Consider the following 141657-nt stretch of genomic DNA (forward strand, 5'->3'; position numbering starts at 1 on the left):
CTGCGCCCAGCCCACCCACCAGTAACTCTCCTTGGAGTGCCCCTCCGGGCTGCACGTAGGCAGAGGAGGGTGAACCATCTCCTGCTCCCGGTCCCGGCAGCGGTTCACATGCCCGGGCCACATCTGCCCTCCAGGTCCTCAACCCTGTCAGAGCTGGGGACGTCTTTTTCTTAGAGATACAGTCATCCTGGTATAGGGCTTTTTCTTAAGTTTCTACTATAGTTAAAAGAAAAAAGGACAGAACTGGTCCAAGCTGCTTTAGAGTTATCGTACAGGGTTGTTGTTATTATTGGTTCAAACTAAAATAACTGCTGCCATAGCTGAATTCAAACCAAAACCAAATAAAAAGAATTGCTTCATCTCCCTGATTAAAATTACACATGAAAATGTACCAAACTGTCCACGGTCACAGATACTCATGGTCAGACAAAAGCATCTTTAAAAAGAAGAGGGGGGAAAAAAAAAATCTAAGCCCAAAACTTACTTTGCAGCAAGAAGCATATTCTTCCTGTTTGCCATTTCATTGCGGCCCATGTGTGGTCTAGTTAAATATTCAGCCACTGCTTTGGAAGGAAACTCTGTCTCACAAACATAACCAAAGTCACGGGCAAGATGTACAGCTTCACCTGGCGTGGATGAAAGGGAAGGCTTATTAAACGTAGTTACGTCTGTTTATTATAAGGAGATCAGGGGAATTAAGCAAAGTACTGTGAATTTTTGAAGTGTATTTCTATTTTAGAAAGGGACACTGCTATGTTACCACCATACCACTCGTTACCATTTTCTAATTAATAGATCAGTGTTTCTTTGTAAGTTTGCATCGAGGAAAAAACACCTCCATGGTGACTGCTACAAAAAATAATTCTCTTGCCTTTATACTGGAAAGAAAAATTCCCATCTCTATCCAGATTAACAGCGCAGCAAAGACTAGAATTCAGTCTAGATGAAATTGTCCACCGATATTTAAAAAAAAAACCTGGCAACTAAATTTTACTTATATAATAGAGGGTTTATCAATTTAGTGTATTTTCTAAGTACTGTCTAATAAGCATTTTCATATAGAAAATAATGTTGTAAGCTGTATAGCTAGACCACTTGTTTTTCATTAAGGCAATTTGATCAAGCTTAAAAAAAAATGGATTGGCACGATCAGTGCGTTACCTGTAACGTACACGTGGGCATGTACACACACATAAACTCTCTTTATTAAACCCAACTTCCAAAGAAAGGTTTTAAATGGAAGTTGCTGTATTATTTGAGCTGATGTAGAAGTGAAATAGCAGTAAGGTATTGTTAGATCATTTTTCACTTTTCAATTGCTGCTTCTATTCCCATTAAATTGTACCACTACCAGGAGCTGCTTTAAAGAGAAACACAAAACATAACCACACACATACATATCTATACACCCTTCAAGTCAGCTTAACTGATAGAGGGTCCACATAACATGTTACAGATTAAAGGGGCTCCAGTTTCCTATCAGGAAGTCAAAAGCTATAAATCTCGCTTTATATGCTTGTTTATTAGAAAAGCTTCTGAGGATACCGCTGAGGTAGGGCCAGGCACTGGAGTCAGCTGCCCCGGACTTTTTAAGTTTCCCAATAGGGAACCAAACCCAGTAATGCGATGAGGTTTTTTGCCTTCCCTGCCTGTCCCTGCACACACCCTTACAAAACCCCAAACAACCCAGCCCCCTCAAGAAACACAGGCTGGACAAACATGCATTTTGAACAGCTTGGCATGTAGGAGTTACTGCATCCCTGCTAGCATCCTTGCGATGCAGCCGTGAGGAAGAGGAGCGTTAGCTGGGTTTGTGCGGGTAGGGCTCTGAGGCCAAGGGCTTAGACACCAGATCTGAAGGGAGAAGAAGGGGAGAGGAGCCCCCCAAAGGCAACACAGCTGCTACTTGCTGCAATGTTCCCATCATGCTCACTTTAAAATAAACAAAAAACTCTCTATTACATTCATTGAATTTCTAGTCTTTCCATGCTTTGGCTAGAGTATAAAAGCTGTACACAGGGGGAAAAAAGTTTATTTTTAAGACCCGTTCAAGACTGACCTTCCACCAAAGATGTCAATAGTGTCACATTTGCAGCTTTCCTTCTACCAGCGGGAAGATTCAAGCCAATTTTATCCAGTTTTTCCCTTAATGATCTGCCACCATTTTTAGATTTGGCTCTGTAATTAAAGAGGAAAAAAAATTGCCTTATTTATCTTCAGGGAACACTTCTTTTTAAAGATGAGAAATTCCAGTTACTGACATTCAATAGGGTTCTTCTACTGGGGGGAAAGTAAAAAACCGGATCCTTTCAAGTGACCTACTTTTTAAATGCTCTACTACAAACCAGGCAGGATGAAACACAGCAGAAGTCAAGATCAAAATGTTTCAAACTGCACCATCAAAACCAACAGCTGTAGAACGATCACAAGCCGAATAAAGTGTATGCGAAAAAGGACATAGAAAGCGTCCTTGTAATGATTAATCAAGACGACGAGATTTAATCCAAAAACCATTCCATGGGGAAATAGTTTGTCACAGGAATAAGAAAGCTCCATGAGCCGTTTTTGAGATAAAAATCCAGCTTTAAACAGAGAATGAGAATTGCTGTCAGAGCTGTTAATAGCACTTCTCGAGAAGTAGCAGAAGTGCAAAGAAGTTTTATTTCCAAAGCCTATTAGGATTCAGTGTTGTGGGGCTTCTTAAAAATCAGAAGTTTGCTTAAAGGCTTTCTTAGCTCCTCGTTGTGCTAATCTGGCTGCTCTCTCACACACACACAAGCAGGAAAAAAAGAAAAAAAAAAAGAAAAAATGACAACAGACACGATGGGGATGGCTGTAAGGGGGTCGCAGCCTACCTTCTGAGTACTCCTCCTAGCAAGGAGGCATTGAGACACTCAGGGGGCGAGAGCCGTCTCTGCACCTCTGCTACCGTCACTTTGTATTTCGACGTGGAGCTCAGGAGGGAAAGCCTCCCCGGAACAGAACAAAATACTTCATTGGGGTTTATGACCACTCCAATTAATCCATCCTTTTGGCAGGGCAGGCTCAGAGCACTGTTTTTCGTTAAGGAAATGGGACCTGCGGGAGGAGGAGGGAAAGCAGGTATTTTATAGAAGGGAAAAATAAATAGGAAGCGGCAAGTGAATTTCCTTTCTACAAAACCAGAGCAGAAGACAGGATTTCGTTTTGCTCTAAATGCTCACACCACTGACCCCTGTCCCCAGCACCCATCTGCAGCACCGAGCTCGCCTGCGACCGAAAGCCCCCACAACTATTCCCGAGCGACTGTATTGTGCCACAGGAAATTTCAAGGAGCTGCCGAACACGACTACGAACGCTTTTCAAAAAAACGCACAAAGAACACCTCTCCGAAGCAGCACGCTGCAAGTTAGCAAATCCGTACTTAGAAAAAGCCCGATACAACTACAGACTCCAAATTAGCATCCTTCAGCTGCTGCAAAAAACTCTTTCCGAGCCGGGGCAGGGAGAAGCCTCCCAGCTCCTGCTGGGGTTCCTCTTCCACCTCGCACACGCGGATTTAAGAAACCGCCTTTGGAATTTAATGCCAACAAATTCGTAACAGACCGTGCGCCAGGGAGCGGGACGCAGCCCAGAAGAGAACTGAAAGTAAAACACCGCTCGCTACTGGCTTCAGCCTTTAGGTGAATGGGGGAAACAAAGGCTTCGCACGGAGCAAGCCACAGACCCGGCTCTCCCATCCCCTCGCGAATCCACCCAGTTAACCCCCGGTGGTGCGCTGCCGGCCCGCGGCACCGACCGCAAAGGGTTAAAGAGCCGAGGTCGGCCCCGCTCCCCGGAGGGGGAAAGATTTTTCAGTGGTGCATCTGACAGCGAAATTATTCTCCCATGAGCTGAAGGCAGCAATCAGCGCTCCGACAAACACTTCTGCTTTTCCTCAGTTAGGTATTTGTTTGAAGTCTTCAGAGGAAACTTCCACTGATTTTTTTTTTTAAGCACAAATTTGTTTAAAAACAAAAGCGGGGGGGGGGACGGGACATGGCGCTCGGTGACAGTAAATTGAGTCAATACGTCTTTCTCCTTCCTTAAAACCTCAGCTACAAACCCATTTCCATTAAGATAAAGCCGAGCAGGCTTATGCCAGCGAACCCACTCCCTTCTCAAGTCTTGTCAAAAAGTTGAAGGGGGGGGGGGGGGGACACACCAACCGAAAAGCCCTCCGACTGTCTCCGAGTGCTAGCAACAGCAAAACCAACCCCAGCAAACCACCGCCGCCCCGTGCCCGTTACAGGCGGGCCGGGGTCCTGCTTTCGCTGGAGGCAACGCAAGAGCCCCCTCCCCCCCCCCCGAGCGGGGCAGCCCCGGGGTCCGTCCCCGCGGCACGGGGGGAGCCCCCGCCGCCACCTCCCCTCGGGTGGCGCTGGGGAAATCCAGGACGGACGGGGAGGGTGCCGTAAACCCGCCCCCCCGCTCCCAGAGGATCTGCCTTTTCTTAAAAGATAAGGCCGGTGCGTCTTTAAACTTGAACTATTGGCAAGGGAAAGCCAGCTGCGGTGCCACCGTACTGACCTTTTCTAATGACTGTCTGGTCATGCATTAGTAAGTGTTGATCTTCCACATTCTGGAAAGAGAAAGGGGAGAAAGTTTCGCACCTCGAGAAGCTGAGAGGGAACGAGCCGGGGGCTTTCGGGAAGCGCCCCCCCGCCCCGCGCCCCCCCGTTTTAGGGCCGGAAAGGGAGGAAAGGAGCCTTTCGCTCCGAGGAGGGATGGGGCAAGCAGTGCTGGGCTGCGCAGACGGGGACGGGGACGGTGCCCGGCTCCGCAGAAGGGGACGGTGCCGGTGCCCGGCTCCGCAGCGGAGCGCTCGGGCCCCTCCGCCCCCCGCGATGGCGGGGCGGCCGGGGGGGCGGGGGGGGGGCTTACCTGCACCTCCTCCATCTGATGGGCCATGTCGTGCAGGCCCAGGTTGTCGGCCAGCGCGGAGGCGTCCAGCCCGTGCCCGTGCGGCAGGAGGAGCTCGGAGCGCCGGTACGTTTCCCTGCGGCCGGCGGCGGAGCCGCTCTCCAGCGCCGAGAGGTGGGGGACGAGGCCGGGGCGGCCGTGGGGGGCGAGGCCGGCGGGGTCCTGGCTCTGCCGGTTGGGCCAGGCGCTCTGCTGCTGGCTGGGGGGCGGCGGCGGCGGCTGGTGCAGCGGGTTGATGGAGAAGGGGTCCCCGAGGTGGGAGTAGGGGTCGCTGGACTGGGAGTAAGGCAGCGGCTGGTACGGCGGGGGGAAGTAGGGGGGCTGGAAGTCGGAGGCGCCCGAGTGGGAGAGCGGCGGGGCCGGGCTGTACAGGTGCTGGCTGACGGCCGAGAGGTGCGGGAGCCGCGGGTTCCCGTTGCTGCTCCCATCGTGCCGGTCCTGGAAAGCACAGGGAGCGGGGAGAAGGGAGGCGGCCGTCAGCGGGGGGCTGCGGCGGCGGCCCAGGCTCGGGGGCGCAGGCCGGGGGCAGCGGCTGCCGAGGGGCGAGGGGAGGGGGGCAGCGGCTGCCGAGGGGCGAGGGGAGGGGGCAGCGGCTGCCGAGGGGCGAGGGGAGGGGAGGGGAGGGGAGGCAGAGCCGCCGCGCTCCTGCCCGGGGGCTCCTCTCCTCCTAAGGCACCTCGCGTGAGAAACCAGCCCCGCTCCCAGGGCAGAGATTGCCAGCCAGCTCGCACTGCTCCCTCATCGCGACGCCAGCAGAGGAACCCCCCCGCTTGCGCGGGTCATTGGGGGAATCGTTAAAATAAGGCAAATTCAAAGCGGCGACGCAGCCCGATTGCCGCCGTGCTGCCCGGCCTGGGGAGGGGACTCCGAGGCCGGGGGCTGCGGAGCCGCTGCCCTTGGAGAGAAGGCGCTGGGCAGAGCAGGCCGGGCCCCCCGCCCCCCGTCCCTCCCTCCCGGGGCCCCCGCACCCCGTCCCTCCCGCCCGGGCCCCCCGGCTCTCCCCGACGCGGCGGGGCCGGACGGCGCGTCCCCCCCCAGCCGCCCCAGCTCTGCTTCTCCCCCGGCTTCAAATCTCAGCCGTCAAAGCTTAAAATGTCTGCATTGAGCTGATGCAGGGATTTAGCAGCTTCTGGCTCCGCGGTCATTAAAATAAGAGGGCTAGCTAATAGGAGAATGGGGTCCCAACGGAGCGTGGAGCGCGGCCCGCAGCTAATCTGCGGAGCCCAGCATGCGGACCGCCATCAGCGGAGGGGCGGGGGGCAGGGGACAGGGGACAGAGCCGCTTTTGGAGAGATCAAAACGCGGGAGCACCTCACGGGGGGCGGGAGACGCTCCCGCGGAGGAGGGGGACGTGGGAAGGAAGGGGCGCTGGGGGGGGGGGGAGCAGTGCCCGGCTCATCCCCGCGGCAGCAGCGGCGGCTCCCGGCCGGCTCCTCCGCACCTCCCGGCCCTCTCCCAGCCGGCTCGGCGCCTCGCAGCCCAGACCGGGCCGGCGGGCCGGGGCACCGGGCACCGGGCACCGCGGGGGCTGCCCCTGGCCCCGGCCGCTGCCCCCCCCGCCCGCCCCGCGGGGGGACCCCCGCACGGCGCGGGTCCGCGGGGTCGTTTCGCCCAGCCGGGGCTTTCACCCGAGTTCTATTTAAGAGTTCAGAAGACTCGGGGGGGAAAAAAAAAAAAAAAAAAAAAAAAAAAAAAGAAAAAAATCGTACCTCCAAAAGGAAAAAAAAAAAAAAGGGAAAAAAAGCAAACGGGGGCTCCTCGGGAAGGGACAAACCCCGCCGGGCGGGGAGGCAGGAGAGGCGGGCGGGGCGGGGGGGCAGCGCGGCTCGGGGGGCGGCGGGGGCTCGGCGCTGCCCCACGCCGGACCCCCCCTTCCCCACTCCCGACCCCTCCCGGCGCTTCTCACCTCGCAGTCCTCTTCATACTTGACGTTATCTGCTAGTTTCCACAACATGGCGTCCAGCGTCCAAACCAGGTGTGCGGTGCCGAAAACAGCCGAGAGCTCAGCCCCCCCCCACGGGCGGTAAATCCACGTCGGCGCTGGGGAAGAGGAGCTGCCCCCCGGACGGAGCTCAGTTGGCAGGCATGAAGGCAGATGAGGGACTAAACCTCCGCGCTAATGGTCACTCGGGTTTTTTTCCCTGCCCAGGCGCCCTTAATGGCAATAGGATTATCATAACTCCTCCCCAGGGATGGCTTGGGAGCCGCGGCCGCCAGCCACTCAGGAGGGAGCGCGCAGCCCCAAGCCACTCCTTCCGCGCCCCGCTCCGCGCCCGCGGAGGCCTGGGGAGGCAGCGCGGAGCCGGGCCCCCCCCCAGCGGCCCCGGAGCGCTCGGGACGGCCCCGGCCCGCGGGGAAGGGGTCGTGCGTGGACATCCCCCCCGCAGCCACGCTGCAAGGGGGCTGCCCCAAAAGCCCCCCCACGTGTTGGGTTTGGGTTGGTTTGGTTGGGGTTTTTTTTTTTTTGGGGGGGGGGGGGAGCGGTGCCAGGTGTTTCCCCACACACACGCGCGGAAGGGCTTGGCTTAAATCCGCGTGGGGAGGCGCAGCGCCGGTGCCCCCACGCTCGGCGGGGCCGACGGCTTCTGGGCGAAATAAACTCGGAAAAAAATCCTCGTTGCAAAAGCGAGAAAGTCCGAGCGCCAGCCTGAGCTCAATTTGCATAATTGTCAAGAGTTTGAATTACTGATTACAACTTGTAAGCTACCAATGTTTAAGGTATAATTTACGTAATTATCCAACAAGATTATGGCAGTTGTGTCGAATCCCTGGTAGGTAAAGCAGCACTGATTCAGCGTCCCCGAGTCGGGGCTGTGTGAATCGTGCCACTCGTTCCTCGCATCTTTTTTTTTTTTTTTTTTTTTTTAAACGAAAATCCCGCCTGTCTAATCTTTTCGCGCAAACTTGGGGCTGGGGAAGCAGGTGGGAGGTGAGACGGGCATTTTCGGACGCCGTGAGCACACTTTCATCTAAGCTTAGAAAATACTTCCCTGCCAAATTGCTACCTTTCTGCAGCCATTTGATCTACGCAGTTATGTGTGTCAGACAAAATGAACATCGTTTTCAAAAGCAACGACTTCTCCCAGTGTTTTAAGGTGCATCCGGATCGCTGCTCATTCACATGAGAGGAGCAAGTGTTTGTTTATTGTGGCAGGGACAAAGGATGACCCTGGCCGGTGCTGGCTGCGGGGATCCCGGCTATCTCCGTGCCCGGGACGAGCCGCCCGAGAGCTGTTATTAAAGGCCCGGGATAGACCCACGTCTCGAGATCTAAACCAGTTCACACTTCCCTCGCTTCCCCCCCCCCCCCCCCCAAGGATCAGGGAAGAAAAATACTAAGAATAATAATTTAAAAAAAAAAAAAAAAGCCCCCCCAAAACCCCACCTCCATCCAACGAAATGAATGGTCTAAAAATAAAGCCGAGGAGGAGGGGGGTGCTGGAAGGATCCGCTGGAGGTGTTATCCGCCTTATCTAGCGCGCAGGTGCTGGTTTGCAGCACTTGCATTAAGCCCATCATCAGCAGGGACTCCGCATTATCATTTTTGGTGGAGTCTCTATTTATTTTTTTTAAACGACGGTGTTTTTCTTCCAGGGATGTTTCTTTGAAATGCAGTTCGCGACGATTATTAGCGAGTGTGCTTGCGCTGCTCCTGGCGTCATTAAGACTAGGAATCTAAATAATAAAAGACAGGGGGAGCTTAAAGTTCATTTGTATTAAAGGGACAAGATGGATTTAGAGAGAAACGAGGCAGGGAAGCGTCGAGCTTCCCAGGTTTGGGATCAGCTCTTTTTCCTTCCAAAGAGACACCGCGCTGTAGCAGCGTCGGTCGTTTTTATCATAACCTCAGAAGCCAGATTTTCTTCCTGCTCAGAAATGTCACACTGAGAGGCGACCGTGAATTTCTCATTCTTTAGAATTGTCAAGGTCCGAACGCCTTCGTTTTGTTTCTTTTGGCGGCCAAAATCACGAGGGTGAACTCAGTTTCTTATTATTTGTTATGTGTATATAATAATATTTTTAAATAGGGGCGTGGAAGAGGATGAGGGATTTGTAAGAAATCACCTACACAAGGCGACCAAAACAGGCAAGCGGCTTCCTAGAAACCCAGCCGGGAAAGCCGAGAAGGGGCTGAGCACCGGGAAGTCTGTCTCAGACTCTCCCGCGCAGCCACTTGCTCCGCGCTCCGGGCTGGCAGCACCGGCGGCCGCCCGGGGCCGGCTGCGGGCTCCGGGCTGCGGGGGAGCGGGCGGGCGGGCGGGGGCAGGCGCTGCCGCCGGCTGCCGGCCCCGGGGCGGCCCCCCCGGGCAGGGGACGCCGGCCCGGCCCGGGCGAGGCTCCCGCCCCGGCTGCTGCGGGCAGAGAAGCGGCCCCGCACCGGGCGGCGCGGCGGCTCGGGCCCTTCTCCGGGGGTGCGGACGGGGGGGGTAACGCCTTTGGACCCCCCCCCCCCTCCGCGCAGCGCCGCTTCCCGCAATCCTGCACGTCTCTGCGCCAACCGGCGGCGAAGCGGGCTGCGCCGGGGCCGCCCGCAAAGCTGCACCGGCGGCGGCGGCCGGCTGTGCCCTCCCACGCCCGGCGACACTCTCCCTTTCCAGGGAACTCCCGGGCACAGCACAGGAGGCGGCTGGAAGGACACGCTGCCTCCCGGCACCCTCCCTGCGAGACACGGGGCAGCGCTGCGCGGGAGCCGGGGAGCAGCCGCGGAGGTGGCTCCGGACAGGTGGCAGCTTTATTTACTTATTAAAAAAAAAAAAACCAAACCCGATTGGTGCCCTTACTTTGGGGACATCCCCGGCCTCCAAGGCGAAGCGGGTTCTTGCTTCGTGGGGGCTGAGCCCCCCCGCACACCCCTCTTTTTACGAGGACGCGGTTTCCCGGGGGGGACCATAAAGCACCCCCAGGTGTGAACACGCTCTCGGGAGGGGAGTCGGAGCCCACCGCTGAGCCCCTGTCACATTCGGCAGTTTTCCTATTCGGCAGCAATTAAAGCAGAGCGTGGGGATGCTAATTAGTTACATCCCTCTTCCTCTAAAAATTATTTAAACGCACACGCATCCGTATTACCGATGAGACTGCAGCAACCTGTCCGGATCGTCGCCTCGGCTCCTGCCCCGCTTCACAAAAGGAGCTGCTGCCCCGCGGCCCCGGGAGATTTGCCGTGTAACTTCCACGCCGAGTCCGCGGGGAGGGGCGGAAAGCGGGCTGTCGTGTGGCCCCCCCGCCCCACGCGGCGGAGCCCGCCCGGAGCGGCAGGGACCCCCCCCCAGCCCAAAGCCGGGCGGCAGAGCCGCCCCTCGCCCCGGCCGCGCTGCGGGGGGGCTCCCTGGGGGTGCGGGGGTCCCGGGGGGACCGGGACAAGTGCATGGGTACGTACTTGCCAGCCGATCCTCCCCCGCAGAGCCGCGGGGCGTGCGGCGCCGGCAGCAGCCTCCGTGCGGAGCCGCGGACACCTGGGCGCGGAGCAGCGCGGAGCAGCGCGGAGCAGCGCGCCTGCGCCCCGCATCCGCGCCCCCCCCCCCCCCCCCCCCGCCTGTCCTCCCCCATCCCAAACCCCGGCCCCGGCACCCCCAGCCCCGGGGGGACACACGAGGGGCCGGGCCCGCCGCGGCTCTTCCCCCGCCGCCCGAGCCGGGCCATTTTCGGGAGGTTTTGGCTGCCTCGCACGGTGCTGCCCCGCTGCTGCACGGGTCCCACCGCGCCGCGGCCGAGCCGGGCCATTTTCGGGAGGTTTTCCCGCTGATCCGCCGTTTCTCCTCCCTTTGGGGCGCCCCGGGGGATTGGGGGGAGTGGTGTGTGCGTGTGTTTGCCGCTGGCCGCTCGCAGCCGGAGCATCCCTGACCGACGGGACCCGCTCCCTCCCCTCGCCCCCCCGGGCGGGCAGCTCGGGGGGCGCCGGCTCCGCTGCACCGCCCCGGCCGCGGCCCCGCATCCCCGGGGGCTGGCAACGTCGGCCTGGAGCAGGGCTCCGGGCACCCACACCGCTGTTGCAGCAGCATTACAGCCGTATTTGGGGTGCGGCGGGGGAGCCCCGTCGGGGGCGGTGAGCGTGCCGGCCCTCGGCCCCTCCGCGGTTTGCCCCCCCGCAGAGAAAGCGCAGGCGATGGGGAGCGGCGAGGGGATGCCCCGCCGAGCACCCACCGCCTGCCCAGCTCCCTGCCTCAGCTCCCAGCCCCCCTTCTGCAGGAGGCGAGAAGAAAACGTGCCCACTCCGCGGCTAGTTTTTTCCCCAACCTATTAGTTTGCTTAATAAACACGATTCCAGCTAGGTTTTCTTCCTGCTCCTTCCCGATGGAGCTGGAGGAGCAGAGTCCCCTGGCCATAGCGTGCTGTGAGCCTGCAGCGGGGAGGTTGTGTTAGCAATTCACGGGCAGAAGTGGCAGACCTTGACACCAGGCACTTTAGGCCCTAGGTTAGATGCTGCGTGGCATGTGGCAGAGGTTCAGCAGCGATGCGCAGCTGCCTCGGGCTCCTGCAAGGAGTTTCTCTGGCTTTTGTACACAAGACGTTTTGTTGAGCTGGATGCTTCACGGCAGGAGATGGATATCTGAGAGGGAGGGAGCTCACACGAGCCTGCCTGCAGCCACTGCATGGGACAGGGGTGAGGAAGACCCACATTCCCAGCCTGTCCCTGCCCTTGAGGCAGGGGCTGACCACAAATGTGACTGCAGCTGCGTTTACCTCGGTCTCCTCATTCATAAAACAAGGGTAGTAATCCCAGGGCTGGCGACAGCTGGATTCTTATCAGGTGGGACCAAGGGAGAAGTGGGAGCCATGGTCCCCAAGACCCTTGCCTCTCTGCCCAATGATCCCGAGATACCTCCTCAGGGCTCTGACATTTTGCCTGCGGTGTGTGATCACTCCGTGCTGGAGAGAGACTCCGATTTTTTTTTATTCCCTCCATTTTATATCCATTAGGAGTAGCAGTGCCATGAACTTCACTGCTGTTAGCCAGAGTGTTGCTCCAAAGGACGACATTGCTGGACTGCGTGTAATTGAACTTGGTTCGTTAGTGCAGGAAGCAGACTCCACATAAAAAAAAAAAAAATCAAAACCCAAAAACAGTCAAAACACCACAATGCTAAATATGAAATCAGGATTCATATATTTAGTTAGGCTCTTTCCTGAAAGCAAAAAGATAAACAGGCTCTTGACACAATATGCATAATTCATACTTTAAAAAAGAAAGCCTTGGTGGAGCATACATTCCTACAGCTAATTGCTTATACTACAATAAGAAGAAAAAGGCCCAGTACCACAAAAAGAAAGAATCCCATAGGCTAAAACAGCAGAAAAGCAAGTTTTTTCAAATACAGACACAGAAATGAGCTGAAAAAACATTGCTCAGCCCAATTCAGGCTGTAGCTAATACAAATCCTTCCATACGAGCCTCCCATTCCTTTTGCCCTTTTAGAAAAAGGAGCGGGCATTGTCACTGAGCTATATTTGCACTGTAAAAACGTCTGCCATGAGATGCTCTCTTTATCCTTTCCTCTGCTTTCAGGGTATATGCAGCCTATATGATAACTGAAATGATGCATCATCTTTTAAGAAAACAACTGCTGGGGCACAACGGTGATGGTTTGGGGAAGGTTCCTCCAGTGACAGAGATGGGTACCAGGTACAAAAGATCTTCTCCGTCCCCAGCTGTGAGGGGTCCTGCAGCCTGTGCACCTTCAGGGAGTCAATCAAGTGTGTTAAGTGTCTTTTTTAAAATATCCATTTCTGCATGTACATACGTACTTACACACACACAGACACACACAAGTTTAAAATCCTAATAGATAAATAATCTAAACACTTTCAAAGATGATTTTGAACACAACATAAAGGAGTTCAGCAGAGATGCAGGCAGTACCTGTACAGTAGGAATGGAATTTACGGAGCAGTCAGATGCGTTATTTTTAGTTACCTTTCACTCTTCAGTCCTCTTAAAGGAGTCGTGAAATCAGTAAACTGACCTCAATGTCAGGGAAATGGGTCATGAGAGTTGAAGCTGAGGATTTTCCCTGTAGGCAATTTAAATAAGTAAAGAAAAAAAATTCAGTTACTCTTTTACTTCCACAGTCCAGTTTCTTGAAACCTCCTAATCCCTCTAAATGGCCAGTCTTCCCCGGAGTCCTCCATCAAAGCTCAGTTGGACAAAATCTGAAACGTATCATGTATGGGGGAAAAGCTCGGAGGGACAAAAGATTTAGAGACAAATACAAAACTCCCAAACTCTTCGGTCTTTTTATCACTTAGCAGCAAAGAAGAGCACAAGGACACTCTCCTCCCTTCCGTGTCCCTGTTAACAGATTACCACGGGTGTTCGCTCAATTGCGATGCGTTGGAAAATACAGAGGGTTTGGTGGCACCACGTTTCCTCCTTCGCGGTGCTTCTCTATTGCTGGTGCGCTGGGGAGCTGCAACTCTGTTACAAGGCAAGATGAAGCAGAGGCAGCAGGGGGGAATGAACTGCTGGCAAAAATTACATCAGTCAAAACTCTACACATAATGCACTCTGTCATTTATAATCACGCTAATAAGGCACCAGTGAAGGGCTGTCAGCATTATAAAATATCAGGTGCCAGCAAATACCTCCAAATTCTTCCAAACCTGCTCCAAGCTGAGTTCTCAAGGACTTGATTTTGCAGGTGTATCTGCAGAGACAGGAGTCCAGGATGATGTTGCATGGTTACTGTAGCAAATATATGCAGGCTCTGATTTTTTTATATAGAGAGAGCTCTATTTTTTCCATGCAAAATTATTTGCAAAACTTCATGCAGCACTGCTGCTAAGGCACAAAGGAGATACTCCATGGTGTAAGAATTCACACTACTTAGAAACCTCTTATCTATGTTCAGCTAGGAATAAAATGGAGGCAATATGATTCAGGGTGCTTCAGTTCAAATCTGAATTCAGGTGGCCTTTCAGGCATCTTAACTTTTGGTCTTCTAACTTTTCTTCTGTCATCCATTTCCCCCTCTACACGATTTCCTGTCATTGCTGTCGTTAGCAGAGTTTTGCACAGGAACACTGCTGTGATCAGACAGCCATGGCTCTCCATGCCTGATCCCTAGCTCTTTCTTTTTGCCTATGCTACATCTCTACCTGCTGGAGTAGTGAAAAGTGCCCAGAATGTATCAGTCCAGAGAAGCTGAAGTGCTGTATCAAAGGTATTCGGTGGATTTCCAACCTCTGACATAGCTGTTTCAGGAAAGAGCCAAGAGTTCCTGTCCCATGGGATTTAGGAGCCACAGTCCAGACCCCACTGGCCAACACAGTTCAAGCAGCTTTAAAGCTTCTCCTCCTACTACTACAAAAATCTGTCTCCGGAAAGCACTAAGTCAGTGTAAGTTCACTCTACCAATGCAAATGTATTAAAAAAGAGGCTGACATAACTTGGTAGCAGCAGTTCTGTGCTGCATAAGATGTCTTTTGCCCACACCACTGCACTAGATGTGGCCCATCATCCTGTCACCAAAACAGGTTTACAAAAACTCCAAAGCTGACTCTACCCATGTGCTTTGACTAACTCAGCAGAAGGGGAGCTGTCGGTCCACACCTGATCCGGATCAAATTTACAGCTAGAGGAGTTGGTGGTCCAGAGAGCTGAGACGAATGACCCTGGCAGCACAGTCTTGGACAGCAGCTGAGGGAAGCCTGGGAGGGGACATGAGGAGAGCTGCTCCCTCCCTCTGGGGCATGGGGAAGTTCTGCTTTGTGGAGCCATAGGCAAGGGTCTGTCAAGGAACAAGAGGGAACCTGGAGGGCAGGGAAGGCAGTTTTTACAACTGAGAGTTGTATCCGTGCGAGACGGACGGTTGCCTTTGGAAGACAGCCCTGATGCTGAGAGGAGAGGAACGAGGCCACCACTTCCTTGTGCTGGGCTGCGTTAGAATTGAAAACAATCACAGCAGCGAAACAAAACCAGCTCAGCTGAACAGATGCAAATCCAGCAGCAGACACGGGCTCAAACCAGGTCAAGCTGCACCCATGCAAATTATGGGTTACCCCAGAGCGCACCATGTCCACACCAAGGGTGTGTGCCTGTGTGCTGCCAGAATGACTTGAGCTCCAGCCTGGGTCCAGGCTGTCGGGCAATGCTTGCCCCGGGGGGGAGCCTGGCAAACTGCCCCGTGCAGGCACAGCAAGGCTCTCCTGCAAGTCCCCTCACTGAGTGCCAGATGCATCGCTCCTTGGAGACTGCCCATACAGCTACGCAGCAGAGCTGCAGAGAGAAGACTAGCTAGCCCGAGGGGAGATTTACCAGTATAGCTAGACCGATAAAGCACTCCTCTTGTGTAAACACAGAATACACCAGCTAAAGTGCTCTTCTGTCAGCATAGCTTATCCCAGCATAGTTTTGCCAAAGGAATCCTCGCTCGCATTTCAGCGAGACTGTAAATCTGTTGTAGCATGGTTAGGAACCGCTCAGAGCAACATCACCGCAAATAGCACAAATCTCTTCACCAGTTCAACATTGTTCCCAGGTTCCCAAGGCACACTGTTGTTGTCTGGTGTAGGGCAGGTATCATCTGCTCTTTCTCAGCCAGCATATAAAGCCACTGTGGCCACCACGGTGGCCAGCAAAACATGGCCACGAGGCCAAAGCCCCCCAGAGCCCCCAGCGTCCTGGGAGCATCCAGGCTCCTGTCCATGCCCAGGGCACCAGTTGCCACTTATGCCTGTGGCTTGTTCCAGCAAAGGCAGGCAAACCTCATCAAGCCCGCAGTGCCTTCTGGAGCCCAAACCTGGCCCTGCTTAATAATGGTGGCATGTAAATAGTCACAGGGAGGCTTTGCAATGAATGGGAGCGAGGGATGAGTTCATGCTTCTGCTGCCACAGCTCTTGGCCAGTGGTGGCTTCCTGGAAGACTGGGAGAAAGAGCCCCAGCCTGTTGACTTGTCTATATAAAACTCTTTGCACTAACTGGGGAGGGCAAGTACTTGCTTTTTTAAATGCTGAGCCTTTCCTTCCTGAAAGCAATGCCCTAGCTTCTCTGGAGAGTGTGTTGTGCCCATGAGCCTGGTCAGTAGCGAGGACCATGTCTGCACACAAGCAGGGGAGAATTTACATCTTCAGCAGTCTCAGACCGGCTGAACATTTGCCACACTCCGCTGGTCTTCGCCAGCTCTGCACTACCTACACACGTAGGCAGCATGCTGTCTTCCTGTCCCAAAAGTTGAGGGATGTGGTATTTCTTTGTTTATAGTGGGGAAGCAGGAAACACGGAAATGTAAAGCATATCTACAAGCTACAAACACCTCCAGCTCACCCTGCCCCTGCCCCAAGCTGGCCAGATGCGAGCTGGGAGCTCCAGGAGCCCTTGCAGCGCCCGAGACACGAATTCCCTACTGGAGCACGCACACTGGCTCCGGCAGGGCAATGGCTGGCGGCCTCCCAAACCCGCTGACACATCAAGCCAGTTCAGAGCAGGCACAAAGAAAGCTTCGGTCTCTGCAGACATGCCCAAAGGGTCTTGCTCAACACAGAAAGGCTGTGACGGCAAAGAGATGATGCCGGCTCTGCCGAGACCTGGGCTGCGACCACAGCCTCATCTCGTTCCTCGGACACGGAAAGACCCTGGGCGGAGGCTGCAGGCTGCATCACCCTGGTTAAGCTCTGCAAGTGGGTTGTGGCACATGGCTCTCCACGCACACACCTCGCCGGCGGGACTGGACCATGCCAAGAGACCTTTAGGCTCCAGTCTCAGGACAGTCTACCTGAAGCATGCAATTGATGCTCCTTGTAATTTCACCAGAGCTGGTGCCATTGCAAATGCCATTCTTATCTACCTAAGTACAGATCCTCTCTTGAATTGTTAACAACGTCATGTAGCAATTTGTTACATAAGCTCATTAAGTTTTTACATGTATCTATGTTAATAGGAACATAAATATGGAAATCTTAATTTCAAACCTGTTTCTGAAAGCATTAGCTGGGAAACTAGTCTGAGAAAAAGCAAACATGACCCAGGAATACCCAGGGCTTTATTCAGGGTTTAGGTATCACTGTGATGAATAGAGCAGGAACGGGGCTGCCGGGATGCCCGACTTATGCTTCTCGCTGACCGGCTCTGTGACCCTTTAAAAGCACACTCTTACTTTGCACTGTTCTTCCTATCCTTAGCTGTGCTACGGTGACAGGTTACTTTTATTTCTATTATTTTTTTCTCTTCTGCAGGTGCATGATTAACACAAACAAAAGGACTCTGGTTCTCCAAAGGAAACAGTGACATAGACTGCAGCCCAAGTATCCCCAAAGAACACATGTAAATAGCAAAATGCATTAAAAAAGGGTTCAGCTGTATTTCATCCATATTAATTTTTAGCATCATTTATGGTAGCAAACACTTTTTCAGGTGAATTCGTGTTTGGCTTGACCTCTTTAATTTGGTGCTGTAACATGGGAGAACATTCACACACCTCATGATGCTGCCCTGAAAGGAACCGGCCAGTTACGGAGCTCTCAGACCAGGCTCATCTGCTCTGGTCCCTCCACCACAGCTTCACCAGGAGCAGCTGTATAAGCTGTATTCGTCGTATAGGCGCGTGAGATACAGTTATACTGCTATCGATACATCACCACAATGCTCTCCGTGCCTGCAGATGGAAGTCAATGTTACATTACAATGGTATGAAGTTAGCTGCTCCATATTAATTCTCTGTGTAAGGCTGTGCTGTGAGAAGATGCCAAATCCAGTCTGAAGGTATCTCGGTGCCAGATTATGCCCACATTGAAGCAAATCCCTCTGTTGGTTCAATTTTACTATATTTTTTAAGGGGTGGATTGGCTGGGGTACTGGCAAAGTCCATACTAGAGCAGGACAAAGCATCGTGGTACACCATGTGCTCCGTCCCAGCAGAGATAAACGCATCCTTGCACTCTTCATGCCCATGGGATGCGCGATGCTGCACACTGCGACAGTGCCCGGATTCACTTGTAGCAAATGTGGCCTCAGGCTGCTCTTCTGTGGGCAGCTGCACCACCGCGGCTCACCAGTGCCAAAGGTGGGGGGGACACAGGACTTTCTCTTTCATCTCTCCCTTCTCCCTTTTTTGGGCTCCCAGCCGCCAGATCCAGCTCTTGGCACTTGTTGGACCCCTCCATGCATTGCTTTTGTTGTGTGAATTTTCTGCCAGCTCAGTGACTTAAAGAGGCCCATGGGGGACTCCTGTGGAGACCAGACACCCAGCAGCTAGCTCCAGCCCTCAAACCCTCTTACTCTACAGCGGTTTCTGCATTGTTTTTCCATGCCACCCACCCAGGACATTAAAATGCACTTCCCTCTCCCATTGCATTCCTCATCAGGTGGAGAGGGAGGCTGTTTTCTAAAACCCAGCTTTTTTAACAAACCTTTCAACTTGCCGCAAACACTGTAGAACTCCTTGGATAGGGAGTGTCCCTCATGAAAGATATGTCTGTATTTTTATATATATAGGCCACATCATTGGTGGCAGACTGCCCTGACGGGTAGATGAGGTTGGGTGAAGGGCTGGGAATTGTTCCTGCTCTCTCACAGCCCCTGCCAAGCCAAGAAGACAGCTTGGCTCAGCCCAGCCTGGTGTTGATTCAAGCCAAGGATTCATTGTCTGAGACCAGAAACGGTATCAAGGAGGGAATGGGCTGTTCAAGCCCTTTTCATCATTCCCAGCTTTTGTAAGCTCTTTCTGACACCGTGGCATTGGTTGGAAATACCTGTCCTTAAACCCAGCCATTTCTAGGCATTGTATTTGTGAAAAACTTTCTTCTGAGTGGAGGAGAGACTGGAGGCACCGCTCCTGAGCCCGCAGCCCAGAGGGAGACAGCAGCAGCAGCCCAGGCACGCCCTCAGCCGCTGCACCTCACTGCGGGGCTTTCACATGCAAACGTGGCCAAGTGCTCTGCAGCCCCCACACCCCAAAGTGGCCATCTTGTGTCATTGGCGTCGATTGTGAAATATTTCAAGTTGTTAATTAGGCAATAATGACCAATGGGAAGGGCATTTCCTGGCTGTTAACTGGAGACTCCTGACCTCGAGGTCAGTATCAGTCACCCAGGAATTATTGAAGCATGGAGGAGGAGAAAGGCAGGCCAAGAAGAGCAAAACCCCTCACCTTTTAAGGTGGCGAGTGCTTCTCCGTTGCACAAGCCAGCAGGGAAAGGGCAGGTGCCTGTGCCTGACCTGCGCCCGGCTCGGGCCGCAGCTCCCTGTCGTGTGCTGGTCTCTGCCCCTCTCTTCCAGTTACTTTCATTTCCCAATTAATCTCTGCGGTCATGAAGAAATGGGACATTAAATAATCAAGGAGTATTTTTTTTTTTTTTAATACGGCTAAAATGTGAAGACAGAATTAGCAATAGACTGGGCTCCTGCTGGGCCTGTATGTACTAATCCCTCCCCACTTCTAAGGGGAAGATTTACACCTACTCTTCTGGTTTAAAATTGGGACCTTTCTCCCATTTAACCATGGTGCTTGCTCTGCTCTCCCTTACAGGTGGCTGCATTTCAGTACAATGGCTTCTCCGGGTTAATTAAACTAATGTGAATTACTGTATTTCCTAAGGGGTGACCATATGAAATACCGTGTTTGTGTTTCTACAGAGAGAAGCACCCAAGTGCAAACTACCTCTGGTTAGAGGTTGCCAGCAACGCATTCACCTCTTCAGCCTGGCCCTGGGCCAGAACTCGTGGGCCATGTCTGAAGGACAAGTAGCAACAAAAATTAACATCCCCATGCCCTACTTACCCACACAGATTTGGCGAATGAACACCACTCCAAATACACTTACAAGCGAATGAAGAGCCAGAAGGGAGCAAAGAACCAGTCAAACTGACATGGGGTGGCACCCCCCGTCTTTTCCTTGCAGGGAGGATGCTCTTGCTGCCGGGTGGTGCCCAGTCACTTGTATTGATGCCGGAGTAACCAGCTCATACAAAAGCAAAGGGCCAGAAGCCTGCCACTACGGCTGGGGGACTCGCGCTCTCTCCTCCAAATCCTGCACATATTTCTTCAAACCTTTCTAGGCAAATCCCCTTATGATTTTACCTTGGTAAATGCAGACAATAAAAATAAAAGAAATAAGAACAGTTTATGAGAATGTGTGCAATTGTTAAAGGCAGAGCTGCTGCAGCTGTTTGCTCATGTATGGAGTTGTCCAGAAAGGTTTGCCAGTTCCTGAGGACCTCCATGGGTGACTGCTCTGAGACCTCTTCAGACTAGCAGTAGTAAGGGGTCATACACAGACTATTAAGGACCAGATAGAATGTTTTAAATTCATATCCTTAACCCAAAGTAGCTTTCATGGTCAAGATTAGCTTTTGGCTAAAGAAACAGTGGTAAGATAATAATATAGAGGAAATTGCCAGGTTCAGAGCTTTGAACATTCAGACTTTTGGATAACATAAAATTACCTAAAAGCTCGACCCAAAGTTCGCAGTCTTTTTTTGTTGACTTACCTTTGGCAGATCTGCAGATAGGCAAGGATTACTGCACCTTGCTAGAAGCAGGTAGAGCTGGGCAGCACAGAAACGCCATCCTCGGCAGCCTTGGTGAGAAGATGACAACCCATGGATCCTGCAGCACTGTCAGCTTCGGCCTGCAGCCTTAGCTGCAACATTCCTGAACTTTATCCATGCTCCCAAACCAAGCAACAATCTTGGACAAAGAAAGAGATACGAACACAGAGAAAGTCTCACCTCCATTACAAAACAACTGGGTACTGCAGCTGCTCCCGACCTGTGGACAATTGGACAACTCTCCCTAGAATGTTTCCCATGAACCACTAGCCAAAAATAATATTGAAAAATCAACCCATTCAAGCAAACAGATTTTTTTTTTTTTTACATAGTATTTCCTATTCCCTTTCGCCTGAGGGATGCTCTGAACAGCCCTGTTTAATACTCACGGTATCCAAATCATCTGTCAGATCATCTCACCTGGATGCGGGCGCGAGTCAGGATGTTCCTCTCCTTTCCTGTCCAGCGTCATCTCCCATTCCCAGAAAAAGCAGGTAAGTCCTGTTACCCTGTCTGGTGAACTCTGATTATTTTTCAAGCCAATCATGATGGCCCCAGGAGTACTAGAATATGAGTGGCTTTTCTGGAACACTTCTTGGGGATCAAAATTCACTCACTTTTTTTCCCCGGGTGATATTATTCCCTTGGGTGGGTGTGTTAAACCAGCAACACCAGCAGGAGAATGAAAGGACCTGTTATACTCTGGTGCAAGGAGGTTTTCCCATTCTTCATGAGGAGCACAAAGCCCTTGAAACTTATTAGGAATCATACAAAGCAGGATTTATATGCAGCCTAGATTGATGAGCTATGTTATGCTACCTTTTAAAAAAATCACAAAGCGATCCACACCCAGCACAAATCAGGGGAATAAAGGCTTTTAACAGACAGTTGCTGCTTGTGAATTCTTTAAAAAATATTCCATCCTGTCTCTACAAAAGGTTGGTGAGGAATTTACAAACGTCCTAATCCCCCTCTAATCCTTTAAAATGCTGAGCTGTGATCGCACATGCTGTTTTGTGATTATGTGTCTTCAAGGCCTTGTTTAGATACTTTTTAAGAGACACCAACTCACTTTTGTCATAGAAAGCCAAAGTTGCTTGATGTGTTTTTGTTGCACTTTACATTCTTATGAAAAGAAACATCAGGTCTGCTTGAAGAGGCGAGCCATCCCCATCCTGTCTCATGCCACTGCCACAGCTTTTGGGGACAACCAGGAGCTCTTCTCCATGGGGGAGGCCGTGTACTTCAAGTTTGTTGAAGATGCGAGCAGAGAACTCCTCCTCTCCTTGCTCTCTGCCTCAGCTTCTCCTCTTTTGCAAGTGGGGATAGCAATGGCTCACCTAAATTTTTAAAACATTTTAGGACCTACATAGAAAAAGCTCTAGAGAAGGGCACAGCGTATTATTACGTTGTTTGGTGGTGCCTTTAGCAAGCACTTCATGGAGACGATGGCTGGTTTAAGTTGTGTGTGATATTTCTATGTGCACAGATAACCAGGGCAGCGCCGACTCTTAACTGCTCATGTGTTTAATTAGAGCTGCATTTTTAATCCTTTTAATTTGTATCTCTTTCTTAATAACCTCAGCTTGGCAAAGGTTGAAAAGGAATAAGTTTCATTTGAATATTGGGTAAAACCTGGTAACAGCAGAGCAGATTGTTTAGCAAAAAGGTTACAGCATGTTCTTTAAAGACTACGGGTAACAGTTTGGCTCCATTAAACTCTGTAGCTAGCTAAGCCTAGGTTTTCATCCTTTGAAAATCATTTCAGAGAAGCTTAATAAAAATATACTGGAACTCAGTATATCATGCAAGCTTGCTATGGGAAGTTTAACTATATCAATGGGGTGTTATTTGCCTGTAATCTCAAGGCAAGTAAGATCACAGCAACATCGATTAGTTTTTGCAGCACAGTTCTGAAATCTTAATGCTAAGATTATAAATTCATATTTAACTTTTGCCCAAAAGGAGACAAAGTCATTGCAGACTATTGCAATACCTGCTGATGAAACATCCTCAGAGATTAAAAAAACCTACAGGAATGCTCCAAGCTGAGTTAGTGAAAACTGTTTCAATAATCTCCAAATCTTGAACCCAGAGCTAATGGAGAACGACGAACCTATTTCACAAGAACTAGCTGCTTTGTTTCAGATAAATTTGAAACTTAATTTCAGAAAAAAGACATGACATTAAATACAGTGTAACTTTAAAAGAAGAGCAGATAAAACCAGCAAGTTTTAGTTGTAAATACTATCCAGAATTTTACCCAACGTACTGGTGGACCTCAGCCCCTGCCAATATCAGAGGAAGGCAGACCAGATTCCTCAGCCGGACAGCTTCTCGTTTAGAAGAAATAAGGCAAAGAGATCACATAAAAACACAGTGACTTTCAAAGTGACATTTCAGATGTATTGTGTGGCATAATCTGTTTCTCGACAGTTTTGCTGTGCCATCAAAATCCAACATTTTGATGTTAAAAATGACCACACTGGAGAATTGTCTGTGGCCTTCAGACAACAACCGTTCAAACTCCATCTAAAACACACACATAGATATTTGTTGGTTTTGGTGTATCTGACTAACTACTAATGGAAGCCAGTTCTCAGCACGTTTAATTTTGGTGATCTCCAGACTCTTTCCAGCGGATGCTAGGGATCACTATATAGTGAATAAAAGTTATTTTTCTTTGTTATCATGCACAGGTCACTTGGAAATAGCCCAGGAATCCCCAGAGGCTGCTGTAGCTGGCTGGAAAGCAGCAGTGCAGATTAAAAAAAGGCCAAGTGTAAAAGCAATGGCTTAATTTGTGCTCTGACAAATCACAGCATCCTTATCCTCAGGACAACTATCAAGCCAGCAGCAGCAACGCAAGCTTACAAATAACCTCATTTTTAATTTCTGAAGATGCAAGGAGATAGCCCAGTTCATAGACAATCCTCAACCCAAGCGGCTGCACTGAGGCAGCTCACCACTCCTTCATTTTTGATGTGATTCAGTATGAATTCTTGTTCCGGATGCAGAAGGCTCACTATTACTTTCAGACAGCATTCCTTCCCCTGCAAGTGCTGCTGCCTATACTTAAATTAAATATAAAGGCATGTCTCTGCATGAAACTTGTTGCAGCTGTTGCATATCTGCATTAAGTGATCTTCAACAGTCCTTGTGTGAGCAGCGTCTTTGCACCACTTTGATTCTCTCTGACTACTCCAATTTTGTCTCGGATTGTTGTGGCCACATAGCACTGGGATGTTTTGAAACCAATAATCGGTGCTCTGGTCAAACTTCTTGCTCAACATTGCTCCATGTCTGTGCTGTCCGTGTTTGATGGGATATTTCACGCTGGGTATTATATAATACTTCCCAGAAGGCAGCAGAGTTCTCAGATGAAATTATATAGTTTTCATAATTCCTTTTGTTCGTCCCATCACTCAGTTGTTTTCACATGGACCATTTTCTGACATTGTGGAAGAACAAGGATAATCCTTGTGATCATGAAATGCCACCTTCCTAGAAAAGCACACAAAGCTTACCACACCAGTGGAGGGTGGCAACGTGTGTGCAGAGGGATACAGGGCTACTGATACTTGCAACTACCCTGCTTCCACTTCTACTAGAAAAAAGCTAACTAATGCGATACTGAGAGTTCAGCTGCCAAGGAGAACCTTTTATCAGGGACAAACCTCAGAGGGGGATTTCACGATAAGACATACTGCTCCAACGTGGATAGGGGCTGGGCCAATGAATGTACTTTCTTGGGAGGTAGCAGGTGGTATAATCCCATCTGATGTCCTTGCATTGGGGTGCAAAATAGTGTGTGACAGACACAGCACCTTCAAAATTACACATTTGCATGCGCAGGGGGCTCAGAGTTGTGTTCTACCTTTCTAAGTCCAGGTGGTGGTCATTTGTCTGATCCTTCTGGAGAGAAACAGCAAAGGGTTTCCTTATCCTGGCTGGCTGGCAGTGGAGAAGTAGTCCATCTCCAGCACAGCTGCACTGACAACTGTATCCAGAAGGATCCAGTGCAGAGGTAAACTGAGAGCAGCATGGGCATGGTCCCTCCATCACACCAGCAGTTGCTCCTAAGGACCTGCCTACGTCCTTTCTGCTGTTCACCTTTTCCACTGTACTTCCAAAATCTGTACTGCAGCTATCTATCCTTGTTAGTGATACAAATTCTTTGAATACCTGCCTACCTTGAATTCCTTTTCTAGCAATATTATTTAGACTAGCATTCAAACCAACGTTATCAGCTACACCTGAATCAGAGCACAATGGCAGCTATTAGGGAAGAAACATGAGAGGATGACACCTACTCACTTGCCCAGCCAACAGTGCTAAAACACTGTCTTTTCTTAGTTTTTAATTTTTTTTTTTTTTTAAAGTAACTCAGTGCAGATCTCTGGAATCTCTCACAGACACAGCCCGGCTTCTGGTAACAGCAAATCTGCAAACTTCCCAAAGTTTGATCTGGAACTGCCCTGACTGTGCAGCACCTCTACCAGAGCTGCAAGTGCTCCTCATCAATGAGACGCACATGCTCCTACTTTACTGCTAAATCAGTGCCACCGAAGCCCATTTCCAAAGCAGACTGATAACATGTACTCAAATACAAGAGGGTTCACATCAAGCGTTGCTTCCAGATGCAAATGTCTTTAGTTTGAGTGAACACAAAACCTACAAGGGTGGGAATGGAAGCTGATCACCACTGGCTGTGAGAGGTATGGGCAGTCCCAGCAAAAATGCAACCTTTCAGCGGCACCGTGACTTCCACCAGCACAGCACACGGCCAGATCCAGGATCGCGCTGTGCCGCCGCTTAGCAGAAGGCCGTTTGCTCAGACGTCTAAGGCCAAGGGAAGAGAGAAGCAAAATTTACCAGACTGTACCATGACCAGTTGTATCGCATGTGGTCAAGACAAAGGAACGTGATAAAAGCAGAGCAAGTGCCTCCCTAATGCCCTGCTGTCTGAAATGGTCTGAAACCATAGGCTGATGCCAACAGCTTTAGTAGGATGTCAACCTTGCCAGCAAGCCAGATCGTTGTGCCATCTTCTCAAAAAATCCTTCTCTGCCTTTGATATGTTAATCCTGCATGAGGCAAATTCTCCCATTAGAATATAGTCCATTCTGGTCTCCATGCAATCTGCATTATCCAGTTCAAAGTTAAATTAAAAATCCCAACCTGTGTGAATGTTGCAATCGCATTATGAAATCTGTAAATCTATTTTTAATGTCTTAATGCTGCTCTAGTTGAACAAGGCAAATAGACTGCTGCGTTGCATTTGCTTTACACTTTTTTAGATTCTCATGCACTAGTTAAATATTCACTCTGCAGTATTTGCATTTCCAGTACTGCAAGACCCTAAAATAGAAGACAAGTTTTTCTTTCCCTCTTTTGTTTTTAAAATTCCAGCTATGGGCAACTTGACTTGGGGATCTCTCCAAATCAAATGTTGACTACTAAACATTGCAAGGAAAGCTGCTGAAAAGGTTTCAGTGTAATACAGATGCCAGGAAATAGGATTTAAATCCCAAACGCGCAGCTATTTGCAGTGTTTTTAGGGGGTGACGGAAGAAAATATTTTATTTCACTTCAAATTTAAGATACACTAAATGTTAATTCTGTGAGTAGCTTGTTTTTAAGAAAGAAAATATTTGAACATACTCAAGCAGTGGGCCCAGCTCAACTATCCCAAATCAGTATTTCACTGAACATTACTTCGGGGAGTAGGTTGTGCTTTTCATTCTGATGTGGAATGGAAAGAAGCTCTGAAGCACTGGGATTTTCTGCGGAACAAACCCTCTATTTTCTGACCAACTCTCTTTGAAAAATCGGTGTATTAAACAGTCAAATAAATCCCGCTGTTTTCACTTGAGAGTCATCCATTAAAAGATGGGCACCGCCTGTCCCTCTGCAGACGTTCTCCCCGTTTCTGCAGCCCGTCTCTTCGTTACTCTTCGTGCTTCTTCACCCCCAACTGCGGTGCGTCCCCTGATGCAACAGCCGCCAAACCTCATAGTCCGAAAAGGCCGGAGAAGGAAGGAAAGGAGAAGGGAGGCAAGGGCTTCACCCGCCATGCCAGCTCTGCGGGGAGACGCTAGAGCAGACTTCCACGCTCCCGCGGTCCCCGACCGCAGCGCTCCCTGCTCCCCGGGCCACAGCATCGCCTGCTTTTGGCTACCAGGAGGCGCGGGCAAGCAGCGCACACGGCGGAGGTGCCAGCGGGAAAGCTTCGCGGCGCCCGCGGTGCCTGCAGCCGGTTGTTGAGCTTGAGAAACGGAGACGACTTACGGCGCAGCTAGGGGCTTTCGGGAACTCCGGGCAGCGGGGAAAGCGATCGAGAAGGTGGCGAAGGGAAGCAGCCCCGCTGCGGGCTGGCGAGGGCGGCCCGGCGGGCCCGGCCCGGCTCCGCGCTCGCCGCCGCTCCCGGGGCTCCCTCGGCCGCTGCGGCGGCGCCGGCGGGGCCCGGCCCGGCCCGAGCTTGGGCTGCCACCGCCTGGCCGCCGCCCGCGCAGCGCCGCTCGGCCGGGGCAGGGCAGCCGCGGGGAGCCGCCGGGGACCGCTGCCCGCCCCGCTGCCCGCTGCCCCGGCCCGGTGCCCGGCCCGCTGCCCGCTGCCCGCTGCCCGTCCCGCTGCCCCGGCCCGGTGCCCGCCCCGCTGCCCGCTGCCCCGGCCCGGTGCCCGCCGCCCGCCCCGCTGCCCCGGCCCGGTGCCCGCCCCGCTGCCCGCTGCCCCGGCCCGGTGCCCGCTGCCCCGGCCCGGTGCCCGCCCCCCGCCCCGCTGCCCCGGCCCGGTGCCCGCCCCGCTGCCCGCTGCCCCGGCCCGGTGCCCGCCGCCCGCCCCGCTGCCCGCTGCCCGCCCCCCGCGGGGAGAGGCGCTGCCGCCCGGGGACGCCGCGGAGGCAGCGGGGCCCGCTCGCTGCCCGGGCGGCTGCGCTCAGCGGGGGCGCAGCCCACAGGCGCCCACGGGCGCCGGTTCTCGGGTGTTCGGGGCGTGCGTGACCGGGCTTCCACCCACTCGGCCAAATCCCGGCTCTTCCCCGCGGTTTTTAAACGCGGGAGCGCCAGGATGGCTCTGCCTATCGACCGTGCCCCCGCGGCTGGCGGCAGCCGCTGCAGCCAGTCCGACGGGTGTGTTTGAGACTGTTTAATGATTCCTTAAAGAATGGAAACATGCAAACCAAATGAGCTATGAGTAGCTTAAATCTCAATGGGGAAGTAAATGGCTACAGCTTAAGAGATCCAACCAGCCCAGCACGCCCGCTGCTGACCACAATTCAAATGCAAGCAGATTCTGTTTCACCGGACTAAACAAGAGTGCTTGTTCAAATATTAGGAAAGCCAAGAAAAAGCGTTCTTGGAGAAACAAATCCTGCTGTGCTGCGTCAGCTCCGTGGACTAATCCGGGATTCTGTCCTAGGAGTCACCAGCACCAGATAACTCCGAGAAAGGTGCGAGATACGGACACCTCATGTCGTCTCCAAACAGTAGGGATGTTAATACTTAAGGGAAACGTTTACAATAAATATGTAAGAACTAGGTAGTCTTAAGTGGACACCACGAAAGACTAGACTTCAACTTCGCAAGCTTGAACAGACAATGCAGTTTTGATGACTGAGTTTTCATCTTTGTTAGTGTAATTTATTGGTCTCGGTCAGATCCCAGCAGGGAAGAGGAGAGCCAGCTTCAAAGGACAGTCACGGGCTTACTAAAAATACATGTAGTCACATTAGGAATGCCATCTTCTCACAAGCAACACACAACGCAAAGCCTGACTGGCAGCTGGTGCTTTTGGGCAGGCTGGGAGCTGGGCCATGGCACTCGCCGCACTGGCCGTGGAAGGGAATCGCTGGGGTGAGAAGAGCGTATGCAGGTCTTGTGGTTGGCCTGGCCAGTGCTAACAATCATTTCCATTCATAAGCATAAAAGAGTCAAGTATTCCCACCCCCCACCCCCCATTGCCATTTAAAAAGTATCTGACCTAATTATTACTATCCCTGTTGTGTAAATTCAGCACTTTGACAGTCTGAATAAATGTACATTAGCCTTAACATGAGTTAAACAAGTTTAAACAATGAAGGAAGCTTTGCAAAGCTCCCTTGCTTTTTAACTTATTTGACACCACACTAAAGAGCCCATTTAGACTAAAGAGTTCAGCACATTTTGGGACCCATTAAATACCCAGGTCGAGACTAGATATTCCCTTTTTCTTTTTTTAATTTGTCCTACCTAGTTGCTAAAGTCAGCATAATTGAGCAATAAGCTGCTTTGCATTTCTTTAGCTTTGTAGGCAGGTTGAAGAAAGCTACACCCATCCCATTCAATGCAGCCCTTTCAACGCTAATTCGGCAAACGGCAAACCCCACTTATCGCTGCGAACTGGATGCTAAGTGATTCCTCAGAATTACGTTTAATTAAAAAAGAGGAAACTCATGGCATAAAAATGTGACATTCATGACTGAGGAAAACTTACACTGTCAAATCGTTTCTATTTTAGGCCAACAATGTACCTCTTTCCAGAGTCAAGTCAACCTTTGACAGCCCACGGAAAAGCACGCCTTGTCTTCTGTTTACAAATTACACTGTACCCTGATACGGACATCTTCCATCCTCCAAACGTAGTAATGAAGTCTTAAGACATCCTCATACAGTGGGGCAATAGCTTACACGGGAGAGAAGGGAGTGAAAGATTGGACACCCATCCAAGATCACAGAAGGAAGAAGGAAACTCCTTCTGACCAGTAACATGGGAAGGAAAGAGACCGAACATCTTGATGTTCTCCACTGTGGACACAAGCCTGCCCTTTAAAAACTGCCACACACGGAGCAAAATAAGGAATCCATACAGTGGCAAACGACAAGCCTATCCTGACTCAAACTGCTGTCAAATTCAGGACGTGGCCTGGAAAATGGAGAAAGTCCAGCTGGGTGAGGCAGCCTGTCCGGCTGCGTAACAAAGGCAAATCGGCCCCAAAGAGCAAACAGGGCTGCAAAACCAGAGCGTCCATCACCCCGATCATTCCCTATTCCCTGCTCTCCTGATCAGCATCAAGCAAAGCACTGCCCGATTTCTGTTGGCAGCAGAAATGAAGGAGGCAAATGAGAAGGAACAAGGGAAAAAGTGGGTGAAAAAAAGTAGCGGTGCAGTCTGACAGATGAATGCTTCTACAAGGGGAAGGGGTTGTTTTTCACCAACTCACTCCTTAACTTTTGAGAAAACCTCTTAGAGATGTCACAAACACTACACAAAGGTTGAGTTCTGCTGGACATGTTACAAAGAGCTGGTAGGGCAATATTTTAAAAAGAAAATTTCATTTTATTCAATGTCATACTACAATTGGTTCTTCCCCCAAAAAGATCTGTGGTCAATTTGCAAATTGAATTCTGTCACTGACCTGTAAGAGATATTTTAATCCACACGAAGTTAAATGCTTGACAAAACCACAGCTATGAAATGGTTAGCAGTACCTCCACAGTAACCGGGCAGTTGGATGGATATTTAGATTAAAATCCTGGCTTACAGGCAGAATTCCCATCAATTGCAGATGGATTAGGATTCCATCCCTCTTGCTCATTCTGAAGGTGGGTAAAGTTTAAAAATGCAGAAAAAACCCAACTCAATTATAATTTCTAGCTGTCAGGAAGGAATTATATCAGTTCCATCTTACAGAAGGAAATCTGTGCTGTCTAGCAGTAATCAGTTCCATATTTGTGAAGCCCTCCAACAAAACACTTTTTGTCTATGATTTGTATTCATCTTAGGACATACTGATTTCAGACCCTTTGTGGATTGTAATGTATAAACAGCCCTTTTATTTTTAAATGCAACTAAAAACTATTTGGCAGGGCCACCGCGGTTCTGAATCTTGAGCAAAATATACCAACTGCAACTGGCGGCTAGGCTGCAAAGCAAGCAAGACAGAACACTCAAAGACAATTGTGTTCGTTCACTTTAGCTAAGAATAGGACATTAATAAGAAATATTTTAATCTAACGAGCATCATGTTTTAAGGGAACTTTAAGCTTTTTTTGGTCAATTTGACAGGCATGTGATGATCTCATGGCATGGAAGTTGGAGACCGAAGCAGAGAGGTTCCGAGATTCCAAGATTCCAATAAAATCTCCCAACCATCTTAGCAAACCACATGCATTTTCTCACTGTACGCCTCTCAAGCTTTATTCCCATTAGAGAGAAGATAGTTCTACGATTACTTCTAAAAAAAACAGTCATGGGAAATAAAATTTAACATATCCTTACAGAATTAACTCTGTCCCTTGAAGCTTACCAGTCACTAACTACAGTTTTATCAGAAGGGTGTCACTAAATTCTGTCCTTCCAGAACAGATACTACCTGTTCCTCCTCTTCAACTCTGCCTTCCTGATGGCTGTTGGGGGTACTGCTTTTTGTCTGAAGGACTTTAGTCTAATTTTCTAGAGATTCAGGGCTACTACACCCTCACTTGTATCCGCGACATTATAAACCAACATTTAATTTCAGCTAAGATTCACAGAAACAAAAAAGCCTTGAAGACATGCTGTTCTTAGAGGTCTTGCGGAAAAAGATGGCTGGAGAGACCAGACCTGCAACAGCAATGCCCTCACAGAGGGACAGGCTGCAGAGCTCGGCCGCTACCTGCCAGCAGGCTGATCAGCACCCACCTCCAGCCTAACTGCTAGTAGAAACACAAGGGAAGGAGCCGATGGCACCAGCAATACGGTGAGGTCAGGAGATGCGCAAAGAATGGAGGTACTAGAGGTTAGGGAGTGAAGGAGGAACGTCATATTTTACTGTGGTGCGCAGGAACCAGGAAAGAGCAATCCACGCAAACCCACCTTTGTCAGCTCCAGGACGTTAGGCATGCAAGGTTCGAGGTGTGCAAGGTTCGCTGTCCTCCACAAAGACAAAAAGCCACCGCGTCAGCACCTCCAGTTGTCTTTGCGGGTCAGCGCACGGCGCAGGCGAGCACAAGTCGGTTTATCAGCCGCAGTAGGGCATCATGGCTGCTCCACAGCGTCTGAGGCTACGGGCAGCCTCACCAGGCCACATGCTGTTACGAATCGTCGGGGGCGAGGCGAAAAGGTAGTTTGTGGATATCCTGCGAAACGGCATGGAATATCACATCCGATTTGGTACGACTAGGGAGCTAAACTGCAGCACTGAATACTGACACCAGGCTGATCTCCGCTGAGTCAGAGTGTGAACGCCCCCAGGTTTTCAGTTTCAGAAGTACCAATATCGAAAGGACGGAATGCTCTGCAAGTGGGCAGAAAGACAGACGGTTCACAGGACTGTAAATCAGGATACAGAGCTTTACGGTCCCTTTTCACTAGTGCATATCTGGGCCAGGTTTCACAACCAAGATTTGATTATTGGGCTATGTGAAGGAAGTCATCGAATTTCAGTCCAGTTCCCAGTGGGCAGGTTCCACATTAAAAAAAAAAAATCCCCCTATTATACAACTGATACTAATTGGATCCTTTTTAAGCTCTTCAGAAGAGAGGCCAAGGCTTGAACATCACGGAAACAGAACTAACTGTTCCGTGAACTCCCCAGAACAGAGACACATGGATGCAATGCTGTGGGACACTTACGTGGCATCTCAAAAAATACAGGTTTCAGATTCTAAGACTTCTGCAGTCTTCAACTTTCACCAACATTCAAATTCACCTACGTTAAAAGAAAATTAAATTGCCCTCCCCCACAAAAAGCAAGCCACAACAAAGCAAACATCCTCCAGCAAACTATTCGCTTGAATCTATTAAAACTTGCCAAGTCAACGTTCCAGTCTCAACAGCCTAACCCAGCCTGCCAACAACAGAAGTGTCAGTTTTTGTTCCTCTATTTTACATTAACAAAAGTCAATTGTGGCAATGAATTGCATCACATGCCAACAATATATCAGATTCCTTCACAGCTGTTTTTTGTAAAGGGAAGGAAAAGACCTCATCAGTCACTGACAACAGTTCTATAAACCATACACATTTTCAGAACTCCATCCACAAAGTCAGGATGGTAAACTACCACACAAAATCCTAAAAAAGTGGCATAGCACGAACTATCAATTCCAGATAATAAACCCAAGTGTATATGAAGAATCGGTACCTTAACTGAATCACAGCAGTCATGAACTTATTTTAATAGATGAGCAGGTCAGATTGAAAAGAGAAGGCACTGTTACGCCCCAGTGAGCAGGAAAGCTTGTTACCAAGTCGGCAGGCTGGACTTTGCCTAACATATTATCAAGAAAGGGAAGCAAAACTGCGTATTATGTTTTCTTGTATTCTTTAGCAAAGTAATAGCTAAATCAAGAGCATTAAGTTAATTCCCCTTAGGATTTATAACCAATTTAAATACAAGAAAAATGCACTCCTATAAAACACTAATAGGACTTTAACATGTACTGTCAAAACAGAATTAGACTGCAAATAAAGGGCCTACTACACTATATCTTTTAGTGCAGTAATTTCATTATCTGTAACTAACAAATAATAAAGGATAATAATGAAGAGGAAAAGAATACAGAACACGGAGAACAAAGCTGATTACTACACATGCATACAAAATGTGGCTGAGTACTTCCTGGAAGCTCAAGTAAACCTCAAACTGTTTGATGTGATGTATATATGCATTCACATCTTTGGAAAACAAAAATGCTTACCACCATATAAATTCTACAACAAGCCAATTTTTAATTATACCTATCAAAATAATAATAAAATCCTAGCAGTTTCATTCAACAGGCTTGAATCATGGAGACCACCTACGCAAATATAAACACAGCATTTGAATCTCCAATTAACTATTGCCAATTATAAATGGGGACACTTTTAAAAATAAGTTATGAGGATAATTAATCATTTTCGCACATAAAGGTAACAATGTAACATCACGCAGTGGTTTTAAAAGCCTCCTACTTTCTGCATTTCTATTCTGGTTAGTTCGTGCCAAGATTATAAAAGCATATTTTAATTTTAAAAGAGGAAGAGAGGAAGGTGAAAAGCTTCCATCCCTCCCTCTGGTCATTTCATGTAGGTATTATTGGATTCAAATATTCAGCCACTAAATCATTGCTATGGAACATTAACATTTTAAAAGGATTCCCATGCTTGGAGAAAAGCTAAGAATAACAGGGCCAAAGGAAAGCCCATAAAAAGTTATTCTGTTCTAACACTGCCAAAATAAGCACTTGTATATCTGTTCAACTGAACACGGTGTTATGGTCATATGACAAGAGCAAGTTTTATTTAAATCAATGTCACAGGGATAAAAAGCATAAATATAAAAGCAAAACTGAGTGACATTCTATGCTTAACAACTTTCTGTAACAAGTAGTTAACAGTCAAATAGTTATTTGCTGTTAAGAATTTTATGTCAGAAAAGACAACGATGTGTACTACAGATGTTGTGAAAGCAGCACATTTCAGTTGCCTGCAATGTGAAAGAGAAATGTTCTCAGAAGCTCACTCCAGCCTTGCAGGGTTCCCTCCATCAGCCACCAAGGAGTTTGACTCCCATGCCACTGGTGCCCAATTGTTTCTCCCTAAAAAGCCAGCTAAGATCTGCCTGCTCCTACTCTGTCACCACCCGTTTTTCTCTCATCCTGTGCAAATGCTCGTATTTTCATGTAAGCTGTTGAACTCAAAATGGCAAATTGCTCCTCAGAGATGTACACAGAGCCTTACTGTTTCAGCAGAAAAGGGAACTCGTACTTTTTGTTCCACTGTATTCTGATCCTCTGACAAAAGAAAGCAAGCTCAGACCTGATACTTCTAACATTAAAACACACACCCACAAAGCAAACCCCCAAAACCTTTTTGGGAAAAAAACCAGTCTTACTATTACAGGCTCATCTTTATAGATAATGATTTACAAGTGAATACTCTGTTACTACAAACAGGCTACAACAATATGTACAAGAAGAACGTTGTAGAAACGTTTTCATGATTATGCTTTCGTATATTCAATCAAAAGGTAAAAAGTAAATTACTTGAAAATACCTACAGAACCTTTAAGAAACATACTAGTTCTACGGAGGGTCCAGTCAGCTAGTACAAAAGAAATGCATTATTGCTCTTTTTACTGTCAGAAAGTTTCAGAAAGTTTGAATTCCTGTACTAATATGTTGAAAACTATAATTACAGTTGTGGCAAGTATCAGTAGAAGAGGACAGCAGGCAGATCCTTCCACCCTCACTCCTACTACTGAGGACACTAGCTAGTGTGACTAAGAACGACAGCATCCAACTGGGAGAAGAAAAGAAAAATCTTTGTGCAAATAATCCATCATTTTAGAATGAGTTCTGCTGATACGACATGGATTCTCGTGATCTGTTTCTTACTTAACAGAAGTTGCAACTAACACAAGTTCATTAGTTATTCACAGGTTTATAAACAACTTACAAACTGAGTAATTCCAGATAACATCAGATTACAGCAAAAGTTCTGTATCAGAGTTGTACAGAAAAAGCCTTAGGGAAGGAAAGCAGTAATGAATGTTACAATCAGGCTCATCATTGTTTCAGAAATAGTATGCTGTGTGAGTAATCCAATTGGAACACTCTTCCTTTGAACGTTTTGCTGAGCTGTGTGATGTAAAAATAGATTTGTATGCCTCAGATTTCTCTTCGCTGTCTGCAATGGATCTCTTCGTAGTAGTAGAAGAAGCCTTATTGACTTTTCCTGGTATAAATGAATTTCCATTATCTGATAGAGAAAAAGGAATAGAATGAAGCATCCATAACAGATTACAGTTGATAAAAGCATATTTAAATAAAGATGGAAAAAAGTATTTAAAAAATAACGTGTACAGAGATGAAGTATATACATTTTTTCAGGGCTATTGCAAATATATCCCATAATTGTACTCAACAGCAAACATGTTCCTAACGGCAAACATGTTCCTAGCTTTTAGAATTTATGCTCAAAACGCATTTAGAAATCTTGGTGAGAGAGGAATTCTTTCCTACTTGTGTAAATCCCTTGCACTATAATTCAGTATTGACAACATTTATTTCTCTGAGTGAAAAATGGCTCTGAAGTCTGGTCTTAAGAAAGAAACATAAAAGAATTCTACCACCCTGAAGTATTGTTTAGAAATTAGCTATCAAATGACCAAAGCTAAACTTGTGACATACTGTCCCCAGGGAATCTATCTCCTCCCTTTATTCTTTGCAAAGTCATTTATGACCAATAACAATGGTCTGCACCACTTTATATTTGGGATAGGAAAATGCCCATCCCTCTGTTTCTGATACCATCTCTCTCAGTGTATTGTATCTACTGCCACATACCCCGCCCTCTCTTTCTTAACAGCTGCTTAGTCTTCTCCAAAGTTGAAGGACAGTACTTTAAAAAGCATGTGCCAAGTCTCTTGTGCAAAGCAATGACTACATGGAAGTCTACAAAAACTCTACATGCGTAGGTTAACTTAGGCATAATGGCATGTAAATAGCTAATAGGGACCCTGTCTGAAAATGCGCTTAACTGATTTCTGCATGTAGTCATAGGAATTACACGTGCAATCCTAAATCATCATAGATCAGAACCTTTTTATATTTGGAGAATGCTGCTTTTAATGCCACCAATAGTTGTCTGGAAAGAATTACCAAACACTGGATTTGAAAGAATGAATATGTATGCTGCAAGTCCAGAAACCTTAGGGTGCCATGTTCACAAATTAATTCCTATGCTACTGGCATTCCTCGGTCCATGGATTTTCCTTTGTTTCCTCTCTCTCCTCTTAATCTCTTGCCTGTCAATATGACTGCTGCCAGAAACATAAACCAATGACCTGAGATTTCAAAAGGCGTATTTTTTCTTTTACACTCTTAGAAAAGAAAAAATACATAAAACATTATTAGAACTACTAGGTTCCTAAACATCCAAGAGCAATTATAATGATCTGGAATGAAGTATTTTTAAAAGTTTATCCTTTATAAAAACAGACAGTAGGGGGCAGGTAAGGCATTTCTGATGGAAATTCTCCCAGCTTCTCACATAGTTTATCTACAGTTCATCATTTAACTATTCTCAGATTCTTCAAACAAATTATATTGACTTCTTCTGTGGCTGTAATGTACACGATCGAATCCTTCACACAGAAACCTCAGACTGACTTTAAAAGCGTACCCATTCTTATAGTTCTGTATGAAAACATCAGTATGAATTGGAGACATTAAATAACATCATATAGATTACATAAAGAGAGGGCACCATCCTTTGGACTAAAGGACTGCCAAGTTTACTCATAGCTGCATGACTACTGTAGGTACATCGGTACATCCTGAAGTTATAATCCGCTGCTCCCAGTGACACACAGCAAATTAGCAGCTAAAATGGAGGACTAAAAGTCAAGTTGTCAGCTTGGGACATTTTAATACACTTCATTGAAATAAACTGCCATAACAGATTTTTTTGACCACTTGTACTTCAGGAAAACAACTAATTCTCCTCACACTACCTCCTAGCCAATAAAACAGATAGACCAAACCCTCGACTATATCACTGTGTGAATAAGAATCTCTAATCTCATTCATTCAAGTTAGTTCCCACCAACTTAAAGCACAGCAATATTGGAATGCCATAAACAAGCAAATCTGGCTTGCTTCTCAGTGAAAAAAAAAATGCAATATGGTGAAAAGTGTTTATTATTTTTATTAGTTACCTGCATCACTACAGCACTTGCCAGTCACAAGCGTGAGCAGTGGCCCTGCTGTTTTAGGTATTTTGTGAAAGTATAACAAGAAGTCAGTGCCTACTCTATGGACTATTTACTCAAATTATAGGATGATGGACAGCACATGGGACAAAGGCAAACTGGGCAGAATAAGGAAAAATGGATAAACAGAAGCCCTTGCACACTTTCTGCAGAGTCAGTTTTGTAGATTTTTGCAGATCTTAAAACAGAGCTGTTTTAAGAAAAAGTTAAATTGACTACAATTTCTATTGAACAAGGAGCTTTGTGCGTGTTCATACGGCAGCCTCCTATTCCAGCTTGGAAAGGCAGCCTTCTAGGACAGACTTTTGAAAGAGGGGGTTCTTTGAGAAAATGAGCCACGACATTATGGCTCCCTTTGTCCTGGTTTCAGCTGGGATAGAGTTAATTTTCTTCCCAGTAGCTGGTATAGTGCTGTGTTTTGGATTTAGTATGAGAATAATGTTGATAGCAACAACTAAAACATCGGTGTGTTAAATAGTGTTTATACTAGTCAAGAACTTTCCAGCTTCCCATGCTCTGCCAGGTGCACAAGAAGCTAGGAGGGAGCACAGCCAGGACAGGTGACCCAACCTGGCCAAAGGGCCATTCCATACCATATGGCGTCATGCTCAGTACATAAAGTGGGGGGAGTTGGCCGGGGGGGCAGCAATCGCTGCTGGGGACTGGCTTGGCGTCGGTCAGCGGGTGGTGAGCAATTGCACTGTGCATCACTTGTTTTGTATATTCTTTTATCATTATTATTTTCTCTTCCTCTACTGTCCTATTAAACTGCCTTTATCTCAACCCACAGGTTTTACTTTTTTTTTTCTGATTCTCTCCCCCATCCCACCGGGGGTGGGAAGGGTGAGTCAGCGGCTGTGTGGTGCTTAGTTGCCGACTGGGGTTGAACCATGACACCCCTGAAGACAGGATTTTTATTACTGAGAATTTTATTACTGAGAAAGATAAAAAAAAAAGGAAGTGAGAGAGTAGCTTCTGAAAGCTATGGTACAAAATAGCCAGAGAAGGATCCCCCCTACAATATTTTTTAAAGCAGAACTATTTGTTGATATTTTTCACATTTAGGTTAAAGAATAAACACCAACCTGAACTTTTGGTGAAGATAATCTGCCTCTTTTCCCCAGAACTGGAATTGATACAAGCCTTTCCATTCTTAGTCTTTGACGGACCTGGAGAATCTATGAAAGAAAAAAAAAAAGAAATAATGAATCTGCTTCATGACTCAGAAGGCTATACATAATTTGAGGCTGTGACATTACCTTCAGCGGTATCTTGCTGAGAAGCTGATTCTGCTGACTTACATTTCTTTGATTTCTGAAACAACACAAGCAGAAATCTGGTAACGTACTGAAAGGATATACAATTCCTAACTTGTATTTGATAGACACACAATTCCATTTAGTAGGTTTTTATGTCTTACACAATGGAACTCTTTCTTTCACAATACCGCTCCGTACTTTTGCTATTATTTCTATATGGAAAAATAATAACCTTGACAACCTTGAAGGCACCTTAAAGAAGACCGCGCAGGCCAAAACTAAACTGTCTGGATATGGTATTTTGGTTTGTGTACTTTGCAGGCGGTGTGTGTGTGTTACCATCATTAAGGTAATCTGATACTCTGAACCTACATGGCAGGACAGTAAATTGCACAACATTAAACAGGACACAGTTAACTGTAATTGATAAAGACGTTTTTCAATAAAAAATTCAGAATAATCCTGCATCTCATATCCACTTAATTTTATTTAGTTAATAAAAAATCCCTCCTGGGTAACTTTCAATAACTGGGCCCTTTATTGCAGGATTGTTTTGGAAGAAAAGATGCAAATAGTTAATCTAAATTTTTTAAAAGCATCTGTGGACCAGATTTTCCAAGTTAATTTATGTTTGTCCAGATTAAAAACCACAAAAAACCAAACAACTGCAGCAAGAATCCCATTACTGGCTATGATTATATAAATGCCAAGCTGAAAAAGGAAGATGTATTAGAAGACTCATTGGTGTTATTATCACAAAAGGTGATTCTGTATACATTCAGAATGGTGTATGCATTTCAAGCAAGCTACACAAACTCAAAGAAAATAAATATACTTAAATGTGTCATAAAAATTAGGAGAACCCATGCTGTCAAGCATATGATTAACACTTGAGGAAAAAAATGCCATAGCACGTGTTGCTGCAAAGCTTAGCCAGAAGGTGGTGGCAGAGGGTTACTAGTCTAAAACTCGGCTCTCCTGGTGTCCTTCAGTGTACAGGAAAAACCTCTTTCCAAGGTGCTTCCACCTTTGTTGTTACGGGTGGATTTACAAAGAAAAGTTACCTCCCAGCATCTGGCCTCTGAATTATGAGATGTTTGTAAATATACGTATGCATATATATTATACATAAGGAATACATATTATACATATTTCATCATGGGCACATATGACGTAGTTGAGCTTGAATTTTTTTTTATACTAGTGCTAGCTGCATCTTCCTTATGTTTTGTCTCATGGGTATAAAGAAAAGGAGTTTGTGCTTCCTGCTCCAAATACAGTAGGTCCACTTAGACTGCTTCCCTAGCTGAAAGAAGGAACTGAAGAAGAGGTTTGAACAGCAGTGCCAACAAACCCCAAACTAGAAACTGTTTTCTGACACTGGGACTGGAGCTCACAGATCTCAGATTAGAGCGAATGGTGCCAGTGACAGCAGAGAAGGCTGGCTCTAGCTGCAAAAAGATCAGCTGGTGCAGCAAAGCAAGGTTGTATTGCAAAAAAACCATCAGAACTTGAGGATGAAATGCAAGAGGCCTGCTGAGAGATTTGCGAGTACTGTACCTGCCTGTAACATCACTCTCCACTAAACAAACAAAAAATATTTGCATATTCATCTAAGGCATACAAAGCCCAAAGACCAAAGCATGACTTCACTTCCTTTCATCTGCCACCACAAGTGACTGTGCTGACACCAAAAGAGACAGAAGTCCTCAGCACACTTACGTACTTCTTCATTGTGGAGAAACTGGGGACAGCACCAGCTTTCAGACTATTCCAAATTATTTGAACAAAAGCTATAGGTGCTTTGTTAGGGACACCTTCCTAATGAAAACTGAGTGCAAACGACCACTATTTTTGGGGTTGTTTACTCATCTACTGAGATCCGCAATGTTCTATCATCAAATTATCTTTAAAATTCTTTCAAACATTTAATTACAAAGTAATTACAAAGTAATTACAAAGTATCGGAAGAGACAGCATAAGATTTACAGTATTGCTCTTATGCCAGAAGCTACAGGACACTAAGTGCAGAGGCTACGAACAGAAAGGAAACAGAACAGTAGGATTTCTATGGGTAACCATCCTTTTCTTTTATTGCCCAGACCCAGTGATGCTGTATTGGTGCAGATGAATAAAGACCCTACAATGAGGAGGAATCACATGCTCGCTGGTAAGTTAACTAGTATTTGTTTCAAAGCAATCTACGAAAACATTTGTGCGCCATCTAATCCTACAGGCAGACAAAATCAGGTGCAGTAATGGGGATGAGATGGTCGACCTCCATCTAAAGTCTCAGTTGCCGAAAATGTCAATGATGATTCACACCCTCGAGATTTCAACTAAATTTAACTGCACTCTGGACTGAGTCAACACGAAAGTTTTTGCTTGCTTTGTCATCCTCCAGAGCAGCAATGCCAGTTCAGAGAAAAATAGCAATGCTGAAAAAAGTCCCATGTGCAGAACTGTCACTTGACAGTACAGCACCACAGAACAACTACTACTTCATAGAGTAGTAGTATACAGTAGAATACACAGTAGAGCTGCAACGACTTTATTTTCATGGCATTTTGCCTGGTCAGATTAAAAAAAAAAAAAAAAAAAAAAAGAAATGCAAAAGACCTCCAACAGTATTGTGGGAATTAGCATCGCCAGTAATCACTCAGGACTGTAAGAACTGCAGAACATGACAATTTCCAAACAACAGTCTTGCAGAATCAGACCAGGAATCTACATATTCCAGTATTGTGTTTCTGACTGTGGCCAGTAGAGGATGCTTGGAGATCAAAAGAACTAATAACCTACCATCACAATAAAGCAGGAACTACCATATGAAATACAGAGAAGATTTTGCTCATTACTAGAATTACCTAATACAAGGTGTTTGTTTCAAGAAAAACCTAAAGTATAGCTGGCACACTGTCCATTTTACCTATAGCATTAAATTCTGTGATTTTCAGAGTACTATGCACTGCCTGTTAGTCAAGACAGTTTCAGTACATACAACTTCAATATGCTATTAGCAAAATACACGTGCAGTCTCATTACTTTTAAAAGTAGCACTGAAGTACAACACAGTTTACCAAGTAAATCCTCCAGTCTGCAGAAAAAGCTATGCGATCTAAGAACAGATTGCATTACAGACAAGAACTCTTTCAGTTTTGTTTTAAACAAGGTATAAAAAGATTACCTTTTCTAATTTACTTTTAAGTCTTCTATCCTCCATTCTTTTCTTCAATACTTCCACATCTTCTTTATTACCATTAAGGATAATCACATCTTCCTCTTGAAAGGGAACACCACACTTCAAGGAAAAAAAAAACAAGAAAAAGGACAAAACTAGTATTTTTTTCAAGACCTTTATGCTGTTGAACCCTTGTTAGAATTAACACTGTGTTTAAGCTGTCCAAGGAGCTCTCCAATCCTTCCCCTGGCCGCTGTGTCTTTCCCAATAGTTATTCCTCTTTCAATAGTCTGATACGTCTTCTCACCTTAAATGTCAAAGGGAGAATCTCAGTTGTTTTTACCACTGAGCAAAATAATACTGATTGACAGCATCCCTCTTCACAAAAAGGAGAATAAATACTCATCTTACTAGTGAACTGTGAACTTTTGATAACCACACTTAAAAGCAGCTCGCATGTCAATCTGCACAGCAAATTATAAAAGAATTTCAGAAATATGAAAACATTTTATTCTTCTTCAAAGCCCTATTCCATGTAATATGGCTATGGAAATTGTGTATTTATTTCACTACCAGTCCCTTATAAACACTCTTAATGAATTCTGGTTTTTCTTTAAAGAAAAGGTCTCGTGTATTTTCTGTTCATGGGTTCCTTGTTCTACTAGCATAAAATGTACAGTGACTATATTAAACAAAGTAGTCCTAACTAGAATCTACTCAATTTTCTGAACCCCATAGCTAAAAAAACAAACCACTAAGGTACTTTCTGATTTTTTTTAGTTATAAATGCATTTGATTAAGATCTAAGCATTATGCAACTCTGCTCTAGAATTTGTCGTTCAACTCAGTAATACAAGAAGCAACAACTGATAGGAGCAGTTCCTTTACACTGACTAGGAACAACACCAAAGATGTTATTACTCTACATGTAGAACAGACAGCACCAGGGAATTTTTCTCCCCAACAGCTAGACAGGAAAACCTGCTCTGTTTGGGTTTTTTTGTGTTGGTTTTTTTTTTTAATTATTATTATTTTTATTTTTTTTAATTATTATTATTTTTATTTTTTAAATGACTATGGGGATAAAAAGGGGTCATAAAAGCAGCATTATTCATTAACCCAGCCTTGCCTTCTCATTGTCCTTCTTCTGATTTATTAAACACTACCAAGTTTCAAAGTACATTTATAAATCAATCTGGATAATGCATGTAATGTGCTTCATGTAATTCCACATTTGTTTTCTGGTTGAAGACACAGATGTTTCACTGTGCACATCAATCATCTGGTGAAGCCAGCACATTAACTACAATGTTTTCTTTTCTAAGATCTCAATTTCCGTTTGGGTTTTTTTTTTTTGTTGTTGTTGTTATTTTGTTAAATCCAGAAGCTTTCTGTTAATCTGCAAGATTAGTTTATAATCCTGCTTTTGTCATTACTATTCTGTTTTCTAAACAAAGGTTTAGAAAGGTTAGTCACATATTTGGAGTAGGAATTAAATAAAGAAAGGACATATGGACAGTACTTTGACTACAGTCTGTGCAAGTGATGAACACAGTTTAAAAATGAATCTGAACACAAGTGATCACAGAGATTATGAAGGAGAAGCAAGGGTTATAGAGATGCATATTAAATAAATCAGAATTAAATAAGGCAGAATAGTAAGTCACACACAAGAAATGGGTGAGTAGTCCAAATTTTTCCATTGCTACTCAATGAGCTAGTGTTAGAAATACCAGCTTGGTATGATCTCAGACACTTGCGAGTGAGAAGTCTAGAAAATCAAGACAGACAGTCAGTCTTCATACTGAGGCAGGAGCAACTGGCAGCTGTCTTGATTCTAAAGAAGTCCTACACGTTTGTTTCTAGTGGGGTCTTTTCCAAATACAGCATGAAAGTCGGGCACCCTCCTACAGGCTAGCGATTTAAAAAGTAATTTCTACAATAATGTAAAAAAAAATATTCTATTAAGCATACAAAGATAAGTGGAAATTTCCTCCAAGTAGAAGTTTATGCCAAAGGACTCCAATTTCAGTAAATGTTGCATTTTGAAAAAGCAAGCAAATCCAGGTTCCCATCTGGAAAACACAGGTGGAACTGTTCTAAAATGAAAAGTATTTAGAAGAATCAGGGAAATAAAGACGGTGTCCTCTTTCCATTCACTGAAACAGATGATTTTTTGCCATGACAACAGCCAGATTATATTACAGAGACCAAACCTTTCTAAAGGTTGACAGAACAAGGAATAACGGATTTAAACTAAAGAAGAATAGATTTAGAATAGACATTAGAAAGAAATTTTTTACAATGAGGGTGGTGAAGCACTGGCGCAGGTTGCCCAGAGAGGTGGTGGATGCCCCATCCCTGGAAACATCCCAGGTCAGGTTGGACGGGGCTCTGAGCACCCTGATCTGGTTAAAGCTGTCCCTGCTCCCTGCAGGGGGTTGGGCTGGATGACCTCTGAAGGTCCCTTCCAACCCAAAGCATTCTATGATTCTATTCTATACAGCAAGTTACAGGCATAGAACCAACTCCACCTTCCCAGGTTTCACTAACTCCAGTAGGCACCATTTGTTGCATCATACACGTGCAAACATTTTTTAATTGTTGGTACTGCTGGATGCAAAGCTTTAATTCTGATTTTTTAAAAAGCTCACTATCCCTTCATGCAAAAAAGGAAAGATTTTTATCTCAACATTTTGAAATGCTGAGATAAAAAAGCAGAAAGAAATTTCAGTTTTGCAAATTCAGAAAGATCGTTCCTTCAGATTAAGGTCTTCTGGGGCAGATTTTTGTTTTATGATTATCGCAAGGTGTCCCTTGCTGTACCTTGTTTATATTGGGCCTTTAAATACATATGAAGGTAATTCATAGTAGTAGTGCTGTAGTTCCTTGATGTTTTTGCAGCACCTTGAATAGAAGACATTCCTAAATGAGACTGAACTTGAAAACTCTTCTGAAACAGACAAAAGCATTAGAACAGCAGCTTGCAGATCTAAATGCAAGTTCAATCTGTAATTGAAGAAGAGTGGGACGTTAACTGAAGGGGATGCTGGACAAGCAGCTTGATTTTCATCTAAAAGCCCTTTCAGGGTCCAATTATAAAAGCGTGTTCAAAGCTGTTTATATCTAAATGGCTTAGCATTCTTGCATGAAGGAATTATTTAAAGGGTGTGCAGATATGATCAAAAAGTCTTCAGAGTCTGATACTCATAAATTTATGTACCCTACAGATCTGACGTGCACATACACACACACAAAAACCGCCCAACTTTACAAAAAACCAAAACCAACTGGAAGATTTAAAACCATTAGAACAATAAAGGTATTATGAGCTGTAAAAGACATATTACCTTAGGCATAAATAGAATCTTTTAAACTTAAACTAGTAAAATAAATAGTGAAACTACCTTTTCAAATAATGAAGACCTTTTAAATTTCAAGTAATTTTAATACAGGATAGCTTCTTAACTTTCTTAGAGAATAAAATACATGAGGTTTTTTTAGTAATAATGAAATCTTAGGTTAAGATGATTTCCTGAATTCCGCAGGTTGCAGTGTCTTCCTGTAAGACAATGGTTGTACCATATTTCTTGCCATAAACTACTTCTGACTTTTTTTTTGTTTTGTACAGCATCGAAGATGTAGTTCCTTCCATGACTACATCCAGTCTTAATATAATACAAATAAACAGGTAACTGTTTTCATATCTAAATGTTTACATCAGTGTTAGCAGTTTAATGTCTTATGAGAAACCTGAAACCTCCTTCCCAAATTATAAACAGGAACTCCTGCAGTCCTCCTAAATATGACCATTACTAGGAAATGCATAAAGACATGAATACTTTTCCAAAACAATTCCCACCAGATTACGGAACATGCATGACCACAACCTGACTGTCCCTCTTAAAGCAGGGTAGTGTTTAGAAAGAGGATTTAGCAGACATCCTATTCAACCAAGGACTGTAACACCCCGTTCGTTTACCAGCCACACAAGCTCATGAATTAAAGATTATTGTCTCTTGTAACCGTTACCTAAAAACATATTTTGAGAGATACTCTTCCAGAGGTTTATTCATTAGAAGTTCAGTAGTGCAAGATTTCATGAACACAGTTTTTGACATTGCGACCCTACTCAGATATACAATGGGGCAGAGAATATATGATAACCTAGCAAGAGCAGAAAGTCTCCTACCTACTAATTCACAGAATGTGAACTTTCACTCAGAAGTTGTAACACCTACTAAAAAAATACTGTCCAAGCAGAAGCCTCTACTTACAGAGCTTCCCTTAAAGTCAATCATAATTTTGTATCTGCCATACCTGCAGCGGTGCCTTAATGGACTTTGAGGTTTTTTCTCTGTTTCTTTCTGAACAACATGCTATTTTTATTGGAATGTGTCCAAAATACACCAGCCTCCTTACTCTTTTCTAGAACCCCAAAGCTTCCTAATTCCAGTAAATTTAAGCTGTTAACTTCACTTATTAAAAATCCCAAGAACCTTTATAAAATAGTAACACAGTAAACACTGAGTTTCAGAAGGAGATACTTCATTTATTCTCTTTTAAGCTTCCAGTTACTAGAAACGAGCAGAGGCAATTCTTTGCTATAATTATTTGCTGCAAATTGGAAAGTTTCAGCAGGCAAACAGTTAAAAACAGAAGGAGGAGGAGGAAGAGGAGAGGGCTCATTTCCTTTCCAGTTCTCATCACCCAGCATGAAGTTAAAGCCTCTGAGGTAAACCAATACTATTTTTAATCATTAGCGATGTACTCTACATATTTGAAAGTCTCATTTCAGTCCTTTAAGGGCTATCTCAGAGAGAGCGGCAACAGAAATTTGGAGGAGCTCAAGTTTTCTCTCATTATTGTGAAGCAGAGGACATTTCTGAAGCTAAACAGCATTAATGCAGAATAAATATGCTAAGCATTGCGGGAAACCTGACAAGGTCTTAAATGAAAACATCCACGTTAATGTTTAACCCCTTTCACTTACACGAGATCTCTACACAAGCGACAGAATGAAGAATGCTGTCTGAATTCTGCTGAAGGACAATGGGATTCTCTTCTTTTTCTATTATGCTGCCGTCTCCCGGCTAATTTTGTACAAGGTAAGACTGAATTAGATTGTAGGACTTCAGGTTTTTGCTTTTCCTTTATTAAAACACAACATGCTTTAATTTTTGTAAAGTGACAAGTATTTTCACTTCAGAAAGACCATTTGACTTTAAAAAAATACTCAGATCTGCAATAAGGGTAATTTTTTTTTTTACTTTGTCACAGATGTACAGTAGGGTGGAGGTCACTACTACTAGTGTTTGTATCATAAAAATCTCAATACTGAGGAATACTTGTTATGCTCTGTTGCAAGCAACTTGATTTTTTTACGGCCCTATAACTTAATGGTTTAAATAGCTTTCATAGTATTTGTTTTAAATTGTTATGAGGTCAAATACACTATGCAAGAAAAAAACCATAAAACAGGAAAACAGAAAAAAATAGCAAAGATGAACAGGTAAACCTCCATATATCTGTTTAATATTTATCAGCAAATACTGATGCAATATTTTAAAGTAAGAATGATTTAAAATTTCTAAGGCAGTATCAATTGGGTTTGATGAACAGATTTTTTCTTTTACTTGATGCATGTCACAACACAGAATCAGACTCCACATACTTACACAGGCTTAAGGAAAAAGCAAAGCAAAGTAAAAAGCAGTTAAAAGTGTTGGTTTTAACGTTAAGTTTTTAGAGGACTGAGGATTCACTTGCTTATAAAATGTCCGCAGTAATGCCTGCATAAACACCTTTCGGACAAAAAACAACATAAAAACATTTGGAAATAAGGAGTTAATACCTTTTAACCATTTTATTAGAAGATGAAGTATTCCTAAGTAATTTGCTTCACTGAATTATGAAGTCATATAAACTAAAGTTTATCTAAACATTAATATTAAGCAAATACAAAGGGTACAGACAAAGTAAAATATTTAGCGGTGCAGTGATACAGTCCAAAATCCTCTTGTAGGAAGAAACAGTGAACTGTACAATGATTTGTTAGTATGAAATGCACAACAAAGTATATAGCTAATGGGGTCTTGATGAACTGAGATGGTATTTCACAGGCTTATTTTCAGGCATGAACATAATTCCACTTTTCTCTAGAGTACCCATTTTTAATTGAGATGGAGCTTAGGCTTACAACAACAATTTTCTGTTAAGTAATATCCGTAAAAGCAGCCACAAAACCTACAAACAGGTTGAAGAACATCAAACACTACTCTCAGCACTGTTAAAAATTAAGACAAATTTATCCTCCAGATTCAGAAAACCTATCCATAACATAGAAAAGGTTGAGTTTCAGAGAGACATTCTGATAACAATAAATACCTATAATGGCACTCTTGCATAAAAACATTAAAAGGCAAGATAGGCATATAGTAGGTTATGCCTGAACCGTGGGTCTTCTCAACAGTACGGTACCTTGCTCTTCAGGGGCGGGAAGAAATATGATAGCGTAGTCCTTGACAGCAGAAAATAGCATAGGGGCTAGAGGATTCTTCTATGTGGCAAATTTCATATGTGATGGGACTAACAGCTGCAATTCTAGCTCTAAATCTAGCAAAATACTAGCAGAAAGCCAATGCTTTCATTCTATAACATACCCTGAAGCTGGAAGTTGTCAAATTCTGTTCTTGTAGGCAAGGCTTCATCATTTAGTCATTCCCCAGAAACATGTTAACACTGGGGAAGGAATTGTTTCTTCTTACCTGATAATGGGGTGTTTGTGTACTTTCATGCTGCCATATAAAATATAGCTTCTAGATACCATGCAGTTCAATAGGAAAAATCCATAGTAAACACTTAACAATGTGAAACATCCCTGGAAGCTATTATTTGAAGGATAATAAAAACTTAAGTGTATGAAACGAACAGATTATAGCTTGGTTCCCTAGGGAACTATCCTTTGCAACCTGTCCACAAATATGTATTTAATGGGAAAAAAAACCCAAACAAAACAAAACTGATGAGTGCGCTCATTCTGTACAGATGTTCATACTGTACGCAGATATAAAGTCCCAAATATTTCTGTAACTGCCCAGTGTCTTCAGTGTGATTCTTATAGCCAGAATGAACCTTCCCTGGAACGTACCATAGAGACCACATCACATTCACTAATTCAGAGCAACCTCAATGCTCCTCCTGTAATTATTCACTCAGAACAAAACACTTTTTCTGACTCCAGGTCCACAAAAACCAGTGCTTCCCTACCAGACACTCCCTAACTTCTGCTACTGGGCACATAACGGCCCTTAGGCAAATCTATTCTCTGCTCTGGTAGTCAGCTGGTAGCAGGCTACAGCACCGATGTATTTAATTTTTTACTGTGAAAATCCTGGCTTTCCCCTTTCAGCAGCATTCCTTTTCACCTCCTCTCTGCACCATATTGAAAGGTTGATGTGGATTTGATTTGCTGAAGTCTTTCGTTCCAATGGATGAAAGACTCGCATCATGCTTGTTTACCCAGTAAACGTTATCCCTTAGGAGCCGTGAAGAAAAAAAATATTCTTCTGGGACCTGATTTCCTAATGTTTTTCTTTGGCCTATGCATTCAATGCAGACTGAAGAGCACTGCTGACATAGAAGCAAAACGGATGAACTCTCCACCTAACACAGAACTCCACTTTCTGGAATGCTAAGTGGAAAAGAGGCATTCTTCCAGCTTGAAATCCAGTGCATACCAGTAAGGACAGTAAGACAAATACATTCTTTCCCAACAGCCTAATAAGACTTTAAAGTTGTGGTATTATAGACTATCCATTCTCTTGGTGGAAATTCTGTATTTTTAATGCTTTTTAAATTCCACACACCATTTCTACTTTAACTACAATGCCCTCTATTTTCAAGCTTCTAAGACAGATGTGTACTGAGTTTTCATTAGAAGAATATTTTCCACTACTTTTTAATGAAAATGTAGAGCCTTCTAACCACAGTAGCATTCCTATAAAGAAACTACCTTTAGACAAATATGCTTGCTCTCTGTTCCTGTGTAATCCCAAATACATTGTGATGTTGACCACTGCAAAGCATGAAATATTTACAGGCAAAATACAAATTTTGTTAAAACCAGATTAAATGAATACAATAAGAGAAAATTAGTTCTCTTTAACTTCTTCATTAATCTTTCTTAATTTAACTGTTAAGCTTAATGACAGTAGACGGACCCTTCCCCCAAACCTGGAATTTTCTCTAGGAAGTTCTATACCAAATGCTTCAAGGATAAAGACTTTGTGTAATTACTGTGGGATTCAGGACTGCTACAATCTCATTCTTCTGACTTTTCAACAAGGTATACATAAGAAAAAAAAAAAATCACAAAGGAAAAACTCGTCTACCAATACTGATGTAAATTACAGTTATCTCTGAATGCTAATACTGGCAGTAGCGTGCTTATCTCAGGGTATGCACATATGCTAAAAATAAGAAGTGAGTGCTGTCTGCATGCTCTGTTTTCCCAAGCAGTAATACAAAGATGTCAGAGAGAAAAAAAAAAAAAGCCTCTTGGAGTTAGAAACATTTGCTGACTTTATAAGGATAAAAACCAGCGTATTTTCTGGATTATGTTTTTGTCTCTTTGTTTGTTTAATAATTTTTCTGCTGATTTAATTTACTAAATTCTGGTCCTCTGGCAGAACTTAAGGTTTCCCAGGCCTTAAGGAAATCTCAGCAGCAGCTCTCCCTTAGCACACAGTGCTCATACATCTTCCCTATTCCAGAGCTAGACTTTCACCAACCTATGGCACTGGACTTGCCTACTGGCACACACGTTGCCTCGAAGTAGAAGAAACTTCTATCCGATGGGCTAGCCCCTGCTCTTGCTCAAGTAGTGTAAAAAGCCTTGGGGTTCTTTTTTTGTTTGTCCTAGAAAGACTGCTTCATGGCTCTGCAAGTACCATTTCCAGTGGCTGAGTACACTGCAGCATGAGCATGCACACGGGTACACACACAGCCCCTCCTAGTAACTGGAAACAGAGTCATTTCAACATTTATATATGCATCACTAACACGTCCTCTATTAAAAACAAAAGTCAGAAAGGTTCTCTCCCTCTCTTTATCTCACTTTTCCTTTCAGATAATCTGAGCACTTAATTAAACTATGATGAGAAGACAGTATCTGAAAAACAAAAGATGAACCCACTTGATGCAACAAAATCAGGATTTTTAGCGTGCATTGCTGTCTGTATGTTCATCTGCACTTTTATCTACCTAAAGGATACACTTTCTGAAAAGCCAAATGAACAAAAAATGAATGCAAATATAGCAGAGTGTGGCTTTTACCCGGATGAACTTTGTTCAGCTCTTTTTGTGGGGAAAACTGCTGCCTGTAAAATTGGAAACTTTTGTCAGAATACCTACCAACCTAAAGCACTCAGCTGCATTCAGACTTCGTGCAACTGCTCCATGGTTTTGAAGACTCTGCATTTTATCACAAGACCACTGTCAGACGAAGAAGGAAATTTCTCATTGGCATACATTATCACAATTCACAAGGAGCTGGAAATGTTTGTAAAGCTGTTAAGAGCTATTTATATGCCTCAGAATATTTACTGCATACATGTTGATGAAAAGTCACCAAAAGATTATAAAGCTGCTGTACAAAACATCGTTAATTGCTTTGAAAATATTTTTATTTCCTCAAAAAGAGAAAGTGTTGTTTATGGAGGATTTTCAAGGTTACAAGCTGATATTAATTGCATGAGAGATCTAGTTCATTCCAAAATTCAGTGGAATTACGTTATTAATCTGTGTGGTCAAGATTATCCCATTAAAACAAACAAAGACATTATACAATACATCAAAAGTAAATGGAATGGTAAAAATATGACCCCCGGGGTAGTCCAACCACTTCATATGAAACACAGGACAAATGTTAGTTACAGAGAATATATACATTCTGGGACGTCATACGTGTATCCAACAAAGACTATAAAAGCTAGACCTCCTTATAATTTGACAATATATTTTGGTAGTGCCTATTACATACTAACTAAAGAATTTGTGGAGTTTACACTGACTGATGCACGTGCAAAAAGTCTGCTTGAATGGTCAAGAGACACGTACAGCCCGGATGAACACTACTGGGTCACACTGAATCGTTTAACTGGTAAGACATATGCTATTTCTACTATGAATAACCCCTGGACCAACAGCATTGTAAGGGCTCTGACATAGACAGCTAGCAAGCTCCAATTCAGAGCTTAACACCACCACTTAATGGAGTTACATTGCATAAATATGGTTATTTCTTCAGCCCTGATGCTGCCCTTTCAAACAGTCACATCTCCTGATAGCTGAGAAACAAAGCTTGTTTCCAGAAAAGTACTACTTAGGGTGTAGACCATTAGCTACAAGGCTAGAAAAATGTTGATTAAAAAAAGTAAGTTTTTTTCAGTGTAAAAGCTCATGCTCTCAAGGAATAAAAAAAATAAACAATAAAACTGAGAGTCATGTCTGTTCTGATGTAAATATCTGTAAATAAATACTTAACGTGGCTACATTTAAAAGATCTTCAGCAGTGAAAATTTTCCCTGTAATGAGTAGAAAGAAATCTTATCAGAACCTTATGATTTTAAAGATGCTCCAGGGGCTACACCCAATGCAGACTGGGAAGGAAACATACGAGCCATTAAATGGAAAGATCAAGAAGGAACTACACACAAAGGATGCAAAGGTAACATGAATTTTGATCATGAACTCAAATTTCATTCACTGACTAGCGTTCATTGCAAATTATGTATTATGCTTTAAACTAGCTATTAAATGTGCCACAGTGGTCATACATATTTTGTTTTGGAAGTATCAAATAAAATAGCAAGCCACGCTGCTAAATTACTCCAGTGTATCCAATCTAAACAGCTTCTCATATATTCTTGCAAAGATCATCACAGCATTCATATACTGACAACCATTCTTTCGACCTCTAATTACCAATGCATTAACTTGACCGATCAGTTTTCAGTGAAGAGTAGGGGGTTTACTTGACAAGTGTGTTTGTCAGATACTGTCATCAACATTGGGTTAAATCTCTTCAATTTGAACAATAATCAAAACGGAGAATAGTGCTGACCATATGGAAAGAATGCAAAAAAAATTAAAATACATAACTGTATAAACTCAGCACAGTAAAGTACTGCATGATTAAACAGGTATCCAAATAGAAATAGGAGATCAGAACTTCAGCATGCCCAACTACAAGACACAGTATTAAGCAGAGCAACATGTCGGTGAAGCAGCTGGAGGTAACATGTATCCCTTTGTGTAAAATAGAAAACCAAACCTTCACCTTTATGTTTAAAATCTAGCATTATCCTCCGGATATATTTCAATGATGCTCTATGTGAAATCAAAAGGTCATTTTTGTTAGTAACTCCATAGAGCGAAACTGTTTTTTAAAATGATTCTGTTCAGCTTTCTGTTGCTTTCAGATACCTTCAATTTGTCTTTGCAGGTCATTACATCAGAGACATCTGTGTCTACGGACTAGGGGATTTGCAGTGGATTATTGAGTCACCTCATCTGTTTGCCAACAAATTTGAGCCTGCAACGTATCCGCTTGTTATGGACTGCCTGGAGAGACGCTACAGGCTTAAAGTACTGCAACAGGCAGAAGTCCCTATTGAAGATCACTGGCGTTTTCAGGAAGAGAACTACTTCAACATGAAGCTGAATGTTTGAGCTTAACCAACATCTAAACAAGCGTTCAAAATATTGACAGAAACCATTAACATTTTTAGCCATGGACTTTGCTCTGTTTATTACAGCATGAAGGTAAACACAATACTGTAGTACCAGTCTGCCAGTGAAATAAACATTTTTTATTTATTACTGTAAGATAAAAAGCAACAACTGCTGATGGGTTAATTCTCAAAGAAAACGACATGTCTAAATCTATAACTTACTGAAGACAAGGGGGAAGTTCATAATCCTTTAAGTGACGTATTTAACTGGAAAAATACACATTCCTCATGTCCGCAGCCAAAAAAAAGGACTAACTGGTATGAAAATAATAAAATGGAAGCAGTGACTGAACAAAGATAAAATATGAAGAGCACAAGTTAATTAAAGTCATGTCTACTGTATGTCTTATGAAATAGATTATTTTGATTAATGAAGTTCACGCTAAAATTTCAGAGCTTGTAGATACGGAAGTGGCAACCAGTTTCAGACACAGTTAATTTCACTGTTTTTTGGTTTTATTTTGTTGGTTTTTTCCTCCATGGCCAGCTGCATCTCTAATTTCACTGTGTAGCATGGCAACATCACTCTTGCACTACTCAGGCTTTGCTCCTAATGGAAAGGGGGTGTGTGCCAGTAACAGCAGTAGGGGTCCTGCAATGCATGTTTACCTTTACGTCCCTGTTTCTGAGTCTCTGCAGGAGTTTAGGGCAAGGAGACATGGGAAATTTGAGGCCAGGGAACAAAGGAAAATTGAGTGAAAAGCCATCTTTCAATCCCAGTGTACCTGACTGAGGGAAACAAAACTTCCCTGAACCTTGAAACAGTCTGCAGGAATTGGAGATAACACCTAGCAGCAACCAGGACAAGCATCTCATTTCCCAAACCCTCTGCAGACCAAATGCAGCACTCCCTCGTCTACAGTAAAGAAGTGGCTTTCAACACACAACACAGGCAAAACCAGGGAACAGTAATAAAAAAAGAAAGATCCAGCCCTCTCCCAGGCAAGAGTTGCTCTTTGCTCTTTAGGACTCCTAAATCCTTTCACTTGTGCAACCAAAAAGATTGGGGGAATATGAGGAAACAGAGAGGATGTAGGTGGTGGTCTTTCATGCAATACGACAACTCTTCCATGGGATTAAACCTCTACACACTGTCTCCAAAGGTCTTTAGTTAGGTGGTACTGACGGAAAGAGACTAGGAGAAACCTGAATTGTGGGAAGTCATTTCAAACCGTTCATCCTCCTTTAAAAGTATTTTGGTAAGAATGCAGATTAAAGTTTCATTCCAGTAAACCCAAATAAACTCCCAATTATTTTGCATGAACTCTGCAGTGAACTAATAAAATACATCCTGTTACTTATAAGCTCACTTGATTAGAAACTACAAATTATAAATAAATGCCTAGGAGCAATTTAGATGTAAGCTTCAATATGCATCCAAAATATCACTCAGTTTTCACAGGAAAACTGACTTACAGGTTAAGCATTCTTCCAAAAAAATAAAATGAATCAACCAATGACGCAACAATAGAACATGAAAGTTTTAAAAACTTATTCCCAGGTTCCTGGAACCATACTGCTCATTTTCCCACACGAGTTTCTTGGAAACATAATTTCTTTCAAATGAACTTTAACCTCAAGAAGGACCATCTGGTCCCTATTTATTTACAGAAACTTACAAACTCAACCCAAAGGCCTGTACTCAGTTTCATGTATAACCCAGGACTTATCTTGTGGCTAAATATTGCTGGAGATGCTTTTTCATGGAGGGAAATAAAGGGGGGTGGGGTGGAAATCCATGCAGCATGTTCACACTGAGCTTGTTCAGACTCCCTGAAAACCATTACTGAAGCTAATGGGTCTCTGGCATGTATTCATCATAACAATATTCATAGTTAATTTCTCCAAACCACACCCAATCCACTGTAGGGCACTGCCAGCATTTATCTACTCCATGTTATTTTTTTAAAATGTGAACGGAACGTTCCTTGTTACCACCGTTGCAGCAAATCCAGTATCAAGCTTTCACCTTTCGTCACCATCGCACAAAACAATTGTTCTCTCACTTCTGAACTGAATTAAAAGGATAAATTCAATAGCAAGGTGATATATAACATGGGCTTGGTTTGCAGAAACTGAGCCAGTCAAACTGGGGCAAAAAAAAAAAAAAATCTGCACAAAAAACCCTCTTAAAATATAATTTAGGTATGACTTCACCTATGTCAATCCAGGAAAATCATTGGAGTGTTATCCTCCTTCCTTAAAGGATCTTCTATTTTAAACAAAACTTTACATATATAAACCCCCCAGAAAATCATAATTAAACCACCCCATTTCTCAATCATGAAGAAACAGTATTTTACACATTATTCTGAGTGACCATAACCACATTATACTCTTGAAACATTTTTTACTTCTAACAACAGTTAAAAAATTAAATAATAAAACTATGAAAGCTGAGAGCATTTAACATACATAAAAAGCGTTCATTAAGTTCTGTATGCATTATTGTGTTATGAGTAGATCGATCACAACTTTCAGATTTCAGCAACCAATGTTTACTAACTTTTGGTGACTGTTCTAAGAGCATATAGTGTCAACCTGACCTTGTTCAAGGAAACACTATGCTCTATAACATACTGCACATGCATTAACTCTGTATCTGAACGACGTATGCATAATTTCTGTTTCACAAAGCCTGAGGCACATGTTCAATAGCTCTATATCTAAGTTAAACATTTGACTAAGTGTTTTATATGGCACAGACTTTAATAGTTAGGGTACTATTTCAAGTGTGTATCAGAGTCTGTTGACTCTGAAAACAGTTCCAAAATAAATTTTAAAGCGATACAAGAAACTACATTTTAAAATTTAATCTTGTCCTTAACTTCCAGAGTGACTACCTGAACTCCCAGAAGGACTTCCACCAGAGATTCAATAACCACTATCCTGTCTCCAAACTCCCTCTAGCATCCTATTACACCAATAATAACTTCTTTGACAAGAGTCAACATCAAAAATTGGTAATGGTGCCTTTTTCAACCCCCCAAAAGCAAGGTTAAATAGATACTATACACCGCTAGGTAATTCTTTTATTGCATCATTTCTAAAACCATAATTTTGGTCAAATAGCAGACTTCCAAACAAGCAGGCACCAAAGATGGCCCATGCAAGAATCAGGAAGCCAGTTAGAACACAAGTTCCAAAACATTTAATCACACTGGGCCCCACCAAAATCTACAGACCACCAGAGATAAGCACTAATTTACAATCTACAAGATCCCATCAAATACAAAGAGCACGTAGAAACAGTCTTGCTTGTTCTTTCAATTTCAGTAGTCTGTTGGAGAATTAAACACAACAATCGGTGAGAACATCCTATTCAAAAGTGCAAATTTTAAACTGACAATTTCTATGACACATACAATTCTTCCTGAAGAACAGGAAGCAGGAGGCACCCTGATCTTCAGGGCTTCTGCTACAGAACACGCATCACCAAACTCCGTTATCTGGAAGCAAAGTTGTTTTCCTTCCTGCTGACTGAAAGTCCTATCCTGCACATTTTAGTATGTGACTTAGAACTGATAGTTTAAATTTTCTCTTCTTACTGTACAAAACCTCAAAAATATGGCTCAAACAAAATACAATTCAGTGTAAAAAGGTATTATAAATTTCATTTTTATTCATAAGTTGCTCTGTTTTAGAAAAAGCTCTTTTTCAACTCTTTTCAGTCTAAATAGTTAGAAGCTTCAAAATTTGTCCCAAGCACTTGATCTATCAAGCTTGCTCTCCAACATAAACCACCACTAAAAAAATTCTCATTGCTCTTTCAAAAAATTTTTGGCCAGGGGGTTTTATATTTTGGCAAGACAGTTCAAAGCATTTACTATTCAGGCAGTAAGAGACAACCTCTCTCTCCCCCAACACTGCTACAGTGTCTGACTGTTTGTTTGCCTTAGAGTTTTCACATTTTAATGTTATTTTTTAACTTTAATCTTTCAGTATACTGCTACTTAAGATGGAAGTAAACTTGTCTTTCTTGCTTCACAACAGAGGTAATTCACTCAGAAAAAGTTCTCACACATTAATTACAGTTGCCTCACTAAAAGTCCTCCATCCATGACAGTTTCCTCTCACATTCTTGTGCCTTTCCCTAGTACCAATACAGTTCTGTTAACAATTCCAGTAAAAGCAGATAAATACATGTATTTAATATTGTCAGCTCTTCACGTAAAGTTTCTATTAAGGCAAAACATGTTTTTTTGAAAGAGAACTCTGGCAGAAAGACTGCTTCATCCTCCCTGTACCTAGACTCCATAAAGGCTTTCAAATCAAGTACTACAGCAAATACTGTTGAGATAAACTGAGGAATGCTGAATTCTTCATCTTGGGGTTTTTCATTTCCTTGAATTAGACAAATCTGCACATGCATTCAATTTTTTTCCTAAACACTTATTTTGTGATCTGCATATCACTGGGCAAACAGGTCGCTCTATTTCTTGTAGGAGCTGCCAGAGAAAAAACTGAGAAGAAAACTGAGCAGTGAGACAACTGTCTGTGGGACTTCCCACAAAGTGGTAAGCATTCCCATGAGCCAAGCCAGAAGGCCTGGAAAGGAAGCAACCCTCTGCTCTGAGCACAGGAAAGCAATTTTGTACAGTTTCATGAAGCACAACATTTTGCAATATACAACTTGTAGCATGTAAATATATGTTCATTACCTAGTTCAGATGATCTAGTTTAAAGTACATGAGTATGAAGGTGAGGACTGCAGAACTGTTTTTCGGGCTGCTGGATATCTGTATTCCCTGGTGAGTGTTTTTACTGCATGATTACAGCATCTGTTCGACAAAGTCCTTTGGGAAACCGTTGCTGTTTACAATTTAGCAGACTATCAATACTGCTTTGTAGGCTCGTAGGTGAGATTAATGCACAAGAATAGCTTGTTTTGAAAGAGCTTTCTTGAATTTCATAGTGGGGAAGAGAGCTGCCACACAGCTCCTAGACTGACACTTCCCCAGTTTATATCCATGCTATAAACCTTGTCCCCTGGGACGAAGTGAAAACACAGATTCTGCTAGCTGAAAAGAAAGACTGGCTACAGAGTGTAAACAAGCAAATACAGGATTATTCTTTCTGAACTACTCTCTGAAGTCACACAGCAATGCCTCCGCGCAGACAGACGTGGCAGGGTCACGCAGGGCCGGGCACCTGGGCACATACCGGCAGACAGACGGTGGCAAGGCCATGAAAGAAAATGCTGCAGCCCACACGGATCCCATAGGTTGGATTTTGGTTGAAAAAAACCATATTGTCATTCTTATGATACAGCAGTTAGCACCAGTAGAAACATAGGTATGGAAATCTACAACATTAAAACATTCTGCACTTCAGAAAGTTTTTGCATTTTGAAAGAACATGTACCAGAAGAAGATTCTATTTGTTAATAAACTATTCCTAATCCTAGTGTATGTACAATACACAACACTTCATCTTTTTTTTTTTTTTCCTTCTTCTTTAGTCCTGGTTCATTTTACTCTATGCCCCATTGCTGCATAAAGACAGAACGTGCTGAGGAAATGCTGCTAATTAACACCTTGGATATAAACAAACTGCTGGCTACTAGAAACCATGGCAACCAGCTCCCCATGATGCTATTTAGAAAAGTTCTTGTCCCTTCTTGATTCTGAATACAGAACTAGAACATTATCAGTATATACCCAAAATCTACTAAATCACTGTTCAACCTTAATCAAAGGAAACACAGACTAAAACATGTTCTCCCTGCTGGTTACCATTGTCTTTGTACACCAAAATCCAATAATGAAAAGATGACAGACTAGATTATATTATATCCACTTCATTATTCCTGGAAGCATCCTTCTGAATATTGTGAAGAATTCAGGTGTATGTGAAAACAGTCACATGCAAATATGAGGCTATGATAAATACTGATTATTAAAAAAATCCAGAAAACATGTGGGATTCATTTAGTTTTTATAAGATTATCAGACTGGCCAAACCATGGACAAAACATCTCATTCCTTCACTTAATAATCAAGTTACATCCATCTATCAATGAAAATTTAGATGCAGACAGAAAACCTCATTAAAAATAAATTAGTATCTGCCAACAGGAAAGCAGAGCCATTAGGCCCAAACCAGTATTCTACGGAACAAAATTAGCACTGAATGCAGCAATATGAGGCTAAACCTAACTAACGATATTCCACATCACCTGCAACAACTTACCAAGAAAGTTTTTCCTTCACAGGTCTTGCTTAATAAAAATACACTGTATGCGTTATCAAACATCAGGGTGTTTGCTGAAAAATAACTCTGACTAAATGTGGCAACTATCACCACAAATCTCACTGATAATAAAAGTAGTGATACGAAGAAACAGAGTATTTGCAACTTTTATCATTGTCCCTAGCTACAAAGAAACCTATGTAATGAGATCGAACCAGCACCGTAAAATGAAATGCAGTCAGTATTTTCTACAATAATCCATGTAATTGCTGAAAATTCTATGAAGAGTTGCCCAAAAAAAGACAACGGCAGATGTCCTTTAAAAATACAGGGATCAAAACAAAACCTGAAAATGTAATCAGTTTAAACACATAGAGCAGACACTGATAAACACAAACCACATGCATTCAGGAAAAAACCCAAACCAAAACAAACACCCCAAACTAATCACCATTTTTAAAACTGAAATTCTAACCAAACATTTGAAAAAATGAGATTTCTGAAGTAGTTGTTGCAAAACCAAACTATAAGAACAAAACCATTAATTTTTAACAACTACTTAGAAACACATTTTTATTAAAAAAGGCCATACAGAATTCCTTCAGGCCATCATAAAACAGAACTTTTACAAGCTCCATTTCAATTTGCATATTCAGATAAAAAACCCACTTTAGAATAGCGGATGTGAATGCAATTGTATATACACACACACGTTTATATCTGTCTATCTGTGGGGGGTCATATATGACCCCACTGCTACTAAAGCTGAAGAAAAACTCACCTTGTGACAAACTTCTGATTTAATTTCTTTGAGAGCACGTTCAGAGAACACACAGCCACAGTTTCTCAAGAAGCAAAACCTTCAAAGAAAAGAAGACAAGACACAGAACCATTTTTAAGAAACCCTGTGCGTAAAAGATATATCTGCAGTGCTGATTTAACACAGAAACAATACTGCAATGGGCTAGCAGGACACAGCTAACTTTTTACACAGCCTTGCAGCTAATCAAGGTATCAGCACCTTAATTAGGTACTTACTAATTTGCACAATGTACGAATTGAATGAAAAATATTGGGTACATTAAACCACAACAAGTATTTTGTTGTTTCATTCTCGGTATAATTCAGCATAGGTTTATGAAAATGTCTCATCTTAGCAAAACAGATGCTCTTGAGATGTTTTTGCACATTTGCTACAGGCTTCTCTGGAATCATCCCCACAATCTATTTTACTACAAAGTTATACCGTTTGAATGGTTCCACCTCCCACCAAGCTTATTGGTTTCACTTACTCTGACTCAAGCCCTCCAGCAACGCTGTCACAACGACCCTAGCCAGGGTCTGTTCTCCCATGTGTCTCCTGTCCACATGGAAGATTGCTTCACAGAGTCTTGCAAGAATTACACACGATTCATGTGATCTTTCCTGAGAACTACCATTAATCTTTTCCTCTCTATCACCCTCAACTGAATAAAAAAATACTAAGGTGGCTCTGGTAAAAATGGGTTTACTTTTCAGGTTCTCTGTTTACTTCCACCTGAATATCTCTTGGCTAATCACTCTCTGGAGGAAGAAATACTTCTCAACTATCAAAGCTGTGAACCCAGCCTCTTCTCACTCATCAGGGTTAACACGCACAGAAAAAGAAACTGCTAATTTGCCCAAACCTGGATGCAAAGAAATGTCCTTCTTCAGCCCAATAAAAAATATAGGCTATTGCAGGATTAGAATAGAGATACACTCCATCTCCATTCTGATCCTAACTTCATAGCCTTGCCAAGCTGGTGAAGAGGGCTTTAAACTAAAGTTGCTGGGGGAGGGGAACCTCAATCCATCCCACTCCTACCAGTTTGATGCCAGTGCCAGCAATAGCTGCCCAGAGCCTGGAGAAGGATCACAGATCAGCAGGAGAGCACCTGAAGAACAGCACAAAGGAATTCCACCCACTCCAGCCAGTAAGTCAGCTTCAGCAGGGGCCCAACTTAAATGCCTCTACGCAAACACACGCAGCATGGGGAATAAACAAGAGGAGTTAGAGACATGCGCACGCCTGCAGGGCCATGATCTTACTGGCATCATGGAGGCATGGTGGGATGGCTCCTATGACTGGAGTGTTGCAATGGAAGGACACAGGCTCTTTAGGAAGGACGGGCACAGGAGATGAGGAGGGAGTGTTGCCCTCTGTGTCAGTGACCAGCTGGAGCTCTGCCTGGGGATGGGTGAAGGAGCCAACTGAGCGTTTATGGGTCAGGATTAAGGGGAGGGCAGGGACACGTGACATTATAGAGGAGGTCTGCTACAGGCCACCCAACCAGGAAGACCAAGTGGATGAGGCCCTCTATAGACAGATAGGAGCAGCCTCACGTTCACAAGCCCTGGTTGTCACGGGGGACTTCAACCACCCCAGTATCTGTTGGAGGGACAACACAGCAGGGCATAAGCAATCTGGGAGGTTCTTGGAATGCGTTGATGATAAATTCCTTCTCCAAGTTGACAGAGGAGCCAACAAGGAGAGGTGCTATGTTGGACCTTGTTCTCACCAACAAGGAGGGGCTGGTGAGGAATGTGAAGCTCAAGGGCAGCGTTGGCTGCAGTGACCATGAAATGGTGGAGTTCAAGATCCTTAGGGCACTGAGGAGGGCTCACAGGAAGCTCACTACCCTGGACTTCAGGAGAACAGACTGGCTTCTTCAGGGATCTGCTTGGTAGAGTACCACGGGATAAAGCCTGGAGGGAAGAGGGACCCAAGAAAGCTGGTTAATGTTCAAGGATCACCTCCTCCAGGCTCAGGAGTGATGCATCCCAACAAAGAAGAAGTCAGGCAAAAATGCCAGGAGACCTGCATGGATGAACAAGGAGCTCCTGGAGAAACTCAAACACAAAAAGGAAGCCTACAGAGGGTAGAAGCAAGGACAGGTAGCCTGGGAGGAATACAGAGAAATTGTCTGAGCAGCCACGGATCAGGTTAGGAAAGCTAAAGCCCTGACAGAATTAAATCTGGCCAGGAATGTCAAGGGCAACAAGAAAAGTTTCTATAGGTACATGGGTAATAAAAGGAAGACTAGGGAAAACGTGGACCCTCTCTGGAAGGAAACAGGAGACCTGGTTACCTGGGGTATTAAGAAGGCTCAATGACCTTTTTGCCTCAATCTTCACTGGCATGCGTTCAAGCCACAGCACCCAAGTAGCAGAAAGCAAAGGCAGGGACTGGGAGAATGAACTGCCCACTGTAGGAGATCAGGTTCAAGACCATCCAAGCAACATGAAGGTGCACAAGTCCATGGGACCTGATGAGATGCATCCGCAGGTCCTGAGGGAAATGGTGGATGAAGTTGCTAAGCCACTATCCATCATATTTGAGAAGTCGTGGCAGGCCAGTGAAGTTCCCACTGACTGGAAAAGGGGAAACATGACCCCCTTTTTTAAAAAGGGAGAAAAGGAAGACCTGGGGAACTACAGGCCAGTCAGTCTCACCTCTGTGCCCAGCACCATCATGGAGCAGATCCTCCTGGAAACTATGCTAAGGCATATAGAAAATAAGGAGGTGATTGGTGACAACCAACATGGCTTCACTAAGGGCAAATCGTGCCTGACAAATTTGGTGGCCTTCTACAATGGGGTTACAGCATGGGTGGATAACGGAAGAGCACCTGACATCATCTACCTGGACTTGTGCAAAGCATCGGACACTGTCCTGCATGACATCCTTGTCCCTAAATTGGAGAGACATGGATTTGACGGATGGACCACTCAGTGGATAAGGAACTGGCTGGATGGTCACACTCGAAGAGTTGCGGTCAACGGCTCAATGTCGAAGTGGAGACCAGTGACGAGTGGCGTTCCTCAGGGGTCGGTATTGGGACTGGCACTGTTTAACATCTTTGTCGGCAACATGGAACAGTGGGATTGGGTGCACCCTCAGCAAGTTTGCCGACGACACCAAGCTATGTGGTGTGGTTGACACGCTGGAGGGAAGGGATGCCATCCAGAGGGACCTTGACAGGCTTGAGAGGTGGGCCCGTGCGAACCTCATGAAGTTCAGCAAGGCCAAGTGCAAGGTCCTGCACATGGCTCAGGGCAATCCCAAGCACAAATGCAGGCTGGGGGATGAAGGGAATGAGAGCAGCCCTGAGGAGAAGGGCTTGGGGTGTTGGTTGATGAGAAGCTCAACATGACCTGGCAATGTGCGCTTGCAGCCCAGAAAGCCAACCGTATCCTGGGCTGCATCAAAAGCAGCGTGGCCAGCAGGTCGAGGGAGATGATTCTCCCCCTCTACTCTGCTCTGGTAAGACCTCACCTGGAGTACTGCATCCAGCTCTGGAGCCCCCAACGTAAGAAGGACATGGACAAGGACCATGGAACGAGTCCAGAGGAGGGCCATGAAGATGTTCAGAGGGCTGGAGCACCTCTGCTGCGAAGACAGGCTGAGAGGTTGGAACTAGATGATCTTTAAGGTCCTTTCCAACCCAAACCATTCTATGATTCTAACAGAGAGAGAGGCAGAATTGCTTGATGCTTGCCCATACCAGTCTCCTGTGGTTTAGTCCCCAAACAACTTTTAGTCACTTTTTCTCTCTGAACATTGCCCTCTATTCCTTTATTATACATATAAATTCATTTGGGAAAGGGTTAACTTTTTATCTTTCCTCTTGAACATGAAATGAAAGGACACTTAGTCGTCTCCTGAACTCCCTCCTTCTGAAAGGAGGACAAATATTTCCCACAAAGGCTTGAGTAAGTACATGAGTTGCAACATTACCGATTCAAACGTTTTTATCTGCTCTATATTCAGTTTAGCATAGTACTCACTTCTAAAAACAGAATTCAGAAACTCACTGACCTATGTCTTCCATTCATTTCCAATCCCACCACAGGGCAAATAAAGCGTGCAGACTGGATGTCATCATATTTGTCACCTTTAATACTCTCTTTATCACCACTCCAAGCTGGATTATCTGCAAGGTTTAGTTCTGTTACATTCTGAAAAATAGAAACGCAAGCCTTCAGCTGTTTACTAATGATTTTTGAGCCATGATAACATTCCCTAAGACTTTTTTCATTGTGGTTTGCTATTTTTAACACTTTTAGTATATAGCGAGAACAGAAGCAAACTGAAGTTTTGTAGCACGTTTTAACTTTCATGGCACTCTTTAACATGAGGCACAACCTGCTTACCTTAATGCTCTTGATATGTGATGCAGCTTCCATAGGAGTCTTATCAGCTGACTTGTCCAACAAAAATTCAATGATGGCATCTTTATTATACAACCTGTAACATAACATTTTTAGTAGTCACAGATGATTCTCATAACATTCCTTTATTTATAAATTATTACCTTTTAATGTAGCAGTCTTTATGGAAACATTCATACCTGCCTAGCTCACAGGCTACAATTGGCCGACATAACTTCTCTTGACTCAGAGCACAGTAATACCATCTTGCCACCAATTCAGCATTTTTGTCAACCTGAAGAACAAAAATACTCATTATTTTAAAACAGCTTTTATATTTGCAAATTATTTAAACATAAAATCAAGTAACACTTGAATCATTAATCAAATTCCCAGGTATCTTACCAAACCTACTTTCTGCATTCAAAGCTATTCCGTAAAATAACTTCAGCAAAACCTTTTAGCAAAATTCATGAGCAGTTTCAAGGGTCTGCCTCTATCTATTGAGCATGTTTCTGCATCCTGGGACTTGGGACCTGTCTTCCTAACTCTAACCCAGTTTTCTTATTTTTTGCCGCTTCCACCCGTCCCCTTCCCTCTTTATTCTTTTTTGTTCTTCACATGTTCTCCACTACGCTCTTCTCTCTAGTTCTACATCTCATCCCTGCTTGGGTTAACTACCAGTCCCACTCCCTGTAAGGAACAAGATAACAACAAAAGCAAATCCGGGGGTGTCAGGATGCTACCTGAAGCTCCAGTCTAAAAAAAATAATTTTATGACATGTGAGGCCATAAAAGAAAGGCTGAGGTTCACAGCTACTCTAATAGTCAGGTTTGGGGAGGAAATGGATTTTATTTACCTATTTTGTATCAGCAAGTGTAATTTGCCCAAGTTTTCTGCCACTCGCTGTGAGATTTTCCCCAATCTTCGTCCACCTATCCACACATGTGATGCCACTGTATATCCATTACCCTAAAACATCCTAAAAAAGGGAGCCCAAGCAACATTCGGAATGCAAGCTGATGGAACGCGGAGATGGCCACGTTCAACATCACCAATGGTCTGGTCACGTTATTAAACAACCTACCAAAAGCGTTACCAGAAGATGCCGTGCCCCTAGATGAAGGAGGCCCCTAAGCCCCGCGCGTTCCGCAGAACGCCCAAAAGGACGTGTCCAGAAGGCAAGGGGGTCTCCACCGTAGCTGCCACTACCGCGGCTGGTGCAGTCGCCCTGAGGCGGCAGCCGCAGGCCGGCCGAGTGCCGCGCAGCTGGGCGCTCTCCCCCACGCTGCCAGCACCCGCAGTGCCGCGCCCGGCTCCCTGCGGGGCGGGCAGCGCCGACCCGGCCTCCGTGGGGCCGCTCTGCCCCCGCGCCGCGGGCCCGCGGCCCAGGCTCACAGAGCCGAGCCGAGCCGGCCCGGCAGCCCCCGGCCGCGCTCCCCGCCGCCGCCCCCACGCAGCCCCCTCCAACCTTCTCGACTTTGCGGGGCCCCTTCACCAGCTCATGCCGCTTGGGGATGGTGCCACCATCGCACCCCATCTCGCTCCCCGCAGCGCTACGCTTCCGGCTCCGCTTCTCCCACAGGCTACACACTTCCGGCGGAGGGAAGCACTTCCGGCGTGCGCTGAGGGCGTCATCGCCGCGCCGTAGCAACCAGCCGGCCGGGGGCGTGGCTATCAGCGCGCGGGAGAGGCGGGGCGCGGCGGGGCGGGGCGGGCGAGTCCATCGGGCCGGCGCCGGAGGGGCGCGGAACGTGCCACCGCGCGCAGGGGGGCCCGCAGCGCCCCCTCCCGGCGGCGGGCGGCCCCGCCTCTCCCCCGGCCCCGCCGCGGCGGAGCGCGGAGCCCGCTCCCCCGTCTTGTGTGAGGAGCCCCCCGCCCGACGCCCCCTTTGCGGGACTGCGGCCGAACCGGCGGCTCCCGAGCGGGGCCGGGCTGGCAGGGGCTGGGCCGCGGCCGCCGCCGCTGAGGAGCCGCCTGCCGCCTTCGCGCCCTCAGCCCGCCCTGCGCGGGCCGCTCGGGCGCTCGGTAACGCCGCGAGTTCAGCACAAAACGTACAAAAGCAACGCGAAATGCTGTCCCTGCATCCACCGTGCAGGCGAGTATTGACAGATGGCGTGCAAATAACGGTGAAAGCCACGGTGACGGCCGGGTGAGGAGAACGGAGGGAGGCGCGGGGGCTGCGGGCGCCCGGGCGCTGCCGCGGGGCGATCGCTGCGTTCCGAGCGCAGGCACGGGTGCGGCCCTGCCCACGAGGGCCGGGCTTAGGGATTGGAAAAGTTTAAAATAAATTAATTACAAAAACCACAAATAACACAGGGGATCTGGGCGGTGCCAGGGCCGTCGTCGCTGTGCTCGCTGCAGCGGGGTTGGGCTCGGTGATCTCGCAAGGTCCCTTCCAACCCAAAGCATTCCATGATTCCATGATTCTACTTGAGGTGCAGCCAGCCCAGGGATAAGGTCCGGGAGCTGCGCAGAGCAGCGCGGGAGCCGCTGCTCCCAGGAAATAACGCCACGCTTCCAGTCCGCAGGAACAGCCTGTCCAAAGCTTCTGTTTAGTGACTAGAATAAATTCCTTCCCGTTGGAGCAATGCTGCGAATGGCTTCAAGCTGCAACAGAGGACGGCCGAGGTGCGCTCTCCATAGATCTGGGAGCCAGGGCTCCTCCAAGTCAGTTTTCCTTCTGCGCTCGGACGCCAGCTGGAGCGTTTCCCATTAACATCTAGGATATGCGTAGTACCTGCCAGATTTTGTCCTGTAATACATTCGTCGCATTTGTACATGAAGAACAAAAGTTAGCTTTGTAGCTGTGAAAAAAAATAATAAATTGTAATTACAAATTTTGAGTCCTCAAGAAACAATTGGTAATGGGATATCATAACTTACAGAACACTGTGCAGCAAAATTTAAAGAGACACTTTACATACCCAAATAGGAAAAAAAAAAAAGAGGAAAATGTATTTATCTGACTGTCCTGGTTTTGGCTGGGATAGAGTTAATTTTCTTCCTAGTAGCAGGCATAGTGCTGTGCTTTGGATTTAGGATGACAAGAATGTTGATAGCACACTGATGGTTTAGTTGTTGCTAAGTGGTGCCTACACCAGTCAAGGACTTTTCAGCTTCCCATGCTCTGCCAGGTGCACAAGAAACTGGGAGGGCGCACGGCCAGGAGCGTCCCCCAAACTGACCAAAGGGCTATTCCATACCATATGATGTCATGGGCAGTATAGAAACTGGGGGGGGTTGGCCGGGGAGCAGCGATCGCTGCTCGGGGACTGTCTGGGTATGGGTCGGCGGGTGGTGAGCAATTGCATTGTGCATCACTTGCTTTGTACATTGTTATTATTATTATCATTATTATATTGTTATTATTACCATTACTATTTTACTTCATTTCATTTATTAAACTGTTCTTATCTCAACCCAGGAGTGTTTCTCACTCTTACTCCTCCGATTCTCTCCCCCATCCCACAGGGCAGGGGGAGTGAGCGAGCGGCTGCGTGGTGCTGAGTTGCTGGCTGGGGCTAAACCACGACACTGACCTATATAGAAATTAAAAAATCAGCCAGATAATAAAATAATTTTGCTCTAATACAGTGCAAACATTCCAGCCCAGCCACTAAGATGATGACGTTTCCAGGCAGGAGCTGAACAATGGGGAAGAAAGTACAGATTTAATTCTACAAATCCTCTTCTGCATCTGCTGTTGTGCGGATCCGCACCAGCACCCAGGGAACTGCCCGGCAGGAGTCTGAGAGGCGACTGAAAGTTGGTGGTCGCTGAGCTGCTTTTGCCCCCCTTGGCTGTCACATGCCAACGGAGCAACAAGGGAGAATTTGTAAAAACAGTGAAGTGTCTTTCATTCCATCATTGCTCTAAACTGCTGTGTGTACTTAGAGAGCTCCTCAGTTTGATCCTGAAGTTCCCTCATGGCATCTGTGTTTGGATATTGTATTGCAGCATTTTTGGTGGCGAGAGCCAGATTCTTCAAGAGGCTGCAAAACCGACTGCTGCTGTGGAGGATGTCGTTCCGAGCATCTCTTTCTTGAGTTTCCTGGCAGAGATAATCCACTAGCTTTTGTCCCACCATAATGATCAATTTGCTGTGGGATATGAAGACTTCGGGCGGCTGGTTGTTGCTCAGACCATTAGTAAATACGCCAATTGCCTTGTGCAGTGCACCAAAACACAGCTTACAGTGTTCTGGGAGAGCGAATTTCTTTGCAGAGTCCTGCTTGCTTTGAACTGGAGTCTTTTTTGCAGATGGCAAAACCTGGAAAAAGGTTAAAAAAATAGACTCAGCTTGGTGGCACACTGATTGTTTCTTTATTTGCTCTACCCTATATTCTTCACGTGTTTTCTCCACTTAGAGGGAGTTTAGTTAATAAGTCTCCAAATTGCCCCAGCCCAGGAGTCTTTTACAATCATTTCTCCTTCCATAGAGTACTGGACTTCAAAGTGGTATTTTCTCCTGATAGCCCTTTCCCTAAACAAATGTCACTGAACATGATTTTAATAATGAAGAGCACACAAACTGCTGTAGCTGAACATCAATCCTTTATACAAACTGGACTTCAAGCTTTCGGACAGTACAAAACATTCAGACTTGATCTTTAATGCTGCTGACTTCATGAGGGTTATGAATGATTAAAACTGTACGATAGCAAGAGAGTCAGTCCTTATACCAGCGCATGACAAGATATTTTGAAATACTAACTCTCACAGCCTTATCCCAAATGATACACAAAGGCAAGAAAATAAATAGTATTACTTCAAACTACAGTGGTTTGTTACATTTGAAGAAAATAAATGTTTTGCATGGGTTTTCAGCAGTAATTCTAAGAACTAGGTCTGGGAAAACGAACTATGAGAAAACAAATAGATCTCTTTGTATAGATATGTGTGTCCAAATGCAATTATTTTGAATTGTAGCAAGCACAGAAATCAGGGACTAGCAGTCCTCATAAGTAATAGTTTTCAAAATCAGAAATACCTTTGGTTTTGAATCTGTACTCTTCTTTGCTACTTCTTTACCTGAAATTATTTTCTGTGCCTGTTACAAATCAAAATGAAAGCAAAGGTGAAATGGTTTACATAAAATATTTAAATGTAAGTGTGTTTTTCTCTTATTTCAGGGGGAAACAACTACTTGCTATGCAGCCTTCATGTTATGGACAACAATGGTACATTTATTAGAAGCAACTGTTTTTTTCCTACTAAAAATTTAGTGTCTGATCCTGCAAGATCTAAGACTGAAACCAACATCAACAAAACAACTTTTCCTAAATTCTGAGGACAAGCCAACATTTCTTTGTGAAACCAAGAGAGTTATATTCTTAGACATTTCAGTAATTCTAAGGAGAATGATTCTAACAAACATCCAAAATTATTCTAATAAATAAATTTGATAATTCACAGCAAGAGTTTAATTTGTTAAATCAAAAATTTCTATGAAAGCATGCTTTCCAATACACCTCATGTTAGAAAGTTAACATCTCTTGTATAGTCATGTCAGAGTCAAGCAAACAAAATGTACTGGCAAGAAGAGAACTACTAGTCAAAAGAGAAGAAACAAATTGCTAACCCCCAGCTAAAAGCTGTCTCGAATTTAAACGGGCAAACTAAAAATCTTTTCTCAGTGCTGGCTGGCTGCCTGGGTAAATTCTCAAATGCCAGTTCTCTTTGTTACTTAAAATTACTGATCATTCTACATGTGCCATCTAGCACTCTAAGAAAATCCTGAATTCACATAAAGTCTGGAAAATAGGAAGCAGTGCAAACTCAATTTGGCACTAGTGCAAAGATAAAATAGTGCTAATAGCTTAATATCTGCAAATGATCAGGAATATGCATAGTAAAATCCAGTTATACTAACCTGTAACTGAACATAATCACAGTCTTCAGTGGCATTTTCTTTTGGTTTCTCAGAAGACACCTGACTTTGATTGGGTTTATCAGGAATATTTCTTTGAAGTGAATCTATTTCTATTCTTCTCGGCACTGTGATTTGTTTTGCCATTTTGTATTCTGGGTTCACTTTTGGTTGCTTCATTTCTTGTTCCTCCTCATTCTTTCTGAAGAGGAGCTTTCCATTGGCAATGATGATGGATACAAACCTCTTGATATCATCTGGAATCGTGCGGGCTACCATAACAAAGCGATCGAGGTCATCTGGGTTGTTCTGAGGTTTCCTGAGGACCAAAGCCTCTAGTGACCAGCTGCAGTTGTTTAGAGCTTCTCTTGTTTCTGTTAAGATTTTGAATGAGTTCATAAGAATTTCTAGCTGTTTTTTAATTCTGGTCTGAAGGTTGTTATCAGTGAGGCAAGAGGCATTTGCCTTTACAACTTGAGCAAAGGCCAAGAATTCTCCGAGTGATACCTTTATGTGATCAACTGCTCTATGGATTTCTTCAATGGTTTTCTCTAGGTGCTCCTGTAATCTCCATTTACTACTCACAAAGATCATTAAACTCGCAACTGAGCTGGATACACTGTGCTGCAATCTAGTCAGTGTCTCTATGGCTACGTCAAGGTCCAGTTTAATTTCTTTGGCAGGCTCTTCTGATGATGACATAGAAGAAGGCTCAGCAGAAGAGTTTGAAGATGTAGAGACCGTGCTGCTTCTGCTGTCCACGCTAGAAGCAGATAATCTGTCTTGTTCTACCTTGGCATCTCTTGAGAGCTGTGGAGGAGCACTGTATGCTTGGTCTCCAGAACTATCACTGGTTTTTTCCATGTCTTTCTTGGACTGCAAAGCTACGGGCAAACCTTTTGGAATATCATAAACGTTCTCTTCAGAGCTCTGATTCTCAGCCTTTGGAGCCAGGAGACTTGGGGGTACATCACAGCTACCATTTTGTGGCAAAAGGAGCACGTCCCGTGAGGATGGAACATCATAGAGATGGATACCTGGAAACGTGAATTTCCGTTGTGCTGGTGGAATATCATATAATTGTGGATTTACAACTTTGGCTTCAGTATTTGTTGTTAGTGCCTTGTACCTGGCTGGTGGTATATCGTACAGCACCTGGTTCTCCAAGGAATGGCCAGGAGGGTTTTGTTTTAATCCCGGTTTTTCAGGTGATACTGGAATATCATAAATCCATTCTGATTTTCGAGGATTTGGCAAGGTATTGTAACGGCCCCAGAACTTTTTCTGAGATTCATTTTCTGAAACATCAGTTTCTCTTTTGGGAGGGACATCATATAACTGCAACAGAGCACACAGGATTTATAAGCAGCATTTTATACAAGAAATTGGAAACAAAACAATTCTCAGAGCATGCAATTGTATGCAACTCCAGTAATGTCAATGGAACTGCACCACAAAAAGGCTAGCCCATAATTTTTATTTTCTTTCTAAAATGCACAAGCGGCACATACAAAGGTTAAAATATTTTGAGCGCAGGGGATTAAATCATACAGCAGTGTCCCCAACCAGTGAAATCTGTGAGCTCTTCCCTGACTCCTTTGGGGTGGGAAACTTTCATAGTTTTCTAAATTGGCTGCAAAAGTGAAATGCCAGTTTATTAGTAGGTAATATCAAACACTCAGTTTTACAGAATGAAGGAGGTAAGATATTACTGGCCTCTGCATAAGAAAACACTTGATTTTCCAGTATCCCCGCCCACATTCATATGCATAGCCTGACAAAAAAATAAATCACCAACAGACACAACTGACCATTCTCAGATAGCTGCAATGAGTTTAAGTTTTCACTTGATACAGGTTTTCTAAGACAGACACAGATCTTGCCCAATGCCTTAAAAACACATGTGTGCACAGCTGAAGTCTATAAGCTGGAAAAGGTGAAGGCAAGACCACTTCTTGTGTAAGAAAATCCAGACTAATACTAATAGGCACTTTGGGACAGGTCATACCTGGATGCCTTACGAGCATGGAGCACAAGCATGAGGGAGTGCAGGGAGCTATAGGAGTGTGCAGCAACAAGAAACAATTGAAGGTACCACTGTGTAATAAAAATTTTAGAAAGAACTGTCCAGGTCAGGCTTCTCCATCTGCAGAAAACGTGCATGAGAAGGGGATCCCAAAGAAGGGTGTTTCAGACCACAGCCAGAATTTTGCAAATTTCCCCTGAACAAAGAATTCTAAGAAAATTTTAGTTTGGAACCAACAGTAAACCATGTCTCTGAAAGAAAATCTGCTCCCAGGCTGTTGCAGCTGGTCGGTATGATTGCTAACAGCCATGGAGACGTCAGGAATGCCAGCGTCAACGAGCAATTGCTCGTATGCCAGCGCCCCAGTGCTGGGTAGCACCAGCCCCGCTGTCACTGCTGAACAGACTCTGTGCAAGACCGGCTTCTCCAGTCGTGGGGCAGCCGTGAACCTACATCACTTCTCTTTAAATCCACAAAACCAGGAAGCCTCAGATTTGCTGTGCTGGGGTGGTCTGCCCCGAGATCCCACACTTCAGCCGTGGGAATGTGTGCTAAAGGAGCCTGTCAGAATTCTCTTGGATCCTAAAACCATTCAGGAAACCCAAAATATGTGGCAAGCAACTAACAGAGAATTTCTGTCGAGGCATTTTCTTTGTTGTGAAGTTTCAGATCCGCACTTTCTTCAGGGATGGTACTTGTCAAACAGTGGGGAAGAGATGGGAAGCCTGACCCCCTCCCCAAGCCACGTGCGCTCCACTCCCAAAAAAGGTGGCAGGAGAGTGCTGCATGGAACGGGGACAGTTAGTTTCTATCTGCCTAAATATTACAAACATACATTCAAGAATGTAGGGTATTGAATTTGCTTTTCACATTGTCATAAAAAGAAGTTAAGAGATCTTGATGCCTGCAGCCTAAAAAGCAAATGCAAATGCAGTAGTAGTCCTGGTAGGTACCCTGACGATCCAGGAGCCAGGTAGGATTTGTCTCTTTGACAGGAAGGACAACTACTACTTCTCCCAAGTAGTTAGCAATAGGACGAGAGGAAAAGGGCTTAAGCTGCGCCAGGGGAGGTTTAGGTTGGAAATTAGGAAAAATTTCTTTACGGAAAGGGTGGTCAAGAATTGGAACAGGCTGCCCAGAGAGGTGGTGGAGTCCCCATCCCTGGAAGTGTTCAAAAAACGGGCAGACGTGGCACTTCGGGACATGGTTTAGTCTAGTCTACCCTTGATTGGCTTAGAGTAGACTTGGTAGTGTAGGTTAATGGTTGGACTGGATGATCTTAAAGGTCTTTTCCAACCTAAACGATTCTATGATTCTATGATTCTATGACAAAGTACTGCACCGAAGATGTGCCGGTCTTATCACCGCGATTGCCTTGAGGGAGGTTCAGTACACGTGCCCAACATCATGGTAATGAGAGATTATTCTCTTGTGTCCCAACAAGTCTTACTTACATTGCCCACTGGTGAGTCTTTCTGGATAACAGCTCCTGCCTTTTCTGGGCTGGTCGGGATGTTGTAAAGCTGCTTCTGCTCTTCCTGGGAACAGTTGGTGAACCTGACCAGCACAGTGCCCTTCTGTGTGGTGGGTGGAGTGGCACCACTCTGGTCAAAGGGAAAAAAAAAACCCAGATTGACTTCAGTCCTTTTTAGAGCCAGCTGAAGACTTTGGTGGAATCAAAGGCTTTCGGGCCATATACTGGGTATCTCCTAGTTTGGACAGCGGGGGTCGAACTCAGCCTGCTGCAGAGCTGCTGGAGCGCCTTCCCGCAGCGCGGCACGGGAGGGCGGCGGGCGCTGGGTGGTGGAGGGCAGCCGCCTCCTACACGCCTGGCTTCGGGTCTGAGCAGGGATCACCCCGCTTATACGAGTGGGTAACACAGAGAAGCTTGTGGGTAACAATGAATTAGAGTGGGCTCAACCCTGCGCTGCCAGGTGCTGCCAGGGAGCGTAAGGTGCGTGGGGAGGCTCCGTGGACGTGCTCCAGTCCCGCACAGACCTTTGCGTGGTATGTGACGGGATGGGGCCCCGCGCCTCTCCCAGCCTGGTGACCTGCACAGGCTGCGGCGAGATGTAGAGGAAATGTGGCAACATTCAGTCTCTCCAGGGAAGCGTGGTACCAAGAGCAAGATCACATAACAGGACGCTTCTGTGGTAGATGCAATCGGTGCGTTGCCCTTACCCCAACTGCGTTATTGTTACATGATCTAATCCCTTGCATTTTGTTGCCCAGGAGGTGGGTGGCATGGGTCACATTTAGTGTCTTTTTGTATGTGCACTAGTGACTCTTCTGTAAACATCTTGAAACCTTCCTGATTGAATGACAGAGACAAAGCACATTTCCTGATGGATAAACCAAGGCAGAGAGGCTGACACTCTGATAATGAGAATTCATTTGTGCCCTGGAACTCAGTAATGGTAAAACTGAAGGTGTTTATTAGAAACGTACCAAATTTAAGACACGTTTCCTCTAAATGTCTAACAAATTCAAAAGAAAACTGCTTTAGGCTTTGAACTTCCCTAAAAACATATGGTTTTCTGCCAAATTTTACAAACAGCAAACAGGGAAACACTAGAATTTGCCTCAAAATCTATTCTGAGGTCCTACAGGGTGCCAGCGGCATGGGGGGGGACCATGGCAGGACTCACCTGCGTGAGCAAGGACTCCCGGCGCTGCGTGGATGGGACATCGTACACTTCACTCCTGATATTCGGGACTGAAGCCCGGCATGCTCTCGGCAGAGTAAACAGGTGCTTCAGGGGGGAAAAAACCAATAGTGAGAAAGCTGCAGTGAGCAGTAAGCTCAGGACATCTCTGAAAACTCAGTTAGTCGAATAGGGCACCGTTAGAGTAATCAGCTTTTCGCTCATGGTGATAAACAGGAACTGACCTTACAAACTGACCTTACAAGCAGGCATGGCATTTTTTCCTCATAATTCTCCTTTGACAGCATTTCTGCTGTATTTCAGATAAGAATTGGCACATACAAATCAAAGACAATCTGCCTTACTAACCAAGGGAGGGAGAAGATTTGGAGACACTCCAGCTGCAGTTATCGCTTAAATCTTTAGACTACCCAAAAGCAGAACCACTGAAAAAAAGAAAGCGGGGGAATTTGTACTTCTCAAGTCTCACAGAGCCATTAGGTCAAGCCATATTTAGTGGGAGTAAGAGCAGCAAAAAGGTACAGGCTGAGATCCATTATTCTGTAGTTATGAAAAATAGAATAATTTGGAGGGGGTAAACATGGTTACCTTGATGTCCTGTCCAGCTCCATAAACGGAGAAGTCTGATACGGGAATTACATTATTTAGGTCAATTACAGACTAATTCTCCTGCTTGCTTAAAACCTCATTTTAAGAGCTATGACCAGATCTGTGGGACAATTAGTTAAGATGCCAAAATATGAATGTTGGGGAAGGACTTTTTTAAAATCAACCTCACAAACATGGCGTTTCGATCATTTAGCACGGGTTTAGCCTGGCTCTCCGCAGCTAGATTATAAATAGAGGATTGTAAACTATAACGCACAGAAACACCGTTGTGTTACAATAAATTATTTAAAATTGGAGGTAGTGTTCTCCATCATGTAAGTGAGGGTTGTAGTGACTAAATTTAGGGGAAATACGGTAGAGGAACAAGACTCCAGCTCTACAACTGCTTGCTTGGTCTTTGTGAAAGCTCTTAGCTCTCATCTGAAGAAAGGCAAGGAGGAGTGAACAGGGCTCCCCTTAGTGCTCTGTGATATGAGCCATCTCGCTGGCAGAGCCAGAAGAGACTTCCCGGAGTAGAAAGGGTAAAAGATAAGTACATGCCCTAGTGACTCCTCTGTAAACACCTTGAAATCTTCCTGATCAAATGACACAGAGACAAAGCACAAATCTTACCCAGTATATAGCAAAAAGGAAACTCCCTGAACATCATATCTTACTCCCACTTTGAGAACAAATTATTTTAAAGTACTTTCAGTCACAGTAAAGCAAGAAGGTGCCCTGTATATTGGGCAACAAATAAAGACGTGACAAGGCTTTTCTATCAGGTGAAAGCACACAGGCTTTGAGGGCTTTTGTTTTGTTTTATTGCTTTCAATCAGCTCCCTCAAAGACTTACAGTGGCTTTACCCAGCTGCTCAGAGGACAGCTGAGTATGCCAGGAACTTTGCCAGTTGTCCCATAGGATGTACACGGGGCGGTCCGGAGCGCTGCGGTTCGTTCTGCACTCGCACGGGCTGTTCACCCCGAGCCTCCCCGCGCATCTGCGTACGGCTTGCGAGCACCGCGGGGCAGTTGGTGGAGTAACAGCTGTGACCTTGTGCAACAGGCAGCCCAGGCAAATCTGAACTTCTAAATAATAAGCGCAGGCTAGGGCTTTTTTGTTTTTTTTTTTTTTTTTGGCTTTTTTTTTTTTTCTTTCTCCGTTAGAGTAAACAAGGCTCAGGTATATGAACTCATGAAATGACAGAGACACAGGAATAGCCAAGGAGCTCTTCTGTTGGGCCATTCATTCAGATAAAGAATAAGATGAAATCTGCAGCCTGATTTGCTGGCACAACATGGAAAATTGGTATCAATCTCGCATTCAATTTGCAAATGCCTTCTTTAGGGTTAGGAATGGGGAGAAATCAGATTACAGCGAGTGCAAAAGGGTCTTTTGTAGCTATTACTTAGTTTGAGCTTGTAATTATGGTGACTGTACACAAAGCCTGAATGTGCAGCTGCAGCGCTGAAAATTAGGTTTCAGGCACCAGAGATGCACCAAGTTTGCTTCCAGCACCCGTTTGCCACACAGAAGGAGCCAGCACCTCGGATTCCACAACTGGCCTTTTGGCACAGTGGGATGAAAGCTGGCCCACTGAGTCCCATAAATCAAATGATGATTAAATCATCCCAAAAGGCTATATAGTTCAGGGCTGAATTTCTTTCCTTTTCCTTTTTCAATGAACATTTCTAACGTGATTTCATACACGGAATAAAGAGCCACCCTGGGCTGAAGAGCTCAGGGGACTGAATAAAAACTTGTGCTTGAACTCCCTCCCCACCTGCTCTATTTACTTCTTATTATAAAAGATTCCCCATTCATTCTATGCTGGAGAAAGCACAAGGTTTTGTGTGTTAAGACACTTGATGTAATGTTTAGTCAAAATGCATTTTCCACTTACACGTTTCATTCGAACGTGCATCGCAAGGAGCAGGGAGAAAGAAGAGGCCAGGCCAGGCAGCTGTAATGGAAGCTGGGTTTGCAACTCCCCTCCGTAACTGGGGGGGCTGGTGGCTGCTCTCATCCCGTACACCCTCAGCAGCAGCAAAAACAGGCTGGGAGAGAAATTGATTCAGATCGCACAGCCAAACCGTGTCGTCCAGCATGGCTACAGTAGGTGCTGCTACTTTGTGCGAGCATAGCGACAGCCCTGAGCAGCAGAAGGCAGAGGCAGCAGCACTCTGAGCTTGCTGAGCCACTGGAAATAGTAGAAACTAGACCAAAGGCAGCAACCACACAGCAAAGGGTGTTTTTTGGTTTGGTTTTTTTTTTTAATTACGAATCATCTTCCTGTGCAGATGGATGCAAAGACCCCACCCGTGCCCAGAGGACTCTGGATGGGTGCATGCTGTAGACCATCAGAGGAAGCTCTGTGTCTTCTTACTTTAACTTTGGGGTAGGTTTGTAAATAATTTCTAGATTCTTCCAAACAAATGGTATATTCTTTACTCCCTGCCCTATTTTACAGCTGCTTTAAACTGTCAAAAGAAGTGAGGGACTACAGAATATAGAGACTCTCATCCGTTGCCCAGAGCAGCATTTCTCACATAATGCTATAAACTGTAGTACAATTGATGGGAGTTTCCCAAACACCCTTTATTTGAATGGCTTTGCCGCAAATTCCACTGAAACGCTCAGGCCAATAGCCTTTATTATTTTCCTGCTCCCAATGATTGCTTTAATAATAACATTTGTTATTTTTACAGGTGCCTACCTGGTTTGTTGAGCTTTGGGTCCTTTCACTGCACAGCTGTGCAGCCAAGGCTGGTACCTGATACGTGCCTCGGGCAGGTAGGGTGGAGACCCTGGCTGGGGACTTAACCCACCCCTCCATCTTCTCGTAGGTGGACGACAACACGGGAGGCTTGGGGACGGAGGGGACCTGGTAGATGTTTTGCTGGCCCGCCGGCGACTCTGCGGCGTCGCTGCGGGTGGCGGGAGGCAGCGGGACAGCCTGCGAGGCGGTGAGGAGCTGGAGGCGGTTAGCGGGGGCCAGGCCCTGCCTGCCGTGGAGGGAGCATTTCCACCAGCCCTCGCTGCCGATGACGTTTTGGTCCAGAACCGTCAGGATGTCTCCTTTGCGGAAGGCCAGCTCATCCGAGCACTCCGCTTTGTTATCATATAGTGCCTTCGCCAAGGTATTCTGGAGAGAGAAAACACATCGGCGTTGTGCTGTTACACCAGCAAAAATCTTAATTAGTTTCTGGTCTGGTGTTTATCTCCACCGTAATTTCAATTTAATTCAAGTCCACCCATTTTCACATTAAACAACATTTCTCAGAGCGTTGGTTTCGGCAAGTCAAACGTTTGCAGCCTGTGTCTGCTATGCTCGGTGCAGTAAAGAAACAGATAATACTGCAAGATGTTTCTTCACCACCTTTTCCCCCCTGAGGCTCTTGAAGAGCACTGCTAACATTCATTACTTAGACTTACTACTTAAAAACACCCCTATATGAAAAATAGGTAGTTTTCCCCACTGGCATTCCGTGAATTTTTTGTCAGAAGCCACAGAGAAAATGCATCACCCATCCAAAAGTAAAACTCATGCCTTCCTACCTGCTACCCAGTTTATCTGAGGACTTCAACTGCACATGAAAAAAGCTAATTATTTCTTCCCTGAAGGAAAAAAAACAACCAAACAACCCACCACAAAACACCCGACCTTGCTTATTTTCCTTTACACTTTTTCTTTCCTCAGAGCCTTATAAGAAAGGCCTCTCAGCAAAGCCAATGCTAAGGGGGTTAACGAGTGCCCGGTGGTAACACCGGTGGCAGAAACACCGCTGAAGCGCAGCGACGGGCTGCGGTACTTGTGAAGACCCAGACCCCAGCTAGCTGCGTCCTTGTCCACCCCAGACTAGAGAGCTGGATCCTGCTGATTCAGAGCATCCCAGGCTAAAGATTCATGAGACACATTAGCTCAGGGAAAAAAATCCAACAGTGCACAGAGTGACACCAAACAAATCGCTCTGCTGGCTGGCAAGTCTTCACAGCACGTTGGTGCATTTGTGAGCTTATGTCCAGGCAAGCACAGCTCAAACAGTGTCTGTGTTTCTCTCCATCACACGGACATCACCTGTAGCTGAATACTTCTGTCTCCAGTATATCTTTCAGCATCTTCATAGAGTGCTCTTACTGTAATTTTATTTTAGACAGGAAGCCAAGGAAGAATAGAGCAAGCGACTTTCCTAAGATCACAGAAAATCTGTGAGACAGCAAATGTTCATATTTCCCAGCTTCTTCACCGCAGGGCAGCCCTACCTGTCTTGGCTGAAGCCTATACATTTCTGGCAGTCATGAGTGTGTAGTTCACCACATTTTATTTTTAGCATATTTGGGGCATTTGCTTACTCATTACAAGATGACAGTTAAAAGAATGAAAAGCAGTAGCAGCAGGTAGCTTTATTCACCTGAGGCATTTGTGCAAAGGGTAGCGAGAGCTGTGGACGTAGTGTTTTTCAGTACAAGATACCATTTGCTTTCAGCTTTAAAATGAGACCGACTGCTTCCTAGTCAGTGGGACACTGGCTGTGTTTCAGCATTAGTTCCTTATCAGAAAGTGCAAGTAATGTCCAAAGAGATAGTACCCAAATAGGAAACGTGATGCCTTGTATTTTTGTCCAGAGCATTTGCTGTAAAGCAACAGCTGGTTTGAAGTTGCAGCAGAAGAAAACCAATTTGTCAGCTCAGCTGATGAAAGTGGCCTGTTGTTAGCAGCACGCATTTCTTCGTCAGGGTGGCCATGAACAATGGCCTTTTTATGATACATGGGCTTGTCCATCAGCAGCTGCCAGAGATGGACAACAGTCCCATTTACCTTATGTCGTAGCCTGGTTAAAATAGTCTTCTTGCCTTGAACATGGGAGCCCACTTTCTATTTGGACAATGCCAAATGCTCTGAACCACCTGTGTTGAAGCCAGGCCTTCAGGAATCCCACCACAGAGTGCAGCCTGGGGTGGGTTTGGACTTCACACAATGTTGTTGTAATTGTAAAAAAAAAAAAAAAAGGAAAACTGCCAACTTTTCCTATTATTCATCAGCCACACTTCTGGATCTGGGTTAACATTTGATCCCTTCTTGCTGGGCACTGTACAGACATGCTGAAAGACAGACCCTCTTCTTCAGGCCTGAAGAGGATGGGCAGAGGGACACTCTCCCCCTTTTGCAAACAGGCAACTGAAATGTGAAGGGCCTTATCCAAGCGCACACAGGAAATCCGTGGCAGAGGCCGGAAGCCTGAACTCAGGAACTGAGCCCCTGTCTAGTGCATTAGACAGCAAGACCATCCTTCCTAGTTGCACCAACACAAATAAGAGGAAAATTTGGTTCACACTACGGTTTTAAAAGGCATCTAAATGTTGACATTTCCCCAGCTAATTCTTTCCTGTGGAAACAGCATACTAAACACATCATTGGGCCTAATTAATTAATCAATGTACGAAACTATGCAAGTCTACTTTCAAATCTCATTTGTTTTAGGGTAAATATGCTGATTTTCACTAGGCCAGGGTTTGGCCTGTACACGTCGGTGAGAATTTCTGCAAATAATTACTGTAGACTGCAACCTAAGTTATGCAGAGCGAGGAGGTACTCTTCCCATCAGTGATACTTCAGCAGCAATAAAACGTGACTGCAGCAGGCATTAGCAGGAGAAATAATTCCAGCTATTGTCTCATCTCTTTCCCTAGACATTGCTAGGTCTGCTTTGCTGCAAAACGAGTGAAGCGAGAGAACAGCCAGGTCAGTGAAAGCAACAAGGAGGTCTAAGCTCCATTTCAGCAGCAAAGGTATTCCACAGAAAGGTTGTCAAAACTCAACTGACCAACATTTCATTTGACAAAGTCAGATGAATATATATGGTGCCCCAAATATCTATTCAGGGGCACTGCCTCTGAATGAAAAGTTAGATTTTAAACTCATACCATGAAAGTCACAAACCTTTTCAACAGAGGGGTCTCTTCACTTGAAGCGCAGCACACATTCCTTTGGTTTTGCCAATAAAGCTGTGCAAACATCCAAGGGAGAGGAGCCCACAGCGAGATACCGATTCAAAGCAGAACACAGTGGGTCAGGTTTTGAAAGGTGGTCTCTGATTTGCGGAGCTCAAATTAGGGCACGTGGGCTCACATCTGTAGGCAACACGAATACCCAGGAACCTTTGAAAGCATCTCAATTGCAAGCCAAGCAGGGGATTCCAAAAAAATTGTAGGACACCTTGGAAAACCTGACCTAGCTAGAACAACAAATCCATTTATAGATCATCTCGTATTCCATCTGTAGGGTGGAACCAAAATATTTAAGACCTTAAATAGAGAAGTGATGGAGACAGGCCCCAGTCTCCAGACTACAGAACTTGAAGAACTGGAACATTCTCAGACCTCTGCAGGTCAGCGGAGGTCTCAAACAGCAGCGGGAAAAAAGGAGAAGGGAGGAAGCAAAGGTTCTTCCACCTAAGGCAGTGCTAAATTAAATTTCAAGTTTCAGGACACATGGTCATACTATAGAGTCAGAGCATGAATCTTTTCCATCCACTCTCAGTACTGCATAAGTGCACAGCAACATCATTCAATTTTTCATTATTTTCTTTCAGGACTACCAGCCCGTCACTGGTGTAATAGGCCAGCCACTGCTAGACATACGATTCCAGGTGACAGTGAAAGGCACTAGTGATTGAACTGCCTTGCAGCCCTTGGTGACATTTTTCAGTGCATTTTAAAAAGTGTAGAGAAACTTCAGGAGGTATTTTAATGAAGATTTCTTATCCTTTTGACTTGGAACTAGTCTCTGAAGGAATTTATGAAAGGTAGAAACACCAGTTGCTAATATATTCTGTGTTACATGTAATGAGCAAGCTACAGGAAGGTCACAGGCAAAACTCTTTCAAAAGACAGCCTTTTGTTGCAATACAATATGAGGATGCAAAAAAACAAACCAAAACAACCCCAAAAAACCCCTGAAACTAAGAAACCAAACCACAACAAACTGAACCACTAAGACAAAATAAAAATTCCCCGCCATCATCTTCCCTGAACAGACTCTTCTGTGTATTTTCAGTGCCCACAGCCTGGCAGAAAGTTGCAGCAGTACATTGAAAAACCAATACAAGCAGCACCACGCCACTGAAGTAACTTCATTTCTGCTGAATTCTAATCTCCCTAAAAACACAGACAAGGAACATTTTCATAAGGTGTAAAAACAACAGGTCAGATGGGTCTGCCTTTATATATTGCTCCATGTTCTCCTTTGCTCCTCTATTTCATAGAATCATAGAATCGTTTAGGTTGGCAAAGACCTTTAAGATCATCCAGTCCAACTGTTAGCCCACACTACTAAGTCCACACTAAACCAATCAAGGGTAGACTAGGCTAAACCATGTCCCAGAGTGCCACATCTACCCGTTTTTTGAACACTTCCAGGGATGGGGACTCCACCACCTCTCTGGGCAGCCTGTTCCCATGCTTGACCACCCTTTCCATAAAGAAATTTTTCCTAATTTCCAATCTAAACCTCCCCTGGCGCAGCTTGAGCCCATTTCCTCTCGTCCTATCGCTAACTACATGGGAGAAGAGCCCAGCACCCACCTCACTACACCCTCCTTTCAGGTAGTTGTAGAGAGCGATAAGGTCTCTACAGGACTATTTACAGGACTATTAAGCCCCCTTTTTTCCTTGTTTCCTTTGCAAGCATTCTGGTCGCTCAGCCAGCCTCTCAGGATCTGATCACACCAGGGCTGGTGCAGAAGAGACCTGTGAAGCATTTCTTTTATGTAGTGTTATTGCCAAAAGAATGTAGGCAATACTGTTCATATAAGCTCCATTAGTTTTTAAGGAGTCCCAGCTGTGGATTCAACAAATATAGAATCATAGAATTGTTTAGGTTGGAAAAGACCTTTAAGATCACCAAGTCCAACCATTAAGCTAACACTACCAAGTCCACCACTAAACCAATTACAGGTAGAGTAATAATTAATTTCATGTTTCCTGGCTTGATGGCTGGATTATGTTTTAATGAAATACTAGCCGAGGATGCTGAAACAGATGTTGAAGATCAGTCTAATACTGCTAAAACAAACTGTAACAAACCCACAGCAATGCCTAGCATCACAGGTGCTGATGTGTTTAGCTGTTTTACAGGATATACTTAAAAGTAAGCACTGAACTAGCTGGCTTCGGTACTGGAAAGCGCTGTAGTCCTGGCAGCGAAGAGCTTGCCATAGCTTAGCTGATTTTCTAGTGGAGTTTGAGGTGGTAGTGAATTCTACGGCGCTAGAACAAACCTGCTGAAGCCACTAAGCTGGGTTAGTTATGAGAGCTAGATTGGTTATGTCCACGTTCCACTGAGATTAAACCCCTAGCAATACTCCCACGAGGAGGGTATGGCACTGAGTAAACCAAAGCACTGCGAGGCTGGGTAAGGAACCGCCACTCTCCTGTCTGCGCCCTGTCCCTTACCAGCATCCAGCCCACAGCCAGCTCTGCGGCGCAGCGTCCCGTGGGCTCCGTCTGCTCGTGTTAAGAAATAGAGTGAGTTATTGAGAAGCCACTGGATGCCAAAGCTGTTTCAATTTGCTTTCCAAAGAAATATCTGGGTTTCTTTTTTTTTTTGACGCTCTTTTAAGAGAACTCATCCCAGCCAATTGATTTGTGATCCCAGTAACAGTAGGAGCAATTTTACAGAGAAAAGTTACAGGAGGTTTATGGCAGGTGAGCGCTTGATCCGACAGCACAGATAGCCAAGGTCTACCAAGTCTACCTCCAGTTCTGCAGAGTGAGGTTCTTTGTAGTACAGGCTCTGGCTCATCTAATGTGGGACCATTTGTCAGAAATCAGGCCCTATCTACACTTTCAGCGGCCTAGGACAGATGTAAAGAATCACTGTGGCAGCCCCTTTCTATCATGTAAGCAGAAGCATCTCTGACCTGCCATTAACCATAAACAAATACCGCATTCCCAGGATCGCAGAGACCTTACAGGATGCTTAGCTAGGAGGAAGCTGTGCTTTGGGGCCAATGGCATCTGCATTTTTCCTTTATTACCAGAGGAGCGGAAGCTGTCTGTCTAACGCTATCATCCACAAAATGCCATCTAGGGCCAGCTGTGTATAGTTCTTCATTATTTTATGTGATCTCGTTAATGCGACCTTACAATAACCGACATGTAATAAGTACTAAAGCAACACGGATGAGATCAAAGTGGTTTTCCTTCTTTGACATTTGTTGCTCCTTCCCTGTCAGCAGCCCTGAAAAAAAATCTCCCAAGACAAAGAGCATCTTAAAAGCCAGTTCATCGCCCCACGAGAAAGCACCTCGGCAGGCAGTGCTGTTACTCTTCTCTCACTGAGCAGATTTTGACAAGACCATTACAGAGCACAGACCTAGGAACTGGAGGCTGCACCCTCTGCAACTTCTTCCCGAGACACTGTTCTCCCTCCTAGAGTCCGTGACCTCGTTAGAGCAATCCAAATTAGTCACAGATATTGAGCCAGCCATACTGAATGGATTTGCAGTATAAGACCTCCGGTAACACAGGTTCAGTTAACTTAGGTGTGAAGAAAAGTTCTTGTGTAGCTGGATGCGTGTCTCCTTTTACTGGATAATAGATCAGATGTTAAGATAGTAATTCTCCCTACAAATCTGAATTTTTACGTCTTTATTGTTTGTGTATCCTTATCCAGCAACGCTCCCACTACAAAACCTAACAGCCCTTGGGAGTCTTCAGAATGAAAGCTGTTAACTCATGTTTATTAATGAAGAAAGGGAAAATTTTAATTAAGGGTCAGTAAAGCTGATAGTTGTACAATTCTATAATATGAAATTCTACAACCTCAAAATGGGAGTACTCACATAGACTGACATCTGTGCTCAATGTACACAATAAATGTCTGTGCCAAGGCAAAAAAAACCCCACTATCACTAGGATTTCCTGATCCCTTTCCTATCCCAGTCTCTATCCTCAGCCTACAGTACAATCAACAAGAAAAAAAACCCACCCTCATAAAATATATGCAAATATTGCTAGAAAAGTCCTTCACAATTATCCAATAATAATTCGAGCATCTTCCCTGCAAGTCTGCCAAAATAATTGCTGTACGCCTCCCTTCCCACTCAGTTTGTATTTGGAAACTCCACGTCAGTAGTAAGTACTATTTCATGTGATATATAGTTACTGCAGTACTTTGCAGCATTTCAAATGAAAAAAAATACCAACCAAAAAAAATTTCATCTTTTGTCTTAAATTTACTTCTTAAAAAACCCTGTTGAAATAATCTAAAAAAAGACAGCTTTGATCACAGGAGTGTCTTTTGTGGATGAAGATAACTATTTTTCAGCTGCATTTTGCACCAAAAAAAAAAAAAAAATCTGTAAGCACTTCTGCAGAAAAATGGGACTTAAAATATTTGAGGAGAAGGAAAAGATACAACTAAAGGCAGCAGATTGTGTTTGCTGAACAGTTATGTTCATGCATCAGTGACACCCTCTGACATGTTTACAGAACTGTTTCCAGTTAATCTCTTCACCTCCGAACAAAGCTGAAGAAATAAACATTCTGAATGGTCAAATCAGTTCTTGATAAAATAAAGAGCAACCAGTTTTTAAACTTCAGGCAGAACCACTTGGACAGAAATTGTGCAGCTTCACATGAGTCAGTGATGTAGGGGTGGGAATTACAAGCTGGTTCTGTAAATTTTCCTCCAAACTCTCTTTTTTCCACAAGCGTAGTTAATCACATTCTAGCTGTGTTAAAACCAACAGAAGCCCCCACTGTTTTCAGTGTGATCAGGATTTCATTCCCATTCACAGCATTTTCACGTGTGGTCTCATGCCCAAGTTAAAGGAAAAATAAACTGCCATTTCCTGATATTTAAAAAAATGAATATGTATGCATTTCTGGGTTTTGATTCCTCCTACTATCCAAAGGTTTTTTTGCATATGCACTAAATTCATTAACTTTTTTGGCTTTTCTAAACCTTTTAGTATCTTCACTGTATTTCACTACAACATTTGTTCCCAAACATGGATTTAAAGATAAAGTTCTGATGAGCACAGGCTTTCTCCTTCTGCCTCCTACGCGACACACGCTTCACAGAGACCCGCTAGAGCGGGGTCCTTGCTCTCCTTCCTCTGCCTGTCCAGGGAACGGGCGAGAAATTCCTAGCACAGGCTGTTGGGAGCACATTGCAAATTTTTCATTTGCAGCGACTGCTGTATATTCTTCCTCCTGGGTGCACAAGCGTGACAGGACGCCGTCCCTGCGTCCCACCTGACGTGCGGCGGGGCTCCCGCGGGCTCCCCGGAGGTGGCAGGAGGCTGGGTGCTCTCCGATCGATAACGCAGCAGCAGCAGCACCCCAACTCCCAGAGGCTGCTGCTTCCTCCAGCTCCCTCGTTGCAGTCATCGGCGCCAAACCGTTAATGCTTTTTTTAAGACTACCTTCTTGGACAAAGCGTCATTTATCTGAAATTTTACTATTTCTCTGGAAAAGCGGCGGATGGTGTTTCTCCCGCCCTAATCACTAGCGCGCATCACCGCTGCCGTGCGGCAGCTGCACCTCGCCCCTTCCCCTGCCATTAGCGGGGGGCACGCGGTGACAGCGCAGACCCGGCCCCGGGTCCCAGCTGCCAGAGATCAGCTGTAACGCCAGGCTGAAAGGTTCACTTAGTTTCACAGCCAAAGAAATTGCGCTCAGCACGAAGCAAGCTAATGCGAGGTGTCTGCACGCATGCTGTGCTGGAAGTCTGGGCAAAAACATTATCCTACAACTGTGAAAGGGATTTGATGCATCCACTTATTCCCCCCTCCTCCCAGAGCAGAGCAGTATTTCCTAAAAATTAACACTACCACTTTCCTCTTTTGAGCTTTGGTTCTCCCTGCAAAGGCCACTGCAGGACGTGGTCAGTTGTTGCTCTGGAGTGCACAGACTTTCCCAGGCTCACCCAACTCATACTGAGATTACACGACATTTCTTCATCAAAAGTGACTCAAGTTGTCAAAACATTTCCATTACCTGTTTTCTAGTAACTGGCGTAAAAAATATCATCTCTCTTGAGATGATGCATAACTCAAGCGTTCATCATTTAAGCTCATTATTTCCAAGAAAATATGGAAAGCAAGGGGTATCCTAATGGGCAGCCGGGGTCATTCATGGTAACTTTTTTAAATAAGGCATATTGCTGCCTCATATGCATGGTACAAAACCTCGCCCTTCTTAACCATACTGTTGTTCTTGAGAAGGCATTTTTTTCAGCTTAACTTTGGGTTGTATTTTAAAAATTAAGGCCACGTGCTCCGTTAGTAACGTGCAAACAAGATCAACAGCGTGCTTTGGAAAGCAACCCTGACAGATGCAGATTTTACGCTACATACGCTTCCGCTACAAATGAAATAAGCCAAGCCATTAAATTAACTGCAACGGACGTAAAATAACCCAGTACTTACATTGACCTTCATTTTGTTGTCTCCTATTTCCCTGTTACTCCATCGCCTAAGGATGAGGACGTGCTCTCCCCCAGCCCTTCCTCTCCAAGCCCGGTCCAGCAAATGCCCGGCCTCCCTCCACCTCCTGCTGCCTTTGCTGGGCGCCCCAGCTATTGGGAACGAAGGGAGCTAATTACGTAGCAAAATTATCTCCAGGGCGCAACTGGCCTGCAGCTGCTGACGCTGCCGAGGGCCGGGCGCAGGGCGCACGGATGCCCCTCCTGCAGGGACCCCCGGGGAAACGCCTCTCCTGCCTTGCAGCTGCGTCTTCACGGGAAGCTCAGGGCAGCGGGGATGAACCAGAAGGCCAGGATCGGATTTTAAAGCGTTTCTGCAGCATCGTTTTTTACTCCTGGCTCTTTGGACTTACAAGTGGTTTGATATACCCTGAAATTTTCACGTTCAGGTCTCTAGAAAACTGAACGGATCTCCTCTGTGGTTATGGAAATCACTGCAAAATAATCACGCTCTTCAGAGGCAGAAAACCTGAGGAGGAAAGCTAAACATTAACTATAGTGGAAGGATTTTGTTTCTTTGATTATTTTAAAAAGATCTTTATTAATTATTAAATAATAGTGTTATTTAACGTTACCCATAGTTGCCATTTGCTCAGCAGCAGCTCTGCCCAGGTGATGCCTACGCAAATGCAAAGGTTTTACGGCTTTGTACTTGTGAATATCTTGGAGTTTGCAAACTTTTACTGGTTTTGCCTTTGATCACGCTGCCCTTTCTCTGGCAAGTCTTTTCCTTCCTCTTTCCATGGTAGCTTAAAGATTAAATTAGACACTCCCAACCCACAGTCATGTAACTAGAAAAGCAATGCATCTTGACTAGAAAATGCTGAATTGAAAATGCTTTCTCAACAAAATCTATACTTCTGGGCTTGGGCTAGGAGCAGGCAAACATTGTCCAAATGGGAAAGAATTCCTGGCACAAAGCAGCTCATTGAATGCCTTTGGGGGTTTTCCTTTTTTTTTTTTTTTTTAATATTACAACCAGCAGTTTTACTAGTTTGAACACTCCATTTCCCACAGAAGATAAGGAACAGCTGTTCATTTACTACCCTGGAATTTCTCAGGTGCTACCAGCATTTGAAATGATCCGGATATTTCTGTAACAAGCAAGCAAGAAAGCCACAGCTTGTGGCCACGAGCCTACTTCCAAACGCAACTGGATGTTGTCTGGAATTAGTCCCAGACAGGACCCCTGCCATGCCGGGGCAGGGACCCCCTCCGCAGCCCGTGGGTGACCCCCACTGGGGCAGGGACCCCCAGGGGACTGGGGCTGGGGGTGTCCTGCAGCGGGGCGGGGACGGAGGCACGGAGGAGCGGGGAAAAGGGGGCCGTGGTCACGGGGCGGCAGCAGCCGGAGCCATTTTCCCCCACCCCACCTGCTGTGCCGTCACCTCCGTGAGGGAACGGGGGCCGAGTGTACCCCGCAGAAAGCCAGGGCAAGCTGAGGCTAAGGGGCGGGAAGGTCTTTGCTTGAGTGCTTGCTTAATTGTTCATGGTTTATTCTTTCTCAACCACCGGAATCAACGCTTAGAAGTTTGCGTTAACTGGCAATAAATTACATGAGGTGAAAATCCCTGGGTTGAGACCGTTTTGTCCATGACAGAACTCAAATTTTACCTCTAAGGTTTCCCCAGGAAAGCCGGGCCAGTCCACCTCCGCCTGTCTGCATCACGGGAATAGCCCCGGATTTACTGTCTGAGGCCCAGGAAAACGGAGGCTTCATCATTCTCTCCAGTATTTCCTCTTGGCTATTTAAGTAGCTCAGTATGTTAGCTCTGGCAAATCCTATTTTGAAACACATATGTGCTCCCGGGCGTTTGAGGTGGAGACTGGGGGGGCGAGAGCAGGCACCCCAGAGCCACGGCGCTGCGCACGGGAGCGATTGCCCAAGCGCAGCCGGTCATGCTGACTGCGTTTAAATTGCACCGAGTTGCAACGTTTCGGGCGCAGGCTATGTCACAGGTGCGTATGCAGCAAGAAAGAAGTGACATCATTTCTCTGGCTGCGCTCGTATACTGAATTCATTTGCAGAAATGGTTTTCCTTGCGGAAGTGGAATAGTTGGGGGGAATAGTTGGGGCACAGCGATAATTGCAAAGCATTACCTGTCCCGGTAAAGCCACTGATGGCTGGCACGTGGTGCTTCAAGGTGTCCAGATAGTAGAAAAAACACATCCTCAGTGTTTTTGTATTAAGTATAATATTCAAATGTTATACTAAACAGAACTGCTAGGGTAGTAGGAACCTTATAAACAGTTCATAAATTATATAGCAGAAATAAATTTGACTTTCAGTTGTTACTCAGCTGAATTTGACTGGGTGTGCTATGGGTGTGTCTAAAGATCTCACAGGAGAACAGGCAATCAGCTTGCTACCACTACATTTGTTTAGCCACTGGCAACCCATTTAAGAAAACTGAAAATACCACTCCTAGAAATAAAAACTCTCCTCTCTGTGTAGAAATTAAAAATGTCCTGCATCAATTTCTGATGACTTAAAGTGAAAAATAGTCCTCTTATCTTTACATGCCTTAATGGAAAATTTTGAGTGCAGAAGAATGACTCATCGAGCTGGTACTGAGCTTTTTTCCCCCGCTGTATTTTGTATCAAATTTCCAGGAGCCAGTTTATTTACAGTACACACTGAGATCATAGTCAGGATGAAAATAATAATTCCATTACGCTGTTTATTAGACTTGCAGACAGTAGGGCAATCAAGGCACTGACTTTGAATCAAGACTTCAGCATTCGCTAACCCTTATAGCTGCAGCAGGTTGCTTTATCTATGTAAAATTATACTAGATGCAATATGAATACACAAATAAATATAAAAAAACTTATAAACTAGTTCCAGTCTTTCAAAAGAAACAAATACAGTACTTCAAAATTTCTCCTGTTTTGCATGTAATGTAGGGGAATTCTCTATCGTGCACCAGGTCACCTGGACCGTCACTGAAAGTCTCTGCCAATGTAACCGTGTCTCAAATGTTACTACAGGATAGCAGCAAGCCAGCTCACACCTTCAAGTTATATTTATTATTTCACAAATGTGTTTATTCACACATATTTGCTCTTTGGCAATCCTACTTTATTCACAGTCCTCCCCAAGAAAACATTTCTTCCAGTTAATGATTTCGTCACAACAAAAAGCGCAGGGAGACGTTAGGTACATGGGCATCGTGAGGAGCCCTCCGTCCACCTCGAGGTGAGAATACCAAACATTTCCGACATCACCAAGCACCATGCTGAATTCAAACAGCAAACCCTACTCTAGGATCCTTTTTTCGTAATTGTTTATTGCTGTACCCAAAACAACAGACTTACCTTTGCAGTTCTGTTGATTCTGATGTTTTTATCCATTGTCGTCACTCACCAGCAGCGTCACGTTGAGCAATAGCGAATTATGGCAGGATGAAGAGAATTCAGCTTTGCACAATCACCATGGGTGAGGAACTACGTCGCAAGAAAGCACATCTGACAGCTCTACCCCTAAAAGCATTTAGGAATTTGTAGAAAAGATTCTCATGAAAGATAATTTCTGTGACAACACAGAATGCGAAACAGAAGAAAGCTGTTAGTGTCTAAAAGCGAGAGAAAAAAGTCTGTCTGCAAGTGGAATTTTCCTTGATCTGTCACCAACTTGTCGCAATTAACCAGTCAGAAGTCTCACCCTGTTTCGCTACATGTTCCTGTATTTCCTCTTTCAGAACTGTAACGAACACAAGAATGCTACGTTCCACAAGGGGCTGCACAACGCTCCATAGAAATGACTGCCACAATCATATCCATTTGGGATTTCGAAGCCAACATTTTTCATGCCTTTCAAAGTTGTCTCTACTTTGAAGGCACCGGTAACAATTTTTTTGTTACAAAGGGGCTTTGCGAAGACCTTACGTGTTACCATCCGTACCTGGGGGGTGAATGCCCTGTGGAAGCCTCCTCCTGGCTGCACCAAGGCTTGAACAGGAACACAAGGAAATCCACGGGCTTCGGCTCCTGTCCTGCAGCATCCCACTCAGCGAGTAGCGCAGTTGTGCTGCAGCACGTTTGAAGGGTCCCTTGCAGCCACACAGAGAACTTCCTAACCTGAACCACAATTATCTTAACTACTTTTCCTTTATTGCACTTCAGTTTTTCCTGGGATTCAGTCTCACAGGGCAGCCCTGCTGGAAGGATGGCCTCTGTGTCCAGGAAATGAGAAATACTGATCCCGGACCGGTCCCCCCTCTGAAGTAGAACGTTTGAAATCTGTTTCAATGGGTGGCAAGCAAGCCTAATTCCAGAAGCGGCCTTTTAGGACTTTCCCTAGGGCCGTGACAGTTACTGGCTGCCAAGTCAGCGTGCCAAGGAGTGCTGAACGCCGAAAGATACAAAACCATAATCATGGTTTCTCTCCGAAGTTGTTTTGCTTTCACGTTGGCACGGCTCATTGGCCTAATGCGTTAGCATTAACCTTGCCACGTTTCCACGCTAGCTTCTTCCGAGGAGAGGCAAGAACAGGTTACATGCCAGATGGACACAGCGGACCTTCGAACAGGTGAAGGAGACTTTCTTGAGGCGGTGGTAAATCCCGAGTTTGCCTGTGCTTCTCTTGAGCGGAGCAGCTCGCTGGGATGGAGCTACCAAGAGGTGCAGACTGCGAAACTCGTGCAGGGCAAGCGGCCGCACTGAGGTTCTGATCGATCAAATACAGCTTCTAGGTGTGAAGCCTGACTCCAGCAGCAAGCACCATCACGTGAAGAAATGTTTACTTAGATGCTTCCAGACTTGCACAGTGAAAAGGTGTATTCCCCTTCAACCAAATGCAGATCTAACAACTACGTGTGTACGCAACCTTGTCCTTTGAGACGCAGCTACGGCTCTTCGCTTCCACGTGTGCTTGTTCCGAACACTGCGCAGCAGCCTCGCCCCCTCATTCTCGTCCCCAATCAACCACCTTCAACTACCAGAGTGCCGCTGGGATGTGGTAGTACTCAACTACTTCGCTCCCAGGCTGCATTATCTACCTAAATAGGATGAGTTAAGTTTCTTCCAGCTCTTATTTCTCAAACGGAAACCCCCCAAACTTCCGGCCTCAAGCAAGATGATGTATCAATATGAAAAGAAAGAGGTGCTAACGTCAGGATGTTTTTGTGTTAACAGAATAAAACTCCTATTTCTATGCTGCAGTTGAAAGACCACAGAATTAAGGAAGCTTGAGGTGAAAACCTGCTGCTACCTTACCAACCACAGCAGTGGTTTAATACATAAAACACCAAGAGAGTGTTTTAAAAATAGAACAGCCCAAACACCAGTAGCAGATGTGTTAAAGAAGCTGTCCATAAGTAACAGAACTGAAACAAATGTGGCACTCCAAAAAAATCTGCAACTGCTATCAATTTAGCAGGCTGGCTGCAATAGCAGAGGGCTGCTGTCGCCGCGCGAGTAGAGCATGCGTTAGTAACGGTGTCAGGACTTCCCTTTTCCCTCCCACCAAGCTCTGGTTCTCCTTGTTGCTCCAACAAAAAAGCCACCAGAACTGCTATCTATCTCATGCCTCTCATGTTTCTAAAATTTTACAAACCTGAAGGGAGGCAGAGGAGGAGCGAAGAGGATTGCTAAGCCCAAGAAATATTTTGCGCAGCAGTAACTTTTAAGAGGAAAATTAAATTCCATTCTCTACCTGTTTTAAAAAACCACCCCTCATTCTATACTGTAAGTGTATAGTTATGTCTCATTCAGATGTAACACAACAAATTGATCAAGCTTTAGCATGTCGCCAAAGACGTAGCTTTCCAATATTCAATTTCTCATATAGAAAACTAATACATTCCCTTTATATATTAAATAACTTTTTGAAAGGTAATCTTTATTTAAATACAGACAAAACCTGTACCCTCATCAGCCCTTGACAAGACACTTCATCAGTGGAAATGGAAAGTTAATCCAGCAGTAAGAACAATCTTACATTTAAAAATCCTCATGAAAGCAAATGCTGGGCTTTTGACTAAAGGAAGCCTCCCGAATGTGAAGCTCAAGAGCACTGTAGAAGGATGCTTGAATGAACACATTTAAAACTTTGCACAGGCAACTATCTGTAAAAATAAGTAGTGAATTTTCAAACTTACAGAAGGTTTAAGCACAGAGTTTCTTAATGCTCTGTACTTCTGCTGAGTAGGATGAGGTCTGGGAAACTCAGACTATTAGAGATAACAGGGAGAAGAAACAGCAAGTCTGGGTTTTTGAATAATAATAATAAAAAAGAATGTAATTCAAGTGCTGTGTAACAGACTTATAGAATTAAAATTCCTCAATAAAATGAAGCAAAGTGACATTTCTGAGGTACATATACAAAAATTAATATGCACAACAGTTTCTTTCTTTGAGAGGATACTAAAAGGTCGCTATGGCAAAATTATTCTCATTTTCACATGCTGCAGCACTGTCACATTTTACAGTTGCAATGTGGATGCTCCTTGAAAAAACTATGAATTTACTTTGAGGTCCCACTTGTTAAGATAAATTCAAAAGAAGACGAGATTTCAAGTCTGAGCTTTAATACCAGAACTAGAACACCATTTCTTGAATTTGTCTAAACAATTTAAAATCCTGTTTCAAATTCTTATGGCACAAGACTGGCTCAGAATTGAAGGTCCACTTGGCCAATTTGAAAAAAAAAAAAAAAAAAAAAAAAAAATCCACCAAAAAAACCCGACTAAAAGATACAAAACAGAGCTTTACAAAGAACGAATCCGAACTGAAGGCAGCTTAAGGCTTCATTAAAGTATTTGCCAAGTTCTGCTGTTATTGTGTAATCCATTCTTTAAACAGACTTCAGTGGGATTGCACAGACGCAATGCAGAGCAAAACTGGCTCATACTGCCCAGTCTGAGCAAGACACAGTCACATTATCTTTCGTGGGATTTAGAAAGACTGGAGAACAAGTTTAATCCTTCCTGCAAGGATCTTTTTATTCTCCCCACACACTCCTTGAGTACAATTAGAGATGACTTACAAAAATTAATGCCACACACACTAATAAAAAAAATTAGCGTGGGGCAAAACTTAGTTTCAGTATTTCGATATTTTTCTGCCACGTTTGACAGAATTAAAAAAACCAGACACAGCACAGCTTTCATCTAGGCATCTGTTGGCAGTACAATCAATACAAGATGATATAATGAATCTGGATAATCGCTGTTTTATAAAGCTGTCCTTAGTCTGTCGTTGACCTTCTGTACCAAAATCTAGCCCTGTAGTCGTCACTGCAAGTCATGAAGCCAGGATTGGTAGGAGAATGGACAATACAACGGACAATGCTGTTGTGCCCAAGAGAAAGCAGATTTCTCCGTTCAGCAGTTCTTGAATCCCAGCAGCAGAGACTTATGGTCCTTTCGTCTGGAAGCAGCACATAATCTTCTGTGTGGTTGAAGACAGCTTGTGTCCTGTGTACTTGTCGTCCACTCAAGCCAGCTCCTAAATATATGCAGCAAAATATTAACCTACATAGAACCAGTTTGAGGAAGTTTCCAAAGACTTAAGAATAAACCTCCCATAAGTATCAATTTCTGCAGTCTGGGAAGGAACCTTATTTTCTCAGTTAGCCTACCGCTTCCACATAAAAAAGGTGAATCAATAATGAATATTCTTTTGTAGTTATATACCTAGCATATTCTAAAATTTCTTTTTAGACAGAAAGATTAACTACTCCAACTGCGTCAATCAAGTCCAATCACTCAGTAGGAGTGCAATCACTTAACGTGAAGAGGACTTTTGCCTTACATTTTTTGTATGAGGCTTATGGCTGTAACTAAGGGGAAAGACCACAGACAGCACAATACACAGATTTTCATTATCACTGACAACTTCCTTCCCTCCATACCCTTCAAATAAAATGTGTTTCACATATAGGCATTGACTTTGCAATGCACGCACCTGCCTCCTACCTGGTATTTTGCAACAGTTTATCAAGGAGGTGCTGCACCCTGCTGGTTGACAGCAAAATAGAGCTAGCATACAAAAAAGGACCATACACATCCCAAAAGCTGATACACAAAATTTTCAACATCCTCTCCTCTTGTATGCCATGACTCCTAACGCTTAAGCACATTACTGCTTGACCCAAAAGCTTCCCCCGTCACATAGCTGCTATCATATGCAAAGCTTCTACATCCTTCACCATTTCTGCTGAGATCAAAGCGTGGTATTGTCAGCACGCTCTAAGTATGACTACCTTGCACACAATTGCATCCTTGGGGAAAAAACCCAAACCAAAACCCAAACAAACAAAAAACCCCAAACCAAAACAAGCCATCTGTAGCTATTTTTCAGAATATTGCCATGGCTTACTAGAGCCATCTTTTGTGCAAGAGTCTAATGGTTAAAACAACTGCCCCAAAGTAGGTTCAGTTCCCTGTCTGGGTGGGTACTCGGCAGGAACGTGGCCTGCTCTCACCAGAAATGGATCAGGTGTTAGTTTTGACCCTTCCAGTTTAAACTGTGCCCCTAGTCCAGCAATATGTAGAAAAGTCACAAAATCAAAATGATCACCAGCAAGAAAAATGATGATGCTGTTTTAATAATCACTGTTTCTAAAACACACTGAAGGAAAACTAGAGAACAAAACCCTCTCCACAAATGTCCCAGTCCTTAGGGCAGCGTTCCTTTTTACTCTTCCCTAATTTAGTGACAACTTCCCTCCAAAGCAATGGAGTAATGATGTCAGAAAAGTCTCCAAAATCTACTCAGACTAAATACGTTTACACTGACTGCCATACAAGAATCACAGCTGCTCTTCTGGAATTAGTCTACATTAAGTGTTTTCAAAAATTTGGGGTAATTTATCCTCAAAGCAGCAGTCTCCCATTGCTTTTAAGAATTACTATTCTTCTGACAATATTACCATCCCTGCCGTGGGTCAGTACCTGAAAAAGATGGTACTTGGAAGGTCACCTGCCACATACCTGTGTATTTGACCAGTGTTCGACCAGTGGATATCTCCCACAGTTTAGCTACAGAGTCTTTTCCACTTGACAAGATATACTTTGAATTTTTTGAAAAAATAGCAGAACAGACTTCAGCTCCATCATGTGCCTTCTCAAAAGTAGTGATACAGCGATTTGAAACACCATCCCACAGTTTGATGCATCCATCCTTACTTCCTGTCACATACATGTTCGCACTTGCATTGTAATTTACTGAACATATAGCATCAGTGTGCTGATCTTGAGGATTGCAAGACACAAAACACTGGAAAGTGTTGATATCGTACAGTCGTAAAGTAGGGTGCTGGGTACCAACAAGTATGAAATCTCCAGAAGGGTGAAAAGAAATTGAGCGCAACATCTCCGCTTCCTGTTTGATCAAAAATACATAATTGGTGTAAGAAAGAAAAAAAATCTGAAATGGAGGTGTCAATTCTGGTGGCATTAGTGCTAAAAAACTAGTTAAATTGTCAGTTAGCATGATGTGTTCTGTTTTTGCAAAAATAGAAAATGCTTCCTATAGGATTAAAATGACAAGCTACCTTTAACTGTATTGTAGTTTCTGCCCTAGAGCAGCTTGCAGTGCCTGCTTATTTTTGGGATATCGCACAAAAGTGACGGGAGGCTTTGTCAGCCTGTCACGCACCCCAAAGCCCACCACCACATAATCCCAAACTCTCCTCCAAAACAAAGATAATATAACTGACTTCAAAGTTGCCCATATTAGGTTTGGTCTACATTAACAAAAAGCAGACAGGCACTAGATTTAAAGAATATAGGTAACAATGATGCACAAACTCTTAACACATAATTACCATAACGTCTACAAATTTTTTAGCTGTGTACTCCTACATACCTAACCGCTTACAAACTCAGACACAATTCAGCTCAGTGATACCTTTTACACATTCTGTACTTATACATTCAAGCTGTGGTTGCTCTGAACTGGTATTGTATCTAACCTGTATATATTTGAAGGCTCTTTTGGCAGAAGGTTTTGAATAATCAAACAATTTAAGTGTGTAGTCCCTTGAACCAGATGCTAGGATCTGTTCTGTTGGATGAAAAGCTAAACACGTAACTTCATCCACATGATCATACAGAGTCCGAATAACGGGATGATTTTCCATGTTTTGCTGTGCTGTCTCATTCATCATGACCTACAAAGAACATTAAACAAGTTAAGAGTGTTAGAAAGCAGAACATACGTTTGACAGGAAAAGTAGGTTTTATGCTTGCCAGAGTGGCCAAACAAGAGCTACCTTTCTGGCACATGACTAGCCACATAATCACTATTACCTTAATTATTTGGAGGACCATTATATGTTGTTATCAGATAAGATCCCTGTATCTTTACAAAGGTCAATTGACTTGCTCAAGGACAAACTGGTTTCAGTAGCAGAGAACTGGTGCAAGAAAACATATCACCTTCATAAACAGTCCAAATCAAAATACTGTATTGCCATAAGAATTAAGGGAAGCTGTACCAACTGGGAAAACTGCAACTTTTATTCACGCAGGATACTGCTGAGAATTAAGTGTGCACTCCATGCAAAAAAAAAACCAAAACAAAACAAAAAAAACCCCACCCCAACCCAAAAAACCACCCCAAAACCCCCACTCCTGATCTGGCTCAATTCTCTAGACTGCTACCAGAAGTTACACAGGTATACTTGCCCTATTTCTTCTTCCTTTTCTTCAAGGGTGCTTTATGAGCTGCTGTTGGGGTAGGAAATACGGCGAGCCAGGTATTTAGTCCAACCCACTGAGCCAGCCACAAGGCACAGACATGGCATGAAACAGACAGCACCTCAAGAGTTCACAAAGTGGTTATGATTCAAGTTATATTTTACCTCAATAGGCATAGCACTTTTGGCCAACATTCTCTCTGTATCAAGAATTTTTATTGAGGCATCAGCAGATCCTGTAGCTATTAACTGTCCATCTCTGCTATACGTAGCTACACGACACGGTCCTTTATGAGATGTGACATAACAAGTCTCATATTCAGAAGCCTCAGGAGACATGGTCTGTACATCTGCATCAAATTCCAAGTCAATTCCTGTGCCTGGAGCTACCGTATCTGACCGTCCAATTGCATACTGAACAGCACTGTCATCGTTCTCCATTCCTGAAAAGAGAGAAGTTGATGCACTTAAACCAGGTTAACCTTCTCCTTAGACAGATAGGCTGTGGCCAGATGTATGCTATGGACTTCCGTAGCTGCTACGGACTTCCATAGCTGCTACGGACTTCCATAGCTGCTACAACACAGGTTTTAAGAGAAGCAGCCCCTACTGAACAAAGCTAAGCTAGCAGAGCAGATTTAGTTATACAGCAGTACTTCTTGTGAGAAATTAGAGGTACTTGGCTATGCTAGAGCAGAATACAGCTCTTAAAGTTAACTGTGGAAATACAACCAGCAAATATTGTAGAATGGTCAAGTACTGATAAATGCACTGACAATCAGTACTTCAGTTACTGAAGCCATTGACAGGCATCTAGTCAGCTTTTCACAGAGGGAGAAACAAGCCCCAACATTATTACATGAGATTTGAAGTAAAAAACTGAAGCTTTTACCAATTCTTTTCCTTTCTGTTTTATTGCATTGAAGAAAAAAAAAAAATCAACACCCCACAAACAACTATCCCAGCATTGTAAATGAAAATTTTTATTCCTTTTCACACCCACTCTACAGATTTTTTTTTTTTTTAATAATTTTATTTCCAGGATGCATCTACAGAACAAAGACAGTTCAGCACTGGAAGTGGTAACAGGGCAGACACAAATTTTCAGCTATGTGCGCAACTGCGATCCTCAACTGATCAAATGCAACAGAAAAGTTTTTGTTCCTTTCATCTACAAATTGTAAGTCTAGCAATCTTATTTCACAGACACAAGGCTTCACATATTTATACTCTCGGAACTCGACTAGTTCAGGCAGCAGAACCAGTTCAGTTACAATACAGAGAAGACACGATGCTATGGCTAGACCTCTTCCCGTAACTCAGCTTGTTTCAACAGCAGCTCAGGTATTTTGACTATATACTGTGGCACAGATATACTTTCAGAGAGAAAGATACACAGAGAGAGAACAGGCAATACCTTTGCTGAGACCCTAGACTGTGAAGCTTATTTTCTTAAGACTGAGATATAAAGGCTAGTGAAGATTGCCAACGGAAGGGCTTGCTCCCCTTCCAACACTGTCAGGAAGAATCATATAGAAAATATTTCTAAAGTTGGCAGAGAACCGTGTGGGTCAGTTTTCTATTAGGTCTGTGGACTCAGTGATCCCGTTTACTGGAGTGTATTTTTAGAAAGTTGCCAGTCACCCAGGACCCTGGCCAGGTATTCTTACGTGTTACAAGAAGTTCAAACAAACAGATTTTGACAACGCTCAGTGATCTGTTTTGCTTTTAATGCATACCAAAGAATGAAACATAGAACTAGAATACGCTTCAAAAAAAGCCACGGAGGCAAAGGCTGTATCTAAATATGCAAAAATGTTATGCTATTACTAGACATAACCTTTGCATAAAAGATGTCTTTTCAGTAACGCTAACCTCTTAATTCACAAGGATTTAAGCTAGGTATTTAGAAACTGGACTTTTCTGTTAGCTTTTTATTCCAGCTTACCTAACTTAATTAGGTGCAGCAGTTGTTCAGATGGTGCACAGACTGATTGTGGTTTTATCTCATTTATCAAGCCATTGGCAATATTTATGTATCCATCATATAGCAGCTGACTAATTATCAGTTTATAAAGTTGCTGACGGTCTTTCAAACTGACTTTTGTTCTATACATTGTGAGCAAGGAATGCCTTGGAGGGGCCTGAAATAAATAAAGAAGAAAAATCACATACAAGAGAGTTGCATGAAACAGCCACAACCTTTAAATAAAGCACATCCCGCTGAGTTTCAGTGCGGACACCAAATACTACCATATTTTAGGTAAGATTCAGAAGCGTAGAAATAAAAAGAAAAAAAAAAAAGAAAAACCTGTTGCACTCGTTTGCTGTAGAAATTAAAATCTCGCCAATAAACAGAACACGAGCTCTATTAAGGAGCAATAGAGAAGCCAGAAATAAGGCGGCATTAGTTAGCAAAACGCCTCTGTCAGGATCTTCCACTCAGCCCCGCCAGCAGCGGCGGACCCGGGCAGCAGGGAGGCGATTTAGGATCCAGCGTGCCGGGCGGTCAAGCGCCTCGCCACCCTCCCCTCCCCTCCCCTCCCCTCCCCTGCCCGCCCCAGCCCCAGCCCCAGCCCGCTCCCTCCCCTTCATCCCGGGAGAGCGCATCCTCCCCGCGCCGCCGCCCGCCCGTACGCCCTCTCCCAGCGCCGGGCTGCGCGGCCGATAACCGGGGCCGGGGACCAATAACCGGGCCGGGAGGGGGCGTGGGGGAAAGAGACTGAATGAGGGCGGGGAGTGCTTAGCCGGGGCACTGCGGCCACAGAAAGCGGGCTTCGAGCGCCGCGGGGCGGGGGCGGCGAGCAGGCAGCCTCGGGCGGGAGCTGCGGCGGGCCAGACCCGGCCCCGGCAGCGGAGCCGAAAGCGAGGGAGAGCCCGGCGCGGCCCCGGTACCTACCGACCCTTCCTTCTGCCTCCCTCGCTCTCCCCCTAAAATGGCGACCGGAGCCCTGAGCGCATCGATTGGCGGCGGCGGCAGGGGAGGAGGCGGCGGCGGCGGCCGGGACCGAAGAATGCTCCTCCGCGAAGGCTGCTGCATCGAGCGCCCGCAAATCGATTGGAGGCGACTCTTGAGGGGAGAGAAGTGCCGCGTCACATGACCGTGACACCCCGCGCGCGCGCCGCCCGGGCTCCCGCGGTGTCACGTGACGGGTGACGCGCCCAGGGAGCCCCCGCGCGGCGGGGAGGGGCGGGGGCGGGGGGCGCGGCGGGGCCGGGCCGGGCCGGGCCGGGGCGGGCGGAGCGGGGCGGGGCGGGGCGGGGCGGCGTCCGGGGGGCCCTGGCGCCCTTCCGGGCAGGCCGGGGCCTTGGCCGAGGCCGGCAGAGCCGCGCTCAGGGCGCGACGCGGGCGCAGGCCCCGCTGGGGGAGCAGCCGGGGGGCCGCGGGCTCTGCCAGGAGGGGCGGGGGGGGGGGGGGGGGGGGCGGGTGCTTTTGTGTCCCAGCTGCAAAGCTCCAAAACGCTGCTTCTGCTGAGACACCGGGATCCCAAACGCGGAGACGTGCGCGGGCTGCGAAATACCAAGTTGCTGGCGCTGCCGCTGGGCGCCGCAGGCCTCCCCCACGAATTCAGGCGCTCGGGCAGCGCCGGTCGCAAGCGCCTCACGGTGCCGGGCTGCGCGGTCTGTCAGCAGGCTGAGAGCCTGTCCCGAGAGCACACCACCACCCTCCCAAAAGCCCTACTCACGTCAGCCTCAAGAAACGGCAGTCGAAGTGGACGCGGGTCAAGGAGGGGGGATGCCATGCTACCCATGCCCCGTGGCAGCTGACGTCTGTCACATGCTGCAGCCACACGACGACCTGACATCTTCTTTTTACCTATCCTGTATCACTTGTAAACACCAACACACACAAGAGGGTCGCCTTCGCACTTGTTTTCAGCACCGCAGAGACAGTTAAAAGTTGCCTTCGATCACGGTTCTTCAGAGGCCCAAAGTACCGAACCTAGTTTCGGCTGCCGCCTGTCACGCAGCGGCCGAGGTCCCCTCGCAGGCGGCAGCAACCGAGACGGCGCGGCAGCCTCGCCGCTCCCTTCACGCTGCTACTCACGGCTGCGCTCGCTGACGGGCCGCTGCCGGCGTCGTCCCGCGGCCGCTCGGCGTCTCCTCCAGAACCTGCGCGGCTTCGGAAGCTGCCCCGGGCTGCGGATGGCCGCCGGTGCGACGCGAGGGGCCCGCGGGCCGGCGACGGTAGCTGGGGCCGGCGGGGCCGAGGCGGGCGGCCGCTTCGCACTTGTCCTCAAGGGCCGGCGGCACGTGGAGCGCTGCCCGGGGCCGCGCGTCGGGGCGAGCGCGAGGCAGAGGCCTGCTTCGCCCCCCTGCCCGTCCTCCCGCCGCTCGGGGCCGGAGCTGCCGCCCGCCGCGCCCGCCTCGCCGGCCGGACACAATGGCCCCCGGCCCCACTCGCGCTCGGCTCCACGCGAGGTGGCAGCACCGCCTCTCCCTCGGCCCGGGGCGGCGGGTGCGTGTGCGGAGGAGGAGAGGGAAGAGGCCGGTGCCTCGCAGGATGCGGGACTAACCTGGCGCCCTTCCCCCGCCGCCGGCGGCACGCTGCGAGGCCTCGGTGCCCGCGAGGAAGGGACGGTAGTTGTAGCGTTGCCACAGGTGGGTGGTCTGGGCGTACGCGGTTTGCGTAACGGAAGACCCGGCCAGGCAGAGACTTCGCGGGGAAAAGTGTGCGAGCGGGGCGCCGATCCACGCAGTTGGAGTACGGAAGGAGCCAGCGGCGGAGGGACGGTACGTAAAGTACGCATGTAGCGCAAACACCGCCCTGGGGGCGGGCGGGTTGGGCCGACCCGGGTTACGCAGCAGGCTGCCGTTGCGCATGCGCCCCAGAGGCTGGCGGCGACGAGGCTCGGCCTCGCAACGAGCGGAGCGTGCGGGCAGCCAATCGGCGGGCGGGCCGGTTGAAAAGGAGCCAATCAGCGGGCGCGGGCGGCGGGAGAGGGGCCAATGGCGAGCGGCGGTGGTTTAAAGGGTATTTAAGGCAGGGCCGTTTGAATTCAAACAGCCGCGGCGGCCGGAGGGAGCGGAGGCCGGGGGTGAGCGGGCGGCCGGGCTCCGCCGTGCGGGCGCGACCCGCAGGCAGGGCCGCGGCGGAGGGGCCCCTGCCCACCGGAGGCGCTGGCAGGGGTGGGCCCGGCCGGCGGGGGGCCGTGGGCGCAGGCCGGCGGTGGCGGCGGGGCAGGAGTGTGAGGCGGGGCGGTAGGCCCGGACCGGCCCTGCCTCGGGGCCTCCGGGCGTTCGAAGGGGGGGGGGGGGGGGGGGGGGGGAGGGGGATGCGTTTTGACGAAGAGCTCCTAGGCGTAGCGTTTTCTGTGGAAGTGACCCCTATTCTCCACGTCTCATTCGCAGGCTGAGCTATATGTGACTCTTCTCCTCGGGCACTATGGACAAGAATATGAAAGAGAACCATTCTGGGTACCCCGGTCGTGCTACGAAAGTAAGTGGCTTACTAGGTTGGTGGGTGTATTTCTCCTGATCACGCGATAGCGACAGGCTTCAGACTAACTGCGCTAATTACTGTTAACTGTACTGAGTAACAAAAAAGGGGAAAACTGTCTTGAAGCAATGTTTTCTGTGTACAGGAAACAATTGCCGACTTTATCTTTCAGTAGCTTTCTCTTGGAGAGAACAGTGCCCAAGGCTTACTTCTTTTAATTGCTAGTATTGGTATTTCATACTTGAATTGGAAAATCCTCCTAATATTTTAAGTATAATCTAAGATCATTTAAAGAGAGAGCAAATGTGTAGGCAGCTTATTCCAGATATGGCTTCCAAAAGCAAGCATCCCATTAATGGCACTATTCTCATGCCTGTGCAGTACTCAAGATCACACTGATTATGTATTTTTGTATGTAGAAACACAGACATTTTTGTATTATTTTAAATTAACAACAAAGAGGTCTTGGTAAGGTTTCAGAATAGCATAAGCAGAACTTCTTTTTAATCAAGCTGTTGGTACATTATTTTCAGTGAACTGAACCAGAAAACTAAATAATATTTAGAGGAAGAAAGAAGTACAAACTGTTGCATAGGTATCATTAGAGGGCAAAAAATTGTGAGAAGCTAATCATTAGTATGTGAACTTAATTGTAGGCAAAGTACCCTAAACCAACTAAGAATTTCTTAAATATAAGCCTAAACTACCTTCCCTGACTAGAAGAAAAAGATTAAAAGCAGACAGCTGAACCGTACTAAATAAACTTGCTTTGTTCTGCTGAACTGCTGTTGCAGCGCAAGGTATGTCAAGATGAAGAGTGTTAAATGGAGTAATTACTCAAAGTGGTCCATGTTTTTCTAGTAAGGATCCACTGTCTTACCGCCTTTGGCTGATATTTTTCAGATGTGTGTGAAAAAATTCTTCTGCTAGCTATAAATAAGCATGCTGTCGACAAGAAAAAGTTAGCAGTCTTCTACAATGTAGAAATTTGAGAATGTTTTCATTCTTAAAATATAAGATCAGAACACCATAACATCTCTTGTTAATGTGCTTTGTGGTATTTCCTGCTCTACTGAATGGGGCCATAAAGGTTATAGTATGCTAGTCTACAATTAATGTATAATTTTTCTTTTTAAAGATTGCTAATCCCATTGGGGATGGTCCGAAACGTGTCCCTGTGTCTCAGCATTCTGCCCAGAGCCGGTTTCTGAACAGTGGAGTTCAAGCACAACGTGTTCTGTGTCCTTCAAACTTTGCCCAGCGAGTTCCCATACAATCACAAAAATCTGTACTGTCAAACCAAAAACTGTCTAATAACCAGACAACACAGCAACCCCGACCAAAGTTTCCGGTCCAACCAACTGCTAGGCCTCAGGTTCCAAGCAAGAGCAATGAAAAACCTCAACAGGCTCCAGTACCTGGTAATTCCGAAGATGACGTGCACGTATTTATATAGTTGTGACTCTTGGGATGCTTCTATTCTGTGAAGAGTGCAGTGCAGAAAACCCAAAGCTGATGTGGGACAGTCCTGTAGAGAAGTACCTGGTTGTGTCCAGAAACAGAACAGCAGCGTATACTGCAGCTTAGGTGTTACTGCACTATCTTTGTTGCCAGGATTACCTACTTAGAGCCCCTATGGGTGTTGAAAAATTTCCAGATGCTCACTAGTCAGCTGTGAATTAATGTAATTGGCACTCTGTATATCACAGTTTTTTCAGTATTCATGTTAATATCTTATACACAATAACACTTTTTTTGGGGGGGGGAAGCTTTTTTTTTTCATTTTTAAGAAATGAAATCTTAAAGAAAAAAGCTTTTAAAATTACATTTTGATAGCGCTGATAACTGCTATGCTGCTTTGCCAATAGTAAGCTACACTGGGTTCTTTAAAATGTCATTGAGTGTATTCTAAGAACTGTTGCAGATACTGCACAGAGGTTAGGTTTGTTCCCATGTGAATTTTTGTATGGTGTTCATGGGTCTGGTTCATAAAGTTGATCTACTTCTCTATACATAGCAAAAAATTCTGAAGCAGAAAGCACCTCTAAACAGAAAAATGAAGAGACTGCTAAAAAGAAAAATGAAGAAACCAAAAAGTAAGTTGCATGCCTAAATTGTTGTAGCTAACTAAATCCTGTTGGATTAGGCTTGTCTTTAACTTCTAGGACTTCATGCTGTAACTAAGTTGCAGCTAAGCTGAAGGCTACTTGAGGCCCTTGCTTGTGGTGACCAATGGCCCTACACCTCACAGAGACAACATATGAAACTCTAGGAAAGTTTACTTTGACTTGATAATTCTCAGGAACAAGGACTTCCTGTAATCTAAGGAGAACTTCTGGCTGAATGAGTAATAATAGCTCTTCCCATGAGAGAACACCGATAGCCACTGCTCCAGTCACAAGATGTACACTTGAAAACAAAGCCTCCTTCATGTGTGAGAGGCTGGAGCCTAACTAAGGATAAAGTTAGATTTGTAGCATGGCTGCCTTAAACAGTGTGGTTCTGACAGGCACTAATAAGTATATCTGTATTAGGTGTACTGAAATAAGCCTGGCTTGGTATACAGTTTTGACTTTGTAGTAATGTGGTTGATGTTTGTACCTCCGTGTGTAAGTTTTAGGAAGGAAGAGGCTAGCTTTCAGAATTTTCTTTTGAAAAGTCTCAATGTGTATTTCATCATCTTGGTGGTGTTCTCTTAAAATCTATTCAGATCATTACGTGTTTATTGAACAGGAACATATTCAATTGTAAACCTAGGAGTCAAAGCCCACACAAGTTATCTACCTTTTGTAACCATCTTTCCTCTGCAGAAGGCAATGGTCTCTTGATGATTTTGAAATTGGTCGTCCTCTGGGGAAAGGAAAATTTGGAAATGTATACCTGGCACGTGAAAAGCAGAGTAAATTTATCCTTGCACTGAAAGTGCTCTTTAAAACACAACTCGAGGAAGCCGGCGTAGAACATCAACTACGAAGAGAAGTTGAAATACAGTCTCATCTTAGGTAAAGTTTAGTGATTCTTTGTTTATTTGAACACAAAGCAGAGTAACCTTGTTTATGATAACATGCCCTGCTGAAGAAAAGAGAAGTTTCTTTTAAACATGTGAAATTGCTAGTTAGGATTCTTGACTTTCTGCACCAAGATTTAGCTTTGTCTAGCTTGCAATGAAGTAACATTTGGTACCAAATCTTCCTATTACAAAAAAAGCCCCCAACCTTGTTTGCTGCTTGGATTAACATGTGTAACTGCAATTTCTCAAGAGTCTGAGCTTGCTTCTGGTATTAGTTTCCTGGAAAGTAAGCCCAACTTGCTGAAGAAATTAGTTGTTTCACAAAAAGTATTTACACTTAAATTCCAAACCCCATAGGAATTGGCACCTTCAATGGTAATCTACTCTTGCAGCTGCTGTAGAAAGGCATGTTCAAGAAGATACGAATTAGCCAAACTCTTGGCTAGCTGCTTGCTTGTAGGGAGTCCAAGCTTCTGCTTTGATAAATACCATCTACCTGCTATGAAGCTCTCTTAATGGGTGTGCTGTGTGCTGAAGTTCCTATGCTTGCCTTGAAAGGGTGGAGGCAGGAAAGGTAAATTATTAAAGTTATATGGACAAATACCTTGTTCAGGAGAATATTTAAATCTTTTTGCAGGCACCCCAACATTCTCAGACTATATGGCTACTTCCATGATGTTACAAGAGTCTACCTTATTCTAGAGTATGCACCTCGTGGAGAAGTCTACAAAGAACTTCAGAAGCTTACCAAGTTTGATGAGCAAAGAACTGCTACTGTAGGTTGTTCTAGCTGCTTATACATTACTTAGTCTTTATATCTGGAATATCTATAGCATAAAGCTAGCTCTTCAGATAAAGTTCTGTATTCTGTTGTGTGAAGCTGAGATTCCTTAGATGCCAGTTCACTTGTGCACTTGTAACAAGGAGTAAGTTGGGGAGACAAATGACTGCACAGCACTGATGTAACAACATTCAGCACCGCTTAATACAGCAAGTACTTGGTCACTTCCAGCAGGGCCTGTATTGCCAGACTTCAAGGGCTTAAGGAATAATTGCTGTAACTTAAGCTACTAATTATGCCTAGAAAAGGCTATACTGTAGCCAGATAAGCCAGAGTGACAATGTTATACTTTAAAGATTTGTTCTCTTTCTAAATACAGTACATCACAGAACTAGCAGATGCCCTATCATACTGTCATTCAAAGAGTGTGATTCACCGAGACATCAAGCCGGAAAACTTGCTGCTTGGCTCAAATGGAGAGTTAAAAATTGCTGACTTTGGATGGTCTGTGCATGCTCCATCTTCTAGGTGAGAATGCAATATATACCTTAGGCAGTGAAATACTTCTGCAGTGAAAATGTTAGCTTTCTTGTCACACTTAGAGTTGTGGAATGGAGGTAAATGTGAACTTCCTAAAATATTGGGGGGGGTGGAATTTAAGAACTGGGCCACTGCAGCAGAGGTTGTAATAGTCAACTGGTGTAGCAGAGAGGGAGTGTTGCTATCCTGTCTTTTTCAACTTGTATAGTTCAAAACTTGCTGAACCTGAAACAAGTGAAGGCTGGTGTACTGTTGTGGGGTTATAGTGGTCCCCAGGATGACAGACCAGCACTTGTGTTCAAACACACACTAGCAATATACTTAAGACATTTCCTTAATTAGTCTGAACTGCACCTAACAAAGGAAGACTATATTTGATCTAGTGAGTGGGATGAAAAAAGGAAGCATAAGACTGAATGCAGGGACCAAGATGCTTTAAAGCAAAAGTAGAAAACTTACTGCTGGAACTTCTTTATAGGTATTCTGGTGGTGCTGAGTCTATCCAGGGTAGCCTGCACTGAGGTACAGATGATTGCCACCATTAGCTTCTATCTGCTCTTGAAATGGGTCTTAATAGTTGCCATAATCGGTAGATAATTAACTTAGACTTTTTTCAGGAGAACAACTCTCTGTGGGACACTTGACTACCTGCCTCCTGAAATGATTGAGGGAAGAACACATGATGAAAAGGTGGATATTTGGAGCCTGGGAGTTCTGTGCTATGAATTCCTTGTAGGGAAGCCACCTTTTGAAGCAGAAACATACCAGGAAACCTACAGAGCTATTTCTAGGGTATGTGCCAACACTTATTTGGACTAGCTGAATTCTGCTGCCTTTTCAGTTCTGTTGTCTTATTGAAGCTTAACAAATGGTCATCTTGAAGGGCATGTATTATAACTAGAACTGTAGCAAGACAATGATATGCATAAAACTAGATCCCTAAAGCTGTCTGAAATGACTATAAGAGACCCTAAGATACCTTGCCTTACTACTTTGGTTCCACCCTGTTTCTGCCTGCATTTGAACTTCTACCTTTTTCATAAAGCAACTAATCTTTTCTTCATCTTTCCTAATTTATAAAATGAATATTTAACATTCAAGGTGTTAGTAAAAATACATAAACTTAACTTTTACTGTTGCATACCCTAGAAAGGTTCCAGCAAACTCATCTTGTTTGAAGTACATTGAGAAATACATTAGCTTAACTCCTACAAGCAGTGAGAACCTGGTTTTCTTCAGGATCATGATGAAATTACTTAATGTTGTCTCACTAGGCATAAGGTGCATAGCCCACAAGGCTGACACGCTTTCCTTTCTAGATGTGCCTTGGAAGGTAGAGCCGTCTCTAGTTTGGTTGATGCAAAAAGTTCTTTGGCAATATCTTTAATGTCATTCCTTTTCCTTAGGTGGAATTCAAGTTTCCTCCATTTGTAACAGAAGGCGCGAGGGATTTAATTTCAAAGCTTCTGAAGCATAACCCATTCCATCGACTGCCCCTGAAGGATGTACTACTTCATCCCTGGATTACAGCAAACTCTACAAAGATGCCCAACAGCAGAAAGAGTGATGTTGCTGCCTCATCCAGAACATAGTCTTAGCCAGGGTAACCTCATGGGATCAATGAGAGGAGTCTTGTACTGTGACTACTGTAATGCTTACAATAGGAAAAGCAGGTCTTGAAATCCAATGGCAATTGGAATGCAAATCTTTGCGTTGGCCGTCATATTAAAACTCTAATTGCAATGTAAAATTATTTGACATTTAGCTGAGGCTGTGGAATACTTAATATACTTGAAATCCAGTTACATGTGGGCCAGGTTTGTTGATGTAAGTATTAAGCTGTTCAAGGCTCTTATGATGTGGTCTGTCCTGGTAATGGTTCATTGTTCCAACAACAAGAGGAAGTTGTTGTTCTAGCTTATTGAACAGTGCAATATCTGGAGATACCTGCCTCTTAACTTATTGGGCTGCTAAGGGTATCGTAACTGTGGTGTAATCTGAAACTGAGCGAGGTGAATGCATTTCTCCAAGTGTCCTAAAAATGATGTGTGCATTATTTTTCTCTCTGTCTTAAATGTGAGCACTCAACTTTTTTTAAATAAAGACTTGTTATAGACTGCCACCAGCATGGTAAGGCTCCTTATGGCATTTATCACTTCCACTGGCTGTCTCTTAAGCACTTGTCTTTACCATCAGTACAGCTTGTCTCCTTGTCTATGATCACAAAATAATTCTACTTCCCACCTCTGTCAAAAAGGAAGCTGGTATAAAGTTCTTGCTCACAGTGCTGGTACCACAAAGTAGATGCGATCACTGACTATTCTACAGTCACAACACAGGATTACAAGGTAAGTACCAAATGTGTTGCTACTTACCTTGTGCGTTTTCTACAACTGAAACCTAGGTTTGCTTCTTCCTTTTTTTTTTAAATGCAGTTATTTAAAGCACTCCTAAGAGAAAGGTCTGGAAAGTACTGTTATTGAACAGGATATGTAACAGGAACCAAGGTTAACATCTGGTGTTGTAAGACATTATTCCCTAAAATGGAGAAGGGTCAGGCTACTTGCCAAGAAAACATACAAACCAACTATTTTTCCAGTAAAACACTTCAAACAAACTAAGAGAAAGCAATTTATTGTATTTTCATTATAAGACTTTAAGGTCATCTTCACTATTTTACAAACCATTAAAAAAAAAAATCCTTTTACAAGCAAGGGTTCTAGAATTCAAAATATATTCTCAAATTAATTTAAAATATATTTTGTGAAAAACTTCATCTAAACAAATTGCCAGTAGTCTATACAACCATATTTATCTTAAGTAATCTGAATTCTGGTCATAATTTAAGTGAAGGTCTGTTTTTTCACTGCAAGAAAATTTCTAGTTAGTGCTGGTGACTTGTACTAACTTTTAGGTGCGTTTGCTTTAAATGATTCCTGTTTTACAGAAAGATTTTTTTTTTAAAGAGAAAGCTTGAACATTCCTTTTCTATCAACTTTAGGACAAAACATACTTATCAAAAATGACTGATTAAATGAAGAAAACAAGGATGCCTTGTGATTATTCTGGAATTATTTTGTTATCCTTGGTAATAGAACACTGCTCCAAAGAGAGGACATGTAGAAGGAAAAAAAAAATCACACAAAGGCTTCTGTGAACAGGAAAGGTGGGGGGGGAAAGCCCAAGCACAACTTACTCTTAAGAAAGGCTGACTGCCCACTTGAAATGTAGAAGACTAGCTGTTCTAGAATGTACTAGGTCATAGAAAGATAGCAGTGTTGGTTGCATGTTGTCATACCATGGTAACCCTTCAACTGCTCTGTAGATAGGGCAGTTTTTACCTATCAAACACTCAGCAATAACCTTCCATCCTCGTAACAAATAAAATAATCACACAGATTAGTCAAGGGTAAAGGCAGAGCTTCCTTGAGGGATGTGCTGGCTTGAAACTCATGCTCTAATCAGGGCTGGCTTGGAGAGCAGCACCCTGGACAAGCTACCAGCTTCAACAGCTGTGCTGCAAAGCTGGCATGAAACAGCAAAAATCCAGTTTTTTTTTTTTTTTAATAAGCAGCCTGTCAAAATGAACTTGACAGCCAATCCCCCTGCACACATGGGTACATGAAGCAGCAGAGCACTGGCTCCACATTTCACAAGGCAAGCGGCTGCGTGTGACAAGCTCTGTTAGTGACAGTTTACAGCTCCCACGGAAGCCGGCCACGCTGCAATGCCAAGTCTCAGTATGTTCCACTCCTAAGGCTGGTATTTTGAGCAGCGTTTAACTATGTAATGCATCTTTACATACATGCCACATATGGCTATATTTGTATTATACATCAAGCTCTAGCATATGTACCTGCTTACTGCTGCAACTATTTATATCTTAAGACTCTAAACCCTCCTTTGGGCTAACAGCACCAAGCTGTTGTCAAGGGGTTTGTTTTCAGGTGGCATTCACTACGATCAGCTTGCTTCCACAGGGCAGAGGAAGTCAACTACATCTTTTCCAGCTTTCCCTGTGTTGGAAAAACCTCTGATTAACCAAGGGGTAACAATAACACAGAGGTACAAGGATATATGCGGCTGTGACTCATTTTCCTTGAGCACAAACTGCTTGCTCACTTTTGAGCCTAAAGATCCTCAGAGCATCCAACCAGCCTACGGGTTGGACTTTCTGAGTAGGAAAGGAGTTAGGGTGCAATTTAATGTTATAGCTGAGTGGAGCTAATGGGTTGCTCAAAACAAAAAGAAATTACTTGCTCCTCCTTCCCTTCCTCAGCCAACTCTCATCCTAACCCCATGATTCCTTCCTCTCAATTCATGAAGCTTCAGAAAAAAAAAAAAAATTACTCTGATCACCAGGGTAATTTCCTGCTATTTGACTTTGATCAGATTCCTGTATGAACACATCTGTGTCAGAGCTGCCTTGGGGTAAGTGTAAGCACAAAGACAGAAAAAGACAATGTAAAAAGAGCAGACCTGGAAGGAGGAACAGGTCCAAAAGACTGATAGAGCTGTCTCAAGCTATCTCACAGAAGCACAGTCCTAAGTCTGAAACCCAGGTTTACCACAGAATGTTACACTGACTACCTACTGGGTAGTTGGGATCTAGTCTTTAGGTTAACTGAAAGGTGGTATGTGAATATATGCATGTGCAACTACATTCTAATAGGAACAGTGTCCAAATACAGAAATGAAAAGTACCTCTAACTGGTACATTCAACAGTCTGTCAGACAAAAGCACAGGAATTGCTCTTGAGAAGCCATGAATTGTGACATCTGGACTTTGGGTGCAGACTTGAGTTTCATCCACAGGAGCAGAAAGCTGCTAGGGTTAGTTTTCAGATAAAAATGTGTCTCCAGTACAGCCAGATCTCAATGTATTAAAATCTGACAGATACCTTGCCTCTGACTTGATGATCTTTGGAATATGTTCACATAGGAGGTAATTCTGGTTACACTGATTTCAGTAGACTCAGGATTCCTTCTGAGTCTATAGGCATAACAAAACTTTAAAAAGAAAGGACTCTAGTAAGGCCAGTTCCTAGCCTACAAATAAAGCACATTTTCAAACAATAAAATCTTGAAACATGGAAGCACCACAAAGGAGCTGTAGTTTCAGAACAGTGCATTGCCTATTCTGGCTAAAACAATTATCACTGTGCAATAATTAAGCATACGGGTACTTCCACTTTAGTTAGCTCAGCATGTGTGTTGCATTGCAAGATGGGGGTCATAATATATGCCATTTATAACAAAAGAAACACCCACCTACCACCTTAGATTCCAATATATACACTTGCCAAAAGAACTATTCATATAGTAGGTTATTGTTTATTCCACAGACTACTAGGAAGAGAATCTTACTCTGTTTCCCAACTACACAGTAATAAAGTAATGCTGACACTCTATTTTCACAAGAAAAAAACTAAGGCCCAAAAAGCTAGATTATAAAGACCCAGAACTGTGTGTTCTAAAGGGACTGCTCATTGTCAAGCATTTATATTACCACTTGCAGTAGAAACCAGATACCATTTTAACAGATTTTTCTAAAGAAGAGGTGGCAAAAGGGAAAGAAGGACAGCACTTTTCAGAGTGTAGTATTTACCTGAAAGAACAAGTAAGAAATGCAAGAGGAGGTCAGCATTAGCAGGAATCAAAGTAAATCTCTTTAAAGCAATTTAGCAATCTGAAAAGCTACATGGATATACAGCATTTAAAAAACAGAGTAAAAACCAGTAAGAAATCATCATGGATTTGGGGCAGGAGGTTTGAAGAAACCAATCTTCCGGCAGTATCGGACAATAAATGGCACAGAAACTACAGTAATGGTGATTCGTACTGGAGCAAACAATTTGTGAATAGCATATGCCAACACAAATGTGCTTGTACCAGCAGCCACTTTAGATTCCAATGATGATTCACTGAAACCAAGTTTGAGGAGAACTGCAGTCATATCCACACCACTGGGGAAAAAGAAAACAAGATTTTTTAATTTATTTTAAGTTGCACGCTAAAGAATATAAAGTAAAAGTGCTATTTTTTCAGGGAATTTAACATGGCATACCTCCAGCTCTGGAATTTATGTTTAAATCTAGATGTTGTTAAATAATAAAAACAATGCATTATTTCAGCAGTAACAGCTCAAGTTACTTCTGTAGCAACAACACATGCAATATTTTCAGATGCACATTTTTTTTTCTTAAATTGACAGGATCCCTGTGAAGTCAAGTATGTTCTTAGTTTTACAACTGTATAGCTGCAGCATGTGCATGGAGAATACTCAGCCCCATGCTCAACCTTCTGATAAAATAATCTATTTCTCTACTTTTGAATTTTAAAAACATTAGAAATTTATGAATTTGTGTTGGAAATTAGTCTTCCCAAAATTTACAATAAAGTCTATTCTGTGTCTTGATGAAATTTATCACATAAATATAAATCAACCCAAACCAAATAAAGTACCCGTTGTTAGGCGTAGAGTGTTCTAACAGGAGTACAAAGCTGTTAAAATGACAAGTATCTTACCTAAAATCTAGCAAGTGAAGGAAGCATTATGATCTCAAATAAGCGTTATCCGCCAAATCCATTAATATTTTAATTCGCTATAGACATAGCAGCTTTCACCAAGGTTCCCATGTTTGGAGTAATTTTCCAAAAGCAGTTGTTACTGTAACTTTTCCCCCTTCACTTGCCAGGGCAGTATCTTGTAACTGGTAGGTAAATCACACCTGAAGGAAAAATTTTCATTGTCCCCCTGTGCCACGACGTAGTAAATGAGAAAAATGAGGCATTCGCATATTCCCGCTGAAGTCAAGCGTAAGCAGCAGGGAATGTTTTGAGAAACAATGTGTTTCCCTACTTCTTTAGTTGAAATACCTCATATTCAACAGACATATCAGTAACTGATGCATTCCCACCAGAAGCCACATACACAATTTCCCACCTGACTCCTATACAGTTATCCAGTATTTTCTTTTTTAATCTAGTCCCATTTTAGCAGCTGTTGCCTTCTGCAGTTTCAACAGCAGAAACTGAGTTCAACACCCAGAAAAATAAATTTATCTCTAAGCTCCAGTACTTTTGTATAGCTCTATCTGTACAGACCATGCTACTGTTTGAGAACAAAAGATATCTCTACAGAACAAAAACAAATTCTTTCATCTGCCTAGTTACTCTGATGCAGTCTCTGCTGTTTTCACCTGCCCACCATGGACTGTGAGCCTATGCAAAAGTGACCATGTACATCTATCTTCTCTCATGCCTGTTGGGAGATTAGATCCATTTATGGGTCCATCTATACTTCAAATTCAGAAGATTACTGTGTATAGATGGAACAGGCATAGAGTACATATCTCCTTCCAGAAATAAGCACAATGGTAAGATATTTTTCTTGGCTAAACCATTACCTAGAGGCTACAGACAACTGTACAAACCTCACCTTGACACAGCCAGGTAGAAGATTCCTAGAGATACTAATGAAATTCCAATATGGAATGAAACCCCTACAGCACCATATTCTTTAAAAACTTGTTTCAGTTGCTGGGATTTGTTGAGTTTCTTGTTTTCACCACTGGGATCCGTGGCTGCCTTTTGGGGGGATACACCTGCATCCTAAAAAGAAAACAATTAAAAGTGTTTATTAGCATTAAGCACAATATCATATTCTAGTCAGCTGAACCAATCTGAAATAATGAAAGAAGTGACTTGCATACAGTGCTGTTCAGAACGCTTTGGGAAAAACAGTAACACATTTTTGCTTTTTCACATCAGGATAGCAGGTGCCTGTGGCAGAGCCCATGCAAGCTCCCTTTTCCCAACTATTCATATCAAAAGCATGCACTGAGCTTGGTGCAAGCTCTTACACAATTTCAGAATTCAAAAGAGTTATTAAAGTCTCAGTCTTCCATTTGATCCAAATGTGTGCTAAGGCACACCCACACAGTTGCTTGAGAGGTAAGACTGAGGTGCCAAAGAGATCTTTGCTTACACCCACTGCTCATCTCTATACAGTGAGTTCTTGTAACATCGCTTTTTGTTCAAGGGCTAAGCAGCTGACGGCACTGGAAGCCTGCATGATACCAGACTGATGCTGGCTTACTAACAACTTACTGATAGGAGAGCTCCAACATTTAAGTTCCTATAAATCACCCTCTGTAGATCAGCTGAGAAAAGGAAGAACTGGAAAACTGCTACTGTTGACAGCAACAAGCAATACAGCTGCCATGGTGTAGACAATAGCTACACAGACATGCCAGTGTCAGTGTAAATAGCCTAACTTCACTGAAAAGGTCTGTCATAGTAAAATTTATTGACAGCTTTTTATCTGGGTAAATTTAAAGTGCAGAACTTCATACTAAAAAAACCACCCCAAAGCAATCTGATAGTGCAATGCAGGCAAACAAGGGCGTATATGCTGCTAGTAATGATAGCCCTTGGATACCTCCTCATATTTGCCATAGAAGAAATACTAACTGGAGAAAGAAAACATTTCCACAAACACTTCAGGATTTTTCTCTAATTAGTGAGCAGTTGTCAGGAAGGATCAGAAGAGTCCTTTCTTTTCAGCTGAATTCAGCAGCAGTCGTGACACTATGACAGCCAGACTAAAGGCCACTGCTGCCCACAGGACAGGTACAGTTGCTGAGTGCCTGGCACCACTTTGTCCTACTGTAGATTGGTTTCAAGGCACACAAATTAGAAGAAAAATACTTCTGATTAATCCTTGGACTTGGCGAGACTGTAAATTAGGATACAAGACAGGGTCCTCTTACAACACTCATGGTAGGATGAACTCGCTTTAATCAGTGATTTTAACCACCACACCACTGCCCCCAAACCCCCTATGTTTGCTGCTGTTTTTCTCTTTTTAATCATAATTTGTGTTACTTCATATTTCATTCTGAAAGGAAATCACACTGATCCATAAACATGTATTTAGGAAATTGTGTAGCTCAACTTATTCTGATTCTCGTATTTTTAAAATTTTCAGACATATTGGATAATGTTAGATTTTTTTTTTGGGCTCATGATCCAAAGCAGTATTTGAATAGAAATTGAAACTTGACTAAGAAAGAAAAATGTCCAGTAGAAAAAGAAATCTTTTACTGCGTAAACTATGCAGTTTTAATACTAGAGGGTAAATGAGGAAAAAATGTTCATATATATATATTTTGAAGCCAGCTTGTTAAGCAAAAGAATGGATTCATAGTTAATCCAATTACTTTCAGCCACTGGAATTAGTTAGATTCCACACGTGGCTGCACTACATGGCTGCTACTTCACCATGTTTCAGAACTCATTCTCTTAATTTCATTATAGGAAAAGGGGTGGGGGTGGGGTGGGTGGGTGGAGAGAAGGGAAGAATGCTGTTTTAACTCCCAGTCTGTAAAATTTAAATACTGAGTTACTGAATGGAACTAGCTGAATAAACTGAACAAAATAGTCTCATAATACCTTCTGCCAAAAGCTGTCCTAACAATTCAATCAACATCACATGCTCAGTCAAGAATACTCATTTATTCAACAGTGTGATTTTCTTAAAAGCCAAGCATGGTTTGAATGGTATTTTAAGATTTAATAGTGTATAGTGAATTTTTCATACAAACAAAGATGATCATTGTCTATTTAAGGAGCCAAACATGAAGATTTTCTTCAGATAGCTGCCACAAAAACAGGAGCTGACAATCTCCAGAGATATGTAAGCCTCAGAGGAACTCTGGGTCTCACAGCTACGCTCCAAGATGGATCATCAGGACTGAAAAATAGCTTGTTCTCATCATCCAAGTACATTTCAATTCAGTCATGCTCTCAGACTCACATACCAGGTAATTTCTGAATGGTATCGAAACAAAATGTTAAAAAAGTATGTCTTCAACAGATATTATTTGCGCTATCCAGTGCAATCATGTCCTGAATAACATACAACTTAGGAAAGCAAGCTACCTATTATCCACATAATTCTGCTAGAAAGCCAATTTTATTCCCATCATTTAGACAAAGATTCAGTTTCTGGATGAACTCGGGCATGAAAACAAATCTGAAACATCAGGTTATTCTTTGTAGTGAGGATACAGAATTTAACCTGAAAGTTGAGCTGTAGAAATTAAACTGTGAATGAGGCTTTGTATGGAAAGCTCACATTCACAATCTTGGCGCAAGCAGGTCCCGGTCTCCTACAGAAACCCCGCATAAACGTGATTTAATAATTTACTGCAGTGCAAAACCCAGTTACGTGTAAGGCCTTCATTTGCTTTTCTCCCTGAGTCAATTCAGACTTAAAACCAAAACAATGAATGGTACAAATTCATACAAATTTTTCCTTCCCACCTCCAGAAAACGAAGCGAATGCTGGAAGCCCGGTGAGGCACACGTTTGTGTTTTCTCTCTCGGGCAGCAGCAAGGCGCGGGCCCTCTCCGCAGCCCCGGGGCCAGCGTGCCAGCTGCTGCCGTCTTCAGGGGCTAAACCCCCCGGCGCTTTTAGAAAACCCCTTCACCACCGCCACCAGGAACAGCCGGGGTACTAAACCCCCCTTTTTTCATTTTTCATGACTCACCTGAAGCGCTCAAACTCTGCAGCCCACTGGGAAAACACCCTCCCCACACACACCACCCCCCCCACCGCTGAGGCGGCGCAGGCCAGCTGAACCCCTAATCTTGAAAACACCCGCAAAAGCTGGAAAACGCTTCCAGGCCAGGACAACTTGTGCTTTGATCGGCGCTACGACCCGCTCCCCACCACGGCATCTCCCCCCAGAGGCGGGCCCTCAGCCCGCGCTGCCCCTCACGCAGCGCGGTGCCTCACGGGGGGGGGGGGGGGGGGCCTCCCACCCCCCCGCCATTACCTTGGCGGAGGTGCCGGCGGCGGATCGCAGCGTTACGAGGGGCAGCGGCGGGCTGAGCCCAGGCGGGGCCAGGCGGGGAGCGCAGCCCAAGGCGCGGGGGCCGGCGGGGAGGGGGTGGCGGGGCGGGGGGCTGCGCGGAACCGCCGGCGGCCGCAGCGGGCCCAGGCGCACCAGGCGGTACATAGCGGCGGCGCAGCCCCAACTCTGAGCGCCGAGCGGGGCGGGCGGGCGGCCAGACCTGACAAGCCGAACACCAGCCCCGCCCGCCGCCGGCCGCCCTCCGCCTTAAAGGGGCAGCGTCCTTTGGGACGCTGCCCCTTTAAGGCGGAGGGCGGCCGGCGGCGGGCGGGCTGGCCGGCGGCCATTTGAGGGAGGGCGGCTCCAGAGAAGGGGAGCCAGCGCTGCGCGCTTTTCCTCTGAGGGAAAAAAAGTCTCTAAGAGCCCTGCCTTGCCATTTGGGACGGTGTAAACCAGGCCCCTGCCTTGGCTTGGCTGGCTAAACGCCCTCCAGCCCCTTTCTGGAGGGGGCTGTAGGAGAGTGACCGCAGCGGTTTTTCGGGGTGGCCTTCCAGGTAGCTCGCCAAGCGTGGAGAATTGCTTTTTTCAGTCCCCTCGGTGGTAAGGAAGGCTGAAAGGAGGGTGTAGCGAGGTGGGTGTTGGGCTCTTCTCTCACGTAGTTAGCGATAGGACGAGAGGAAATGGGCTCAAGCTGTGCCAGGGGAGGTTTAGATTGGATATCAGGAAAAATTTCTTCACGGAAAGAGTGGTTAAGCATTGGAACAGGCTGCCCAGAGAGGTGGTGGAGTCACCATCCCTGGAAGTGTTCAAAAAACGGGTAGACGTGGCACTTTGGGACATGGTTTAGTGGGCATGGTAGTGTTGGGTTGATGGTTGGACTGGTGATCTTAGAGATCCTTTCCAACCTTAATGATTCCTAGTTTTTACTTTCATTAAAAATAATCCAGCCACCAAGCCAGGAAACATGAAATTGCTGCTCTTCCCTTAATTGGTTTAGTGGTGGACTTGGTAGTGTAGGTTAATGGTTGGACTGGATGATCTTAAAGGTCTTTGCCAACCCAAATGATTCTATGATTCTACGATTTAGGCCTGTAAGTATGGAGAGGAGCTAACGCCTGTTGCTTTTCAGAGTTCTCCCAAAGTCTGCGTGTGCATTAAAGTGGAGAGGTGGTTAAAGTGTTGTTGTTGCTGCAGTTCTGGTGCACGGGCTCACAGTGCAGGCAGTATATTTAATTACTGACTTTATCTTGAAGAGCTCTAGTAATTTGCCAAGGCTTCATGGTACAGGGCAGAGTGCAAATGCAGAGCTTTTCTAGTCCCAAAGGGTTCATGGCATCCCTGAGACCAGAAGAAGCCTTCTAACAAACACCGAGAAGGTTTTGCATTTATAGCCTTGTTTCTATATTAAAACCACAACAGGAAAAGTAGGAAATAAAAATACCATCAAAGTATAACGTCACTGTAGGAGAGTTGCAGATACTGGAGGGGAGGGGTGGGGGAATATTCCTGGCAGGTGAATCCCAGTGCCCTGGGAAGCTCTATTTCAACCATTAGGGCTTTGATCAATGGGAAGGATCTGTCCACATAGGGTAATTTTCAGGATCAATGCATGACCGTGGTGATTTCTAGACCTTTTGTGTTTCAGCCATTCAATGTTAGTGCTACTGAACGGGGTTTAATAACTGCAAGTTGACCGCTGCCCCGCAGAATGTCAAGGCTTTTCATAACTGCTGTCGCTGCAGCTTTCTGAAATGGTGGCTCCTTGCCATCGCAGCTCACTGCGGGGGGAGGGTGAATATTGCCTAACTATATTAATGTACTGAAACGATGCATCTGAATGCTAAGCTCTGGCAATGTAATACTTCTCTTTTCCTAATTACTAAGCCCTTCCTCTTCAAGCACATTGTTGTTTTTACAGTGATGTAAGCATACAGGACTGAGTACAATAGGAGAACTGTGTCACATAAATAGGAGGTTTTCCCTCTGGAAAGCTTGCAGTTTAGGAGCACAAGCTGGAACTGCACAGGACAACACTGAATGGCACAATGCTGAAACGGCATGGTGGGTGGCTCCCACTAAGTGCAATGCACCACAGAACAGATGGGTTTCAAGGAGTATCTTGGAGGAAGAGAGAGAGAGCGAGCTTTGCATGCATTAAAATAAAGTCTGTTCTGGGCATAACAAACAGCACTGTCAGTTCTAAGGTTTTACACTTCCTTTAGTTCTTGCTTCGTAAATCTAGTCTGTCTCTGAATGCTTCATAGAAGAATAGTTTCTTGGAACACAATTTCATATATTTATGATGTTCATGTATTTATTATATTTATTACTGTTCCAAAGCAACCTGATAATGCGTTGCCTGTGACTATTTATACGGCAGCACCGCCTGAGTAGACAGATGATGTTAACATGGCAGTGCTCTAATCATAGCACACTACGATTTTGTCATTTTTTTCCTGAGTTATAAAAAATCCCAGGACTCACTCTGTAAAGGGATGTCAGTTAAGTTCTACCGGCATGGAGCACCACTGGGCTCTGCATGTATACACTGGATACTTCCCTGCGTTTGTCTGGCAGACCCATTAGAGCCGTTGCACGGTAGAGAACACAGAGCTGCTCTCTTGTGGCATATGTGTTATGCTGCTGCTGGACGTCTAGAAATCCTAGGCAAGTGCAGAAAAGAGCAGGAGGTCAGTTAATGAGGCATAAAAGCATTAGGGTCGGCAGTTTTATATGTAGTGCTGTCTGCTGTCTCCAAAATCTCAGTGGGAGATTTTGCTTAGAAGCAGGAAGGAACAATACCATAAACATCAAATGATGTATGCTCATTGAAATACAAGCAAACACCCGGGCTTAAGATACCCTAATGTGAAGATAGTTTACAAGACATTAGCTCCATCCTGCTCACTGTAACTAAGACAAAGGGGAGAAGGTGCAACTTGTCAAAGACAGTTCAAGAAAATGCTTCCTCACAGACACACATTTGCGTTATCCTGGGTGTGCAGGTCCCTCTGTAATATATGCAACAACATTTACTCTTTGTATGTCACTACATTTACCTCTCTTTGCCTGCAGTAGTAGGACTTGGGGCTATCTTGCATTTGCAGGTTCCATCAAGTTGTTATTTACTGCCCAAAATCTTCAGGCATTGCCAGGACACCTAGAATCTTACCTATAAACCTGGAAGTACAAGTAATCCTGATGGTGCAGCTGAAAGGCAACTTGACAAGTAAGAAGTTAAAGAAAAGGCTGATAAGCCTGAGAATTCACTTGCAATTTGTGTGGCTGTTGGGAGAACAAGACTTTAGGCCTAATAAAGGACTGCTTTGAACTTGTATTTCCTAGCTGTTAACACGCTAGATCCTGTGGGAGGATGTGACCTTGTATCCAGCAGAGTGGGTGCAATAGCACTGGAATGTGAAGGAGAGATTCACTTTTTGGTTACTGAATTTCTCTATTATATTCATACAGTGCATTTATCTTCCATGTACATAGAGGTGACTGCTATTGTTAGTGAGCAGGACTGACTAGCAATTTTCATTTTTCTAAAATTAACTCAAATTGTCCTATTGCTCTTTGAAATTACAATTTTTTCGATATGACAACTTTTCAAGTAGTACCTTAATAATTTATCTTATATACATGTACTTCTTTCTCTGTCATTCATTTTCTCACAAGCACTCATGTATCAAAATGTTTTGGTATCTATACTAAATATAAACTGAAAAAATGCATGCTACAAAATGCTAAAATATTTACAGATCTCCAAAGTGTGTTCAGCAGTCCTGAAACAAGACCATGATGTGTCGAGATGTGAACCCCAAATCCAGATGGCTTAGGGATCTCTTATTTAAAAATAGACTTAGATTGACGATGCACTTGATCTGCTGCATGTGTCCTGTTTGAACCACTGCTTCATCTCTCAGCCTGTTGCTATGTAGATTTACTGTTATTTTCCTTTTGTAATTTTCCAACAGCCAGATAGTGCTTTTCTGGTTTTGTGTTATTCATGTTATTATTGCATTGTTACTGCTTATCGTCAGTAAGAGTGAAGCTGGGAATTAAGATGAGAGATTGCCAAAGATGCAGTAAATAAAATGTCGCCAGAAGATGCATTTGGATTCCTGTGAGGCAGAGACTTTTCCATAATGACTGTTCTCCTATAATTTGTCAGAAATGTTTGTCATACTTTTATCAGAACATTTATAATGAAGTAGCATAGGGGATACCCTTTATCAAGATATCTGTTATAAACCCCTTACATAACACTTTCCCTTCCACAATTTGACTTTTTAAAGTCAAAATCTCTCTTGTTTTTTTAGCACTGTAGGAACAGTGACAGAACTGACGTATGCTGTAACATGCAATTTCTGTAACTAGAAATCCATGTTGCAGAATTGTTCGATCTGTGGTTTGCCAAGGGTGCAAGCTAAGTACTGCCATTGATGCTGGCGGGACCCTGCAATGAGCTAGTTCAGGAATTAAGTTCATTTGTAAGGATAAATGCGATTAGTAATTCAGTAACAGCTTACTTTTAATAATGTCTTAGTCAAACTACAATGATGTTTTGATGATGGAGAAATCTTAGAAGTCTTCTAAGTTTTATAAATTCCGTGAGAGGAAATTCATTACACGTTTTTCAAATCATTTAATCTACAAATAATTTGGGGATCGTGAATGTGATAGTTCCAAAATGTAATGCCTTCTAATGGACAAGTAGGAATTGGTTCCTGTATGAGAGTGGGAGGCAATTGCTTATGCGTGATGGAAGCTGTATCATTTAGTATTATTACAAATGTAGTAATGCCATGTACATAAATATAATGAAAGAAGTTGGGAACTGATCATGAACCTCATTCAGAAAAGAAGCTAAGGTAAAATTTTTTATATTATAGTAAATTAAGGGCATGGCATATGAACTAGTTTTAAGTGGCCTAGTTCTTTAGTACATTGGCTTTTTCACATCATGTTCCAAGGGTGCTTAAATTATGAAGATTAGATAATGTGGGTAGTTGGTAAGATGAACATGAAGTAAAATGATATCAGGAAAGGAGTATCAGGAAATTTTATTTCCTTGAAATTAAAATTTGTATCTGCACAAACTATAATACAGTGCCCATTTATTATTTGAGGAATCCATATGCAGTTTATAAACATATTTAGAAGGAAATGTCTGTGTCATGAATGCTTGAGTATGTACAGTTAGCTTTCAGGGACATCTTCCTTCTCAAGCAAAACCAGTGGAGAATCATTAAAACTTAGTATCTTCTGTTCAGTGGGAGACCACTGCACTGCTAGGATACCTAAATCGAAAGGAAGCCAGCCCAGGTATTTTTGTCTGTGAGAGGAATTTAGGGTGAGAAGTTTCCCCCATGTCCAATTGAGTCAACACCAGCCAGCTCCAAGACGGACCCGCTGCTGGCCAAGGCCAAGCCCATCAGCGATGGCGGCAGCGCCTCTGGGATAATGTATTTAAGAAGAGGGGAAAAAAAAACCCTGTGCAACTGCAGCCAGAGGAGCGAGAATATGCGAGAGGAACGGCCCTGCAGCCCCCAAGGTCAGTGCAGGAGGAGGGCAGGAGGGGCTCCAGGCGTGGAGCGGAGATTCCCCTGCACCCCTGGTGCAGCCCATGGCGAGGCAGCTGTGCCCCTGCACCCATGGAGGCCCCCGGGGAGCAGAGATCCCCCTGCACCCGGGGAGGAGCCCACGCCGGAGCAGGGGATGTGCCCCAAGGAGGCTGGGACCCCGGGGGAAGCCCACGCCGGAGCAGGCTCCTGGCAGGAGCTGTGGCCCCGTGGGGAGAGGAGCCCAGGCTGGAGCAGGTTTGCTGGCAGGAATTGGGACCCCGCGGGGGACCCAGGCTGGAGCAGGCTGCTCCTGAGGGGCTGCACCCTTGGAGGGGACCCACGCGGGAGCAGTTGGTGAAGAGCTGCACCCGTGGGAAGGAGCCATGCGGGAGCAGTTCATGGAGGGCTGTCTGCCGTGGGAGGGACCCCACGCTGGAGCAGGGGAGGAGTGTGAGGAGCCCTCCCCTGAGGAGGAAGGAGCGGCAGAGATGATGTGCGATGAACTGACCGCAACCCCCATTCCCCGTCCCCCTGCGCTGCTCGGGGGGAGGAGGGAGAGAAAATTGGGGGTGCAGTTGAACCCAGGAAGAAGGGAGGGGTGGGGGGAAGGTGTTTTTAAGATTTGGTTTTATTTCTCATTACCTTACTCTGATTTGATTGGTAATAAATTAAACTAATTTCCCCAAGTTGAGTCTTTTGCCTGTGACAGTGATTGCCGAGTGATCTCTCCATGCCCTTTTCTTGACCCGTGAGCCTTTTGTTGTATTTTCTCTCCCCATCCAGCTGAGGAGGGGAGCAATGGAGCGGCTTTGGTGGGCACCTGGCATCCATCCAGGGTCAGCCCACCACATGGCCTTTTTGCCCTGTCTCTGCACTGAGGACACACACGGCTTCATACAAGTCACTGGCTGCTCTCACCTGTCAGTAACTATTAACCTGGGTTACATTTGAAGCAACAATAATTGCTGTACCCACTGCTAGTTCCTTGAGACACTTTACCACGTACCCATTTGCAGTTTGGAAGACAGGCTTTAACATTTAACTCAAGTCACCTTTTTTGGTATCCAGCAAAGTTTCCATTCCTTCTGTCTGTGAAGAAGTTACCATCATCTACCCTTAGACTGATATTTATTTTACAGTGAAGTGCAAACAGTTCATTCAGGTACCTGGGGTTTGGCATTTGGATAAGATTTCAGCTGGCTATTTAATTTATCATTCAGTGCAACCCATTCTGAGGAGAGGTGTCTGCTTTAGACCCGTACCTCTGGAAAAGAGCTATCAAACCTTTAAAATGGATGGAGTCAGGTAGTCCAGTGAAAGTGCGGTGTCTTGTGCTGATGAATGTAACACAGAGGGATGCAAAATTATGCTTTTCAGTGAATTCTTTTTAATGTCTGCTGCTATTAAAATGGGTAAAGTGGTATTTTGTGAAGTGAAAAATTGTGGGGCCGAATTTGGAAGCTGAATGTTTAAACTGTTTTGCCTCGTCAAGCTGTTTTACACCTCTTCTGATTTCCACGGACTTTCAAATCTGCACAGACTCCTTTAGATTTATTTTTTGATTTGTCTCACTACTGTACTGATCATAATTTAGCTTCATGCGAACTTAGGAAAAATTAGGCAAGAGACGTGTTTTGTGTTTGTTTTTCTCAATGTTCAGCAATTTCAAATTGTTTTCACAAATAAAAAAGCCAGTTGTCCTCTTCCCCTTCAGGCTTAAAAGCTATGTAAATAGTTGATAACATACTGTTGTAGCGGCCCACGACTCAGATTCTCAAGTGCAGATTTTCCTGCCCTTTGCTCCTTACCAATATTGCTATAAAGCAAATTGTCAGCCTATTTAGACGAAACAAGTAACAGTCAAGGCCAGATTCCCTCTTTTCTACCTCTCACTGCGTAATGCCATAATGGGATTCTGGCCAAACAGCTCAGTGCAAGGCAGTATTCAATCTGCGGTGTACTCAGAAAAGGCTGATGTGAATTACTAAACACAGTCATTAGCCCCTATTTGTATGAGGTTACTGGAAATTGTTCCCACATCTTTCAGGTGGTTGCGCTGCTGCTCTGGGACGCAGCCTTTCAAAGCGAGTGACGCACCCGATCTGTGCTCTTAATACATGCAAGTGAGTTTACTTTGCAGCTTTTCAATATACACCTTTAGTTTGCCGAAGAGGTTTTGATGTGACTGATCATAAGGAAAAAAAACCTTCTGTGAACTTCCTTAAAAGCATGGTGAAAGAGGCCAAGCTGGTCCTTACTTCCTGCCTGCTCTACTGAGCCAGCACTCCGGAGCAGCGCAACAAGAGAGCCTTTTGCAGAAGGGTAGGTCCCCATGTTTGTACCTGATATCTGTTCTTGCGTCAGAAGAATTGTGTCAATAAGTTTCCTGAGACCAGAAGAGGAGCAGGTGCAAGAGGAGAGTGCCTTCGTTTGGTGTCTTCTGCTCTTTTTTTCAGCCAGAATTTGAGATACACCCAAAATCGTAACTACTTTGAATGACCAAACCTTAAATAATGATACTACTACTTGCAGTGATACGAGCATTAACAGATGTATCTTACAATATGAGCCCATAGCTAGAGAGGGTTGTTGATTACAAACCACAGTCATAAGCAGTCTTATGGTCTGCTGACCTTTCTAGCAATCCCTAACAATGGGGAATATTCTTTTAAAGCATCTAACCTATTGCTTATAAAAGGTTTATGTCATATTTTCAAGTGTCATTTGGTAAAGTAGGACCACTATGAATAGAGTCATTCTGTACAGGGTTGTCAACTTTGAGATCTTACAAAATGAAGAGCCGTTTCTTGGGCTCTGGGCATGTGATCACCCCGTTACTGGTTGTATTACTCATGTCATGTTACTGTACCTGGTTCTGATCTTGCATTATGGTGGTGCCTGTTACGTGATCTCAGCAGGAGAAAAGAAAACAGCCTGTTCTTTGGCTCTGGGCATGTGATCACCCTGCAACTTGTCATGTTCTTCCTGTGCTAGCTGGCACAAGCACCCATCCATCATGAGTCAACAAGTGTGAACACAGATATTCTGTCTATCTGAGTGAAGTCTTTTAACAGGTCTGGCAGCTGTTGCTTGAGAGCAGGAGTTGTAGGAACTTGTTTGGGACCAGAGTCCAATGTATAAAGACTTTCTTTGGCAAATTATCTGCATGAGCAAGAAGGCAGAATGGAGGGATGTTGCTTGTTCACTGATAGATATTCCTCCCCTGCCAAGCACATGCCTTACAAAGTTTAGTCAATGGATGGCACTGCTGAGTTTTCAGTCAGGCGAGTTTTGGGAGCTGGCTTGTGCAGTGCATTGATGACTCATTGTTCAGTTTAAGCCATGTCTGAAAACTTGCTATTGCAAAGTGGTTACTTCAGTAGTAGTCATGCAGCCAGCTCCCCTGGAACAAAGAAGGAGTAGATGTTGTGGGCCATCGAGGAGCTCTATTAGGGAAACACCAGAGTCCCCAGCCAGTCCTCATTTATCACTCCCTAGTTCTCATTAGCAAAGAGGCTTGCTGTGCCTCATCCGGTGTGGGTACAGAAAACAGAGTGGGATTTTTTTCACTGAGAAGACCTACAGCACATTTTACTGATAGGAGCTCAACCTGCTTGGGCTCTGAGGTAACCAGGAGTCATGTAACAGTTCTGTGCTGAGCTAATGAGCTCTGCTGAGAAAAAGCTGTGCTATTTCAGGTCTGACGCCACGCTAATGTGGTTACCTGACTTCTAATAAAACTTGGAGCTGCTGCCAAGTATGAGCATATCTGCTGGGAATACGGACAGATATCGACTAAATTGCTGAATGTTTTTTTACTGCTGCAGAAGGTTCTTTACTTGTTCTTCAGATGTGTATCCAGTTGCCCAAATACACTTTCAAGAACGACTGTAAAAATCTGGTACAGTAGCAAGTCTGAAGGAAGGAGGGCTCGGAAGGTATCCTCAGTACTAGGGAAAGAGGGAGGAAAGGCATTCTGCTGTATTACTTCCCATTATTCAGTATTTCTTATTAATAATAAGATATTCTTCATTATTTGTTATCCTGTGGGATAGTACATGAGAATTCACTTATTATTCATGGATTTAGCAAGTTTATCTGTTTATTATAGACTACTCACTTGAGCTTACTGAGGCAAATTCTTAATTATGCTGTTGTAAACCCAGAGTTTGTAAAATGGGAGAGAAGAACAAGGAGATAATAGCAATGTGAATTTAATTGGGGAATCAGAAAGGAGAGCTGAAAAATTGAAAACGGTAAGGATCTTCGATGTTGTACAAATGTTATTAAGCATTCAAAGAAAAGAAGAAACAGAAAAAAATGAAAGAGGAAGGATAGCAGAAAAGCTGTCTATGAACAGATCCTCTTATTCCAGAAGCCTGGATGAGTTTTAAAAAAATAACCTGATTCCAAAAGCTCCTAAGGAAACTCAACCTGGTAACACTCTTTGTTTAGTGTGAATAGTGTCACAACAGTATCAAACTGACATAAATCAAAGAGTGATCTGTGCCTTAAATACCAGTCTGCCATAACAGCAGACTCAGTCCTATGGAATCCCCAAGTGGTTTCTATAGCACATCATCCCCCAAATACTAGTAAGTCACTTGCCTTCTAAAAATACTTTCAGTATAGTTAAGAAAAATAATAAATTGGTAGACTATTTTGCTTCTAATTGGGGGTCAGACATAGTGAAGCTGTGAAAATCTGAAGGCTTTGCTAATAATCAGAAACAATCAGCATTCTGTGGTGCTATCTGCTTTGTTCTTAGTTGCTTGTGAAGTGTCAGACTTTTAATGGATGCCACATGCACCACAGATAACCAAGAGACGATGGTTTGGGGAAGCTGTTCCACTGCCGAAGTGGAACTGAATTTTGCTGGCCTGAAAATAAGGTATTTCTCATCTTTGGGGTTACAAAACCTAATTTTGCCCAGTATTAGAAAAGCCTTCAGCTGCCTCTGACAGAACTGCAGGCAAAGTAATTGTACCGGACAAAAAGATCTAACAATACAAATTGTCTGCTAAAAACTTCACTAGGTTAAGTAGTACTGTTTTGTACTGACTCATGAAGTAAATAAACATCAGTGTTTATCAATTGCTGGTAATGGTCCATAAGAATTCAGCTTTTTGATGCAGTCTTTGGGATTTGGAGTTGTTCCTGGGTAATGCTTGAACCCACAAATATTAGGCATGTGGTTGTAAGCAGTTTCCATGGGAATAGCATTAAAAGGTATGTAAAGAATGAAAGAAAAATGAACACATCTTTTGTAGATTTTTATGCCAAAATAATTGATCCTAAAAGCTAGCGTGAAGCAGTTCACACACTGACACAATGGTACACAGAGGTGTTTAATTCTGCTTTTGTTAGGGGTGAAGTATTTATAAGTACTTGTGACAGGCAAACACTGTGCAGACAGAAGTTATCTGAACATTTATAATTCCGCTCTATCTTCACTTCATGTGCAGAGGAACTGCACTGATGAACACTTCAGTCTTTCCTAAACTAGTATTTAATTCTCAGCGAACAGAAGGAGCTCAGGCTTAGTTCAGATTATTTCCTTCTTTTTTTTTTTTTTAATCAGAATAAAGTCAGGAATTTAGGAGGAAAAGAAAAGATGATCTCTTTGGTCTTTTTTTGAAGTTGAGGAGATGGCACAGGAGTAACAAACCAGGGCATTCAGCACTCACAGATACCTTAGAATAATAAACCAGCATGTAAGCCGACAGTGAACAAAAACAGGGAAACCAGCCTGTGCAGTCCTCCTGAGTAACGCTGCTTTTACAGTGGGTAACTGCAGGGTGCAAGGAAGGGAAAGAAGAGGTGGGAACAGCGGGCAGAATCGATTTGAGAAGCAGAATCTCGTTACAGGCTGCTAGGGAATAGTGGCTCACCGAAAATGCAAATGGTTAATTCAACAAGATCGGAAAAATGCCTTGTCAGTGTCATTTTGAATTGGGTCACTGTTGCTCCGGTGTAATATCATCATCAGTGCTGGATATGATGAAACTAATAGAAACTAGGAATGTTAATTATGAACCAGGCCAGCCTGGTTAATTATGAACCAGGTCAGCTTTTGCTATGAGTGACAGCGTCATCCAGCTGCGATACCTGAATAGACTTTCTCACATACCGTTGGCAGACACTAATTTTTGGGAGCTGATAGATCCCAGATCAGTAACTTACCTAATACATTTTCTGAGCCACCAACAAGCAACTTTACACAAGTGAGATTGGAAAGAAATAGCCTTGAGTTTATGATACCTCATTCTCTTCCAGCTGTTTCCCTTGGAATAGGATGTTCTCCCCAGGCATCAGGGGGTGCAGCTCCAGGACTGCCCCTGCAGCGGTGCGGCTTGGGCTGCGCCCGGCGTCCGTGCGCCCAGCCATGCAAGCAGCATCTCCTGCCTGCTCCTTTGAACTGTTCTGCACTGAGCACCACCGTCAGGCTGGGTCTGGGCCAGGGAAAATTCACTCATTTCAGGAAGTTTCCTTTTTACGATGGAAGAAATATAAAAATGTGACCCTTGAAGCACATGCCAGCATTTCATAGAATCATAGAATCGTTTAGGTTGGAAAAGACCTTTAAGATCATCCAGTCCAACCATTAACCCACACTACCAAGTCCACACTAAGCCAATCAAGGGTAGACTAGACTAAACCATGTCCCAGAGTGCCACGTCTACCCGTTTTTTGAACACTTCCAGGGATGGGGACTCCACCACCTCTCTGGGCAGCCTGTTCCAATTCTTGACCACCCTTTCTGTAAAGAAATTTTTCCTAATATCCAACCTAAACCTCCCCTGGCGCAGCTTGAGCACATTTCCTCTCGTCCTATCGCTAATTACGTGAGAGAAGAGCCCAACACCCACCTCACTACACCCTCCTTTCAGGTAGTTGTAGAGAGCGAGAAGGTCTCCCCTCATCCTCCTCTTCTCCAGGCTAAACAACCCCAGCTCCCTCAGCCGCTCCTCATAAGGCCTGTGCTCCGGACCCTTCACCAGCCTTGTTGCCCGTCTCTGAACACGCTCCAGCACCTCAATGTCTTTCTTGCGCTGAGGGGCCCAAAACTGGACACAGTATTCCAGGTGCGGCCTCACCAGCGCCGAGTACAGGGGGACAATCACCTCCCTGCTCCTGCTGGCCACACTATTCCTGATACAAGCCAGGATGCTGTTGGCCTTCTTGGCCACCTGGGCACACTGCTGGCTCATTCGCCTCGGTACGGGTTGCCAAACAGGGCAATTGGGGCCTGACCTTGTGGCAAAGTCAGCATGTACTGCAAGAGATGCTTAAAAAACCTTCGGACTTTTCAGATCTTTATTTAGAGGAATGAGGAGATAGTTCACAGGATGTACTTCAGTGGACAATACCAATCAAATTGAAATTCTAAGCTGTATATTCATGCTCGGCAATAGATTATTTTTAAATGATGTAAAATGTTAGCTAGAAAAATGGTTTCCATCTAGGTTAACAATAGGAGCTCTTGTATAAGCCACCAGAGCTTTAAAAAAATGCTTAAAAATAATTTCCTGAAATCTTCTAAATGGAACTGACTGAAGATAAAATTTGGAATAATTTCCTCCAGAACCTCCATTATGTTTAACTTGTTGTTATCAACATCTGAATTGCATTTCTGAGGCACCAACCATATATGCTCACAAATGTATTGCATGCTTTTATTTTTGTAGTTAGAAATGCTCCAAATGAAGGAAGGAACCTTTGTTATTAGGAAAAATACTGAATGGTAATTAAAAAACCTCACCTTGTCCAGGTTATTATTTCCTGCTGTAGACTACCAGGTGCCAACTTTATATTTTTCTTCTGCAGTTGGAACATTTGTATATTGGTAGGGTACAAGAATGTCCAGCAGGGAGGATATTCAACTTTCTGGAAATTTGTTGAAGATCATGGAACACTGCCAAATGTTTTTCTCTTCTAAATGTATAGCTGTATATTTAATAAATGTTACCGAATTTGTAACATTACCATCCCCATATCTGCCTTAATATGAAGGGACCTGAAGGTTGCACATTGCCATGCTCAAAGGTTAAGATCCTTGGCAACTAGAATACCAAACTAGATGAATAGCCTGTAATGAATACCGGGGTTTTTTTTTTGTGTGACTATGGGAAAAAGTCTGATTAACAGATTTGTCTTACGATTTCAAAAGGATTCAGATTTCTTCTTCACTTTCTTTCTTAAACCATAGTGTAAGACTACTGTGTGCTCTCAGGCAGATGTTTCATTGTACCTCAGAAGAATTTTGTGACTTTTTGCACATTTCTTAAAACAGATTAAAAAAGAATTATATTGGTGAGCAAGTACTTTATAGCAGTATTTGGGGCTCTGTAAAAACAGAAACAATACTTGTCCACTGTTGTAAAATATTTTTAACTTAGTTGCTTCCTCATTCATGTGAAATTTTCTTATTTAAAAAAACAAGTTGGCTTTATAATGTGCACTCTGGGTTGTTTATAGTGCTGAGTTGCTTTCAACATGCTGCTTTAACGTGGGGATGTAGGACAGTTTCTTGCTGGCCAGCAGCTTCAGAGAGTTAATTCAATATGCAGATCCTGAACTTCAATGAAAGACTTATTATCTGGTAGTGGCTGAGCCTCAGGAGGCTGACTGTACCTTCAGGCTTTTGACTCAAGCTTCTATGGAAGGCAGCTGCCACTTTCATGCTGCGTTTTATCTGTTGAGGTCCTGGCTTAGTACATGCACACTCTTGTTACCATCAGCCCCAGAAGGTGAAGGAGAAAAACATCAATTTCCTTTCAAATTCACTTGGAGTTCAGTGCGAACTTTAGGAGATACAGTTGCTAAGGACCTAGAGGTGATTCATCCATTATCGGATAATCTGTCTTTAGCTGAAATTATTTAAATACAGTGAATTGAAGACAAAACCCCCATCTCCTAGAACAGAGAGTACTTCTTGTAGAAATGAGCAAAGTATTTTAAGTTAATCGAACACTTTCAAAATTAAAAAAATCTGGCTGCTTTGGACTGCCTAGTGGAAGCAAAGCAGAAGGAAATCTGATTTACCATGGATTTAGATGGGCTTTCCATCATCTTTGTTAACAGAGTGCAAAGCAGCAGGCTAAGGCTCTTATATCTGTTAGTTTTAACCTAACTTCTCTTCTTTTTGCCCTTCAAAAATAATAATTGTGGAATGAACATTTCTTGGACTTGTTTTAATGTTTAAAATGAGCAGATGCTCACCTAACATAGCTTGACATCTATTGATTTTAAATTTTGTTTCTGTTTCATCAGTTGTATCCTGATTAAAATGGCATGGACCATCTTCTGATGTTCAATCTAAAACTTAACTTTTGTAAAATCTCTTGGGTTTTAATATTCAATAAACAAGAAGCAGAGAGAGCTAGTAGCCTGAGTGCTGAGGGCAGTTAGCAAAATCTGTGGACCGATGCAACAGCTTTAATTGGAAGTAACTAGAATTTACGTGGCTTTGGGCCCTGACATTTATTTTCAAGGATTTCTCATTAATAAGATTTTTCTTTCTTTCCCTTTTGGCTTTAGATAGAAATGCTTTATTTAATGGATTCGTCAGCTTTCCCATTCTGTCAGAAATCAGACAAACAGCCACTCATTTAAGTGGTTTATGTGTTGATATTCTGTGCACCTAAAATATCCAGAGGGAGGAAACAAGTTGAGTGTCTGATCCTGCAGCTCTCTTCACAGCAAAGCTCATATTAAATCCTAGCTTTTCCATGAAGAAGTCATAGTCTTACAGAGTATTAATAAATAAATAATCTCTTTGTCTTACAGAGCTGATAGTAGTAATGAGAAGTTTCATATCTCACTTGATCTATCTGGATGAGAATGTAGCCTGGAAAGTGCTCTTAAAACTACTTCTACTTCCTAGCTTTACATACTGCTGAAGGTAACTCTTATTTATTTTTGTATTTATAAAGGAATACATTGATGAGAAACTTTTATCAGCTTTTGGAAGAACCAGTGATTATTTTAATGCAATGCTTTTTTCCAGGAACTTGACATCTCTCTTCTTTACATATTCTGGATCTGAATCACCCTCAATCTGAAGTTAAATATTACTGATTAATTCTCCCTTGTATCACTTGTAGATAATTTGTTTCTTTGTCTACTGTGTTTAATTTTCATCTTGCACTGATGAAAACTTGCACTAGCTCTCTAAGGGTGACTACCCTGGTACCAAGCTAACATAAACAGAGGATTCTTCTCACTTCACATATTTGCTGTATTCTAATTTAAGCAGCCATAAAAGAACACACAAGGTGGGATATAACTGTCAAATGCTGACTCCCTGCATCCTCCACATCCATATTTTGTACCCTTCTTCCGTTTTCTGTGCTGCCTATACTTTTGTACCCTGTGATGACAAAACTGACCGTAGCAGGTTGCCACTTCTGGAAAAGTGGTTAAAAATCACTTGCGTGACTAACTAGAGGGAAATTTATGCCAGTGAGCCCTTGATTACCAGCCTGTCTGCACAAAACAACAGCCTCTTAATGCTGGGGCACACTGAGGTTTGCTGCCCTGGATGTGGCAGGGAAGAATCAGAAGAGGTTTTGAAGAGGGATCCTTCCCATGAAGAGAGACCAGCCCATGGCCATGGAGAGAGAAGGCAGGAAGGAACTTCACTAAACTTGAAACAATGACTGTTTCTTTGAATCGAGGGGTGAAGTTATCCTAAGAGATGAGGAGGAAAGAAGAAAGAAATAATCTCCGGATTTCTTCCATCCACCCTGACCCCACCAACAGGGCTTTTTTTTTTTTTTTTGTAAGTATCTGTGATTTAAATAAAAAAAAAGCAACACACAACAAAACATCATACAAAACTTCTCAACTACCCCCTTCTACTAAAACACCTGCTTTCTGCTGTTTCTTGCCCTTCCTAGGGCTGAGATTAACTGTGCAGCTGAAAACTTGGGGGAGATCTATGTGGCTTTGGGAATTTGGAGGGCTGAGTTGCAGAAGCATTCAGACTGGAGTCTGCTCAGGACAGTGCACTCGAGGGACCAGAAACCACGTCCAGGCTCTCCCCAGGCCACACCAGGGCTGTTTTACAACAGCCAGGGGCTATCCAGAGAGGACTGAGTCAAGAGGTGGCAAGAGTGGGTGAAGAGAATAAAAACATAGCAGCTAAATTACTCAGTGCTGCAGTCAGTATGCACACAGAACATCGGGCATCGTGTCATTTCAGTTATACAAATAACTCGGCAGTCCTTTAATGATATGATGTATTACCATATAATTGCATAGCTAATTTGGCGGCAAGACTCAGTTAATTCCGTAATGTAGAGGTCTGCAAGATACACGAGTCTTTTATGTTGTGTTTCCCTCAGTTAATCTGGAAGGCAGCCAGATAAACAACTTGTGATAATAATGGTGTAATTGTTCTCCGTCAAATCTTGGATGTTGGAAAGGAAAAGCCCAGCTTTCCTGTAGTGCAGCCAGACCCAGCTGTCACGCTCTTCTGTTCCACCAGGTGGAGAAGCTCACCAGCGTGACTGAGAGGGAAGGGAGGGAGGTGCTAAGCAAACTGTGCAAAACAAGACTGCTCCCCATCAAGAAACCCTTTGTTTTATTTTGAGCCCAAACCTGCCTTTTTTTTTTTTTTTTTAAAGAAAAATGAACCGATCAACAAAAGTTTTAAAGATAACATGTTATTTTCTAAGGGAGGAAGATGACTTTTAAATCCAAAGCAAGCACCGTTTCACAGCCCTCTCCCACAGTAACACTGCTTATTACCAACACCTAATAGCCTTTCCCACCTATAATTCTGAAACCAGTTTTCAAAGATGGGTAAAATCTTTAACCCTCTTTTATAGATGGAGAAGCAAATAAAGACTAAGCAACTTTCTTGAGGTACACTATAGATCCATAGTAAAGACAGTGAATCACCCCCTTTTGAGTTACAGCTGGTGAGACTAGAAACACCAGCACAGGAAAACTGACAAAAAAATCGTAATCCTGTATGCATCTACAGTGAGTGAAAACATGTATCATGAGCACTCCTCAAACTGAGATGCCTAATTTGATCCCCAGCTAGGTGACAGTACACTATTTGCTTTTGCTGTTTGAATTGTGGGCAGAGATTGTACACACTGCAAGAATGTCCTTTGAAAACTTTACCATGCTGTCTGATAAACCGGGTGGGGGCTGGAGGCTTATTGAAATTAAGGAATAAAGTCTTGGCTTTGTTGGTGAGATTGGGTGTTGAGCAGGGCAGCCCTACAGACGATCCAATCCCAAAGTTACTCTGCATGTACAAGTGTGGGATTCTGGACGCTGGACTGAAGACATGAACATTGGCAGGAGCAGACAGACATGAGGTGTCTCTGGTTATGTTAACCCTCCAACTGCAAGGGCAGGATCATTTGCAGCAAGCTTTTCTGAGCTGGCAGCACATGAAGCTGCCCGAATGCCAAGTGATCTAGCTATCCTAGCGCAGGGTCAGGGCTTATGAGCTAAAACCCAGCGTGAAGCTAGTGGGAGTGCTGTGCCAGCTCCGTACACAGAGCGTCTCTGTGAGCTATCTATTTGCAGTACGGCAGATCCTCAGGGCTCGGGGCAGCGCTCTCCGCAGGGAGCTTACAGGTTTATGAATCAAAGTTCTCTTCCAGGTTTCACTGTCTTGAGAGAAGTGCTTGACCTCAGTTATCGCAGTTTACTTAGCTGTAGGATATATTTTACTGTAACCACTTAGAGTAGTCCAGCTGGATAGTTTAAGGATTAAGTGACACATGAAGCAACAGATGATCCATAAGGATTTCTTCTTTTGAAGTATAATCCTGCCTTTTGATATAGGTTGGCCCAAACTTCGAAAGCATGGCTCTGGGAAACTGGACCTTATCCCTACTCCTAGACTTTCTGAATGTGTCCCGTTTACTGAAGGTCTGAATCCCTTTAGCATCTATCAGCATTTTTGTCTGAATCTTGCCTTCTGCACAAATCTCAAGAACTGAGAACGTGACAGTTAGAGCATGATAGTCAGAGCATGATAGTTTCAGGTTGTATCAAGATGAACTCTGTACTTTCAATCTATTATAATGTTTGATCTTTCTGACCCCAAATCAAAGCTATTTTCTGAAGCATTACCATGGTGATGCACAACACGGCGTATTGTCATTGCCAGTGCTTTTAGAGCTTTATTGAAATGCTTTTGAGCTGAAGAAAAAGATGTATATGAAATAATAGTACATTATGTTGGAGATTGACTTACAATGGGTTGCTATATAAAATATTTAATAGAATCTCTAAAATTATATCAAGACAAGTTACCAGAAAATTAAAAATACTGAAGTATATATAGCAGCAAACATAGACATTAGTGTGTGAGTACAACCAAGCCTCTCCTTCCAAATCACTGAAGGAAGAAATGTTTGCTAGCAAATTGAGTAATTGTTTCTGAAAATTGGCAGCTATCTAGTTTCTGGGTAAGCCTTCAGTATTACCTATTTCTAAGAAACTTCTCTGGATTCACAGAGCGCTTACTATTGTGAAGCTAATAGATATGTTTTTGATGAATACATTTTTCCATTTGAATTGTGAGAGCAGTAACCTTTAGTCATACACAGAGAAGAACATTTCAATTCTAGGCTTAGTCCAGCAAAAGAGCTTGAGTCAGAATCTGATATGCCCTTGGCTTAATTATTTTTGAGGGTTTTTTTTCCCATTGTGATGAATCTCATGTGATGATCAGATTGTGAAGTTTATTTTATTTGTGTAGTAAATTCATCTTGGGTCTAACAAATTTATTTCTCCTCTGTTCTGCCCTGCTCTTTAAACATATGCAGCATTTCTTTCATTGCTTTTTAGAACACCCTTTGTAAACATGATATTCTGTAGATCTAATCCCATCTTCCCTGAAAACCAGCAACAGGTGTTTGATGTGAAATCCTGACCCTACTCAGGATTCAGCAGGAATCTTAAACCATTAGCAGGTAGTTCAGACTCCACTCAGTGCAAATGAGGGCCAAACCCCATTCATTTTCCTAGGTTAGGCAAGAGCCTTAAAGCTCTGTTGCTGAGATGTGCAAGAGTTGACTGATCTCGCTTGAATCTGTGTGTCTGCTCTGACTTAGGCTGGTAAAAATGCAGTCAATGCTATATATTTTACCTTGTATATCATTAATTTTAACATATTTTGTCATTTCCTCTCAAAATTCATTAATGAGAATAGAACCATTACATTTACATACATCAATGACTAAGCAGTTATGTCAACTGGATTGTTAGAAACATCAATATTGAAAGTAAGTCTAATTATATACTGCTTCACATATTGGGTGTTATTTCTGTCTGAATTGTAATGTGGCTAAATTATTATTTTGATTAAGTCGATGAGTTCATTCTCATTTATCTCCTTCATTCTGACTGATTTCATTCAGAAACCTTTTAAATCTACAGAGCTGTCCCACTCTGAGAAGCCTCCCACTAAAGTTCAAGCAATACAGTGCTATTCTTCACAAGGGCAGAGTTATTGGAAACTGGGAGGAGGAGGAGAATGGGACAGGGTATTTTAAGTCATGGGACTGAACTTCCCGAGTGAATTTGGCGTTACTCAAGAAGTTTAAGTTAATGCAAATCAATGCAAATCAGTTCAGCTTTATATCCAGAAACCCAATAATTGCGTTGAACTAGCAGACTTGAACTTGCTTGTGCTAACAGTCACCCTGATTAGCTGCATTTTTCCAGCAGGTCCTTACTAAGTCTGGAAAAATTCTTTTCCAAGGATTGTTATTCTCCATTATGTGTGTCATTTCCTGAGACTGATGTTCTGCTAGTTGGTAACCGCTGTCTCTCCTGAAGGAGGCACCTGACATATTCGCGAGGCCATTTCCTAAATAATGGGAAAGATTGCACAGGTCTTTCAGAATTAACTAGAGCCCTCAGCGATGGGCTCTTGCCACAAAAGTGGCGAGGTTGACAAGGCACTCCTGGTAGTTCTTATCCTCTTCCTATCATATGAATAAGGGCTCCATGTGGTTGGTAGGGAGCAAAGAATGAAGCTGAGTGCCAGAAGACTCTCCAATCCAACACACAGAGTGTCTTATCTAAAGAGGTGACTCAGCTCTTCATTTCCAGATCTATTTACAAAGCTCATTAACACTTTATTTACTAAGTAGTAATAAAAAAATGGAAGTACAGAAATCAACAAATTAGGAATTATGGGAATCGTGGCTGAGCATTAGAGCTCACTTTGTCACTTGGTTAGACTGCACCCAATTACCTCCCCATGTTGCACATCTCGTTAGACTGTAAGTACTATAATTGTACTTGTTAAGCCAAAGCTTTGCAGACATGGTTGTGGGTAAAGGACAGCTCTTGTACCTGACTGCTGTTTGGGCCATATAGAGCTTCATGCGCTATTAACTGGAGGCAGGTTACCAGAGATGATGCTGGGTGGTCTACCTGTGATAGTACCGCAGAGTTAAAGGGCAGTGGCTTTACTTGTTACTGTTGCTGCACTGGGTTGGTGCTACTCTGCTTTGTAACACCAACAAAATGCTTCAAACATTGCTGATTGCTTCTGAGCTTTGCCAGAGCTCTCTTCTGCCTGGCTGTGATGTCCAGAGCACCCACTAGCAACATACTACAGAAAAGTGACACAGCTACACTGGCTTTCCCTTCCACACGCCATGTCTGACCTTTGCACGTGCAGTAGGAAAAAAAGGAGGAGGAACGTGTTTAGCAATTAACTTCTCCATTCTCGGTGAACCGGTAGGTTAAGGGTTAACTACCAGCGACAATAACATCTTAACTAAACCAATAAATGGATTAAACACTGCATTGCTTGTATATGAAAAAATGCTTCAGATAAGCAAATAGTTTTTTGGGTTTGGTTGGATATCTTGAGCCTAGTCCTGCTCCCAGGTTAGTTATAGCCAGGTACTCTGTGGTTGTAGGCTGTCTTCTCCCACAGGAAGACCCATGCCTGCTGCATGGGGGTTGCACCATTCTCCAGACAAGCCAGTCTTTGTTTCTGGCTTCGTCCTTCCTTGAATGCAAGCTGTGCACTAGCTCTAGCTCCCCATCCCTTTGCAGTGTGGATACAATGTAGAGCAATTTAATTAAGGATGCTCTGTAGGGAAAAGAGAAGGCTGCGGCAGCCAGGGGACAGCACATAAAAGCAGAGCATCAGCTGCAGCTAAATGATCAACTGTATTGCAAAAAGAATAACAGATACTGTGACAAGCTGGAAAAAAGGCAGTTTATACAGACTCACACAGATCCCATGTTATGCTTGGAATCAGGACACAGCACGTTCTTTTATAAGCTATTGCAGCAGGCAGTGTGAGTGTTGTATCTTCATGTATTGCTTCATTTTTCTAACTGGGCCATGACATTTAATGAAACTGTGATATTTTTTTTTCCACAATAATGCAAAATATTTAAACAGTATCTAGCGTTGCTTTT

The 141657-nt window shown here is 44.2% G+C and overlaps 7 protein-coding genes across 14 annotated transcripts in view; 2 read left to right on the forward strand and 5 right to left on the reverse strand.

Moving 5' to 3' along the window:
- The window catches only part of TFAP2C (transcription factor AP-2 gamma), an 8541-nt gene extending 1646 nt beyond the window's left edge, over positions 1 to 6895 (reverse strand). The window contains exons 1-6 of the mRNA XM_075721141.1: positions 6848 to 6895; positions 4903 to 5379; positions 4549 to 4600; positions 2856 to 3078; positions 2060 to 2178; positions 485 to 626 (exon numbers count right to left, since the gene is read on the reverse strand). Of these exons, the coding sequence (XP_075577256.1) occupies positions 485 to 626; positions 2060 to 2178; positions 2856 to 3078; positions 4549 to 4600; positions 4903 to 5379; positions 6848 to 6895 (1061 nt within the window). The remainder of the gene's footprint in view (positions 1 to 484; positions 627 to 2059; positions 2179 to 2855; positions 3079 to 4548; positions 4601 to 4902; positions 5380 to 6847) is intronic.
- A 26743-nt stretch (positions 6896 to 33638) lies between these two features.
- Positions 33639 to 66344, reverse strand: RTF2 (replication termination factor 2). 2 transcript variants are annotated; one of them, XM_075721055.1, is made up of 10 exons: positions 66212 to 66344; positions 64940 to 65034; positions 64743 to 64836; positions 64408 to 64547; positions 60349 to 60427; positions 41587 to 41700; positions 38400 to 38454; positions 38226 to 38318; positions 36668 to 36673; positions 33639 to 35126 (listed from the first exon to the last, which is right to left on the reverse strand). In XM_075721055.1, exons 1-10 carry the CDS (start codon positions 66278 to 66280, stop codon positions 34942 to 34944), a joined length of 930 nt encoding a protein of 309 aa, XP_075577170.1. In that variant the 5' UTR covers positions 66281 to 66344; the 3' UTR covers positions 33639 to 34941. The 2 variants fall into 2 exon arrangements, with proteins under 2 accessions (XP_075577170.1, XP_075577169.1); XM_075721054.1 differs by lacking the exon at positions 36668 to 36673.
- LOC104028987 (putative beta-1,3-galactosyl-O-glycosyl-glycoprotein beta-1,6-N-acetylglucosaminyltransferase 7) lies at positions 50767 to 53313 on the forward strand. Its single transcript, XM_009480166.2, has 3 exons — positions 50767 to 51742; positions 52214 to 52309; positions 53087 to 53313. The coding sequence occupies exons 1-3, from the start codon at positions 50767 to 50769 to the stop codon at positions 53311 to 53313; spliced, it is 1299 nt and encodes a 432-aa protein (XP_009478441.1).
- Positions 66345 to 68523: 2179 nt separating the features above from the next.
- CASS4 (Cas scaffold protein family member 4) lies at positions 68524 to 92037 on the reverse strand. Of its 4 annotated transcripts, none has more exons than XM_075721121.1 (7): positions 91706 to 92037; positions 78610 to 79038; positions 75287 to 75391; positions 74093 to 74242; positions 70616 to 71950; positions 69734 to 69793; positions 68524 to 69013 (listed from the first exon to the last, which is right to left on the reverse strand). In XM_075721121.1, exons 1-7 carry the CDS (start codon positions 91739 to 91741, stop codon positions 68600 to 68602), a joined length of 2529 nt encoding a protein of 842 aa, XP_075577236.1. In that variant the 5' UTR covers positions 91742 to 92037; the 3' UTR covers positions 68524 to 68599. The 4 variants fall into 4 exon arrangements, with proteins under 4 accessions (XP_075577236.1, XP_075577238.1, XP_009478745.1 ...); XM_075721123.1 differs by lacking the exon at positions 91706 to 92037 and adding an exon at positions 88331 to 88356; XM_009480470.2 differs by lacking the exon at positions 69734 to 69793.
- A 2110-nt stretch (positions 92038 to 94147) lies between these two features.
- Positions 94148 to 103034, reverse strand: CSTF1 (cleavage stimulation factor subunit 1). 2 transcript variants are annotated; one of them, XM_075721161.1, is made up of 7 exons: positions 102719 to 103034; positions 101932 to 102102; positions 100981 to 101176; positions 99198 to 99475; positions 98307 to 98504; positions 97324 to 97714; positions 94148 to 95836 (listed from the first exon to the last, which is right to left on the reverse strand). In XM_075721161.1, the coding sequence occupies exons 1-7, from the start codon at positions 102836 to 102838 to the stop codon at positions 95577 to 95579; spliced, it is 1614 nt and encodes a 537-aa protein (XP_075577276.1). In that variant the 5' UTR covers positions 102839 to 103034; the 3' UTR covers positions 94148 to 95576. The 2 variants fall into 2 exon arrangements, with proteins under 2 accessions (XP_075577276.1, XP_075577277.1); XM_075721162.1 differs by lacking the exon at positions 101932 to 102102 and having other exon boundaries at positions 94150 to 95836.
- A 552-nt stretch (positions 103035 to 103586) lies between these two features.
- AURKA (aurora kinase A) lies at positions 103587 to 110931 on the forward strand. Of its 3 annotated transcripts, none has more exons than XM_075721120.1 (9): positions 103587 to 103766; positions 104385 to 104472; positions 105611 to 105893; positions 106490 to 106568; positions 107283 to 107474; positions 108096 to 108258; positions 108643 to 108791; positions 109421 to 109595; positions 110210 to 110931. In XM_075721120.1, exons 2-9 carry the CDS (start codon positions 104419 to 104421, stop codon positions 110393 to 110395), a joined length of 1281 nt encoding a protein of 426 aa, XP_075577235.1. In that variant the 5' UTR covers positions 103587 to 103766; positions 104385 to 104418; the 3' UTR covers positions 110396 to 110931. The 3 variants fall into 3 exon arrangements, with proteins under 3 accessions (XP_075577235.1, XP_075577234.1, XP_075577233.1); XM_075721119.1 differs by lacking the exon at positions 103587 to 103766 and adding an exon at positions 104051 to 104071; XM_075721118.1 differs by lacking the exon at positions 103587 to 103766 and having other exon boundaries at positions 104317 to 104472.
- Positions 110932 to 114551: 3620 nt separating this feature from the next.
- On the reverse strand, positions 114552 to 119830 carry FAM210B (family with sequence similarity 210 member B). The gene is made up of 3 exons (XM_075721058.1): positions 119648 to 119830; positions 116245 to 116417; positions 114552 to 114769 (listed from the first exon to the last, which is right to left on the reverse strand). Exons 1-3 carry the CDS (start codon positions 119828 to 119830, stop codon positions 114553 to 114555), a joined length of 573 nt encoding a protein of 190 aa, XP_075577173.1. The 3' UTR covers position 114552.
- Between the last annotated feature and the right edge of the window lie 21827 nt (positions 119831 to 141657).

The sequence above is a fragment of the Pelecanus crispus genome, chromosome 14, assembly GCF_030463565.1.
Source record: "Pelecanus crispus isolate bPelCri1 chromosome 14, bPelCri1.pri, whole genome shotgun sequence".
NCBI classification, from domain to species: Eukaryota; Metazoa; Chordata; class Aves; order Pelecaniformes; family Pelecanidae; genus Pelecanus; species Pelecanus crispus.

What these genes read in the sequence shown, in the direction of transcription:
- FAM210B (XM_075721058.1), bottom strand. Translation starts at nt 119,830, where the DNA reads ATGTACCGCCTGGTGCGCCTGGGCCCGCTGCGGCCGCCGGCGGTTCCG. An exon ending in CCGCCGGCACCTCCGCCAAG is followed by an intron (nt 116,418 to 119,647) that starts GTAATGGCGGGG and finishes TTTTCTTTTTAG; the next exon opens with GATGCAGGTGTATCCCCCCA. An exon ending in TTCTACCTGGCTGTGTCAAG is followed by an intron (nt 114,770 to 116,244) that starts GTGAGGTTTGTA and finishes CTTTTTCCCCAG; the next exon opens with TGGTGTGGATATGACTGCAG.
- CSTF1 (XM_075721161.1), bottom strand. Translation starts at nt 102,838, where the DNA reads ATGTCAGGTCGTCGTGTGGCTGCAGCATGTGACAGACGTCAGCTGCCA. An exon ending in GGAGGCAGAAGGAAGGGTCG is followed by an intron (nt 101,177 to 101,931) that starts GTAGGTACCGGG and finishes TATTTATTTCAG; the next exon opens with GCCCCTCCAAGGCATTCCTT. An exon ending in AACACTGGTCAAATACACAG is followed by an intron (nt 95,837 to 97,323) that starts GTATGTGGCAGG and finishes GCATATATTTAG; the next exon opens with GAGCTGGCTTGAGTGGACGA.
- AURKA (XM_075721120.1), top strand. Translation starts at nt 104,419, where the DNA reads ATGGACAAGAATATGAAAGAGAACCATTCTGGGTACCCCGGTCGTGCT. An exon ending in ACCCCGGTCGTGCTACGAAA is followed by an intron (nt 104,473 to 105,610) that starts GTAAGTGGCTTA and finishes TTCTTTTTAAAG; the next exon opens with ATTGCTAATCCCATTGGGGA. An exon ending in AAAAATGAAGAAACCAAAAA is followed by an intron (nt 106,569 to 107,282) that starts GTAAGTTGCATG and finishes TTTCCTCTGCAG; the next exon opens with AAGGCAATGGTCTCTTGATG.
- CASS4 (XM_075721121.1), bottom strand. Translation starts at nt 91,741, where the DNA reads ATGGATAAAAACATCAGAATCAACAGAACTGCAAAG. An exon ending in GGGAGTCCTTGCTCACGCAG is followed by an intron (nt 74,243 to 75,286) that starts GTGAGTCCTGCC and finishes CCCTTTGACCAG; the next exon opens with AGTGGTGCCACTCCACCCAC. An exon ending in AAGACTCACCAGTGGGCAAT is followed by an intron (nt 71,951 to 74,092) that starts GTAAGTAAGACT and finishes GCTCTGTTGCAG; the next exon opens with TTATATGATGTCCCTCCCAA.
- LOC104028987 (XM_009480166.2), top strand. Translation starts at nt 50,767, where the DNA reads ATGAACCCACTTGATGCAACAAAATCAGGATTTTTAGCGTGCATTGCT. An exon ending in CACACTGAATCGTTTAACTG is followed by an intron (nt 51,743 to 52,213) that starts GTAAGACATATG and finishes ATGATTTTAAAG; the next exon opens with ATGCTCCAGGGGCTACACCC. An exon ending in TACACACAAAGGATGCAAAG is followed by an intron (nt 52,310 to 53,086) that starts GTAACATGAATT and finishes TTGTCTTTGCAG; the next exon opens with GTCATTACATCAGAGACATC.
- RTF2 (XM_075721055.1), bottom strand. Translation starts at nt 66,280, where the DNA reads ATGGGGTGCGATGGTGGCACCATCCCCAAGCGGCATGAGCTGGTGAAG. An exon ending in TTAAAAGTAAATTAGAAAAG is followed by an intron (nt 38,455 to 41,586) that starts GTAATCTTTTTA and finishes GTGTTGTTTCAG; the next exon opens with AAATCAAAGAAATGTAAGTC. An exon ending in TCAGCAAGATACCGCTGAAG is followed by an intron (nt 38,319 to 38,399) that starts GTAATGTCACAG and finishes TTTCTTTCATAG; the next exon opens with ATTCTCCAGGTCCGTCAAAG.